Source organism: Mytilus californianus, unplaced genomic scaffold (genome assembly GCF_021869535.1).
Source record: "Mytilus californianus isolate M0D057914Y unplaced genomic scaffold, xbMytCali1.0.p SCAF_2, whole genome shotgun sequence".
NCBI classification, from domain to species: domain Eukaryota; kingdom Metazoa; phylum Mollusca; class Bivalvia; order Mytilida; family Mytilidae; genus Mytilus; species Mytilus californianus.
The window spans coordinates 11,650,894-11,758,625 of NW_026262668.1; the positions used below are offsets into that span (position 1 = coordinate 11,650,894).

General features: G+C 32.1%; 4 protein-coding genes across 7 annotated transcripts; 2 read left to right on the top strand and 2 right to left on the bottom strand.

Annotated features, from left to right (window-relative positions):
- Positions 1-7,701: 7,701 nt before the first annotated feature.
- On the bottom strand, positions 7,702-35,306 carry LOC127729223 (WD repeat-containing protein 6-like). Of its 4 annotated transcripts, none has more exons than XM_052236947.1 (25): positions 35,248-35,306; positions 33,373-33,521; positions 32,649-32,747; positions 31,912-32,042; positions 29,825-29,931; positions 28,786-28,933; positions 27,574-27,816; positions 26,853-26,915; positions 25,548-25,595; positions 25,082-25,189; positions 20,491-20,552; positions 19,109-19,251; positions 18,167-18,285; positions 16,736-16,924; positions 16,131-16,289; positions 15,227-15,304; positions 14,502-14,681; positions 13,667-13,724; positions 13,155-13,223; positions 12,463-12,850; positions 11,175-11,686; positions 9,812-9,946; positions 9,449-9,543; positions 8,392-8,465; positions 7,702-7,773 (listed from the first exon to the last, which is right to left on the bottom strand). In XM_052236947.1, exons 2-25 carry the CDS (start codon positions 33,446-33,448, stop codon positions 7,707-7,709), a joined length of 3,351 nt encoding a protein of 1,116 aa, XP_052092907.1. In that variant the 5' UTR covers positions 33,449-33,521; positions 35,248-35,306; the 3' UTR covers positions 7,702-7,706. The 4 variants fall into 4 exon arrangements, with proteins under 4 accessions (XP_052092907.1, XP_052092905.1, XP_052092906.1 ...); XM_052236945.1 differs by having other exon boundaries at positions 16,131-16,301; XM_052236946.1 differs by having other exon boundaries at positions 16,131-16,301; positions 35,242-35,306.
- A 37-nt stretch (positions 35,307-35,343) lies between these two features.
- Positions 35,344-74,826, top strand: LOC127728885 (helicase SKI2W-like). The gene is made up of 24 exons (XM_052236472.1): positions 35,344-35,474; positions 38,450-38,583; positions 39,065-39,182; positions 39,541-39,655; positions 40,535-40,606; positions 42,326-42,528; positions 43,162-43,218; positions 44,449-44,583; positions 44,914-45,059; positions 45,519-45,665; positions 48,064-48,148; positions 49,625-49,731; positions 50,254-50,400; positions 50,740-50,833; positions 52,415-52,627; positions 52,997-53,107; positions 54,236-54,466; positions 54,877-55,152; positions 55,982-56,355; positions 70,937-71,147; positions 71,717-71,827; positions 72,175-72,393; positions 72,717-72,854; positions 73,420-74,826. The coding sequence occupies exons 1-24, from the start codon at positions 35,469-35,471 to the stop codon at positions 73,618-73,620; spliced, it is 3,651 nt and encodes a 1,216-aa protein (XP_052092432.1). The 5' UTR covers positions 35,344-35,468; the 3' UTR covers positions 73,621-74,826.
- On the bottom strand, positions 74,766-84,833 carry LOC127729233 (adenylate kinase 8-like). The gene is made up of 9 exons (XM_052236974.1): positions 84,674-84,833; positions 81,649-81,733; positions 80,830-80,993; positions 79,753-79,903; positions 77,887-78,159; positions 77,229-77,360; positions 76,774-76,863; positions 75,932-76,073; positions 74,766-75,513 (listed from the first exon to the last, which is right to left on the bottom strand). Exons 1-9 carry the CDS (start codon positions 84,755-84,757, stop codon positions 75,195-75,197), a joined length of 1,440 nt encoding a protein of 479 aa, XP_052092934.1. The 5' UTR covers positions 84,758-84,833; the 3' UTR covers positions 74,766-75,194.
- Positions 84,834-87,108: 2,275 nt separating this feature from the next.
- LOC127729243 (uncharacterized) lies at positions 87,109-97,790 on the top strand. The gene is made up of 9 exons (XM_052236985.1): positions 87,109-87,186; positions 88,456-88,479; positions 90,963-91,039; positions 93,061-93,132; positions 93,904-94,018; positions 94,879-94,964; positions 95,625-95,696; positions 96,671-96,770; positions 97,477-97,790. Exons 1-9 carry the CDS (start codon positions 87,156-87,158, stop codon positions 97,713-97,715), a joined length of 816 nt encoding a protein of 271 aa, XP_052092945.1. The 5' UTR covers positions 87,109-87,155; the 3' UTR covers positions 97,716-97,790.
- Positions 97,791-107,732: the final 9,942 nt, after the last annotated feature.

Here is a 107,732-nt window from a genome sequence, read left to right on the forward strand (position 1 = left end):
GTTGTCAAAAGGGGGTGTATAAAAATGTTTGGGATTTTACATTCCTTTTCCATCTGCAGGTCCAGTAATGCTCATCTATTTTTATGCCCCATTTATGGGCATTATGTTTTTCGGACTGTGCGTCTGTTCGTTTGTCCATCTGTCTGTTCGTCTGTCCGTCCGTCTCTCCCGCTTCAGGTTAAAGTTATTGGTCAAGGTAGTTTTTGATAAAGTTGAAGTCCAATCAACTTGAAACTCAGTACACATGTTCCCTATGATATGATCTTTCTAATTTTAATGCCAAATTAAGAGTTTTGACCCCAATTTTACAGTCCACTGAATATAGAAAATGATAATGCGAGTGGGGCATCCGTGTACTATGGACACATTCTTGTTCAGTTTTTATACGACCGCAAAAAAATTTTTGTGGTCGTATATTGGTATGACGTTGGCGGCGTCGTCGTCGTTGTCGTTGTCGTCCTGCGTCATCCGAAGACACATTGGTTTTCGCACTCTAACTTTAGTTTAAGTGAATGGATCTCTATGAAATTTTACCACAAGGTTCAATACCACAAAAGGAAGGTTGGGATTGATTTTGGGGGTTATGGTACCAACAGTAAAGGAATTAGGGGCCAAAAATAAGCATTTTTGTAACTTCCAGACATAACTTGTGTGTTAGTGTATGGATCTCTCTGACATTGTACCACAAGGTTCCATATCACAAAAGGAATGCTGGGATTGATTTTGGGGGTAATTGCCTCAAAATTTTAGAAATTAGGGGCCAAAAAAGGGGCAAAAAACAAGCATTTTTCTAGTTTCATGACAATAACTTGTGTGTAAGTGTATGGATCTTTCTGAAATTGTACTACAAGGTTCCATATCACAAAGGGAAAGCTGGAATTGAGTTTGGGGGTAATTGCCATAACGTTTAGGAATTGGGGGCCAAAAAGGGGCCAAAAATAAGCATTTTTCTAGTTTCCAGACAATAACTTGTGTTCAAGTGTATGGATCTCTCTGAAATTGTACTGCAAGGTACCATACCACAAAGGGAAGGCTGGCATTGATGATGGGGGTAATTGCCTCAATATTTTAGGAATTAGGGGCCAAAAAGGGGCAAAAAACAAGCATTTTTCTAGTTTCAGGACAATAACTTGTGTGTAAGTGTATGGATCTTTCTGAAATTGTACTACAAGGTTCCATATCACAAAGGGAAAGCTGGGTTTGAGTTTGGGGGTAATTGCCCTAAACGTTTAGGAATTTGGGGCCAAAAAGGGGCCAAAAAACACATTTTTCTAGTTTCCAGACAATAACTTGTGTTCAAGTGTATGGATCTCTCTGAAATTGTACTGCAAGGTACCATACCATAAAGGGAAGGCTGGGATTGAGTTTGGGGGTGATGAATCATAAGGGGGTTCAAAAAATTTGGGGGGGGGATTTTTTTTCTTTTTTTCCTTTTTTTTTTCTTTTAAAATTTTCCATTTTATGTTGGTTATTTCTGATTTATATTTAAAAGCAAATAATAATGATATGGTAGGAGATACACACCAAACAGGATGTGTAAATTATTATATAATAAGTATTGTCCAATAGCAAGAAATTTTCAATTGCACAGTATTGCACAATAGCAAGAATTCTTCAATTGCACAGTATTGCGCAATAGCAAGAAATCTTCAATTGCACAGTATTGCGCAATAGCAAGAAATATCCAATAGCACAATATTGCGCAATAGCAAGAAATTGTCAATTGTACAGTATTGCGCAATAGCAAGAAATATTTAATTGCACAGTATTGTGCAAAAGAAGATACTTCGTATAAATTGCTTATTTCTTGACCAATTTCAATGGGGTTTTATTCTTGAATTCTTGGGGTTCTTTAATATGCTGAATCTAACCGTGTATTTAGTTTTTGGATTTTGGGCCCCGTTTTTAAATTGGTTCACATTGAGGTCCAAAGGGTCCAAAATTAAACTTTGTTTGATTTCATCAAAAATTGAATTATTGGGGTTCTTTGATATGCAGAATCTAACCGTGTATTTAGATTCTTAATTTTTTGTTCCGTTTTCAAATTGGTCTACATTAAGGTCCAAAGGGTCCAAAATTAAACTTAGTTTGATTTTAACAAAAATTGAATTCTTAGGGTTCTTTGATATGCTGAATCTAAACATGTACTTAGATTTTTGATTATGGGCCCAGTTTTCAAGTTGGTCCAAATCGGGGTCCAAAATTAAACTTTTTTTGATTTCAACAAAAATTGAATATATGGGGTTCTTTGATATGCTTAATCTAACCATGTATTTAGATTTTTGATTTTTGGGCCCTGTTATCAACTTTGTCCACATTGAGGTCAAAAGGGTTCAAAATTAAACTTTGTTTGATTTCATCAAAAATTGAATTCTTGGGGTTCTTTGATATGCTGAATCTAACCATGTATTTAGATTTTGGATATTGGACCATAATAAGTGAATGTTTAATTTAAAATTTTTAAGTTCTTAGACCACATTCATTCTGTGTCAGAAACCTATGCTGTATCAAATATTTAATCTCAATCCAAATGCAAAGCTGTATCAAGCTTGAATGTTGTGTCCATACTTGGCCCAACTGTTCAGGGTTCGACCTCTGCGGTCGTATCAAGCTGCGCCCTGCGGAGCATTTTATCTATTTAGTGTGTAGCAGACTATTGTTTGTCTGTCCAATGTTTTTTGCCATGGTTTTGTCGGTTTCCCATCCACTTATATCTTCCATCTCTTTAATGTGTCAGTTGCCTGATTTACTTATCATAATTTAAATACATAACATACACCAAATATAGTTAGACTTGCTTATAGTATCCCAGAAAAGATACCTAATTACGAAAATTGAACATGACCATAACAATGAAGTGAAGGTCAGATGAACGCTGCACAATCGTTCCATACACCATATATAGTTGACTTATTGCTTAGTGTCTGAGAAATAGAAATAACCATGAAAACTCAACATTGACCAATGAACTATGAAGATAAAGTCAAGCTCAGATGAAATATTGCTTATAGTATCTGAAAAACAGACACAACAACAAAAACTTATTGCCCATTGAACCATGAAATTGAGGTCCAGTTCAGATGAAACCTGCCAGTCTGAAATGTTCACTTTACAAGCATTCCACACACCAGATAAAGTTGACCTATTGCTTATAATATCCAAGATACAGCTTGACCATGAAAAGCTTAACCTTGAACACTGATCCATTAAATAAGGTTGAGGTCAAGTGAACCCTGTCTGAATGACATGTAAACGTTGCAAGGATCCCATATACCAAATATAGTTATTCTTCTCCGTGGAGTTTATTCACTGGGACCTTTAAATTTCTTCTAAGAGAAATCCATCACTCATTGATTAATTAACCTGAACAAAAAATTTAACTTTCAATGATGAAAATACATGTACCAATACTAAATAAGGACACACAAAACTGAATGTGAGGTATTTTTTCAAGATCATCAATACATTTTCAATTTGTTCAATATAAACACTGATACAAAAATTAAAAGTTGATTTCTGACAAAATTTTCAATATTGTACTATTGAAAATTGTTTTTTTTTTGTGTGTGTGTGTTTGACAAATAAAAACTGGAAAATGATGATGTTTAAATTCAGGGCTTCTTAAATGTATTCTATTACTGAACAACCACAAAAAAAATGCAAATTCAATTGGAACAATACTAAAAATTTTGTCAGAAATAAACTTTTCATAATTTAATCAGTGTTTATATTGAACGAAGTGAAAATATATTATTGATATTGAATAAATTCAACATCACATGCAGTTTTGTAGTTCATACATCTATTTTAATCAACTAAGAAGATAGTTTTTTTGGTCAGGTAATTTAATCAATGAATGATAGATTTCTCATAGAAGAAATTTAAAGGTCCCAGTGAATAAACTACACAGAGAACAATAGCTATTGTATTGATTCAATAACAAAAGTTTAAATACCTTGACCAAGTGGAGATAACTCTGTGCAGTTAGGATTCTACTTCGTCAAAATGATCTCCCCATTACGCCAGCTAATTTTTACAATCGTAAAAATGGAAGCCATTGTAGGGATGACGCTGCCAATTTAACTCTTGAAAACCGATAAATTTCTCTACAAAGCACTATTACGATCCTTATATGCCAGTTGTATTTTAAAAGACAAATGTACCCACTAGCTATTGAACATCATTTAATGTACTTTTCTGCATTTAGTCAACTTAAAACTATTGTCTGAATGGTTGTCAGGTGGAATTTTCGAAAGTTCAAAAACATTAAAAAACAATCTAATTAAATATTTTGTGGAAGGGCAGACTACAAATTTTCAGAGGTTGAAGACTAATAACCCGAGATAACACACACAAACTAGTTAAGAGCCTGTGTCGCTCACCTTGGTGTATGTGCATATCAAACAAAGGACACTCTCCAACATTGTAGACGAGAATAGACTTCATGACAAAAATCTCTATTTTATTGATCTTGTATTACTGATCTTTTAGTCTGTTTAGTTTCTCTCTATTTTCTTTAGTTTTTGCTCAAAACACTAAAGAGGGAAAAAAAATCTCATTTAAGGGCAATCACTCCTATGAAGAGTGACAGTCTACTAGTAAACTGTATCAGCAAAATTTGACTTTTTAATAGATCTTGCCTTGCTGATCATTTTTGTGATTTAAAGTGTTTATTTATCTATTATAATTTAAATCATATAAGGCATAACAGAAAAAAATGTTTCCCTCTAAATATCATAGTTTTCATGATAATAGGCAAAAATTTAAAAAAAATGGTAAAATTTGTCATTTATGGGCAATAACTCCTATAAGAATTTGTCTTACAGTTTTGACATATATGGACAATTGGTAGAGCTCATTATTTTGAACATTTTTGCCCCTTTCAGATTTTCTCTATTTATAACGGTTCAAAAAATAATAGACAAAACTTGCATTTTACCCCTATGTTCTATTTTTAGCCATGTCGACCACGTTGGTTGGTAGGCGGGGTCATCGGACACATTTTTTAAACTATATACTCTAATGATGATTGTGGCCAAGTTTGGTTAAATTTGTCTCAGTAGTTTCAGAGAAGACTTTTGTACAAGATTACAAAAATATACAAAAAAAAATAAATGTTAAAAATTGACTATAAAGGGCAATAACTCCTTAAGGGGTCAATTGACCATTTTAGTCATGTTGACTTATTTGTAGATCTTACTTTGCTGAACATTATTGCTGTTTACAGTTTATCTCTATCTATAATAATATTCAAGATAACCAAAAACCTTAAAATTACCAATTCAGGGGCAGCAACCCATCTACGGAATGTCTGATTTGTCTTAAAATTTCAGGGCTGATAGATCTTAACCTGATGAACATTTTTACCTCTTGTCAGATTTGCTCTAAATGCTTTAGGTTAAGAGATATAAGCCAAACTCTGCATTTTACTCCTATGTTCTATTTTTAGCCATGTTGGCCATGTTGGTTGGCAGGCGGGGTCATCGATGTCATCTCAGTAGTTTCAGAGAAGATTTTTGTAAAAGATTACAAAAATTTACAAAAAATTGTCAAAAATTGACTATAAAGGACAATAACTCCTTAAGGGGTCAATTGACCAATTTTGTCATGTTGACTTATTTGTAGATCTTACTTTGCTGAACATTATTGCTGTTTACAGTTTATCTCTATCTATAATAATATTTTAGATAATAACCAAAACCTGAAAATTTTTCTTAAAATTACCAATTCATGGGCAGCAACCAAACAATGGGTAGTCTGATTTGTCTGAAAATTTCAGGGCAGATAGATCTTTACTTGATGAACAATTTGACCCCCATGTCAGATTTGCTCTAAATGCTTTGGTTTCAGAGATATAAGCCAAAATCTACATTTTACCCCTATGTTCTATTTTTAGCCATGGTGGCCATCTTGGTTGGCGGGCTGGGTCATCGGACAAATTTTTTAAACAAGATACCCCAATGATGATTGTGGCCAAGTTTAGTTAAATTTGGTCCAGTAGTTTCAGAGGAGAAGGTTTTTGTTAAAGTTAACGACAACGGACGAAACAGACGACGACGGACGACGGACGCTAAGTGATGAGAAAAGCTCACTTGGCCTAAAAGATGAGCTGAAAATTAAGTTTTTTTTAAGTTATGCATTTTTAAGATCCACTTGGAAAGTCTTTCGTCAAGTACTTTTAGTAAAAATTTGTTATTCGAACACACCTACTCTGTTGTTATGACTCATTAGAAAGGTATTTCACTTGGCCCATATATTTCATTTTTTAGTACTGTGAATTTTTAATGTTATTAAATCAACCTGTAGCCTAAATGTATAAAAATAATATAATCTGAAGCAAGATGATGTATCAAATAATTTGCTTTATATGTTTTCATGACAAAATAGTCAACTGAAACACGCCCAAACATAAAAAGGTGCACACGACTCTCTCTTTTCGATGAAATTATTGCCCATTTTTAGGATTTTCCCAAGAAACTGTCGCCAGGGGAGAGATGCAAATGAATGCTTTAAAAAGACCAATCTATTATCTTTATGTTGAATTTTTTTAGGCCTACCACAATCGATTGACTATGATCTAAAAGTTTACAAATGTCTGGAAGCTCCATACTATAATCTAAGTAAAGACACGTATACAAGATGCATAAAATCCTAAATTATGCACCTTTATTAAACTTTTAAAGCCCATAGAAACAGATGTAAACAATTCAAATATACCAATTTGGCTTTTATACCTTCTCTAACAAAGAGTTCCATTTCTATTGTTTAATTTAAACTGGGTTTCCGCCTGTGTGGAAAACTTTCATTTGGTTCGCAATAACTCTGGTGGATAGTTGCCTCATTGGCAATCATACTACATCTCCGTATTTTATATATTAATTTGAAGAAACAAAGTAACACTTCTGCAAAGAATGAAAACATTTTTGAATAGATTTTTTTGCATTGACACCACTATTTGGGAATTTGCAAAACTTTAGCTATTGAAATCATACAACAATCACTTTTCTTTTGTGGTGTCAAGACATTTTCTCTTGTGACATCTACATTTTACGGGAACTGCCGTCATGTCCATAGTGGACAATTTGCAATAAGGTTTATTGTAAAAGTTTAAGTTGCTTAAAAATGAGACTGGTGACCCAAATGTTATTTAAAAGAGTACTTTCATTGGTAATTTTTTGGTTGATGTTTGATAAACTGTTAACACAGAGATATGTTCTAGTCGTTTTGTTATTTCAATAGTAAAATGCAAATGTTGAAATCAAAATAGAAATACTTTAACATGTAAGTTATGCAAATATTCAAAGTCTATGAACAATGACTGAAGGTGCAGGGCCAAACAATATCATAGAAATGAGATGTGCCAATGCTAATACAACTGCATACCAAATATCTTTATTCTACCACTAGTGGTTCCCCATAAACTGACCTAATCACAAACTAATACATGTAAACTAAGCAAAAGTTTCAGTCAGTAGACCATGAGTGACGGAGTGTGGTCAAATAATCTCCATTGCAATGAGCTGTGCCCATTATTACAACTGCATACCAAATATCATTGACCTACCACTAGTGGTTCCCCACAAAATTGACCTAATCACAAACTAGTACATTGATCACACCGCCACAGACACCGGAAACAGCATACCTATGTCTCGCGTTTTGACTTCGTTAAGACGAGGCAGTAAATTGTATTGAAACACCTGATTTTAAGATAATTTATTTTTCTCCACTTCATATATTGATATTCCTTCACCAGACAGTCCAATTGTTAATCTGAAAGTATAAATTTAAATATTAAATATATGCCGAGATTTTTTTAACCTATATTTAGTATATTGTCTATGCAGTGTATAATAAAGTAAATTTGGTTCAGGGAAAGATAAGTAGTGCATTCTATATTGAAAACCTTATTTAGTAATTGACTTGACAAAACAATCAGCAAGTTTTGACAGAATACACCTATTTTAAGTTTTACATTCAACTAGCACATCCAACTCATCATAACATAAACTCATTTAACAGAACATATGACAAAAACAAATAAAGTTGACATGCCTAGGAAGAATTTTTTTTACATATATTCTGTAAATTCAGAAAATATCGCGGGTTTGTGTAAATGTGACTGGGTGAGTATTGCAATGATCATAGCTCACATTCGATATATGATACATATAACTTTGGCCGATATTCCTGAAATCACAATAATTAATCTTGCATTTTTGTCCATTCTTAAAAAGTCACAAAAGTAAATTCAGGCAATCATGTCTGAATTAACAGTATGTAATAAAGTGTGCTTTTTAAACTGAACTTTATTCAATCATTGCTCATTTCTACTGATTTTTGATCTGATAAAAAGTAATAACCTTTCTGTATATTTATATTTTGACTAACCTGTTTTCATTCTGCCATAACTCCATATGTGATATATCAGGTACACTGACGAATCTACACCATACTATTAATATCTGAAATAATAATAGCATGGAGCTGCATGTGAGATAATTTATAATAAAATAAATTAGAAATAGATAGCTACAGACCTCCATGAAGCAAAGTCAGTAGTTTAACTATAAAGATCATAATTGTACCATGAGGGACAACTGCAATTGTGGCTGCACTGATCTGTTCAGATAAGTGTTCAATGGGTTTACTAACATACCAAACAACAAGACAAGTACAGTCAAACCTGCTATAAAGGTCACCTCCTTAATGAAAAACCTTACTAAAATACCAAACAACATGACAATTACAGTCAAACCTGCTATAAAGGTCACCTTCTTAAGGAAAAACCTTACTAAAATACCAAACAACAAGACAAGTACAGTCAAACCTGCTATAAAGGTCGCCTCCTTAAGGAAAAACCTTACTAAAATACCAAACAACAAGACAAGAATAATCAAACTTGCTATAAAGGTCACCTCCTTAGGGAAAAACCTTACTAAAATACCAAACAACAAGACAAGTACAGTCAAACCTGCTATAAAGGTCACCTCCTTAAGGAAAAACATATCTTGTCAGGTCACCCTATTCTAATCCACTTGTAGTAATATGATGTGTTCAACAAAACAAAAATTTCATGTAGGCTTGTATGCAACATTTTTCAAAAAACAAGAATTAGTATTTATTTTGTTCTTTTGTTGGATAAGACTTTTTTACTGGGCATATTCAAAAACTGCTAGCAACTACCACATTATATGATGTTTGCAACAATCCAATGTAATGCCTAAATAATGTGCATGCATAGCTCACTGTCAAAATTCAACATGGAACATTCAAAACTGGCACATTTCTTATACATTTAAAGTTTTCCTTGAAATGCAACAAGTGTCATCTAAATAGTACATTAATTACCATAATTCTGTTTGTTGATGCTTCATTTATATTTATATTTGTACTTTTTTTGTTTTTATTTTAGATAAGACATTGTAAGAGCACTATAAATTCTTACTTTAGGTCCAGAATCTTGTAAACAAACATCCCATAAACACAATCTTTGGTCCACTGATGCTGTTAGAACCTTATTCTCATTAACTATCTGTACACCTGTAAAAAATAATACAGTTATATGTTTTTACTAAAGTGATCATTTTATGGATTCAAAGTTACATTGGATACAGAAATATCATTTGTATGTGTATTTGAATTTGTAGTATGTGAAATAAAACATTAATTGAAGATAAACTATTCATTTCTCTTGGCATTAAATTGAATTTTCCATTCACACTACCAATTGCTAAAATGTTTTACCAAACTGCAGTTTGAATTAATCTCTACAAATTGATCATGTGGCACCCAAAATAATAATCTTTACCTGTAATTTGAGCTGCATGAGCAGATATCTGTTGATATTTTCCTTCAAGTGTTATATTGTTATTTTCTTGTATTGATATCACAGATAATACCAAGGCATTGTCATCTCCTCCACTAGCTATCAGCAATCTACCATCTGTAATTATATCAAATATATCAATCTACCATCTGTAATTATATCAAATACATCAATCTACCATCTGTAATGATAACAAATATATCAATCAACCATCAGTTATGATAACAAAAATATCAATCTACCATCAGTTATGATAACAAATATATCAATCTTCCATCAGTAATGATATAAAATATATCAATCTACCATCAGTAATGATATCAAATATATCAATCTGCCACCTGTAATTATATCAAATATATCAATCTACCATCAGTAATGATATAAAATATATCAATCTACCATCTGTAATATATCAAATACATCAATCTTCCATCAGTAATGATATAAAATATATCAATCTACCATCTGTAATTATATCAAATACATCAATCTTCCGTCAGTAATGATTTAAATATATCAATCAACCATCTGTAATTATATCAAATACATCAATCTTCCGTCAGTAATGATTTAAATATATCAATCTACCATCTGTAATTATATCAAATACATCAATCTTCCATCAGTAATGATATAAAATATATCAATCTACCATCTGTAATTATATCAAATACATCAATCTTCCGTCAGTAATGATTTAAATATATCAATCTACCATCTGTAATTATATCAAATACATCAATCTTCCGTCAGTAATGATTTAAATATATCAATCTACCATCTGTAATTATATCAAATACATCAATCTTCCATCAGTAATGATATAAAATATATCAATCTACCATCTGTAATTATATCAAATACATCAATCTTCCGTCAGTAATGATTTAAATATATCAATCTACCATCTGTAATTATATCAAATACATCAATCTTCCATCAGTAATGATATAAAATATATCAATCTACCATCTATAATTATATAAAATATATCAATCTTCTATCAGTAATGATATAAAATATATCAATCTACCATCTGTAACTATATCAAATATATCAATCTACATTATGTAATGATATCAGATATATCAATTTATATATCTGTTTTTATATCAAAATACAAATCTATAGAAAGAGTATGCTTTAATGAAACTTGTATTACTAATCAAATAAAAAGAAATAAAAAAATGTTGGTAAATTCCTTGAAAATTCTAAAGAAAGTCAATTTTCAAATTACCAAAATAATATTTTAATAAACATGATAAAGAAGATCTTGATATTCCAAAACTTAACCATATTCATAATGAGAAACTAAATCCAACTGTAACACTCTATAACTCACCATTTAACTGTAAAGAACTCAATCCATTAACTCCAGACTGAAGACTTGGTATCACAAATACTGGTTCACAAGACTTTTCTTCTACACAATTGTCACTGTTGCTATTAACTAAGTCTTTATTAAAACATTTCTCTCCTTCAGGGCCATTACTGGATATTACTTTATTCTCACTATTAGTACATGTATCTGCTTCACCTACATTAGTAATGCTTGTGTAGTTTGAATCCGAATTAGATGTGTCTTTGAAATTTGATAAATGTGTACTGTTAAATTGATTATTTTCTACATTCTCTACTACCTCTATTGTATTTGATGTTATAAATGACAACAGCAACTTAGAAATATCCCACAATGCAATTCTTCCATCAGTTCCTGCTGACAAGAATAAAAGTCGTCTGCTGCCTTTTGTTGTGGATACAAATGTATGAGTTATCCTGAGTACACAATGGTCATGAAAAGCAGAGTAATATAACGGTATCAAATTCTTCAATGTCTCACTGAATATGAAAAACCTGATAAAAATGAAGTAAAAAATACAATTACATCTGACATAAAATAAAACTTATACCTTTACTTAAATTAACTGGAGATATAGAGTAGACATTAATGAACAGCAATCCAACGACACAAAAATTAAAGATCAACATACTGTCTTTAATCAATAGACAAATGTCTAAACAATATGTCCGACTCTTCACCTTTTCACATTATTTGTATGAAGCGTTAATTAATCAAATGAATGTAATTTACAATTTTTTCTGTTAATCATTAATCTCAATAGACATTTTCATATTACCGACTTTTGACTATGGATTATATAATTTGTCGACTGGTTACCTACTCTGTGGTATGACATCCTGGTACTTGGTCAAGTAAGAAAGATTATTTAAATCATATATCTTAGGGTAAATTGTTTCTCCCTTTGTTAAATTTTATGAATTTATATCTCCTGTGAGCAATATTGTATTGAAAAATCATAATAAACTTAATATGCAAATGAGGTCTCATGAAAAGCAACATAACTTATACTTAACTTAAGTATGAGACATACAAATAACATATAATTTTAATGGCACTATAAATTTTTTCCCTGAATTTATCATTGTGATTGTTGCCATTGGACAAAAATGAGAAATTACACATTATTATTGTGATTTCAGGACATGCTGCATACAAGTAATGTTGCCAAATTTGAAATTCAAAATGTGAGTTTTAAATTTTGTAAAACCTATCCTGTTTCAATTTTTGCAATGATAAAACAAAATTCCCGATTAAAAGTAGATTTTACCTGATATTGCCATCAGAACATGCAGCTCCTACAACATAGAGATGACCAGGAGCATCTGATACAATATCCTTTAAGGACAGTACACTCAAGTCCATAATTCTTGTCTCTGGATTGGAACGGAAAGATTTGGCTTTTTTCTGTTTTCTTGTTAACCATTCCTCATTCAGATGACATGACTTTAAAGTTTGAAATGAGGTTTTAATATCACTAATGTCAGCCTCTTTCTGGATTAAAATCCTTGAAATTACAAGTTGTGCCCTAGCACCTCCAGTAAAAACAAGATAGCCTCCATGAATATTTGATACACAACTTGCCATACACTTAACATTTGAAATATGATCTCTAAGAGTATGCAGACATGAAAGCTTTAAAATTCCCTTTTCATTATCTACATCACAATTAAGGAAAAAATCTACTACAAACTTGTTTGATAATATTTTCATCTATTTTAAATTTTAACTTACATATTCAGCACTGATCATATTAGCCATTTGATAAATATTTAAATAATTTATACAGGCACAAAGAGCAATCATGTATCATTAAACCATGTTACTGTTATTAGATTTCAGTCCCCACCCTCAACTACTTGTTAAATCTTTTAATGAATTTTTACCCTGTTGACATTTAATTTAAGCAAATATTTATAAATGTAGAGAAAGCAATGTCTCATAAAAACCTAGGAAGGATACAAGTCAAACTACAGATAAGAACTGTAGTATCTTCACTGCTTGTTATAATAATATCACATGGTTTACAGTCTACAAATAAAAAAATAAAATCAATTCATTGATATTAAAAATAATACATGTAACTTTAAACATGCCATGAATAGTTATGCACATACATAAATATAACAGGTTTTTGATTCTAACATATACTCTAATTTTAGTCCTTTCTGAGTTAATCTAACATCTATTACTGTGGATTCATTATAATTCGTTGGATACCAATTTTCGTGGTTTTCGTGGGTACAGGTGAACCACGAATTCAAATGTTCAACGAATAACTAAATTTCTCTGGGATTTGTGTGCAGAGATAGACAAAACCATGAATTCAAATATCCACGAAAATGCAAGTTTTCCTCAATCCACGAAAATTGGTACCCACGAAAATAAATGAATCCACAGTACATACATTGTGTTTTAAAATGATCAACATCCTGACTTGACTCAATTATAATTCTTTCTTAAATTCTGCTTACCAAATTCAGTTGAATATAGATGTCTTATACAAGTTGTTTCCCTTCCATGTAAACTTTCCTAGAAAAAAGTAAAAGATATTGATCTATTAAATAAATATTTTGACCCAAATTATAAGTGCTACAATTATTTCAAAATCATACAAGTTTTGTCCAAAATGATTCCAACAAACTAAGATCAATACTGATACTTAAGTTTAAACAGTTTTATCAAATGACATTCCATTTCTAGCTGGTACATATCCACTTAAAGGTCACATTTTAATAAAAGGATATTCTTGTGAAGTAATTACTACAATTGTCCAAATGTCTATCCAAGGGATTTTTTTTGTTTTGCTGGAATTACTGTTTCCAGTCCATCCTATATATTTTTTACTGCAATTGGACCACTTTAAAGTCATGCTTATACATTCTTTTAAATGCATAAAGGATACTGACTTAAAAGTTAATATTAATATTCTTCCAACGTGATTATCCCATGGCAACATCACAGTCATAACCTTGAAAGCGCTACTGTGATTTTTTTAATTTTTATGGGTACCAATTTTCATTGATTAAGAAAAAATTACATTTTTGTGGATAATTGATTTTGTGATTTTACAAAAGTCTGTACTTCTTTGAACATTTAAATTTGTGGTTCACCTGCACTAAAAGAATTAACGAAAATTGGTATCCCACGTATTGAATCCATGGTATGTGAAAATTAAGAAAATTCTCATCTGACTTCTTTTATGTCTTGAATCTATAGATACTTATATATATAATCTGAACAGAGTATTTTTTTGTCTTGAACCTACAGATACTTATACATATATAATCTGAACAGAATCTTACCAACCTTCAAAATTAATTGGTTTGTGTGGAGATCTGTCTTGCACAGAACTACTTCCCTCACTTTCAAATATACAAAAGAGATTTTGTCGTGAATGATCTGACAATCCCATGTCCTATGTCCACCACCGCATGGAATCTTGACCAGTTTCTGGTTGTTGTTAACACTGAACAATATAAAACTGTCCTGAAGTAGACAAATTTAGCTAAATATGAATAAAAGAAGATTTGGGCTTTCATCAATGAGTCAGCAACCTAACAACACAAAAAACATAAAAAAACAAGCATGAAGAAAAAAAAGTGCGGAAATCTGATTATTTGAGTGAATTTTCTAAGTCCAAGGACCATAACTCTGCACAAAATTATCAGACAGGAACAAAATTCGAACTTGATCTGTAACTTGTCATGATAAAACAATATACCAAATATCAAATCAATATCTTCCACGAAGAAAAAAAGTGTGGAAAACTGATTTGCCGGACTGACGGATGGACAGACAGACAGACGGAGTGCACATCTAAAGTCCCCTTCGACTTCGTCGGTAGGGGACTAAAAATCATTGAGTTTGACCTGAAAGAATTATGTCCACATCCCCTTTACAGACAAACATTTATGTTAACCATTTCAATTAAAGAAATAGGAAATAGGAAATCCCTTTATCATCTTAAATAACCAGCTGACAATTTCTAGGAAAATTATAAATTATTAAATAGACATTGTTTTTCTACTTACAGACTGAAAGCCATAGATATAAATATCTCCATCAGGTCGTAGTTCAAGTTTATCTAACCAATCAAATCCTTTAAATACCTATACAAACAAATACAAGAAGCATCATAAATATTAATCACACTAGATGTTAAAATGCCCGGTTTTCCTGGGGATTATTATGATAGTGCTTTCTACACTAACACATGGCTCAGTGGGAAACAATATTTCTTTTTTTTATATATATATATTATCCTCTTATGTAGAACAATAAAAAATCAATAATCAATAATTTTTTTTAAAGAGTTTGGATTTAAATTTAAATCAATAATTTTGAAGACAATGATTTTTATTCTAAATCAATTTTTTTTTTATTATTTTTAAGAAAAGTTTGAAATCAATAATTCAAACGACAATAATTTTAATTTCTAACCTATAATCTAAACTACAATAATAACAAAGTTCTCAGTATGATAAATTAAAAAAGAAAAACAGGTTTATGATGGTGATTAAGCAAATTGGTACCCTTGTAAAAATATTGTGAACCTTGCCTTCTCGTCCCTAGACATTTTTTTCCTGGGTAACAATCTGCTCTATCAACCTCTCAGCTATGTGCTATTCATATAAAATATGTGCCGAAGACCTTTGAAATCTTTTAAGTGCTTGTGTCTGAATTCCATGGACAAATATTTTAGTGTTTGATAACAGTTATTATTGCTTAAAAAAAGGGTTAAACTTTTTTCACTAAAACAACTTTCTCCCATTTTCCAAATTTTAGTCTTAAAATTGATAATTATATAAGCAGTTGTTTAGTATGCTGACTTTTATGCATATGTTTTTCATTACATACTTTTGTTGTTTTTTTCATGCTTTATACAATTCAAAAATAAAAAATAATGGTTTAATTAGGCAAATTCCAACTCCATACCCTATTGCTGTTGAGCAGCATTAGCTGTCCATTATCTATTGTGAACTGCCTGTAATGGCCATCACGTCCTGCAGTGTAAATAGTGTTATCTGCTGAACAAATATCTGTTACCCCTGTTTTTCCATGTATCTTCCAAAAGCTCTGTACTGGATCCAAATACTGTAAAAGTACCTTCAAAATTAGTCAGTTTGCATTGGTATATCAAAGAATAATAGCTAATAATTAGCCATATATATAATCCCCTTTTCACATATGAGTAAAATGGCAAGGGTAAATCTATTTGATGAGAGAATCTATACTTAAGTTTATCCTAGGGAAAACAAATTAAGTCCTTCAAGCGTCGTTACATTTGACTATGTTTTTAAGTTATTGTAATAAATCTTAGATCAGTGAATTTACTAGTCATCATTGTTAGAATAACTACTTTACTCAGCTGAGAAAATAAAGAAAGCAGAATTGGTTCAATTATTTCTCAGAATGCAATTTTTTTCTAAAAGATAGGATTAAAATAATAAAATTCAAACCTATATTTCATACAGAAAATTGTATTTTTCTTCATATGTTTTAAATAACCTTTCATTGATATTTAAATAGTATTGTACTACCTGATTAATTGGTTCTCCCCATCTGTAAACATGGACTGTTCCAGCTCTATCTCCACAGATTAGACTCTTTCTATCAGTGCTTAGTGTTACAGCAGACACCCATCTTTGTTTACAATATGGCAATGTAAATGTCTGTATCAAAGTCATCATAGCAACACCATTTTCTACTGATGACAATTCATAACAATGCTGAAATGATAAAAAGGTATTGTTTATATAAAATTGAGAATAGAAATGGGGAATGTGTCAAAGAGACAACAACCCAACAAAAGAGCAGAAAACAGCCAAAGGACACCAATGGGTCTTCAATACAGCGAGAAAATCCCGCACCCGGAGGCGGGCTTCAGCTGGTCCCTAAACAAAAATGTGTACTAATTCAATAATGAAAATGGACGTCACACCAAACTCCAAAACATATAAATGAACTAATATTAAAAAACATACAAGACTAACAAAGGCCGGGTTAAACATGTTTTGTGAGATCTCAACCCTCCCCCTAAACCTCTAGCCAATGTAGAACAAACAAACACACAGCAATACACAAAGTTAAAGTTTGCCTTTCTTCTCAGTAAATTATAGAAAGTCTTGTAAAATACTGTTCAAAGACTACTTTACTTTGTCTTGAAACTGTAAAGAATGAAAATACATTGTCATGAAGATGAATAAAAATCTTTAGTAACCAGTGGTTTTCAAGAATATATAGTGTCTTTAGAATGAATTGTATAGTATAAATGATTATACAAACTTCTGACATTAGTCCATAATACAATTCCTAATAGGCTTAATCTCACTGAAATAAATTATGAGTGCACACGCTGAAATGTCTCGCCTGCTTTACCTATCATGATGGAATATATATTGAAGGTCTGAAATATGAAGGTTTTACTACAAGTATCATATACACTAAACATTATCAATGATCCATGAAAATGAGGTCAATGTCAGATGAACCATCCCAGACAGATATGTAAACCTTACAATCATTCTATACACCAAATATAGTTGACCAATTGATTATAATATCTGATTATTTGCCCAAACCACAAAAGCTTATCAGTGACCAATGAACCATGAAAATGAGGTCAAGGTCATATAAACCCTGCCAGACAGACATGTACACCTTACAATCGTTTCATACGCCAAATATAATGGACCTATTGCTTATAGTATCTGATAAACTGACAAAACCATAAAAACTGAACAATGACAAATGAAACATGAAAATGAGGTCAAGGTCATATGAACATGTAGAACTGTTCACATACTTCAAAAATCAATAGATTGTTGTAATTAATTACTGGATACCTCTAATCCAATTACCATGTCCAAGGCAATTAAGCATACTAATTAGTATTTAATGGTGTAAACAGTGCCTCAAGGAATTCTATATACAAAGTAGCCACAACATACTTATCATATCAACATACTTACAATACGTCCCTCTGGTCCAGTGGTTAACAAAGAATCTTCTGACAGGCAGTGGATAGAGAGTACTTTCCCTTTGTAGATATCATAATCATTCCAAGTAAACTTCTTGTCTGTCAGATTCTCTGAAAATTACAATATTGTTAAGATGAAAACTTTATAATAAAAAATTACAACATTGTACAGATGAAAACTTTACTTTGATGTATGTTATAATAAAAACTAAACCAGTTTGTTTACTCAAAAACAAAAATCTGAAATTGACACTTGCAGAATAAATAAGGCAGAGTTTTGGTCTATATAATGAATACTGAGATTTGATTGGAAAAATTACATCTTTATTGTGTCAGTTTCAATTGCTATGCATGATCAAACTTCATAACAGAATTTATAAGCAAGCTTCCTAAACTTGTGTTGTCAATGGTGTTGTAGAAAAGCTCTAAACAGTATGTCAGTCTGATCATGTTCATTACCAAACACTTGTAATCAGTAAGATAGGGAAAAATTTGCAGTAAGCCACAAAAAACATGTCAATAAGATGTTCTGTAGTTTTATGTCCATCAAAAGTAAATAATTTGACTGAATGATTTGATGGATCATGAAAGAATTTCCAAACAACCCAATTAACTTCATCATTCTAATTCTAATGCAAAAATTAAAAAATATGTTTAAAGCCATATCAGACTTCAAGTTATCTACTATTGATTTTGTTTTCTTTGGGAAAACATTGTATTTTTCCTTATGAGTGCAAACAGACCTCTATATGTAGTAAAATATTTTTTTGTACTCATTTGATGACATCGTTGTTCATTTAGTTTCTATATACTGTAGCATCTATTTTCGTGGGTACATTTTTGGGGTTGAAGATAATTAGTATTTTCCTGGATTTTTTATGTTCCCCAGAAAAATTTTAACATTGTTAGTGTTCTTGCTGTATATGAAATTTACCTGAATAAACAAGACGTAGAGTTCCTTTGATGTTCCCTAAAGCTATCACATGGGAAACTGCTATAACGGTATAAGATTTAAAGTTAGTATCTTTAAATATCACTGAGGTTTTATTATCTATTAAGCTGTGGATTAATAATGACCTGCAAAATAAAACATTACATTTTAATATGAATAAAGGCACACAAATTATTTTTAGGCTGTCATTTTACCTTTTGAAAAGAACATGGTGACTTCAAGACTTTTTTTAGCAACAAAAAAATAATCATTAATTAAAAAGCCAATGATCATTAAATATAGTCGTGAAATCTATTATAAATATAAATACAACTTTTTTCAATATGATAGTCTTTGTTCTTGCCCCATGGTTGTCTAAATGATTGTATTGTTTTTGCATGCCTCAGTGTGATTGTTGCCCTAAATTATTACAGTAAATGTTTGATTTCTTTGCCAGCTTCCTTCTATTGTTATTGCTCCATGGCTTTGTTCTTCAATTCACAGTTGTGGCGTGATCATCAGTTTGCAAAGAGTTCCTCTCAAACCAGTGCCAGCGGCAGTCTTAACCTTGCAGTGAAGTGAGAGTTTTTGTCCTGTGTTGAAGGCCTCATTGTGACTTTGAGATGAAGAAAAGCAATAAAAGCACTGTTCCTTTGTTTTTTTTTAGTGTTTTGCTGTGCATGTACTGATTTTGTATCATGGATGGATACCCCATAAACTTTGTTTTCTATTTTGTAAAATACTAAGTACAGAAACATGCATTAACCAATACTTATTTAAAGATTTATGTCACCTGAACATTATACCTTAGAAATAACTTTTTTGGCTGATGTGTCCTTAATATTTGAACAGTTTATAAATTCATAAATGGACATCATGTTGATATATTCTAATTGCTATGGGAGCATGCTATTTGTCCATTTCATTTTTAAAAAAAAAAACATATTTTCACCTTATTTCATAAATATGTGTCAGACTTCACTATTAGTTTTTTAACAGAGGCTTATTTCATAGGCAAACAAATCCTTGAATTTTGCTGAACAGGCAATGATATTTAAATTTCATATCATTGATTATGAGACTAAAAGAGACTAAAACTGATCCCCCTGAGCCTGACAAGGTACATTTCCTTATCTATTCATTTTCAAACACATTAAACAGTTACTGTGATGTTGAAATTCTTAATGCTTTGAACTAACTTTTAGGTTTTTATGTTTTTCCAACCATTCTTAACATTCCTTTAGAAAATCTATTTAGAAGTATGACAGCTGATATTAGTGTGTAAGATAGCATAATTATGTACTATGAAAGATGTTGACATACACAAATTTTCAGTATATTTTTATTTACATATTGCCAGACTATGATCACATGTTTTTAATTACCCTTCATCTGTAATTCCTAAAACATAGTTTGATTTCCAAAGGGACACAACTCTCACAAAATCCTGTAAAATAAAAGTAAGAATTAGTAAGTTTTAGTTATTTGTAAACGATTCACTGTGTACCAACAAACAATAAATAAAATTAGCACTTATCTATCAACATAAATATTACAATTAATTAATTTATTGTGTAATTAAGAATATTCGTATTGATTCTGTATTCCGTACAAGATTCACCGACTGTGATTTGCATTTAACTTCCAGATTAACACTTCCTGTTGTTCTCAATCAAACAAATCTGTGGAAACAATAAAGAATTAAACACTGTTTGCTAAATTATTTATTCTGCAACAATGTTTTCATTATCCTGTAATCAACCAGGACTGGAGTTTAATTTGTCTCCAAAAAAGAAATCACTTTTCAATGGACGCATTTTACCAAGTTTCAAGTTGGGATTTTTTTCTAGAAAGTCCGTGTGTGTTAAGCAAAAGAAGAAACTTTTTTTAAAAGTTTGAAGGGTAAACTAGAGGCTCTCAAGAGCCTGTGTCGCTCACCTGTATTTACTGATGCTTTAGAAATCATGTAAAATAAGGTTAAAATCATAATTAATAGTATTGGATATTAGATATTATAATGATATCTAAGATAATAACAAAAAACTGCAAAATTTTTGTAAAATTACTAACTCAGGGGCAGCAACCCAACAACGGGTCGTCAGATTTGTCTGAAAATTTCAGGGCAGATAAATCTAAATCTGATGAACATTTTTGCCACCTTTCAGATTTGCTCTAAATGCTTTAGTTTCAGAGATATAAACCAAAAACTGCATTTTACCCCTATGTTCTATTTTTAGCCATGGCGGCCATCTTGGTTGGTTGGCGGGGTCATCGGACATATTTTTTAAACTAGATACCCTAATAATGATTATGGCCAAGTATGGTTAAATTTGTAGCAGTAGTTACAGAGAAGAAGATTTTTGTAAAAGATTACAAAAATTTACGAAAAATTGTTAAAAATTGATTATTAAGGGCAATAACTCCTAAAGGGGTCGACTGACAATTTTGGTCATGACAACTTATTTGTAGATCTTACTTTGATGAACATTATTGCTGTTTACAGTTTATCTCTATCTATAATAATATTCAAGATAATAACCAATAAAATGCTTCGCTAGGCGCAGCTTGATACGACCGCAGAGGTCGAACCCTGAACAGTTGGGGCAAGTATGGACACAACATTCAAGCTTGATACAGCTCTGAATTTGGATTGTGATTAAATATTTGACACAGCATAGGTTTCTGACACAGAAAGAATGTGGTCTAAGAACTTCAATTTTTTTAATTTACCTATTATGGTCCAATGTCCAAAATCAAAATACATGGTTAGATTCGGCATATCAAAGAACCCCATATATTCAATTTTTGTTTAAATCAAACTAAGTTTAATTTTGGACCCTTTGGACCTTAATGTAGACCAATTAAAAAAAAACGGGACCCAAAATTAAAAATCTAAAAACACGGTTAGATTTGGCATATCAAAGAACCCCAATAATTCAATTTTTGATGAAATCAAACAAAAGTTTAATTTTGGACCCTTTTGACCTCAATATGAACCAATTTGATAGCGGGCCCACAAATAAAAAATCTAAATACATGGTAAAATTCAGCATATCAAAGAACCCCATATATTCAATTTTTGTTGAAATCAAACAAAAAAGTTTAATTTTGGACCCCAACTTGGACCAACTTGAAAACTGGGCCCATAATCAAAAATCTAAACACATGTTTAGATTCAGCATATCAAAGAACCCCAAGAATTCAATTTTTGTTAAAATCAAACTAAGTTTAATTTTGGACCCTTTAGACCTTAATGTAGACCAATTTAAAAAACGGGACCCAAAATTTAAAATCTAAATACACAGTTAGATTTGGCATATCAAAGAACCCCAATAATTCAATTTTTGATGAAATCAAACTAAGTTTAATTTTTGACCCTTTTGACCTCAATATGAACCAATTTAATAGCGGGGTCCACAAATAAAAAATCTAAATACATGGTTAGATGCAGCATATCAAAGAACCCCATATATTCAATTTTTGTTGAAATCAAACAAAGTTTAATTTTGGACCCCAATTTGGACCAACTTGAAAACTGGGCCAAAAATCAAAAATCTATATACATGTTTAGATTCAGCATATCAAAGAACCCCATATATTCAATTTTTGTTAAAATCAAACAAAGTTTAATTTTGGACCCTTTGGACCTTAATGTAGACCAATTTGAAAACTGGACCCAAAATTAAAAATCTAAATACACGGTTAGATTCGGCATAACAAATAAATAAATGTGGTCAAAGATTTAACAAATCTAATGCGCCATACTGGTCTTCCTTTATAAATATGCATTTCTTTAAACATAATTTAAAAGCAGTGTAAGGGAAGTAACCAAAACGTTGTATTTGGATTACCTCCCTTACACTGTTTTAAATTATCTTAATTGTTCATTTACCATTACTTTATACATAATTTAAAAGCAGTGTAAGGGAGATAATTTCAATGATGTATTTGATTTATCTCCCTTACACTGCTTTAAATTATGTTTTGTACTAAAGTATTTGTCCATTAATGAGGACAACCTTGTTTTTCCCCCTTTTTTGCCCCTAATTCTTAAACGGTTTGAGCAATAACCCCCCAAAGCAAATCCTAACCATCCCTTTGTGGAATGGAAACTTGTAGTATAATTTCAGAGAGATCCATACACCGTTCCACAGTTATTGTCTGGAATCTAGAAAATGCTTATTTTTGGCCCCTTTTTGGCCCCTAATTCCTTAACTGTTGGTACCATAACCCCCAAAATCAATCCCCACCTTCCTTTTATGGTATTGAACCTTATGGTAAAATTTCATAGAGATCCATTCACTTAAACTAAAGTTAGAGTGCGAAAACTAATGCGTCTTCGGACGACGATGCTGGACGACGACGACGACGCCGGACGACGATGACGCCAACGTCATACCAATATACGACCACAAAAATTTTTTTGCGGTCGTATAAAAACTGCAAAATTTCCTTAAAATTACCAATTCAGGGGCAGCAACCCAACAACAGGTTGTCAGATTTGTCTGAAAATTTCAGGGCAGATAGATCTTGACCTGATAATCAGTTTTACTCTATGTCAGATTTCCTCTAAATGCTTTGGTTTCAGAGATATAAGCCAAAATCTACATTTTACCCCTATGTTCTATTTTTAGCCATGGCGGCCATCTTGGTTGGTTGGCGGGGTCATCGGACACATTTTTCAAACTAGATACCCTAATGATGATTGTGGCCAAGTTTGGTTAAATTTGGCCCAGTGGTTTCAGAGGAGAAGATTTTTGTAAAAAGCTAACGACGACAACGACGGACGACGGACGCCGGACACCAAGTGATGAGAAAAGCTCACTTGACCCTTCGGGTCAGGTGAGCTAAAAAGGGGGTGTGTACTATGCATGAGTGTGTTTTATACACCCCAAAAGACAATAATCAATTTGAATGCACTCAATTTTGTGTTCTTCAATTTGAACTTGTGTTTGATTGTTTGATTAAAGTTTAAATTTTTACATAAACAATGACTGAGGTTCTTAGATCGCTATTGAAGGTCTTCAGGTGAACCATGAATAAATTGATACTCATTTTCTAGTCCATTGGCCTTTAGCAGCTAGTTGTCTCATTGGCAATCATATCATATTTCCTTATAAAATGTATAGGTAATGCTGAAATCACATAATTAACAGCCCCTGGTGATGATTCATAGCCTGACCTGATTGGGTCCTTCATGGACTATGTTCAGAGGCAGAATGATGGATTGATAGTGGTGCTATATTTATATACTGTCTGAAAGTTATTCATTATCTGTTATCTGTTGTCAGATAATCTTTATCTGTTCAGTTATATATCAGGTGGAATTTTTAAGTTCATTCAACATATTGAAAAATTAAAAATATCCGCAAACAGGAAGTAGGTGATGGACAGATCTGAAAAGTGGCCATACTTTACAACTCTTCCACTGTCAAGCTGCTGACCAAATAAGTAGTCACTCTGTTTAATACTACCTGAGAAAAGTGTGATAGAAATATTTGTTTGATGAAAGAACAGAAGAATAATGTGAATGCAATAAACTCTTAAAGTGAGAGTATAATAAAGCTTTCAACAAATTTTCTTTACATTTTAGTCATACACAAGTTCCTGGGACTCATCACCAAATTTGTGCAGTCGAACCTCATTGTGTAAAAATTAATTTTGGAAGGAAGAGAAAACAATTTCAGTCCAAAAACTGATTGAAATCGAATGTTTTTTGATGCACATCAATAAATTCTTCGTCAATCTTCTAGGTCAATTAGCGATAAATTCTAGGTCAATCAGTTTGTCAGTATAACAATCAGAATGGCATGTCAAACTGACTTTGACCATGCAGAAAATCATGTTGATGGAACACATTTTGCCAGAGATAATTACAGAATGAATTAATAATCAACAAGTATAACTTTTGGAATAGTTTTTTTTTAATCTTGTATTTACATATATTAGCTATAGAGGCTCAAGTCCGGTACTTACATTTTGATCAGGGAATGGTAGACTTTGACTATGTAACATATTCACTGACTGGTTTTCTGCAACATTAAGTTTCCACAATCTGATACTGGTATCACCACCACCAGTGACCTACAGAAAAGAAAAATGATCAATCCATTCTTCACAAGGCCTTCATTTTTCCTACAACTGCATGTAAAGATCATATTTCTATTAATGAGTTACAATTTTTGATAGCCGAGATACATAAGATATTCAATTTTGTAAAGAAAATTAAAAGATTGTTATGGAAAAATGAGTATTTTAAACTCCATATAGCTTATTCAGAAATGAAAGAAAACAGATACTATTACAAATATACTGGTCATGTTCATTTCAAAAAGAATATTGTCCATCAATTAAAACATTTAACATCATTTCTCCGTCTTTTATCACCCATTGGTATGTATCTAAAAACAACATACATTTACATTACATTTTTAATACTTACAAAAAACTGTTCTTTTTTATCTGCAGACAAACTCCATATACTTTTTCCCTGCAATAAAATATTATGAACTCATCAGATCATATAATTTTTAACCCAGTGGCGAAAGTACTATCAAAAGTTAGACAGGTAAAACAAATGTTAACTGAGGCAACATTGAATCTGTACAGCAAATTGTTTATCGTCTTATTGTGTTTTCAAGATATGACAGGTTAAACAAAGTTCAATATAAAAATCAGGAGATGAGACAACTTTCCACCCAAGTTCAAATGATGCGGATGTAAGCAATTATAGGCCTCCGTATATTTCTATTTGAAAGCAGATGTTATTGGACACAAGCGATATCTTTTACGATTCTTGCAAATAAAACAAGTATTAGATGTATTATAAATGAAATTGTGTAATTTTCTCATTAATCATTCAAATTTAAATACATGTATTAACAATGATTCAGTTATAAGTATTGAAACATTTGGCCTAAATATCAGCCAATGCATGGTCTGTAACAGAAAAAGAAAGGACAGCTACACGGCTCAATATCCAGTCATTACTGGTAATTCTTTAATGATAAACAACAGAGCAGGAAAGTTTTTTGTCTGTCTGATACTGAGTGAAAAATGAATGTTTTATTAACATTTTACATAAATTGTGCAAAACTGACACTTGTAATTCTCTTAGTATTCAGAAGCATCTTCAATTCACAAATGCTGTTTAAAGCTTCTAAGTATTGCAGCTTGGTTAGTATGTGCAGTTTTAATGAACATTACTATAGTGTATACATAAGGCAGATAATTGAAAAGGTCACTAAATGGTGGCATCTTTATGTAAGGTACAAATAGGATGATTCTGATCAAATTGCAAAGTCTATAATGTAATTTCCAATTAGTAAGAAACTAACTGACTGTAAGGTGCCAGCTTTTTTCTACATTTATAAAATTGGGTTGTGCAGGGTGGTAATGGGTTTTTAGGAGATGGCTGGGTAACCAGAAAAACAGTGTACCAATGCTAACTCTCACAAATGAATTGCATCATGGTATCCACAAAAAGATGAAATCCTATCAAGGTTTACAAAATATGGTCCTGACATCACTCTTAGACTACATTGCACATTCTAAAATGTACTTATCCAATTGTCAGAAACTATTTACTGTAAGGTATCTTTTTTTAAAAGCAAATTTGATTGGTTGCTCAATGCAGGCATGGGTTTTAAGGAGATGACTAGGTAGCATGTACAACAATGTTACATTACTTACCACACAAAACTGTATATAAGGAAATAAACAAGATAGATTTACCAAGAACAAATACCTTATGACCTTTGAATTTTTGAATAACCTCTCCACTGTAGTTCCATACACAGCATGAACTGTCCTGAAAATCACATGTATTGGTTTTAACGTAATTATTTATTTTACTTTTAATATCATGTGCTTAGTGTTTATAAATATCTACTCTTTATTTAATATCTTTGAATATATATGATCTATATAAAAAAAAGAAGATTTTAAGTAGACTTTTAACAATTAACCAACTGTGTTGGTGCCTCCCTGGTGTATTCTGATTTCCAGAAGAGGTTACTTAGAAAATGTTCTACTGAGAAACAAGAAAAAAAATCTACTGGTCGATTAATCAGTTAGGTGGTGAATCTGTTTCGACTTTGGTAACAAAATGTGTGAGTCTTCTAAGTAAGACATGTGTCACCTGCAATCTTCAAATAATTCATTCTGCTGATAAGGACATGACAGTCAAAATTACAAAATACATCAATAATTCACAAATTATTGTGATGTTTTTATTATTGTGAAAAATGTGACAGGATACATTTCGCAAAATTAAAAACTTGCATTGTAAATTTACATTGAATTATTTGTATGCGGCATATTCTGATATAGCAATAATAATTCTCATATTATTGTCAATAGTTCAATAATTACAATAATAAATGCACCCACAATTTTTCTGAGTATACAGTACGAGGTACAAATCATACGACAAAATCAGGGAATCTATAAAATAATTAAGTAATTACCTCGCCAATACTGATCATAACGTTACTCAGTAAATTTATGTCCCAGACTCTAGCAGAATGTCCATATAATACATGTAGTGGAGAGCTCTGACACCTAGTCCAATCTTCTATGTCAAGGTCATCTATTGCCATAGTTACCTCCTTACCAGGAAATGTCAACTGCCATATTCTAATGCTCCTGTCATCAGAAACAGAACAAATTTGCTGTCTTTGTGTGTTGTATCGCACTGAGAAAATTACACCCTGAAATAATCCTGATAATGAAATTTTACATTTAAAAATTGAAAAGAATAAAAATCAATACTATATTTAGTTATAGTAAGGCACTTTGTCCAAGCATTTAGATTCTTAAAGGAGAGTTTGAGAGCTAAAAAGATATAAGAAGATGTGGTATGAGTGCCAATGAGACAACTCTCCATCCAAGAGTAAATAACTAATTAAATCCTGTTAAATGTTCATGTGCCTGTCCAAAGTCAGGCACTTAAGAACATTGTCAGTATTTGAATTTACTTGTAATTAAATATTCTTGTCATGCAGTTAATTTGCAGATTATAGCAGATTTGTGATTATCTATATTAAATTCATTCATAACTTTTTTAAACTCTGGGCAATTAAAACTTTACATCTTTTAATATCCCTTGTTCATTTTTAGAAGAGTACTGGTATATGTTGATTTCTAAATGTTTTTTTTTTTATTTTATTTTATTTTTTTTCTAGTAACTACCTTAAATTTTATAATCTTAACTTAATTAAGAAAAGAAAAAAAATATATAATAAAAGCCAATATCCAACATGTTATGTATATCATTTCACATTAATATACAATCTATATCCCTACAACCAGCAATATTTTTTCCCCATTATATACCTCTTTTACATAAAAAAAAATCTTGTTGTATCCCATCAATTAATGTATTTTTTTTACATTTGAAAGATTGAAAAAGCTATTTATTCAGCAGAAAAATTCTCCTGATCAGTTGCTCATCAGTAACAACATTTTTCATAAAAAAAAAAATATTTCCCAATATGCTTACTAGTGAACTTTGTAAGAAACATGTTTATTTGATATGTATTCATGTGTATATTATGCATTTTGTTTTCTCAATATTGTATTCTACGGTACAAAATCTGGTTAGAAATCTCTTTGATTTTGGAATTCTAAAATATTTACAAGATCAATGGAGATAAAGATATAATAACAGTAACACCTACCTGGTGACCTGAGAACCTGTGCATTACTGTGCACAGTCCAGAACTATTTCTTGTAGTATTAGGTGACCACAACAAAACTTGATTTGTTACTGTTCCTGCAGCTAAAATCAAATTCTCCCAACTTGATGTAATAAAACGTGCACAGTATCTGAAAATCTACTATTAAAGAAAACTTTTAAAATATCTTTGATAAGATAATTATGTGTATTAAATAGAATTCATTGAACTATTTTTTAATTAGGTAGGGTTTAACAAATATAGAATGAAGACTGAATGTAGTACAGTAAGTAATGATTGTCCTGACAATGTAATACATGTAATTCCTCATTTAACATATATATATATTTATATAAAAATAGGGAGATGTTGTATGATTGCCAATGAGACAACATATCTACTAGTTGACCAAAAAATGTGGATTTAAGCAACTATAGGTCACCATATGACCTTCAACCAATTAGCAAAACCCATATGACCACTTAAGGTAATTGATAATATATAAATACCAGAGCACACATTTAATCAATTTTTTTATGTGTCTTCAATTGTACAAAAGAATTTTATTTTGATAAAAAAGGATAATTCATTTATGACCGACCATTTGGCATACCTGAATAATCAGTTCACAGCAGTGAGTTACCATTTGCAGTCTTAAATTCTCAGCATTACCCATCAATGACTTCAACTGGTCAGTACTTGTACCCACAGTTTTATTTTTACTTTTATTTAAAGTGGTAGGATCCACTTGTAAATGCATCCATCCTCTTACGTTTATAACTGCAGTAAAAAGGTACTGTGAATTCATCAATATTAGTAGGGTACTAATTTTCATGGTTTCTGTGGACATAACATAAACCACAAAAGTGCTCATGGAAGTTCAAATTTTCCAAAGATTTGTATGGAGAATTTGAAAAAAAACACTAATCAATTATCCACTTAAATACAATTTATATCCTAAATCCATGAAAATCCATATCCATAAATATAAATGAATTCACAGTCAGTGTATTGATTGATTAACAACTTAAAGTAAGGATACAGAATACTGTTTTCTTCACACTGTACAATGTCCATAATCTGGTCATTATTGCTGTCCCATTTTACAATGGTGTTGTGTGCCAAAGCAAAAACAACCTGACCTTTGACCTGTGTAAATAGAACAAAATCAAGTTGAAAATACTGTACATTGAAAATTTTCAAACATTATATATATATACCTTTAAGACAAACAAATTCAAAAGCAAAATATGTGTAAGATTTTTTAAACAGTCACTTAGAATCTTCAAAAAAATTTCAATTGTGAGTTCCTCATGAATGCTATTTTGAAAAGTCATCACCAGTTAGCATTAAATTCATTACAGAAATATTAAAAAAATAAATGTGGATTGTGTCCACATGTGGACACAGATGCCCCCGCCTGCCATAACTGAAGAACGGTAAAAGTGATGTTTCCCAAATTTGAACTTGATCTGAGTTTTGTGGTAATAAGCATTGTGTGTAAGTCTCATAACATTTGGTTGAGGCTAACTTAAGCAGAGAACAGAAACGAAAAATTCAGCAATTTTTCTATTTGTAAACATGCGTAACTCTAGAACGGTTGTGTATAAGTTTTATAACATTTGGTTGAGACAAACTAAAGTTAGAGAACGGAAACGAAAAATTCAGCAAATTTTATTTTTATAAAGGGACATAACTCAAGAATGGTAAAAGTGACGCCACCGAATTTTGTACTTAATCTGTATTATGTAGTAATAAGTATTGTGTATAAGTTTCATAACATTTGGTTGAGGCAAACTAAAGTTAGAGAACGGAAACAATATTTGTACTTGATCTTAGTTTTGTGTTAATGAGTATTGTGTATAGGTTTCATAATGTTTGGTTAGGGCAAACTTAAGTTACAGAATGGAAACTAAAAATTTTGCAATTTTCAATTTATAAAGGGGCATAACTCAATAATGGTTAAACTGACACTACCCAAATTCAACTTGATCTGTGTTTTATCAGTGGAAGGCAAAATTAAACATAAGGAAGATAACTCCAATTTTAAAAATTACTTGAATAATGACATTGATATTTTTGGAAAAAAAATGAAAAATTTAGCAATTTTTCCATTTGTAAAGGGGTATAACTCTCGAACAGTAAAAGTGACGCCCCCAAAATTCAAAATTGATCTGTGTATTGTGGTAATAAGCATTGTGTATAAGTTTCATAACATTTGGATGCGGCAAACTTAAGTTAGAGAACGGAAATGAAAAATAGTGCAATTTTTCCATTTATAAAGGGCATAACTCTAGAACGGTTAAAGTGACGCCACCAAAATTCAAACTTGATCTGTGTTTTGTGGTAATAAACATTGTGTATAAGTTTGATAACATTTGGTCGAGGCAAACTTAAGTTAGAGAACGGAAACCAATTTTGGGACGTACGGACGGACGGACGTACATACAGACGGACAAGGGTAAAACTTAATGCCCCCTTTGCTTCGGCGGGGGGATAAAAAAATACAGGAAGTCATGACAAGTATCCCCAAATTGGCAATAAATTTCTATAACAAGAACATGTGTCCATAGATCGCCATTGTCCCACTCACATTATCACATTTCTATGTCCTGTAAACCATGAAATTTGGGGACAAAATGGTAATCTGGCACATAATTTAAACACTTCATATCATAATGAACATTAGTAATAATTTTTAAGTTGATGTGACGACAACTATATGGAAAAGTACCTTAACCAAAAAATTGAACCATAATTCTGATGTAAATTGATTAAACCAATTCACAAATATTTGGTCTCTGTAGACTTTAGAAGTGTATTTGCCTAACTGCCAAAGTTCTGTTTGTACAAAGAGTGCAGTCAAGTTTGATGAATAAACAAAAACTAAAAATAAATTGATGTGGGTTCATATATGTATTGTTTCCCTAAACATGCTGAAGGTAAAAAACAAATCACCTTGAGCAGGATTTTTTAGAAATTTTCCAATTTTGATAAAAAAAATTGCAATAATTTCTGAACTCACAGTACTGATAATGAAAATTAATTAAACTGTTCACCTGTTCCTTTTCAGACAATGGTACCAACAAACTGCACAATAAACTGTTGTACAGTTCAGGGTGTACTAACCTTTAAGAACTGTGCATCCCAGATTAAGTCCTGAAGTAGAGTCTTCCTATTTGGGAGTGACAATGTATCTGTATCCATGGTAACAATACAAGCTCTCTTCTCACCAAAAGCACACAACTGGCCATTGCTGTCTAAAATATTACAAATATGATATTCATTGAAATTTATATTGTTTAAGCATGAGGACCAGTCTTCAAATTAACCACTAGTCATTTTCTAAGTAAAACAAAATAGTTTTGACTTGTAAATAAAATCAGGGATGATAAAAGACCATTTTAGTCTCATTTTATTAAAATCCTTAAAATATATTGTCAAATACATTAGTATTTATTCAACATTTGCAAAAAATATGTAATTTTGCAATTCTGACATTTTTTGAAGGTAAAAGTATAAACATTAACATGCTGTACATCATTTTTAGTTAGTTTTTTCACAAACTTAAATGCACTCAAAGGATTGATCAAAAGATAGTATTGTCATCAATGCAAGATGTAAATATGAAGTTGTTGAATGGTTATTTGGTCAATATAAAGTTTTGGCACAAGTATTAAAATGACATTCAAAACACAGAAAAGGAAGAACAACTAAACATCATTAAAAATTAAGAAAATATAAAACAATTTTCAGTTATCATCCAAAATCCTTAGCATGGAGTTTTACTTCTTTAAATAAATGATTACATTATTTCAGTCTAGACATTGGATGTGTGGATGTGTGTGTTGGTCACAGGAACATACCTGACCTAATACCATGAATTCTTGTACAAGTTAATGCTGATAATCTTTGTAAGCATTTGGTAGTTTCACTATCATACAAGTACAAGTAATCACCACAACCTGAAACAAACATTGTCATTGGGTAGATTCACTATCATACAAGTACAAGTAATAACCACAGTCTGAAACAAACATTTGGTAGTTTTACTATCATACAAGTACAAGTAATCACCACAAGCTGAAACAAACATTGGGTAGTTTCCCTATCATACAAGTATAAGTAATCACCACAACCTGAAACAAACATTGGGTAGTTCCACTATCATACAAGTACAAGTATTCACCACAACCTGAAACAATGTCAAAATTAATAATTTGCTTCAAATATAATCTCTAATATTATCTAACATTACCTGTCTCCTTTAACCGAATTGACTTTACTTTATAGCATACCCAGTCCAGAATGAAAAAAATGCAACAATCTCTACAATGTTTTATAGTAGTATCTAAATTATATATGGAAAAAATAAAATCATAGTTTGTAAGTTCTTTGAAAGTAATTACATAAGAAATAATTCAATTACTCTGGTATGTCTTCAAATTCAGTATTACATTCCATTTTACTGGCAGGATTTGTTTTAGATTGGTTTTTATAAACCATAGGAAGACTTGTAAGATTGGTTTAATTTTAGATTTTCTAATTTCATTTGGTATATATATCTAATACATTGTACTCCATACAAACCTGCAATAATGTATGTGCCTTCTACATGAAGTGCTGTAACTGGCCCAGTATGGTATATACATTTAGCATTCTCCATTGCAGACAATATTTTGTATATTTATATAGAAGAAACATCTGCATAAAGCAAACAAATTCTAAACACCATTATACTGCAACAGAAAAAAGAAAAGATGATCAGAATTATTTTATTTGAATTAAATTTACAAAAAAATGTACAATGCAATCTGTGAATCGGCGAAAGAGTAAACGAGATAACAGTCTACTTTCAACCAAAACATTATTTTGGCATCTTTTGAAAAAAAAACATTCTAACCAGATTATGTCTTTTTTCAATTTCCAGAAATTCCCTTCTAGGTGCCACAAGAGGAAAAATAACTATACTATGCATTGTATCAATCTAATGAGTTAAGTCCTTTTCAACTGATTTTTATAGTTAGTTTATTGTTTGTTCTTATGTTGTGCTGTTACAGCACAGTCCCAGGTTATGGGAGGGTAAGGCACCTGCAAAAATGTTTAACCCTGTTACATTCTGTATGTGCCTGTCCCAAGTCAGGAGCATGTAATTCTGCGGTTGTTGTTTGTTACTGTACATCATATTTGTTTTTCATTTATTGTTTTGTACATAAATAAGGCCGAAAGTTTTCTGGTTTAAATTGTATACATATGTCATTTCATGGCCTTTAAAAGCTTGGTATGCAGTATGGGTTTTGCTCATTGTTGAAGGCAATACAGTGACCTATACATGTAGATGCTAACTTCTACATCATTTAATCTCTGGTGGAGAATTTTCTCATTGGCAATCATACCACATCTTCTTATTTATTTAACATGTTTAAAGGTGCTGATTTTGACAGGTGCCAAAATTATCTAGGTACCATATTGACTAGTTAAGGAGAACATCAGCATTCAAGGAACTGTCAGTATTCAGTGAAAATTAAGCAATTTACGTGGACAAAGTTAAATATAATTTGATACTTGAAAAGGCAAATGTATAAGCAGGAATTCATTGCAAGTAATGGGGAGGTATACTCAACCGAGTATATGGTAAGCAGGATGTTTATGTTACCTGTTACAGTGTTCTCCCCAGGCCCTTATAGGACCGCAGGCCCGCAATGTATATTTTTTTACCGTGGTAGTATCAGTCTTACCACGATGTATAATTTTTGTCCGTGTTGCTAAAATTTTCAGTAAAAAAATCGTAAATCGGTACAGTGTATTAACTTATTGTTTCAATACTGTACAGGAACCAGCAAGTCCTGATTATCATGATGTCTCCTAAAAGTTTTATTCGGTTTTCATTATCACAATTATTCTATATCACTCATTGACATCAATATGTTGATGCCTTAAATCTAGACAATTTGGATCCCTGACAGTCTTCACTTTTTATTAATTTGATTGATTGATTGATTGATTGATTGATTGATTGATTGGCATTTAACGCTACTTTCACTGTTAGCCATTTTGTGGTAGGAAAACTGATTATCCTATTCAATTAAGATTGAAGTCGAATGCACCTGCCATGTGCAGGACTCAGACTCATAACCTCAGCATTGACAGGCTCATGTCAGATATAGTAGTTGAACTACTTAGACCACTCTGGCACTCGGCGACTGAGGCCCATTTTTTATTAAAAGCAGTGTTGCTGTAACTGAAGACTTCAAGGAACTATAAAATGATCTTCTAAGACATCATAATTATTTGGACTACATTGTTGATTGATCTAAGCATACATGTGGGCAAAGGAAAAAGGAGTTGGCCTGTTTCTTACACGTGGTTTTATCTTTGTATGGGCCCGATTTAAAAAAAAATAAAAATGCTCAAATATGACACTCGTAGAAGTTGTATATTTTTGTGTGTATTGCATACATCTACCCTTATTTCAATCTTTAGCATTAGCAAGCTGCAAATTCAACTTTCCATTTAGCCGGAAGTACAGAATTAGCAATACATTTAGAGTCGGAACCGGTGTATTATTCAAAGTGAAAGTTGACACACCACGGTGCCGCCGACAGTGTCGACTAAGAAGGCTTCAACATGTTTTCGTTCAGTTAAAGATGTGACAGTAGTTTTTCTGACTGCAATTCTTAATTGAAATGCACGTAGTTCATACAGAAAATAACAACAGCTTAATATTACATATAAAAAAAGCCAAAGACTTTTTATATTTTAAGTAGTAAGTTTCCAAATAAGTCTAGGGCAGAGAAAACCATCCCAGAAGCTTTAGAATATTTATATATTTTTGAAGCTTGGCCTGTGTTTCATCAAAGATTTATATAGTAAGAACCTTCTTACTATGAGGAGGTGGACAGCTTTTGAGGGAGGTGGGAGACAAAAAATGAGTGGGAGAGAAAAAACAGATTCTGAAAGTGGGAGGTGGGAGGTTGGAGAAAGGTACCCCCTGTCCACCCCCTCATGATCTACTATAAAATCCTTAGTTCATAAAAAATCTAATGACTAAAATAGATTTTTGTGAAACACAGGACTGGGGCTAGTCCAAATAATTATGACATCTTAGAAGGCTGATTATTTTTTTTTTGCTTTTACCATGTTTAATAACATGAGGGATCTATAAAAATCTAAATCGAAAAAAAAAACCTCATCAGTCAGCATGTTTAACTAGACTAGCCTGGGGCTAGACATTATTTTACATAGCATGGATTTATTATTTTATTAATTACATTACAGTAGTCTCTGATTCCTTTACTTGGACATCCTCCATTTGATAGTAAAACAGAAAACATGTGTGTTCTTTTGGTTATGCAGGATACACAAATATACAATCATGTACTGAACAGAGGCAGATTTAGGGGTAACCCAGGGTGTCCGGTCCCCCTCTTTTGTGGGAATAATTTGGTTGATTATTTAGGGAATCACTGAAGCATGACTAAGCGGGCCCCCTCTTATGGCAGTCAGTGGGCCCCCCCTTATGAAAATTTATGGATCCGCCACTGCTGAACTTGAGTAACATCACCTGGCATTATATGGATTGAGGGACATGTTGCATAATAAGCAAACTTTTGTCCAGAATTAATTCAAAATTGAGTCCTCTACCTTTATTTTAAGTCTGAAATCATTTGAATCGATAAAAATTTTTTTGCAATAAAACGTGATTTTAAGTTTTTTTCAACTTTTCTCAAAGTATAACTTAGCTTTTTTAAAGAATATAATCTAGATAAACATATCAACTGAGCAAATTAACTTTTATATCACTAAGCATGATAAAAATTTAGAGTCATCTGGATCTCTAGGTAAAAATCACTTGAGTAGTATATGTTAATTTTGTTCTTAGAAGTCACCTCTTTTAAGTAGCATATTTCCAGCTAACCCCCCTGGCAATTGACCACTGTGACCTGAGAACACTAAACATTTTACTGAGAATATTACTTTTTTATTATGCCCCAGCTGTAGCGGAGGCGGCATTAAGTTTTACCCTTGTCCATCTGTACGTCCAGCTGTACGTCGGTACATACGTCCAAAAATTGGTTTCTGTTCTCTAACTTTAGTTTACCTAAACCAAATGTTATGAAACTTATACACAATGCTTATTACCTTAAAACACAGATCAATTTTGAATTTTGGTGGCATCACTTTAACCGTTCTAGAGTTATGCCCCTTTACAAATGGAAAATTGCTAAATTTTTTGTTTCCATTCTCTTACTTCAGTTTGCCTCAACCAAATGTTATGAAACTTTTACACAATGCTTATAACCACAAAACACAGATCAAGAATGAATTTTGGTGGCGTCACTTTTACCGTTCTAGATTTATGCCCCTTGATAAATGGAAAAATTGCAAAATTTTAGTTTCCGTTCTCTTATTTAAGTTTGCCTCAACCAAATGTTATGAAACTTATTCACAATGCTTATAACCACAAAACACAGATCAAGATTGAATTTTGGTGGCGTCACTTTTACCGTTCTAGATTTATGCCCCTTGATAAATGGAAAAATTGCAAAATTTTAGTTTCCGTTCTCTTATTTAAGTTTGCCTCAACCAAATGTTATGAAACTTATTCACAATGCTTATAACCACAAAACACTGATCAAGTTTGAATTTTGGTGGTGTCATTTTGCCGTTCTAAAGTTATGCCCCTCTACAAATAGAAAAATTGCTGAATCTTTTCGTTTCCATTCTCTTACTTTAGTTTGCCTCAACTAAGTGTTATAAAACCTACACACAATTCTCATTACCACAAAACACAGATCAAGTTCGAATTTTGGTGGCGTCACTTTTGCTGTTCTAGAGTTATGCCCCTCTACAAATGGAAAAATTGCTGAATTTTTGTTTTCATTCTCTTACTTTAGTTTGCCTCAACCAAATGTTGTGAAACGTATACACAATGCTTATTACCACAAAACTCAGATCAAGTACAAATTTGGGTAGCGTCACTTTTACAGTTCTTGAGTTATATCTCTTGATAACATTATATGCAAGCGGGGGCATCATCTGTGTCCCATGGACACATTCCCCATTTATTGCATAATCTTAAAGCTTAGATTTTAAAGTTTTTGGGGAAATATAGTGGTTCTGTTAGGAAAAATCCAATGAATTTGGATCAAGCATTTGAAAAATGCCTAAATTCACTCAAAAAACTGCATATATGCCATCAAATCATAAGGATTTACTTATACTCCCTTCCATGCAAAAATAAGTAGTAAGAGCATGTCTTACCTTCTTAATATTAATCACAATGCACAAGTTCAATTGTTCAAAAAGATGCATTGTTTAAAAATATTGTGTTAAACATTAGATGGATTTATGAACCAGTAAGCATCTGTAATCTGATTTAACATTGCAGTGTACACAAACTCAATACAGAATACATAAAGAAGGACTATAAGAAGAATAATACTATGGTCATCATGGTGGATAGTTGTCTCATTGGCTATCTTACCACATATAGTTATTTTGACATATTAGAAACAGTAAGAGTAATTAGAGTTTTTTTGTCTCTTTGTTATGGATGTATTGAAAATTCAATTTTAAGGAGAATGTTAGTTTAGCAAAATAAAAATAGATAAATAAAGTACAAATATTTTTATGATAAGACTAGTTTTTATTCAATCTTTTATAGAAAATGACAGAAAAGACAGCTATGGATGAATGGAAAGAAGAAAAGACAGCTATGGATGAATGGAAAGAAGAATTAGAAGAATATCTGACATGCATTGATGACTTACCTATTAATAGTATCAACAGAAGTCAAAAGTAAGCTGATGAATTATCTGTCAATAATATTAATAGGTATTTATAAGAATTATGTGACTCTGCTTACTAATCACCAAAAGTTTTAACAACAAAAGTATGAATAGAAGTCAATAGTAAGTAAGAAAATTATCTATTTTGTGAAGACTGTTATTTATCTTTTTTCATCATTTTTAGCTTTTTGCCATTATTTTGTTGATCTCTTCATTTATTGAGTTTTGAATCTTCCTTTTTGTTATCTTCCCCTTTACAAGTATTAACAGTTAATTACCAATTTATAGTACCATCAATTTACAGTACTATCAGACTCCAAAAGTAATTAAGTTGGGAAAAAATAATCTGCTATAAGAAGTCGGCAAATTGCATATTTTCAGTATCATCATATTTATCAGGATTCAAGATTGAGTGGGTTTTTTTGTTTCCTGTGTGATTTGTTTATGAAAAAAAAAAAATTTGTCACATGTACAATTAATATTTATAATAGATTTTGGAAGAGAGATCCTTGCCCAGAGAATTTATACTCCTCAGATGTTTGTCCTTGCCAAACTAAAATAGATGTAGTGAGAAATCCAACTACTGGTGTATTGTTAGGTTATAAAGAGGTAATTTTTCTACATAATGTGCATTACTTACTGATTTCAGTATTGTACTCCTAATTGAAATATGGATAATCAAGGTTTCATTGCCTAAACAATTTTAAAATTAGAAAAACACACATGAGTCTATTAACTATAATGCACAGAAACAGCAAAAAGTACAAATGAAATTTTCAAATAAATGATAAGAAGTTAAGGGGGAAATCTCTGGGAAAGTTTTTATATAATCCTTGGTTAAAGTTCAACTATTATGCACAATAGCATTTGCAGTTATGATTATAAGTATCCAGTGAAGACTGTGTACAATTGAATAGATTGGTAACTTACAGTAAAAAAGGTGTAGATTATTATATTTTTTTTCCAGGAATATCTTGCTAATATCAGCGAAAATGCCAGAAATTCATTGTCCCTTAAACGACAACCTGGACCAGTTCAGTTGGATGTCAGGGGATCCAGCACACATAATCCTTTCTGGCCAGGTAAGGCAGTCGATCTGCAACTACAGGTATATATCAGGGGATTCAGTACACTCTTCATAATACCTTTCTTGCTAAGTTAGAAAGAATTTGATGCAGGGATTCAGTATACCTTAAATCTTTCCTTTCTTGGCAAGGCAGATAGAACCAGTTCAACTAGATTTCAAACTGGTGATCAAGGACACATAAATCTTTTCCTGATCAGGTATGCATAGAAAAATGATGTCCTCATCATAGAAAATATTTTGAATGAGCATAGATAAAAGATAGGATTACAATATGAGTTAAGGTAGATTAAAATATACATGTTTACTTCAATTATCTAATGGATTGATTTCAATGAAAGGAGGTTACACCAGATTTTAAACCATTTGTTGACTGCAACAGTATTGCCCTTAGAATCCGTGTGCCTATTCACAACTACAGTTCTTGATAAAATTTTATTTGTAGAGAGTCTTTCTTTTTCCAAAAGTTGAAGGTCATAAAAGTATAAATAGAAGAACATGTGTGTTACTGTGGATTCATTTATTTTCGTGGGTATCAATTTTCGTGGATTGAGTAAAACTTGCATTTTTTGATTTCGTGGTTTTGCCAATCTCTGCATACAAAGCCTATTGAAAAATTGTAATTCGTTCAACATTTGAATTCGTTGTTCACCTGTTTCCACGAAACCCACGAAAATTGGTATCCAACGAATAATAATGAATCCACAGTATACATCTATGAGACCACAATCTAATGACACAAAAACCAAAGAACATTTTTACATCAGTATACTGTCCTCAACACCAGACTGGTGTCTTTACAATATGTCAAGCTCGATATCTCACTGATTCTTCTGATGAAAATTAATCCAAAGACGATGAATTTTGTCTTTTTCAGGAGGTCTTGATGAACCAGATATAGATAATTTAAATGAAAATTCTTCTTTTGATAATTTACTCCAGGAAAAAGGTAGGAACATGCTTAATATGTTATTTTGAGACATTGTCAATTTTGGTCTATTTTTATTCATATCTGTCTTCCTCCATCTTGGATTTTGAAATAGCAGATAACAATCGGTCTAGATCTTTAATGAAATGTGCAAATTTCAAGAGTAGTATATAATTCATGTGTAAGACTTTTCGTGTTAATAAAGAAAAATATGTGTTTGATTCATTTTTAAAGCAATGGGTCAACTATATTTGGTGTATGGAATAATTGTAAGGTGTACATGTCTGTGTGACAGTTTTTATCTGACCTTGACCTCATTGTCATGGATCTTTTAAAAATGTTAAATTTATGAGATACTTGTAGTAAAACCTTTATCTTTAAGACTTTCAACATAAAATCAATGGTCAGTAAATCAGGTGAGACATTTCAGCGTGTGCACTCTTGTTTTTATTTTTTCCTAATATCTTGAAAAATATAATAGGATAGAGAGATACTTTAAATTGCAAAAATGATCAGCAAGACAAGATCTACAAATAAGTCGACTTGGTCGAAATCGTCAGTCGACTCCTTACTAGTGTTATTGATCTTTGATGACTATTTTTACCAATTTTTTGCATTTATGCCTTATATATTAAAAATTATAATAGATAAGATAGAAAGTTAAATTAGCAAAAGTGATCAGCATGACAAGATCGACAATTAAGACAATATAGAGGAAATCTTCAGACAACTCCTTTTTGGAGTTATTGTCCTTTAATGACGTTTTTTTACAACTTTGTGTTTTGCGTTATATGATAAAAATTATTATAGATAAATAGACACTTTAAAAACAAAAATGATCAGCAAGGCAAGATCTACAAACAAGTCAAATTTTACTGATATAGTTCATAGACTGTCACTCTTTATAGGAGTGATCGCCCTTGATTGAAGATTTTTTTTTCCCTTTTGTGTTTTGAGCAAAAACTAAAAAAGATAGAGAGAAACTAAACAGACTAAATGATTAGCAATACAAGATCAACAAAAAAGAGATTTTTGTCATGAATTCTATTCTCATCTACAATGTTGGAGAGTGTCCTTTGTTGAATATGTACATAGACCTAGGTGAGAGACACAGGCTCTTTTGAGCTTCTAGTTTTCAACTATGCCACATAAGGGGAGATAACTCAGTTTAAGTAACGTTTATAATAGAATGCATTGTGAATTAACCTATTTTATTATGTAGCAAGAGTCCAGTGACCCCATTTTTCTTTTTCTTATCTGAAAGCATATGATAAGAGCTATCTACTCAGTAGATTTCTCTTTATCACACAAAATTGGGTTTTCCATGCATTATCTATACAAAATCTGACAATTTTGCACAACCTGTAGCGTGAAAAAAGCCCTGTGACCTATACTTTTTATTATATTTTTGAAAAAAGCATGATATAAACTACAGATTGACAAATTATTAAAAAACTCTATTGATTTTAATTCAGATCCCCTATCTACCTTAACATTTGTAATTGCAGATTTGAATGTTTATGTTACTGTAAACTAGAAAATTTGGTTATTACCCAGATTCAAATCTTATAATAAAGAAGCCCTTTCATAATTAAATGGACAATACTTCTTAATTCAGCTGTTAGCAAGCTGTATTTATCCTTTCCATAAGATATTGTTTTAGATTTATTAAGAGTAGCCTATGGTATGTTCTATAATGATTATATGATGTTTTAAATTAATTTTATATATTTTTTTTAGATTTTCTAACAATAGCCCCTGGTATGAGTTCTGGGATGACATTTGAGACTACAAAATCCAAGGAAGAGTCTATTCCAGAAGTGCCAACCTCAGAAGAGACCACACCCACTGTTATAAATCTAACAGATATCCTGATCCAGGACTTTGATGATTTAGGTGACTGGGATAAAGACGAGGAAGAGGTTAAGGAGGCTTCCAAAGAGGTAAGCATCACATTAACCTTTCCTTTTTATATTTAATATGCTATAAAAATAAGAAGATGTGGTATGATTGCCAATGAGACAACTCTCCACCAGAGACCAAATGACATAGAAGTTTACAACTATAGGTCACTGTACGACCTTCAACGATGACCAGATTTCTAAAAAGTCAAGCCCCTCATTCAACTCCCTCACCACAGATATTATATACAGATCCAGATAATTTTATTTACCAATCAAGGTACCCATTGAAGAGCAAATTAATCACAATGCAATTATTCATAACTTATTAAAAAACTAAGCAATAAACTGATAAGACAATAGTTGGTTCATTAGAATAATAAGTGTATCAATTGTACTTGTTTATACATATAAACCTTTCCAAAAAGTATACAGAATAACACAAGCACATAAGTTTACAGTATTTAACAAAAAATAAATTTCCACATTTTATTTTTAAATCTGAACTGTTATATAACTGGCACATTATTGTAGAAACAGAACAAAAAATAATGAAAGATTGAAGTAACATGTAAAACAATGTTGTAAGGTTAGATATTATTATCTTTGAACTGAAAAGTTTCAAATATACCAATTTACATAAAGAGCATGTAAAATATATATCTGTGTTTACAGGAGACAAGTGAACAAATCACAGTATCTGGAAGTGAAAGTATAGATGAAATTGTCTCTGTAAGTTATTACATTTTATAATTGTTTCAGGGGACTTGGTGGTCGATTTGTCTAAGTAGTTCATCTACTGTATCACTAGCCTGTTAACTTGGAGGTTGTGAGTTAGAACACCCGACGTGGCAGGTGCCGTTGTCTACAATCTTAATTGACTAGGATTGTCATTTTTCCTTCCAAAGGATTTTGTTCTCTCAGGGCACTCTGGCTTCCTCCTCCAATAAAAACTGACCGCCACGATATAGCCGATAGTGCTGAAAGAGGCTTTAAACACCAAAAATCAATAAATCTAATTGTGTCAAATATGACTGTATATCACAACAGTACATACTTTTCATTTGTACAACAATAATTTAATCTTAGGAAAAGCAATTTTAAATAGAAACATTATTAAAGATAGGAGATTTTAAACTTGAACAAAACAAGACAGATAGTATTATTCCTCTGGTATCCAACACTTAAAGGAAGTACAAGTAAAAGATAGAGTCAAAACATTGCAGTCAAAACTGTTTGAAGTACATGGACTTATGGAGTGAAACTAGGTGCATCAACAGGGAAAGTGTTTCCTGCTATGTATGCATCACCTATCATACAATTATAAAGTGACATCCAGTAGCAAATATAACTACAAGGAACATGATAAAACTGTTAGTGTGTCTACTATAGTGGATTTGTTTGATATTTTCAAAAATAATTGAATTGGTTTTCCCTTAATGTTCCACTCACTTTGTAAGGAGCCTTTGTTTTTTTCTGTTTTGTTTTTTTTAAATTTTTTTAGGGGGGGGGGGGGGGGCTTTGAAAATAACTGCTGAACTGTTATTTGTTTGGGAAAACTGTGCAACATCAATATGTGTATATCCAGTATGTCTTTTCTATTGTATATTATCATGAAACCTAAATTTGCTATTTAGATAATTCAAAAATATCTAGGTGAAAAGATTTTTTAAGTTGGTCTTAAAATAGTATATCTGTATGGTCAACTGCTTGCTGTAGTATGTAATTCCTGCAGATGTATTGTAACATATTCTGTAAGTGTCTGTTTTATTTCTTATATGAATATAATTATTCGGTCCCATGCTTTTTATATATATCTGAAAAGCACTGCAATTATATGCCTACTTGGATTGCCAATGTACAATACCAATGTTCAATGATCTTCTATAGAGAAAATTTCAATAGAAACTGCTTAATGTTGGTTTTATCCTTTTGGTTGATGATGGATATTATATATTATAGGCGACAATTCCTACTAGCACTGCAAATGAAGCTAAAACAGTACCAGTACCAGTCAAGGAGGAATGGGCCATTAATGTGGATGTGGATCATCCAGTGGATGACTTTTATAAGAGGATTCCTGATATGGCCTATAAGGTAAGATAATAGTCCAACAAATGAGCAGTGAGAATGTAGAATTGATGTTGACCATTCTTTAGATAGTTAAATGTGGGTTTATAATTGGCCATTGAAAATATGAACCATCTTGATTATTACTTCTATAAAACAGTACCTGTAACATAGGATTATGTCTTTGCCAATGCAGACCACTTCGTAAATGATTTCATGAAAGATATCTTCGAATAACCCAAATGGCGGCTTTATTTTAGATGATATTGTGGACGATCTTTGTAAAAGTCTTCCTGATATGCCTGCTAAATATAAGTAATTAAAATGATGAGACAAAAACATTTGATTTTGTTACAGTGGCCCTTTGAATTGGATGTCTTCCAGAAACAAGCTATACTACACCTAGAGAACCATGATAGTGTCTTTATAGCAGCACACACATCAGCGGGGAAGACCGTCATAGCTGAATATGCTATTGCCCTGTCACTCAAACACATGACAAGGTATGTCAATAAAACATTAGCAGGGAAGTATCAAAACTGAATTCAACTATTGCCCTGCCACTCAAGCAGGTGACAAGGTATGTCAATACAACATCAATCCTTTCAGTTCAACAGGGAGGACAACTATAGCTAAATATGCTATCACCGTTGCTTATACCATGATTCTATATTTTTTACCATGGTGCTATCTGAATAGATTTTATATAGAATTTACTAGTATATTAGATATGTTGCTATAATTTTTGGGAAACAGTGGTTATTCAAGCCTATTGGCGCTATTTGAAAATACTGGGGAAAACACTGACAAAATATGCATATACAACAATGATACAGCAATTAAGATGATATTTTAGGGGAATTTCTATTTTTGGGTTGCTGTTTCATTTATATTAACCCGCATTTTACATCCTTTTATTATACCTCTTGATCATATCTCCGAATAACCATTTTATATTGCAGGACAATTTACACATCTCCAATCAAAGCTCTGTCAAACCAAAAATACAGAGACTTTAAACAGACCTTTGTTGAAGTTGGATTGATTACAGGAGATGTCCAGATCCACCAGGAAAGTGCATGTCTTATAATGACCACTGAAATTCTCAGGTGTGTAGTATTTATCATATAATGACCACTGAAATTCTCAGGTGTGTAGTTTTTATCTTATAATGACCACTGAAATTCTCAGGTGTGTAGTATTTGATTGTTATCTTAGGGCTGAAATTGATGAGGTGTTTGTATCAAGATATGTCCAGATCCACTACCCGAGTGTATATCTTATATCATGTGCTGACATTACCAAGTAACAGGTAACAGTATGGGTGTAGAAAAAGACAGGATATGGTGTATTAATTCTATCATAAATTCCCTATACACTCTGGACACAACAAAAAGCAAAGGAGCAGCACTTTTATTGCTATTATTCATCTCAATGACACTGTGAAGGCTTTACATAGAGCAGTTTAAGCTCAAACCTTACTACAAGTTCAAGATGGACATCAGTACGACTTTGCTACATGTAGATACAACTGTGCATTGAATTACCAAGATGCCAAATAATATCAGCAAATCATGATGTATAACAGGGAAATAAAATTAACATACATGGCGATGATGCATACTTGGATAATTACCATGACAATCTTACTGCGAAATACTGAAACAGTATAGTAGTGTTGTAATTAAACATACTCAGAGATGAAAAGGTTCAAGTGCAGATATTATTGGATTTTGTAATGCAGAATTAGTCCAGATGCTGTAAAAAATTATCCTTTAAATAGCTAATCAGGGGCGTAGCTAGGTATCCAATAAACTGTAGGCACAAATTGGGGCAGGGGGTCTGGGGCTGAGCCCTGGTAGGGGGTTCAGGGGGGCCGAAGCCCCCCCGACGGAAAACAGTTTTCAGCATTTTTGTTGCAAAATTTTGTGTACAAAAAAAAACATAAAATCTACTGGTAATTTGATCATAATATAAATGAAGAAAAGTTCAATGAATTATAAATCAATAACATCTGAATGATGAATTTACTGAGTACAATCGGAAATCTAAAAAAAAAAATATTTACAATATGCATTGCCCATGCAGCGTAGATCAGCGTAGCCCTTTAATTAAGCAGTACATCCTGTTTAGTATTTTCATATCTATTCCTTTCTGATTGAGGATAATTGATATCTACATGTATACGTCAACTGATAGTACATTTTGATGATCCTTCATTAAAAAATAGCACGTAAACACTGAGACTACTACTAGTATATGATAATACTATCGTTTGAGCTAGGCAACGACCATTCATCTTTTGATTCTTAAAGATTCACTCTCCCCGCCACACAAAAACTCACACACACAGTCGATGCCTAATGAAGCTAAAAGTTCGGTTCTGTTCATACTATCTAACAAAGTTCAAGAATTCATATTTTCTGATATCCTGTACTGTAAAATTCCTACCTAAGGAATTTGAATAATTATGGCCATTACACGTTGATCTGAGAGTACTCGAAGTAACTGAAAGCTAGCTGATTGATTAATTGATTGCTAAACGTCCAGTGGCAAATAGTTCATGCATGTTCAGGACAAAAACAAATTTACAATTAGGTAGGTCCTGTAATAGGGATCGTCCAGGATGAAGGTCTGGAAATTTGGAAATGCCATTGGAAAATGAGGGTTTATTGGAAAGGGACAGAAATTTTGCCTTTCAGCAGACCACCTACGGACCCCTCAGTGAGTTGTTGCAAGTGTTCTTAACGTGCAGAGAGCGTGGCATTCTATCTACACTAGGCTTGGATTTAACGTCTCCATTCTGTCCATACATCCCGCACAGCTAAATGGACGCCCCACTTGGCAAGGGTTAATTTAATTGTAGGTCTGATGAAGACAAAGTTGAAAGCTAGTTGAAAGCCAATAACAACTAATAAAAAAAAATCATGCATCTAAGAATAAAATGTCAGGGTTTTGAGCATGTTGAGGTTCATTCATTTATTAGTTGATAGAAGTGAAATGCTCTGAACCAAAGTTCTAATATAATGTACATACAATTCTATCCAATACTCCATTCATTAAGGATGATAGACTAGTGTACAAATGACATTTGATAATTAAAGAGTTTTGACGATTTCACTTGCATCTACAGATAACGTTGTCATTTTTTGTTTGTGAAAAAATTATGTGTAGGCACGTGCCTAAAGTGCCTAACGGCAGCTACACCCCTGCTAATAATAACAAATATATAAATACACTTGAATTAAATGCAATTTTGATGTTGCCTTGTTAGCATGTTCCATTTTATCTAATTGTTTTCAATTAGAATGAATGTTAATTTGTACAAAATCCTTGCATCAGTTACCGGTAGATTACCAGAAAATCTGATATACACGTAGAGCATATATTGAGGAAAGAGAAACTTCTAAATACCTATATATATAATTGATGTAGGGTATGTTGGTAAGTGGGCTTGCTCAATAAAGCTTTTACAGTATGTTATAAGTTTTAACTTTTTGATTTTAGATCAATGTTATATAATGGATCAGATGTGATCAGAGATCTTGAATGGGTCATCTTTGATGAGGTACATTACATAAATGATGCAGAGGTAAGAACCATTATAGCTGTAGAGTGTAAGAACGTATTATTGTTGTGAAATGGGATAGAATAGATTTAAGATAGTTGTACTTAAATATATCATAATAATGCTGAAAGACAGGGATTAAAGAAATAAAATGATAGATGACTAGGGTAAACTTCTAATTAGTTGATTGCAACCCGCTTCCATTTATTCAGCCAATCAGAGTGATGTTATATACAATAATGTGATAAATTTACTAAGGCTTAAACACAGACATTAGTGAAAATCCTCCGATTTTTGGCTGCCTCTCAGATTTTATTCTTCAAAATTTGGAAATTCTCCATCTTAAGACCATTGTCCTGACCAGGAAGTCAACTTAGACTCTGGCGAAAAAAGCTTCTTTTTCTGTTATTTGATATTAGTAGTCATTTGTCCTGTAAAATTGACAAATTGTTGTTAAAACATTGCTAGCCTAAGCTACATGATTTCATGTTGTTTTAGCTAATGAATTTATTAACCATTGTATTCAATATCATTTAAATATAGATTGTAAGAATTTTTTAACGTTTTAATACTCGAACAGCAAAAAGTGAGATAAATATAGATTCTTACATTGGTACCAGTGGATTATCGGATTTGTCCAATCGAGATAGTTAAATTATCAAATTTTAAAGTCCTCACCAAAAAGGATAATTTAACTATCGAGATTGGATAAATCCGATAATCCACCAGTAACTATGTAAGAGTCTGTTTCTCTAATGATTATAAAATAAATTTTTGAAAAATGAAAATCCCCTTCAAGTGCCTTCCATGTTCCACAAAGTTGTCAATTTCTCTAACACCTGTTAGCACATTTCGATTCATCCTGTGAGCTGATAAAGGTTATGACCCTTAAACTTCTGAGATCATCGGCAACCACATGTTGAATAATTTGTTTTATAGAAAGGGTCCAGAAAGGGTTAAATTACCAAAGAATTAGAGAAAATACCTTACAAAGAAACATGCAGTAAATTCTACTGCTAATTCCCATACAGAAAATTTGCAAGTCTATAAAAAAGTTGACACTTCTTACTGGGGAGAGGAGTTTAATTTGAGATACTAATACTATGGATTTAGAAGATTTTTTAATTAAGTATAATATTAAAGAGATGTGGTTTGAATCCTTATGAGACACTTATCCAAGACCAAAGGACAAGGATGAGAACAACTATAGCTCACAGTGTGGCCTTCAACAATGACCAAAATTAATAACTTACATTATTAAAGCTATAAATGGTGATAGGATATCAAAATGTGAAACAATCCAACAGAAAACACTATTAGCCCGATTTAAGCTAATAACATTACATAAAAAAATAGACATATGACAGAAATCAAACAAGGACAACAATTAAATTGCATTGATATTTGTTCTATTGTAAAAGATGAAAGGGAGATAATTTTATATTTTCTAAGTTTGGATGTGAATTTAAAAAATAATAGTATTGATCTTTAATTGAACAGAGAGGAGTTGTGTGGGAGGAAGTACTCATTATGTTACCTCAACATGTAAACATCATTTTACTGAGTGCAACTGTACCCAATACTTTGGAGTTTGCAGATTGGATTGGGTAAGAAAATTAAACGTTACATGAATTTTTAGTGAAAAAATGTTAACAATATAAATTTAAACATTTTGATAAAAAAAAAGTTTAAAATGAGAGAGCAATTTTTTTGTATTGTTAATCTAGCCAACTGTCTTTCCGATATTTTAAAAAGGTTTCTTGATGATAAAAATTAGTTTGATTTTCTAGTATTATTCTTCTTTGTCATAACTACTATTGACCATAAAATTCAGATCAACTTTGATTCTTATAGCCAATAATAAAAAATACAAATTCAATTTGATGTTAAGAATCCCACCATTCACAATTAAAAAGTTTTTCTCTTTGAAAATTGAAAATAAGCAAAATTATTCATTTATTGAGTGTGAATGATATTTTAGAAAATAGCTTATAACCCTAAGATTTGACATTCGGTATTGATCAGCAATTATGAATAGAGAAAAAAAGTTGACGAATAAAGAAATAAAGGACCCCCCCCCCCCCCCATCCAGACCCTCAGTTACTGTGTTTATATATTCATATTAATAGGAGGACAAAAAGGAAGAAGATTTACGTGATTAGTACACTGAAGAGACCAGTACCTTTAGAACACTATCTATATACAGGAAATAGTAATAAAACTAGCAGTCAATTATTTCTTATACTGGATCATAAGAAACAGTTCCAGATTGGAGGGTATGTATATTAAACTCTGAAGACTATAGTATACTGAGAACAATGATTAATCAAGCCGTCAGTTGGTTCTTATAGTGGACAGAAAGAAACAATCACAGATTAAATGTTATTAGATGGTATGTCTATTAAAGTGACATTTACCATTGTTAAAGGAATATATGTGCAACCCAGCCATTTGAAGACTGAGTCTGATTCATTTTTTGTTTGTTCTATATTAATCATCATATCTGAGCTGTGATAAATCTTCAGAGTATTTGTGGTGGTAATGTCTATACTTGACATATTTGAATATTAAAATTGATATTATACTTATATTTCCCTGTCGTCAATTTTACACAGGTATAACAAGGCAGTGGATGCCAAGAAAGAAAGAACTAGTAAGGCATCACAGAATTTTGGAGCCAAAGGTCAAAGGGGAGGTCATCCAAACCAGGTAATTTTATTACAGCAGTCTTAAAGGGTATTTCATCGTAATACAGTACTTCTTTTTAAAAAGTGTTTAAACAAATGAGTATTTTGTCTACATTGTTCAAATATTTAGAAAATTGTACTGTTGTCTATTGTTGATTTGTAAGTTTTGAACTTATGAAGTAATTTAATTTATCAATAGTTTATAAAACTTTTAACTTTTTCGATTTACTAAGGATTTTCTACCCCAGGAATAGATTACCTTAGCTGTACTTGACAAAACCTTTTGGAAATATGTGTCCTCAGTGCTCTTTAAGTTCATACTTTATTTGGCCTTTTTAACTTTTTTTTATTTGATTGTCACTGATGAGTCTTTTGTATACAAAACAGGCATCTGGCATACAAAATTTTAATCCTGGTATCTATGATGAGTTTATTTGTTGATGCAAGTATCATAGTTTAATAGAAAACTTCTGGTTTAAAGGCTTTTGTCTCGCCTGCAACGAAAATTGCAGTATGCGAGACATAGGGATGACTTTCTGGTGGTGCTGGCAGTGGCTGCAGTATAAACTATTTGTTAAAAGCTTTATATTTCAGAAGGTATGCTGGATGCTTCATACCTTGTATGTAGATACCCTATGTTACAATGTTTCCTTCTATCATATGTCCATTGTCCTTGACCTCATTTTCATGGTTCAGCGACTGCTTGAAAAAAATTATAGGTTTTTTTGTCATGTGAATTCCTCACTTATTATGAGTAATAGGATAACTATATTTGGGTGACCTCGACTTCATATCATAGATCAGTGATTAAGATTGAAGTTACATGAATAGGTCTGTTCCTCAGATACTTTAAGCAGTAGGTCAACTATATGTGGTGTATGGAATGATTATAAAGTGTACATGTCTGCCTGGCAGGTATCATCCAACCTTGACCTCATTTTCATGGTTTGTTGGTCAATGTTAAGTTTTTGTGTTTTGGTCTGTTTTTTTATTACCATAAGCAATAGGTTAACTATATTTGGTATATTGAATAATTGTAAGGTGTACATGTCTGTCTGACAGGATTTATCTGACCCCTTGACCTCATTTCCATTGATATTTAAGAATGCAGGCGAGACATTTCAGTATGTGCACTCTTGTTTAACTTTGGTTTCTGACTTTATTTTTACAAAATCAATGGAAAACTATCTGTTTATTAATTAAACTACAAAATATACTAAGAATAATAAACATTGGCAATATTTTAAAACGTAGTCAGGATGAAAGTGATGAATTGATTAACTTAGTGCTGGCACTAAATATGAAGGTTTAAAATTTTTGTGGGCTCATTATACACTTATTTGTTTGTCCAAATCTTATACAAAAAATTTGAATCTGAAAAACAGATGATTCCAAGAAGAATTGGTAAACATTTGTTGTTTGTATTATAGACAATTTTAACACATTCTTGCTATACAGGTTAAATTATGTGCAGAAAAGACCTTTTTTTATACATTTTGATCTTAAAATGAAAAACAGTAGAATTTTTACTACAACTTTATAAACAAGGGTAGCAATGATTTATGTAATTGTTAACAAATAAATATTTTCAAATTATTTCCAGGACAAAAATATCTGGATATCGCTGATTGATATGTTGAAAAAGAAGGACAAACTACCTGTTGTCTCATTCATATTTTCTAAGAAGAGAATAGAAGAAACAGCCAACAATCTGGGAAGTTTGGATCTTACTGATCAGAAGGAAAAAAGCGAAATACATATTTTCTTTCATAAATCTATAAATAGATTGAAAGGTACTGATCAGAAACTTCCTCAGGTAAATGGTTTATTTTACGTTTTATAAAAATACATTTAATTGGGTTAGCTATGAATTCTGTCTCATTTAATAACTCAGTTGAAATAGACGAGAACAGTTTCCACGTCCATGTTTGGGTTACTAGTTCTCAGAACTGATAGCAATACAGCCATATAATTTGGTGTGCATATTTTATGATTCACTAGTTTGATTAATGTTCTAAGCTTCAGGAAATAAAACATTTCCACAGAATCAGTTGTTGGTTACTTGGCAATTTGATTTTTTGCAAAATAAACATTGATATTAAATACAGGATGTGCTGTTAAGTTTAAGGAAAAGCTTTAAAGTTGCCCATCATGTTTAATCTATAGAGTTATCTGATTTTCACAGATAACACAGATGGAAGACATACTTAAGAGAGGACTTGGTGTTCATCACAGTGGGATATTACCAATACTGAAGGAAGTAGTAGAAATGTTGTTCCAAAAAGGTCTTGTCAAGGTTTGTAGAAATGTTATTCTGGAAAAAGTCTTACAAAGGAGCAGGGGCAATAAGCCCCTTATTTGGCCCAAATATTACTTCAAATTTAAAAGTTATCATACATATCCTTAAATTTGTCCTAACTAGACTAAGGTACAAGGTTTTCAGAAAATAAAAGCAAATTTCACATTAATGAGCTACCATGGCAACAAACCATGAAGAAATTTGTATATTTTATAAAATTTCTTGAATTTCCTTGTTTTTCATCAAATTCTAAGTATATTTAAGATTGTCAAAGTAAGTGTGCACCCAAGAAACAACTTTATATTTGGTGAGATTATTTCAATTGTTATAATAAAGCTTCTCTTAAATAATTTTGTTGTTTCTTGGCTGCGCACGATGTTTTCGGAATGGAAATAACGATGGAAAATTGCACAAATTCTGCATTTTTCATCTATTTCATGAAAACGGTACATATTATGACATAACTGTGACATCATCATATAAACAATCTTATGTTTTTCATTCATATTTCTTCACTCTATGCATTTCCAAATATTATGTGCCAATTTGAAGTAGTTGTCAAACATTTTATTTTCTTGGGCCAAAACCGGGCCTTAATGCCCCTACTCCTTTCAAATACACCTGCAGTTTCTATATTTCAGAACAAATGAGTATTTGATCATTGATTTACTTCATAATTTGATTGTACAGATTTCTATCTTGATTTTTGAAGTTGTATAACGTCTTATGCAAGATCATCCTTAGAATTTACATTTTCAAAATTCTTTGATGCCCTATCTTCAATGATAACTTCTACATGCGTATTGAAATTTTAAAGTGTGTAACACCAGAATATTGTTTATGATAAAACTTACAATGAATCATAATAAAGCAAGAATATGTAGATCCTCCTTTTGGCTTAATACGGTGGATTCATTATAAATAAATGATAATGGAGTTCAATAAAAGATACATTTGTAAGAACTAATTACTTAACCAAATATAAATTACTGATGCTTAGATAAAAGCAAGAGTTAAACAATGAAGTATCTAGAAAGTGGCATCTTTTCCTCAAACTATAAACTTTTAAATCAATGTAAATTAATGAGTTTATGGCATATATCATGTATATCAATATATTGACAGGTTCTGTTTGCAACTGAGACATTTGCTATGGGGTTAAACATGCCAGCCAGAACAGTTGTGTTTGATACCGCACGTAAACATGATGGCACAGGGTTCCGTGACCTACTTCCTGGGGAGTATATACAAATGGCAGGACGTGCTGGAAGACGTGGACTTGATACAACAGGAACTGTTATAATGCTCTGTAAAGGAGATATTCCTGTGGTGTCAGATCTACAGAAAATGATGATGGTGAGTAAATCTGAGATTTAAGCAAGCTTTATTACAACAGTATATATCAGCTTTTTATGCCATCTGTTTTCTTATCATTAGTCTGTCCACCATTTATCTACAACTCCTCCAAATCCAGAGAGGGAATTTCATTAACATTTAATATTATCTTTGAATCTGAAAGACAATATTCCCTTTGTTTATTTTTTCATTAGTACAATGATTTTTGGGTTTCCATAGCAAAATATGGACATGTAATGACCTATTATGGCTTTCATCTTTTTTTTTTAACTCTTGTTTCATTTGCAATCATACCACATCTCCTTATTTTTTTATGGTCACAAATACCTACTAAAAATCTATGAAAATTAATACCCCAAGAATGATGAAAATCCACAGTAAAGCTATCATGATTTTGTCATTTATTTTAGGGAAAACCAACCAAACTGGAATCTCAGTTCCGCCTGACATATTCTATGATACTTAATCTACTCAGAGTGGAACAGTTGAAAGTGGAGGACATGATTAAAAGAAGTTTTTCTGAGTTTCATTCACAGAAGGATAAGGTTAAACACAAGGAGGATATGGATAAACTATACAAGGAAATAGCTAATGTTAGAGACATAGAGTGTTATATGTGTTCTATAGACTTGGAAATGTATTACCAAACTTGTAAAGATTATCACCAGCTCAAGAAAAAATTGCAGGTAAGGCTGTGAAACCTTAATTGCATATGATTCCTGTAATATTGTGATATGTGTTAATTAGCTAACAATAGTAAATGGATCTTCAGCGTTTAAAAAAAAAAAGGTTTTTACCTTAAAGTATAAAAACAATCACATTAATTTTCATGACATTCCTTTATACCAACTTAATAACTTACCACAGTAATACTTGTATGCATTCAATATTTCCCACTCAAAAGTATGGGTCAAAAATGTGTTTTTGTCATTCAAAAAATAAGAGATTTTGCTATTTAGAACCATAAAATCTTGGTAAATTTTCACAATATTTGAAAGACCTGACATTTTATACCTTTCACTGACTTTTAATTTAATTTTACAAAACATTTTCATATTTTGTAAAAATTCAGGCTAAATATGGCCCTTTGTGCACCTCCTGTAAAAGATATAAATCATTTTGGATCAGATTCACTATGAAAAAAGAAGTGTTTACTACCTTAACTTCTTACTTATTGTCTATTAACCAAAGACTTTAAAATTGGTATTTTCTGCTTCTCGGCTAAGCACCTGGCAATAAGGAGAGTAAGAGCAAAGACTGGTCAGCTCGGAGTCAGAATAATGTGTCCGGGTATGGTTACATGTCTTCCTGCAACTGTTACCTTGTGAACTTGCACATTAAAAATCTGGCTTAGCATGTGTGTCTAGGACAAAACAGGGTAAATATGCATATTACATTAGCATGTTCCTGTCCTGAATATGCATAGTAATTTGCCACTTGACCTTAAGCAGCCATCCATCATCATCATCATCATCATATTGTCTACAAATTTATATTTACTTGTTTACTTTGTAGGGCGTTGTTTTGTCTCATCCAGCAGCCATAAAATCTCTCACAGCTGGACGTGTTATCATAATAAATGACAACCTACGCAAAAATGTTGTTGCTGTTGTATTGAACTCATCAGTAGGTACAAACAATGAAAGGGCATTTACTTGCTTAGCAATATGTGAGAAAAGGGGAGTAACTCTATCTAAAGAAGATCTGACTAAATATGATAAGATTGCTCCAGTGTTAGGGAATACTCTATTTATACCTGAAAGTCCATGCTGGCATGAGTTAGTACAAGTGAAAGCTGCAAATGTCAGCATTGTTACTACCAAGACCATAAGAGTTGATGCAGATAAAATAATTAATGATCTAAAGAAAAGACAACAGCCTAGATTTAAGTAAGTTGAACTCTGTTGAACCGTTGAGCTACATGAGTACATTTGTCTTTCATCAAATAGTGTAAATTCTTTTTTTTTTTGTATTGAGGAAAATTTTATTTTATTTGATAATTAATTTGCTTTGTTTTGTCAAATGTTGCTTTCAAGCCTTCAGAAAATTTATACTTCGTTGAAAATTTAAATTCATGGTTTACCTTTATCCACAAAATCCCTGAGAATTGTTACCCCACAAATAATAATGAATCCTCAGTAGCTTTTAAATAATCTATTAACACATCTGGTTTCATAACACTCCATGACTCGGTTTGGTTTTAAACTTTCTACGACTAAGTTCTATATAGATAAACCATTATTGAAGACAGTGTTCTCCCCAGATATTTTGGATAGCATCACATGTGGCGTAAAAAAAATAAACTGTATTTTTTTCAATGTCATTTGTCGCGTCGCGGTGATGCTCTATTTCCTTTATGGTATATATGTTTATATTAATTATAATACAATTAAAATATAACCATGATAACAGTTGTTTCAGTTTATGTTTTCTATATTCATTTATAGTTACTGTACAGAATTATTGTTTTCCTCTTGGGCCATATAACAATATATGTGTGGTTCTAGCAGAGACATATAATACAATATGTCTCTGGTTCTAGTTACCCTACCTACCCAACTAAATGAATGAGTGAATGGTTTATTATAGTGCAACCTTTATATATATACAATACTAAATATCAAGTGAAAAAAGAGAAAGTATCATATAGCAATAAAATTTCAATTAAAAAAAAATTTTCATGTCTAAAAATTCATTGTTTCATGGTACTCAATGGATTAGTCCCAGTTGTTTCTTTATATCAAGGTGATGGATATTTTTAACAAAGTTATCTAACAAATAGTCTGTTAATGCATAGTTTTCTCTTTTTGGTATATTTTTTTCTGTCTGCTGTGCCATTTGTGCATCTGTAGTTATTATCGTAAAAATGCGGATTTTTGTCATATCTGGTCCGGTTCCGATCGGTAGTTTACACAAAAGTAGTCAAATGCGGCCGAAGAAAAATTAACGAAAATAAACAATGTTTGACAAGAGATTGGGAACGAATTAAACTGGTCCGCCGTTCCATCTATAGCTTCGCACCGTCAGTGTAGCGATAAGTGAACACAACAGGGGTCCAGTTTAGGGAACGAATGTGACGCTTTTGATGTATTAAATGGATGAAACATAAACTTAAGCCAACTTATTTAGCCCAAAACCGATATGTTCGCTCTCGATTAACAAGTAGTACCGGCGGAAAAGAAAGAAAGTAATTTTATGAAAGTTGTAAAAATAAACGACCAAACCTCATTTTTAAAGAGAAAAATCGTTTGTATCTTTGAATTTCCGTATTGCAAAACGTAGATTTCGAATTGTTTTATGATTACATTTTTTCCATGTCTTAATTTGCGATTGCAGACAGACCACGTGGTATTAATCATGTCACCAGTGGCAGTGTCAGCTTGGGGTATTCGTATCCAAACAGTTATCACCCAAAGGGCAATTAACACCTATTTAATCACTCTTAAATGCCTCTATTGTCCGATTTGAAGGGATTACACTTAAAGGTGATATAATTTTTATGATCATACGCGGTAATTAGATGAAAGTTCAAAATTTAGGACATGGATTTACGATATAGAAACAAGAAAAATAGATCCTCAAAATAATTATAGCGTCGCGGAAATTATTATAGCATCACGGGAAAAAATATAGCGTCGCGGTACCGCGACGCTAAAACGGCCTGGGGAGAACACTGGAGAAATATCTGGTCAAAAAAATTATCTCCCTTGCATTCCATTCAAAACTTATCTTTATTTCATTATGCATCTAATATCTATAGTAATATAATATATGTTAATGACAAGTTGCAAATTTAATTATCTTCATCATAAAAGTTACTGGTAGTCTTCAGCCTATGTTAGTATTGACTCAGTACCAAAAAATTCTTTGAATGTTTTTATAATATGTACCACCAATCTAGGAGTGGAGGCTATGATTATTATTATTACATGTATTATACTCCCACACTTCAACAAATATTGTGAGGTAGTACTAAGGAAAATAACTCTTTTTGGTCAGCAGCTTGACAGTTATGAGCTCCAAAGTGTGGGCACTTTTCAGATCTGTCAGAAACCTTCTTCCTGTTTGTAAATACTTTGAATTTTTCAATATGTTGAAGAAAAAATTTCTACTTCATATTTGGTCAGCAGCTTGACAATGATGAGTTGTAACATTTGATCACTTTGCAGTCGTATATTGGTATGACGTTTGTGTTGTCCTCATCGTCATCGTCCGAAGACACATTGGTTTTCGCACAATAACTTTAGTTTAAGAGAATGGATCTCTATGAAATTCTACCATAAGGTTCAATACCACAAAAGGAAGGTGGGAATTGATTTTGGGGGTTATGGTACCAACAGTTAAGGAATAAGGGGCCAAAAATAAGCATTTTTGTAACTTCCAGACATAACTTGTGTGTTAGTGTATGGACCTCTCTGACATTGTACCACAAGGTTCCATATGACAAAGGGAATGCTGGGATTGATTTTGGGGGTAATTGCCTCAAAATTTTAGGAATTAGGGGCCAAAAAAGGGCCAAAAAACAAGCATTTTCTAGTTTCATGACAATAACGTATGTAAGTGTATGGATCTTTCTGAAATTGTACTTCAAGGTTCCATATCACAAAGGGAAAGCTGGAATTGACTTTGAGGATAAATGCCCAAAAAGTTTAGGAATAAGGGGTAAAAAAGGGGCCAAAAATAAGCATTTTTCTAGTTTCCAGACAATAACTTGCGTTCTAGTGTATGGATCTCTCTGAAATTGTACTGCAAGGTACCATACCTCAAAGGGAAGGCTGGGATTGATTTTGGGGGTAATTGCCTCAAAATTTTAGGAATTAGGGGCAAAAAAGGGGCAAAAAACAAGCATTTTTCTAGTTTCAGGACAATAACTTGTGTGTAAGTGTGAAATTGTACTACAAGGTTCCATGTCACAAAGGGAAAGCTGGGTTTGAGTTTGGGGGTAATTGCCCTAAACGTTTCGGAATTTGGAGCCAAAAAGGGGCAAAAAACAAGCATTTTTACAGTTTCCAGACAATAACTTGTGTTCAAGTGTATGGATCTCTCGGAAATTGTACTGCAAGGTACCACACCACAAAGAGAAGGCTGGGATTGAGTTTGGGGTAGATGAATCATAAGGGGGTTCAAAAAATTGGGGGAGGGATTTTTTTTTCCTTTTTTTCTTTTTTTTTTCTTTAAAATTTTCCATTATAAGTTGGTTATTTTTTATTTATATATAAAAGCAAATAATAATGATATGGTTTGATTTCATCAAAATTGAAATATTGGGGTTCTTTGATATGCTGAATCTAACTGTGTATTTAGATTCTTAATTTTTGGTCCCGTTTTCAAATTGGTCTACATTCAGGTCCAAAGGGTCTAAAATTAAACTTAGTTTGATTTTAACAAAAATTGAATTCTTGGGGTTCTTTGATATGCTGAATCTAACCGTTGGACATTGGACCATAAAAGGTAAATTAAAAATTTCTAAGTTCTTAGACCACATTCATTCTGTGTCAGAAACCTATGCTGTGTCAAATATTTAATCACAATCCAAATTCAGAGCTGTATCAAGCTTGAATGTTGTGTCCATACTTGCCCCAACTGTTCAAGGTTCGACCTCTGAGGTCGTATCAAGCTGCGCCCAGCGGAGCATTTTATTAGATCTGTCAGACACCTACTTCCTGTTTTCCCAATACTTTGACTTAAGAATAGGGGTATACTTGCAGGACAGTGAGTGCATTCTTATGAAGATTAACATGCTTGAATTATCTATAACAACTGTTACAAGTGTATGTGTAAGATTAAGATTATCTCACCATTTCTGATGATTGTTGCAAATGGAGTGTAAGTTTAAAAAATCTCGAAACATTATGGACGAATTTTTATTGTAGCAAGTAAACATATCATCCATTTTTCCCTGCTGAAAATGTAGTAGTTGTTTACTATGTTGCAGTAATAAGATATACTTAAGAATCACTTTTTAGCTCACCTGGCCTGAAGGGCCAAGTGAGCTTTTCTCATCACTTGGCGTCCCTCGTCCGTCGTCGTCAAAATTGTCAGTCAACCCCTTTAGGAGTTATTGCCCTTAATAGTCAATTTTTAACAATTTTTTGTAAATTTTTGTAATCTTTTACAAAAATCTTCTTCACTGAAACTACTGAGACAAATTTAACCATACTTGGCCACAATCATCATTAGGGTATCTAGTTTAAAAAATGTGTCCGATGACCCCGCCAACCAACCAAGATGGCCGCCATGGCTAAAAATAGAACATAGGGGTAAAATGTAGATTTTGGCTTATATCTCTGAAACCAAAGCATTTAGAGTAAATCTGACAAGGTAAAACTGATTATCAGGTCAAGATCTATCTGCCCTGAAATTTTCAGACAAATCTGACATCCTGTTGTTGGGTTGCTGCCCCTGAATTGGTAATTTTAAGGAAATTTTGCAGTTTTTGGTTATTATCTTGAATATTATTATAGATAGAGATAAACTGTAAACAGCAATAATGTTCAGCAAAGTAAGATCTACAAATAAGTTGCATGACCAAAATTGTCAGTCGACCCCTTTAGGAGTTATTGCCCTTAATAGTCAATTTTTAACAATTTTTGTAAATTTTTGTAATCTTTTACAAAAATCTTCTTCTCTGAAACTACTGAGACAAATTAATTTAACCATACTTGGCCATAATCATTATTAGGGTATCTACTTTAAAAAAATTGTCCGATGACCCCGCCTTCTAACCATCATGGCCGACTTGGTTAAAAATAGAACATAGGGGTAAAATGCAGTTTTTGGTTTATATCTCTGAAACTTAAGCATTTAGAGCAAATCTGACAGGTGGCAAAAATGTTCATCAGATTTAGATTTATCTGCCCTGAAATTTTCAGACGAATCTGACAACCCGTTGTTGGGATGATGCCCCTGAGTTAGTAATTTTACAAAAATTTTGCAGTTTTTTGTTATTATCTTAGATATCATTATAATATCTAATATCTAATACTATTAATTATGATTTTAACCTTATTTTACATGATTTCCAAAGCATCAGTAAATACAGGTGAGCAACACAGGCTCTTGAGAGCCTCTAGTTATATTTGTTATGATGAATGAATTATTGCAGGAAAAAGGTTGACATAAAATAGGTGAGGTGCAGACTCATGTTCATAATCTTTTATTTTTCCCTCAAATATTGAACATTTTACAACACTTTTGTAAAAACTCATTAATGGTTTTAGGAGCTTCAGTTTGTGGATCCAGGATTTTGATGGAGAGGGCACCAAAACAACGTTAGGAGTGGTACTTGTGTAAAGTCTATGCATTAACCGTATATGTAGCTCCATATAGGGGAGCTGAAGGCCCTATCTCACTTAATCTGCCTCTCTACCTAATTTATTGAATTTGATGCATATCTCTGAATAAATCTCCATCAGGAATGTTTAAGAGTTCAAAAGTTTAGAAAGCCAAAGTTGAATATATATAAGAACCTATACATATACCTATACCTACCAGAACCTATATGACCTATAGCCAACACCTTATAAGAGAGAGTTGCATGAACCTATAACAAATAGCCAGCAGTTTCAACCATATATTTTATTGAAATTTATGCTGACATTTTAAAACAATAATGTATGTAGCAACTCATGAAATTAACTAATTATGGTTGGATAATATTCTTGTTCTTAAAAAAATGCATGAAAATGAGCTTTGATGGGACTTTAATACATCAAAGTGATATGTGCTGATTAAGCTGCATTCATCTAGTATTTCTTGATTTACTTTCATTAGGAATGATCTTACAGTCCTTGGATGGTGTAAACTTCCCACTCACACCATACACCATTACACCATTTACCATACACCATTACACCATACACCTTGTGCCATTACACCATACACGTTACACCTTTGCACCATACACCTTACACATTACACCATACACCATTCCCCATTCTATCTACACGATCCGAAATTACCCATAATGCAATTAAATTTCAAAGAAAGCGTGCGACTACAAAATTATTTATTTGATTTAAAAAACGAATTTTGATCACAATATTGTAAATTAATGTATAAAATTAAAATCTCCGTGGTCATGCCTATGATGGTTATATAAACAATACAGATTAAATATATATACATGTATTTGTAAATAAAGTACGCATAAAACTTTGCTTGTAATGCAAATTTATCCGCGATCTGCCTATCTATAAATTAAAAACGATATTGGTTACAATGCTATTATTATCGGTTTTAACATGTATCGTCAATCTTATAAACTTGGTTTTCAGATAAAATCGACAAACAATGCCAAAAATGAATACTTCAGGATGACTGGTACATGTACAACATGTACAACAAAATTATTTTAAGCATCAACCAAAACTGACCATATTTGCACTTATAATTATAAAATTGAGAATGGAAACGGGGAGTGTGTCAATCTGTTAATTTATATAGGGTTAAAAAATTTGGAAATATTTTTGCCCTCCTTTTATTAAAAATATTGTCTCGCTACAAAATTTCAGTAATTTTGATACCTCAGGCTGACTCATATAACAAAATTATTTAACTCATCAACCAAAACTGACCATAATATTTTCACTTTATTATATAGATCTATATAACCGCATAATAAATCAGCAATATTTTGATGTCAGGGTGGATTGTATAATACAAATGACAGCAACATTGCAAAACAACATGTACAATAACAAAAATTTGTCCCCATCAATCTAGATTGCCAGCATGTCCTCTTTTTATTCAATATATTGTCTCGCAACAAAATTTCAGTAGTTTTGATACCTTAGGTAGACTCGTATAACAAAATTATTTTAACGCATCAACCAAAACTGACCATATTTGCACATTATTATGTAAATCTATATAGCCGCATAGTAAATCAGCAATATTTTGATGTCAGGAGGGATTGTATAACACAAATGACAGCAACAGTGCAATACAATGGCAACAAAAATTTGTCCCCTTCAATCTAGATAGCCAGCATGTCCTCTTTTTATTCAAAATATTGTCTCGTAAGAAAATTTCAGTAGTTTTGATACTTCAGGCTGACTTGTATAACAAAATTATTTTAAAGCATCAACCAAAACTGACCATATTTGCACTTTTAATATTATGTATATCTATATAGCCACATAGTAAAGCAGCTATATTCTATTGTCAGAATGGGTTGCATTATACAAATGACAGCAACATTGCAACACAATGACAACAAAAAATTATCCCCATCAATTAAGATTGCCAGCATGTCCTCTTTTTATTCAAAATATTGTCTCGCAACAAAATTTCAGTAATTTTGATACCTAAGGCTGACTAGTTTAACAAAATTATTTAAACGCATCAACAAAAACTGACCATATTTGCACATTATTATGTATATCTATATAGCCACATAGTAAATCAGCAATATTTTGATGTCAGGATGGATTGTATAATACAAATGACAGCAACATTGCAATAGAATGACAACAAAAATTTAACCCCATCAATCTAGATAGCCAGCATGTCCTCATCTTATTCAAAATATTGTCACACAACAAAATTTCAGTAGTTTTGATACTTCAGGCTGACTCGTATAACAAAATTATTTAAACGAATCAACCAAAACTGACCATATTTGCATTTTATTATTATGTAAATCTATATAGCCGCATAGTAAATCAGCAATATTTTATTGTCAGAATGGATTGCATTATACAAATGACAGCAACATTGCAACACAATGACAACAAAAATTTGTCCCCGTCAATCTAGATTGTCAGCATGTCCTCTTTTTATTCAAAATATTGTGTCACAAGAAAATTTCAGTAGTTTTGATACCTCAGGCTGACTCATATAACAAAACTATTTTAAAGTATCAACCAAAACTGACCATATTTGCACTTTATTATGTAAATCTATATAGCAGCATAGTAAATCAGCAATATTTTGATGTCAGGATGGATTGTATAATACAAATGACAGCAACATTGCAATACAATGACAACAAAAATTTGTCCCCATCAATCTAGATAGCCAGCATGTCCTCTTTTTATTCAAAATATTGTCTCGTAAGAAAATTTCAGTAGTTTTGATACCTCAGGCTGACTTGTATAACAAAATTATTTTACAGCATCAACCAAAACTGACCATATTTGCACTTTTAATATTATGTATATCTATATAGCCACATAGTAAGTAGCTATATTTTATTGTCAGAATGGATTGTATAATACAAATGACAGCAACATTGCAACACAATGACATCAAAAATTATCCCCATCAATTTAGATTGCCAGCATGTCCTCTTTTTATTCAAAATATTGTCTCGCAACAAAATTTCAGTAATTTTGATACCTAAGGCTGACTAGTATAACAAAATTATTGAAACGCATCAACAAAAACTGACCATATTTGCACATTATTATGTATATCTATATAGCCACATAGTAAATCAGCAATATTTTGATGTCAGGATGGATTGTATAATACAAATGACAGCAACATTGCAATACAATGACAACAAGAATTTATTCCCATCAATCTAGATAGCCAGCATGTCCTCTTTTTATTCAAAATATTGTCACACAACAAAATTTCAGTAGTTTTGATACCTCAGGCTGACTCGTATAACAAAATTATTGAAACTCATCAACAAAAACTGACCATATTTGCACATTATTATGTATATCTATATAGCCACATAGTAAATCAGCAATATTTTGATGTCAGGATGGATTGTATAATACAAATGACAGCAACATTGCAATACAATGACAACAAAAATTTGTCCCCATCAATCTAGATTGCCAGCATGTCCTCTTTTTATTCAAAATATTGTGTCGCAAGAAAATTTCAATAGTTTTGATACCTCAGGCTGACTCATATAACAAAACTATTTTAAAGTATCAACCAAAACTGACCATATTTGCACTTTATTATGTAAATCTATATAGCCGCATAGTAAATCAGCAATATTTTGATGTCAGGATGGATTGTATAATACAAATGACAGCAACATTGCAATACAATGACAACAAAAATTTGTCCCCATCAATCTAGATAGCCAGCATGTCCTCTTTTTATTCAAAATATTGTCTCGTAAGAAAATTTCAGTAGTTTTGATACTTCAGGCTGACTTGTATAACAAAATTATTTTAAAGCATCAACCAAAACTGACCATATTTGCACTTTTAATATTATGTATATCTATATAGCCACATAGTAAAGCAGCTATATTTTATTGTCAGAATGGGTTGCATTATACAAATGACAGCAACATTGCAACACAATGACAACAAAAATTATCCCCATCAATTAAGATTGCCAGCATGTCCTCTTTTTATTCAAAATATTGTCTCGCAACAAAATTTCAGTAATTTTGATACCTAAGGCTGACTAGTATAACAAAATTATTTAAACGCATCAACAAAAACTGACCATATTTGCACATTATTATGTATATCTATATAGCCACATAGTAAATCAGCAATATTTTGATGTCAGGATGGATTGTATAATACAAATGACAGCAACATTGCAATACAATGACAACAAAAATTTAACCCCATCAATCTAGATAGCCAGCATGTCCTCTTTTTATTCAAAATATTGTCTCGCAACAAAATTTAAGTAGTTTTGATACTTCAGGCTGACTCGTATAACAAAATTATTTAAACGAATCAACCAAAACTGACCATATTTGCATTTTATTATTATGTAAATCTATATAGCCGCATAGTAAATCAGCAATATTTTGTTGTCAGAATGGATTGCATTATACAAATGACAGCAACATTGCAACACAATGACAACAAAAATTTGTCCCCATCAATCTAGATTGCCAGCATGTCCTCTTTTTATTCAAAATATTGTGTCACAAGAAAATTTCAGTAGTTTTGATACCTCAGGCTGACTCATATAACAAAACTATTTTAAAGTATCAACCAAAACTGACCATATTTGCACTTTATTATGTAAATCTATATAGCCGCATAGTAAATCAGCAATATTTTGATGTCAGGATGGATTGTATAATACAAATGACAGCAACATTGCAATACAATGACAACAAAAATTTGTCCCCATCAATCTAGATAGCCAGCATGTCCTCTTTTTATTCAAAATATTGTCTCGTAAAAAAATTTCAGTAGTTTTGATACCTCAGGCTGACTTGTATAACAAAATTATTTTACAGCATCAACCAAAACTGACCATATTTGCACTTTTAATATTATGTATATCTATATAGCCACATAGTAAAGCAGCTATATTTTATTGTCAGAATGGATTGTATAATACAAATGACAGCAACATTGCAACACAATGACATCAAAAATTATCCCCATCAATTTAGATTGCCAGCATGTCCTCTTTTTATTCAAAATATTGTCTCGCAACAAAATTTCAGTAATTTTGATACCTAAGGCTGACTAGTATAACAAAATTATTGAAACTCATCAACAAAAACTGACCATATTTGCACATTATTATGTATATCTATATAGCCACATAGTAAATCAGCAATATTTTGATGTCAGGATGGATTGTATAATACAAATGACAGCAACATTGCAATACAATGACAACAAGAATTTATTCCCATCAATCTAGATAGCCAGCATGTCCTCTTTTTATTCAAAATATTGTCACACAACAAAATTTCAGTAGTTTTGATACCTCAGGCTGACTTGTATAACAAAATTATTTAAACAAATCAACCAAAACTGACCATATTTGCATTTTATTATGTAAATCAATATAGCCGCATAGTAAATCAGCAATATTTTGTTGTCAGAATGGATTGCATAATACAAATGACAGCAACATTGCAACACAATGACAACAAAAATTTGTCCCCATCAATCTAGATTGCCAGCATGTCCTCTTTTTATTCAAAATATTGTGTCGCAAGAAAATTTCAATAGTTTTGATACCTCAGGCTGACTCATATAACAAAACTATTTCAAAGTATCAACCAAAACTGACCATATTTGCACTTTATTATGTAAATCTATATAGCCGCATAGTAAATCAGCAATATTTTGATGTCAGGATGGATTGTATAATACAAATGACAGCAACATTGCAATACAATGACAACAAAAATTTGTCCCCATCAATCTAGATAGCCAGCATGTCCTCTTTTTATTCAAAATATTGTCTCTTAAGAAAATTTCAGTAGATTTGATACCTCAGGCTGACTTGTATAACAAAATTATTTTACAGCATCAACCAAAACTGACCATATTTGCACTTTTAATATTATGTATATCTATATAGCCACATAGTAAAGCAGCTATATTTTATTGTCAGAATTGATTGTATAATACAAATGACAGCAACATTGCAACACAATGACAACAAAAATTATCCCCATCAATTTAGATTGCCAGCATGTCCTCTTTTTATTCAAAATATTGTCTCGCAACAAAATTTCAGTAATTTTAATACCTAAGGCTGACTAGTATAACAAAATTATTTAAACGCATCAACAAAAACTGACCATATTTGCACATTATTATGTATATCTATATAGCCACATAGTAAATCAGCAATATTTTGATGTCAGGATGGATTGTATAATACAAATGACAGCAACATTGCAATACAATGACAACAACAATTTGTTCCCATCAATCTAGATAGCCAGCATGTCCTCTTTTTATTCAAAATATTGTCTCGCAACAAAATTTCAGTAGTTTTGATACCTCAGGCTGACTCGTATAACAAAATTATTTAAACGAATCAACCAAAACTGACCATATTTGCACTTTATTATGTAAATCTATATAGCCGCATAGTAAACAACAATATTTTGATGTCAGAATGGATTGCATTATACAAATTAAATGACAGCAACATTGCAACACAATGACAACAAAAATTTGTCCCCATCAATCTACATGTAGATAGCCAGCATGTCCTCTTTTTATTCAAAATATTGTCTCTTAAGAAAATTTCAGTAGATTTGATACCTCAGGCTGACTTGTATAACAAAATTATTTTACAGCATCAACCAAAACTGACCATATTTGCACTTTTAATATTATGTATATCTATATAGCCACATAGTAAAGCAGCTATATTTTATTGTCAGAATTGATTGTATAATACAAATGACAGCAACATTGCAACACAATGACAACAAAAATTATCCCCATCAATTTAGATTGCCAGCATGTCCTCTTTTTATTCAAAATATTGTCTCGCAACAAAATTTCAGTAATTTTAATACCTAAGGCTGACTAGTATAACAAAATTATTTAAACGCATCAACAAAAACTGACCATATTTGCACATTATTATGTATATCTATATAGCCACATAGTAAATCAGCAATATTTTGATGTCAGGATGGATTGTATAATACAAATGACAGCAACATTGCAATACAATGACAACAACAATTTGTTCCCATCAATCTAGATAGCCAGCATGTCCTCTTTTTATTCAAAATATTGTCTCGCAACAAAATTTCAGTAGTTTTGATACCTCAGGCTGACTCGTATAACAAAATTATTTAAACGAATCAACCAAAACTGACCATATTTGCACTTTATTATGTAAATCTATATAGCCGCATAGTAAACAACAATATTTTGATGTCAGAATGGATTGCATTATACAAATTAAATGACAGCAACATTGCAACACAATGACAACAAAAATTTGTCCCCATCAATCTACATGTAGATAGCCAGCATGTCCTCTTTTTATTCAAAATATTGTCTCGCATGAAAATTTTAGTAGTTTTGATACCTCAGGCTGACTTGTATAACAAAATTATTTTAAAGCATCAGCCAAAACTGATCATATTAGCACTTTATTATGTCATGTATGTAAATCTATATAGCCGCATAGTAAATCAGCATATAGCCGCAAAGTAAATCAGCAATATTTTGATGTGAGGATGGATTGTATAATACAAATGACAGCAACATTGCAATACAATGACAACAAAAATTTGTCCCCATCAATCTAGATAGCCAGCATGTCCTCTTTTTATTAAAAATATTGTCTCGCAAGAAAATTTCAATAGTTTTGATACCTCAGGCTGACTCGTATAACAAAACTATTTTAAAGTATCAAACAAAACTGACCATATTTGCACTTTATTATGTAAATCTATATACATGTAGCGGCAGCCGCATAGTAAATCAGCAATATTTTGATGTCAGGATGGATTGTATAATACAAATGACAGCAACATTGCAATACAATGATAACAAAATCTTGTCCCCTTTAATTTAGAGTGCCAGCATTTCATCTCTGTATTCGTTATATAAAACTGTCACTAAAGTATCAGTATCTGTATTTCCCACTTCCATGACTTCTGAAAATGGACGAGTACATCACAGATTCCTTTTGGGCTATTGTGTGATGGGTTGGTCTGCGCATAAATTAGTCGTGCTTGCTGAGGTGTGATGATTTAAACTCAGTAGTTCAGGATGGTTTGTATAATAAAACTATTCCACCTCATCATCCAACAGTGTGACTGACATGACAGATTTCATTTGTACTTTATAATGAAAAGTATGAGAAGTTCTCTTCTAGGAAAAGTATACTGTTAGTATATTATGTCGGTTGGTTGATTTTGTTGGTTGCTAAATATCAAGTGGCAAATATTTCATTCCGTTTCACATAAGTATATTTTTTCGGACGTTCAAGATATCATTTATAATCCGTAAAGACAAATCTAACGAAATTGACGAGATTGTTCATAATTATACAACACCTTATGTGCAATAACACTGTACAATTTTCCTTTGAACATTTTTTGGAAAACAGAATCGTAAATCCAAGGCAAACATAGGTGAATGACGATAAGATATTTATAAAGAGACTGTCAAAAGTGGGGAACGAAGCAACTTTAAAAATGATGTTGATAACCCGTGATATAAAAATACTGTTCCGATGGGTGGATAACCTTTCTATCCGCCTTCTAGTTTAAATAAAATCCTTTCTTTTATGATAACTGCATGTGATCACAAGTGTGTAATTTTAAAGCCATTGTTTAATGTAAATAAGAATATGAAAAAAAAAAGATTTTTTAATATGTGTATATTAAATATATATGACATAGAGTCTAACGAGTAAAGTAATTTGCTTTACTGGGAAAAAAGAACAATAGGATTATTATTATTGTTTATGTTTACAATCCGAAAAATCAAAATAAAATGAACTTCGGTTTCAACCAATGAAATGTCGTACACCATTCATTCACACCATTCCCGATCGCACGTTACACAATCACACCATTCCTCATACACCATTACACCATTCCCCTTACACCATACACCTTCTACCATTGCACCATATGCCATACACCATTACACCATACACGTTATTTTGGGAAGTTTACACCATCCTAGGGCTGTAACACAGTTAAGGTTTTGTATTGAAACAGTATCCTTAGTTTTCTGATGTTGTGTTTAATTGAAATTCATTCCATGTTAGATAATTTTGATTACTTTTTTTATTTAGAGATGATCCACCAGGTCAGTCAGTTTCTATAGCAACACAAGAATTATTACGCTTAACAGAAACTAATTCTGATGGCCTAGCAGGACTAGACCCTGTTAAAGATTTACATATCAGAGACATTGAATTAGTAGAACAATTTAGATCTGTACAGGCTATGGAGCAGACATTTATATCGTTTCAATGTATAAACTGTCCAAGATTTCAAGAGCATGTAAGTTTCCTTTAATCTATTTCACCTCTACAACTGATTTATAAATGCTATGACAGACATTTAGATAAGCAAACCCAGTGTATTTTCGGAAAGTTTTTTCTACCTGTACCTAAAATTGCTTTATGAATATTATAAGGGTAAAAAGCTTTATAGAAATCACTTTTTATTAAGTCTTAGAAGTTACTTTTCTTCATATTTATGCCCCTACCACTATGCTACAGGGGTATATTTTGTGTTACCCATTTCTGTCCTAACAACCATCTGAAATCAAATAGTAATCCTCATTATTCTCTCTAAAACTGGCAGATCTTGAACTTACTTTTTAATTTATGATGATGACTTATAGATCAAGCTTGTGTTCTTTTCTGGTTGATTAACTTTTATGGAAAATTTATGATAATTTTTTGTTGTTCTATTGATTCAAAAAAATTATGATGAGTTTCGACATATTAGTCACACTATAAACCAATTATATTAACTATGGTTAATGTGTTAACTAAAGTAGACCAGGATAACTGAAAATTTTAACACACAAAAATTGAATGTTAAACAGTCAATCTCTGCTTCAGTTTGCTGAACACAGCAGTAACATGGAATTAAAGAACAAATACAGACATCTCAAATTTCTGCTGTCAGATGAAAGTTTGATGCTGCTTCCAGAATATCAACAGAGAATTGAGGTATTAATGTACTAACTTGTATAATTGTAAATGGCCTTACTATAAAACAGAAATATCTAGAAGGTAAAGCACTGGCAGGCAAGCAATGAGTCTGCATAATCAGCTAAGCGTGGGGCAGAATTCATGATGGCCAGTTTTAATTTTCCAAGCTTGTAACCCTTGTACTTCTACTTGAACATGGCATTATTTACCTTTTTGCTAGAAGGGCCTTTCAAAATGAAAACACACTTATGAAAACTGGGAAACAGCTTTTACCACCTTTAACTAAGGTTAAACATGCAAAAATATTGTGCTTGTTTTAAAAAGAATTTTTATTTGTATTGATATTTTTGAGATATTGTTTTTAGGTGCTAAAATCTTTGAACTACATAGATGAACATAATGCAGTTCAATTGAAAGGTCGTGTGGCTTGTGAGATCAGTACACATGAACTGATGATTACAGAATTAGTGTTTGAGAATGCCTTGACCGAGTTACATCCAACAGAGATTGCTGCGTTAATGTCATGTGTTGTGTTTGAACAGAAGAGAGCCTCTGAACCAAAACTAATTGATACCCTTGTACAGGTGAGATTGGTTTTTATTAAATAGTCTTGTCAAGGTGACATCTTTTGTATCAAGAAATCAATTGTAGCAGTTAAATACTCAATTTGTTCACTTAGAATATGCCTTTTATATAACATTGTGATGTAGGTGTATATCAATAAAGTTGTAAGCATTTTATTTGATGAAATCATGAACATTTATACTAGTCTCTCACGTCTGTTTGGTCATGAAGATTCCTATTGATGGCAATATTTTTTTTTATATATGGACATCTAGTATAACTAAATATTTGAAATTTTAATAATATATGCTTGACATGATTAACGTAATTAGATTGTTTACAGGGGAAAGAAAAGATCCTTGGTATTGCCAGGAAGATTGACTCTCTCCAGAGACAGTTTGGAATACAAGCTCCCATAGACTATGAAGAAGAATTCAAATTTAATTTGATGGAGGTTGTATTTGAATGGGCAAGAGGATTGGTAAATAATTTGCACAATTTTTATTTCTTATTCAATGTAACTTTGTTTTATGAATTGAAGGAGTAAATTTTAGCTGTTGATATGTTTATAGATAGAACAGAATCAGCCAAATACACATAAGTAAAAAGACTAGCATGTCCTTGTATTCATTAGAAGCACTTGAATTTTTGTTCATTATCCACCTATTTCAAAACAAATAATGTGAAATATGACTTTTAGAGGATGTTTAAGTATTAACATATGGGTATATTTCCCTTAAAATTGGATATATATTATTAAATAAACTTCAGAAAATGTAAATTATTGTGTGGTACCTGTGCTTGTTAATTTACAAAAAACTGCTGATTTTTACCATTTTAGAGGCAAAAAGGTAAATTTTCATTGAAGTCACACACTTATATCAAAACACCACCAAAGGTATATTTCATTCAATGTAACAAAGAGGTCAAATGAACAATAGAATACAGACTGATTTCAATGATTTACTATATATAGCTATGACTTTATACATTTTGTTGAAATGTAGGTTTCCTTAAAACCCTAATGAACTTTTGTTATTTTGCAGCCCTTTTCTGAAATAACAAATTTAACAGATGTGCAAGAAGGAATAATTGTGAGATGTATACAGCGACTGAATGAAACATTAAGAGACGTCAGGAATGCTGCCAGAATTATTGGAGATCCTGTCCTTTATCAGAAAATGGAGGAAGCCTCTTCTATGGTTAAAAGGGATATTGTTTTTGCTGCTTCCTTATATACACAATAAATGTTACATAGTATAAACAACTAATGGATCAGTCATTTTGATATTTATACAGAAGGAGGAGGTTTACATCTGCCTGTCCTTTGGTGTTTCTGTCAGTACATTTGTCCCAAAAAATATGGTCACATTTTTCTCAGGAACTATAAATCAGAGCTTCTTGAAATTTAGTTATAGGCTTCATTTGAGAGTGCTATACTGTATTATGGGCTGTCAGTTTCATCTCTCATCAATATCCTGTTTACCGAATACTTGCATATTCTTTCACATAATGGCCATCTATGAAATTATTGTCACATTTTTTTCAGAAACTACAAATCAAGGGTTTCTAAAATTTGGACTCAACCTTCATGTGAGCATGCTATATCAAATGAGGCAATTTTACATCCAAACTCCCTTTTTACCGAATACTTAAGTGGGGTATCATTAGTGATCAATAGCTCACAGTTCAACTTGTTTTCCCTTACTCTACAGAATTTTTGTCTGATTGCTCCTTTGTTCATGCTTCCATCCTGGTTGAATTTTTATTTTAAAGGTACACTATACACAGAAACAAAGCATGAATAGAAGTTAAAAGTAATACAAGCTGCCTATTTGATATATTTTAATTATCAGAATTTTGATGTCATTTAAAACCCAATTAAATAATTTTTTTAATGAAGGAAAGTTGAAATCCTCCTGTTAAAAAATGAGTCTTTGTTGTCTTCCCATACAGTTATTCAACAAGCAGGTCATGTTGTGCATATTACTTATGATTTGAACCTTTTCAGAGATATAAATATAAAATGTGCAATTCGGGTTGATAAAAAAATGTCAGAAACAAACTAAGCCTTTTTGGCAAATAATAAAGTTCCACAAGGTAACAATACTCAGGAAGACATATCACTCTTGTTAGGCACATTATAATGACTATGAGCCAACCAGTCATTGTTCTTAATCAGTTGAGTTATGGCAGAGAAGCAGCAAATACCAGTTAAAAAGATTTTTGTTTGACCCAACAAGATGAGCACACAACCACAAGATAAGGGAGGTGGTTTGGATGATAATGAGAAACATCATCATAATTCATGAATACATACAATTTTGGAATTTCTATATGAAACCACCTTGTGAATTTTTGATTGGCATATAAATGAATTATAAACTCAAAATACCATAATAAAATATACTGATTAAATAATTTTTGAGATAAATGCAATATTTACCACTGAATATTTTATGGTTTCTTCATATATAATATAGCTTTCAACATAAAGGACTCTTGTAAAAAAGAAAAATCATCATTACAAGGCAGTGAAACAAAACGTTATGATGTTATGTCTTCTAATATTATAAAAACAATGTTGTCGTTTATAAATATAGCGTAAAATTAATTGTTTATATCCAAGTATCTTATTGTTCTTGCAATTTAGACTTTCCTTGCTATTTCATGCTGTATAAAGTGTAATAATCCATCATTTTAACATGCAAGTCAAGATGACATTGAAACATCTTATTACAAGATAGAATTTTATAAAGTTAACATCAATTGTAACATAACTTGTCAAATAAATATCACAGAATTGCTTGTTTGTCCAATTTCACATAAACTTTTTCGGCAGTGGATTGACAATCATACTTTCAATACATTCAAACACTGTATGTGGGTCTTGGTCAGCATTAATTTGTTGTCCTTGTGTATATAAATCTGCTAACTCCTCTACATAGGCATGATATTGTGATAACCTGGACTTCACCTTGCTTTCCTCATCTTTCGTATGTTTAGACAGACGATCTTTGACTTCCTGTGTCCGTGGAGGATTGTATAGGCTGTGATATCTGTCTCCTGTGATTGGATCGGTGGACCGTAATGTTAATCTCTCTATCACTGAATCATTGGGCACATTGAGGAAAAACATTCTGGAATAAAAGTAATGTCATCATAAACTCTAATTCTTACTGAGACTTTTTCTACTCTACAAATATTTTGTTATTGTTATGGCTTTTATTAATGGTTCAAATATTATTTGATCAGTATATATTGTAATATCCCCACATATGATTGGATTATTTTTACAGTGATGTCGATATGAAAATAATTAGTTAATGTAATAAACTATTTTTGGGTATTTGAAGTTTTATCTGTGTATAATTTTTTATGTTTCATTCAGTATAGCTTCAGAAATTTTACATGAACATTGAATAGCTTATTTAATCTCTCTAATTCTAAAACCTGTCGAGGAGATGTCTTTTTATGTTAACTTTTCTCAAGAACTTATAGTTTATGAGTAAACATGTGCATGTACAACTGGGAGAGTTCCTAGTATTAGGGCCTTACCTGTTAGGAAGAAATCCTTCTTTAGCAAGCATTTCTCCCTGTTCTCTGGTCCTGGGGTAACCATGTAGCACCCATCCCCTACTGACACAGTCGAGCTGGGACAATCTATTGCTCACTATTTTCTGTACAATTGTATCTGGCACTAAAAGAACAAAATATTTCTGTTTTACATAAGAAGATAACCTAACGACAGTCTAACAATGTTTATAGTACATGGAATTATCTAAAACATATACAAAAACAGATTAATTTATATTTAATCGTGTGGTATAAGCTATTCAAGAAATTCAAAAGAGAAGAAAACTAATGTTTTGGTAAGACAATCCATAAAATTTTAAAATAACAATATTTATGCAAATCTTTAGCTGCCAATTATTTCTAGTATGTCTAGGAAATAATTTTAACACTGAATTTTAACTATCAAAATGGTCATTTTTTACTGTTACAGTATTCAAGTTTGTTTATCTAATATTCTATTGAGTGCAGAAAAGTGTTTTAAAAAATTCATCTTATAGGCATGTAAAGAAGCAGAATATTTAAGTCCAAACTATGGTGCAGGTTAAATACTAGTCGCTACAATTATGGGCATTCTTTTTCATAATGAAAATCTGACAGTAATTCAATTTTGTACTAGTACATTTTTATCCTTTCTTGTTCAAATATATTACAGATTTTGTTCTTTTGTCATGTTAAGAATATACATGTGTAAAAGTGGACATTCAGAGTTCAAAGTAGTTTAAAATTCCAAACATGGCTTATGTCTTGATCATATTGAAGATTCATGATCAGGAAAAACATTTTCCCTAAGGACTTTCTGAGGTATTTCTATAAATGTTTCTCACCCATCATATCTTTGTCCACATAAGGAATAGAAGCCTTTCCTTGGTCAGTTTCATCTGCTATGGACTGTTTCACCAACTGTCCACATGATACTGAAAACATACAAAACTTTGTTCAAATACAACAGACTATCCACACAGTATATTTTTGTACTGGAAAAGACAAAGTAATTTGATCTAAAAATGTATTATTGTTTGTTTCATCCACTCCTGTATTACACTGAGTTACTGGAGAAAAAAAATGAATTAAATGAAATAAAATGTGCTAGGGTTCAATTGGTCAATTAATCACAAGATACATGGGTCTGCTTGAATCATTTCCCATTAAGTCTGAATTAACTCAGACGTTCAAAGATGCCGTCAAAGCATACAAACATGCACACCATTCATTTTATCATCATCATAGGCAGTTCATGTTAATAATACTGTACTTTGAGTTCAACCTGTCAAATACATACCATTAACAATGTTATATTTATTGGCCAGGAGAGCTGCTTGGACACCTTTCCCTGATCCTGTAGGCCCCAGTAATACAATCCTTGGGGTGTGTGGTGCATTAGATCTAGGGTTTCTACATAGATATGTGTATACTGAAAATATAAAGTTAATTAATCAAGCCTTGTAAAGTCATACTCATGTGACATATGTTACAGCTGTCAATTTAAAAAATGTATATGTGAATTTGTTTACTCAGTTTGATAGTAATTAAAATCATGAACTAAACATCTAAAACTTTAAATAGTTAAGTACAAGCATTATGCTGACAAGGCAATATATTAAATAAATTACTTTGAAAATTATAAAATTGAAAGCGGTAGCAAAAAGTATAGCTCAACATCTTGACGTCATTTAAATGTCAAGAGCAATGTGCAACATTAATTACTGTTAATACTACATTTAACTATATCACCTTAAAAACCACATCTTCAACAAGTACATTTAAAGGAAAATAATGTTCCTGTTTTCCGTTAAAATATGGAAGGTTAATATTATGTAATGTAATTAGATGTTGGTTATACATAAGCAAAACAAAAGAAGACCTACTGAGATAACTAACATATTTTGTTCAAGTTTAAAAAAAATTTATATCATATGATCAATTAATAGTTAACATACCTTGTGAGAAGACATCTGCTTTAGGTTGATCAGCATTGATAGTTTTTACTGTCTTCTGGTAACAATCTAGTACTCCATCAATATGGCGATGATATTCTATCAGTTTTTGTACCATTTCTTCCTCTTTGTAACCTGGAACTTCTTCTAGACGTCCCTGGATCTCAGGATTTGTAGGTAAATCAAATGTAGTATGGTAAATATCTCCTGTCTTTGGATCAATCCTTTTACCTTGGGCTCTTTCAATCAACACTGTATCTGGCGCATCTAATATAACTGAAATAAAAAAATCCTCATTACAAGTTGTTTAGAATCTTTGAGTTAACAATGAAGAAACACTTCCTAGATTCCCATCCTAGTTGTCCTTAAAAGTACCACCAACTGACTTTTTCTGTAATTTGCCATTTAAAAGGGAAATTGTTCCCCTACAACCTGGAAACAGTTTAAGCTAGTATCAGAAAGAGTGAGAAAAAATAAGAAAAAATCATTCTTTTTTCTTAAATTCACTCTTATACAAGTAAGTTTTTATACATGTATACCCTAATATACAAATGCAGCTTGACAAGATAGGTAATTGAGAATTTTTTCTTTTTCATGAAAAAAATCGTGAATAAATTCAAGAATCATGGAATAAATACCCACAAATCAAAATTATTTTCAAGTTCAACATTGTATCAATGAAAATGGTAATCCTCAAAAATTTTAAATAATCCTTTACACAGTGTACTAAAATTTCGGTTTTTAGCCCAGATCAAATGGAGTTGTCTCCCATTTCCTTTTTTTCATTCATAGGTACAGAGGCTAACATATAAACAAGTGCCAAAGAACTTTCTTTAAAATGTAAAAGGATAAACAAGAATTGTTCATGTCAAATCAATATCTACTAATTCTGTATACCAAACTACAAAATTAATTATCCAATCTTTCTTTGATGCATTATGCAGACAAAACTAACCCACAACAGAATACACAAAAATGGGCTTTCCGGTATAAAACTATATGTTTGAACAAGTAATTTAAATGTAGATAATTTAATTACATTAAACATTCAATTTTGCATGTATAACTCCATCTTTATAAACTACTTGTTAATTTTTATAGACTCACAGGTATAAGTTATAAAACATTGAAATTTCTGATGATTATTTTCCTTACCAAATGTACAAGTTTGTTTAGATTAACATCAAAATGATATGCTTTGCTTCATGGTATGATAATTTGATAAAAAAAAATTCTTACTGGAACCAACATCAAGAACACATTAATTTCTGAATATGGTTTAAATACAACTAATGTTCTCCAGCTGAGCCTAGCAATATTCAAGGTTACTTTATACACTGTCCAACAGTGCCCTTAAAATCTGGGTTATAACGCTAAAGTGCCCTTTCAGACAACTAGCACCCTTCTGCCCTGAGATTCAAGCTGGAACACTGAAACATTTCACTCTTTATGTCACATTAAAATGAATGCTTATAGTAGGGGGAGTGTTTGGCGCCAGCAAACACGTTTAGCCCCGCCACATTCTGTATGTGCCTGTTCCAATTCAGGAGCCTTTAATTCAGTGGTTGTTGTTTGTTGCTGTATATCATAATTGTTTTGTACATAAATCATGCTGTTAGTTTTCTCAATTGAATTGTTTAACATTTTTCATTTCGTGTTATTTTATAGCTTACTATGCCATATGGATTTTGTTCATTGTTGAAGGCTGTACGGTGACCTATAGTTGTTAACTTTTAAGTAATTTGGTCTCTAGTGGAGTTGTCTCATTGGCAATCATACTACATCTACTTATTATTATATTATAAAGTACACATGAGAGCCAGTAATGGTTTCCCACTTGCAGATCTGTTTCTTCTATATTTGACATACCTGTGTGTTTTGCATAAACACCAGCAGTTTGCAATGCTAAAGCTTGTTCTCTTGTCTGCGGAAAACCTTCCATGACCCAGCCTTTCTTAATACAGTCAGCCAGTTTCATTCTGTCAGTTAATATCTTGACCCATACATCTGTTGGAACAGTCTGTAAATAGAATATTAAGTATTATGGGGGTAAAGTTTTTAACTGTTTATGATTCATTAATTTACTATTACTAAAGATTATAGAATTTAAAATATTCCTATCAAATATTTCAATGAAAAATAATTTTCATGAAGTGCCATGAACTGAGATACTTATGTGTTTAATCCTTGAAGAATGATGTTGAGAACTATATATTTAATATGACAAGAGTCTTTAAAACTCAAACAAATGATGTAAAGACAGTGTTATTCAATGGTACATCAATACAAACAGTCCAAAAGCTGAACAGTTACTTATACTGTAACCAACTCATTTTCATGAGTAATTTATTTATGCAACTTAAGTGAGTAGAAAATAAACATCAATATAGACAAAATTTGGATCTTCTAATACATGTATATATATAAAAATATAAACAAGTCTAAATTGAAAACAACGTTCAGAAAATATAAATACATTATTAAAGGTAAAAAAAATTGTGGACATAAATAATTGCAAAATCAGATAGAAAAGGCTAAACACCGAATGAGTATCTGTGAAAATAAAAAATAAAGTGGTTTATAGTAATCAGGTAAAGAGAATATATATTTGATGTCTGAAGTAAAATGGTTTACATACAATATGTCTGTCCCAAGTCAATCCTGATACATGTACATATAAATAATAGACTAAGTGGTTGTCTTTGTTTACTTCTCAGTGTTACTGTTTGTCCTTTCAGGTAGTTGGCACTGACAGCAGCCCCTTAAATTTATTCAAAATTTGTTTACACACATGGAAATTTGTAGTTTGACATACATGTATCTGTTATAGACACTTTTATATGACTAAATACAGTTGAACTTTATAGATATCTTTTTTTTGTAGTTGGGTTGTTGTTTCATTTGTATGTACACTCCTTCATAAACAGCCGGTCTGTAATACAATACCTGTTTCTTTTTCATCATCTCCTGCACCTTAACTTTGGTGTCTGTTTCAGCTTCAGCGACCATATTGTCTTCTGTAAGATGTGCAGTTCTTAGTTTATTGGAACAAAGTTTGGCTATTGTCTTTTTACCAGAGGCTGGCGGTCCTAGGATTATGACTTGAGGAACTGAAAGTACAAAACAAAACTATTTTTTTTAAAAGCTTTTCTAATTACACAAATGTAGCTACATAAAATAATTTCTATATTAAAAGACTGGACTGTAAATTTAGAAATTAGTTTTAAGGCAAAAATGTGACACAATGAACATCACAATAATTACAACCTAAGTTTGATTTCAAGTTACACCATTTTTTTACAAAATTGATAGGAATTTTGAATTTTTTCCAATGCTGAGGAGTTACATTAGTAAATGAATGAGGCATATTCTGAATTTACAACAGGTCTAAGCTAGTAATTCTTAACTTAAAACTGATTTTTTAATGTTCATTTGATTATTATTCAAATATATTTTATAAATTCCTTTTATTGTTAAAAAAAACTGGTAAGGAAGCCTCGATCTTGAACATTTTGAAATCACTTTGGTTTAAATGAAATGTAATTAATGTGAATTAAAAAAATGTGGGTAGCACATAATAAAGATGAAAACAAACAAAAGAAATTCTGAATGTACAATGTACCAGGTTTTTTTTTACCCAAGAAGTCATATTTTGGACTAATTTCCACATCTGAATAAACAAGAATTTATGTGACAGCAAATTTAAGTGAAGCAGTAAAACCACTACTGTAAGTGCCAGTAACTCATAAATTAAACAATCCATACCATCATTGTTGTCCCTCTTTAGTAATTCCACCAGAAATGCTAGTGGATCTGAGGGTTTGTTGATTAATAACTGTTCCATTAGTCTCTGAAAGTATAATTAACTAAATTATTAAGGAATAAACTGAATATTATTTATTTAAACTTTACAAATGTATTCAATTATTTAGTTATTATGACCATGACAGCTTTACTTGAATATGATATAAATTGCCTACATGAACAGTCCATGGCTTTGCTTTATGAAATCTACTACTGATCATGGTATTAGAGTAAAATGCAGCTCGATTTCTATATCAGCAGTTTATTATAAGTACTTTGAGCTTCTGTCAGTAACTGTGACAGACTTTGTTACAAATTTTTACTTGTACATTGCCATTGGAACCTGTGGGTTTTTTGCCCATTATTGACATTTTACCAGTATTCTAGAGATTAAAGCTTCTTCTGAACGGTATCAGGTTGTTCCGGCCCCCAAGTCGTTTCGTCCCATGTTGATCCTACCCCATAAGAAAATAATGAATAATTTATGTTAACATCGGAGGATTTGGTGATATCTTTGTTTCAGGGTAAATTGAATTTGCACAAAGTATCGATGTTTAATGACAGCAGGTAAGAGAAGTATGTCTAATATTGGAGGAACATTCAGATGATTTATTTTAAATCGATACGAAAAGGAGTATAACAGAGGCAAAAGATAACAAAGGAACATTCAAACTCATAAGTCGAAAATAAACTGACAACGCCATGGATAAAAAAGAAAAAGACCAACAGACAAACAATAATACACAAAACACAACATAGAAAACTAAAGACTGAGCAACACAAACCCCGCCAAAAACGGGGGGTCATCTCAAGTGTTCTGGAAAGGTAAGCAGATCCTGCTCCACATGTGGCACATCAGCTATCATCTGTGAAATGGAAATTCCATAGCGGTCAACCAACTCCTGATGGCGTCCGTAAAATTTACGAAGGGATGATTTCAACTTCACCACTTGGAACTCTTGGTTAAATAGCTTCCTTGTGAGCAGCAATCCTCTATCAAGGAAATCATGATAGGAAAAACAAGCCTTGGAATATCATATCAACTGGGAGATATATACTCTGTATGCAGGCGCTGCTGGAATGTTGCTATATAGAAATGGAAAGTTCACAATTGGGAAGCTGAAATCATCTCTTTTGTCGTAAAGTTTTGTTTTTAACTGACCCTCATTGTTAATTTCTAGATGTAAGTCAAGATATGAGGCAGACTTAACTGTATCTGTTGTATCCTTTATCTCAAGTTCAATGGGATAGATGTGTTCAACATAGTCACCAAATTTTGAATTATTTAGTGCGATTGGTACTGCTTTTAAAGCTGCTGCATGAGCATGTAAATATGAAGTTATTTTCCATGATAACTTGGAAAAATATTTACAATCTAATTATGTTATCATCATAATGACTTGTTTAAAACTAATCACTGTTTGTAATTGGTTTGTGTATTCAACAATTATTTGGGGATCGGGAACCAAAGTAACACCAGTCGTAATCTTTTAGTTCAATCACAGTCCATTGAAAAACGTTAATTACTGCTGATTATTGTTGTTGGTACTAAATTCTGTTATATATGTTTTTATTAAAATTATGCACACACATGACACAATAGTCTTGAAAACTTGTAATAAAAACATAATCAACATTTTATATTGAATAATCATCCATACTCATTAAAGGGTCAAGGAACAGTAAATGGGCTATGTCCCAGATTTTGGTAAAATTTGGCATACAACTTTGGCATGTTGAACTATAACTGAAAATCAAATAATTATGCAATTATCACTTTTAATGACTGAAATAATACTTATTGAATTCTTTCAAAGTAGATGAACATTTGTAAAGAACGTACATAAAATCGGGGAAAATTTTCCTTTAATTTGTCATAAAATCGTCAAATATCAACTTTCAAATAGATTTTTCTTATTTTTACGTTTTGTAGTATTTTTTCACCTAGAATACCACTTTGAATGATGTATACGGCAAATACGAAGTCGGTGACCATATTATTTTAAATAATTAAAGCTCAACAGCATATTGCTTTTTAAGAAAAATTTATGAATTTGAGATTTGATGATTTTTAAAAAGACAAATTTAAGAACATTTTTCACTATTTTATTTGCTTTCTATACAAATGTTTTCCTATTTTGAAAGAATTCAAACAGTAATATTTGAGTTAAAGAAATGCATTATTTTTTTTCAGATTTTATGAAATCTTAATTATATAAATATTTGACATATTCAAAAAAATATTCCAATAAATGTCTCATCTAATGAAAATTAGATAGCCTATTTAAATATTCGTCAAAGGTACACTTTTTTACTGTCCACCTTTTATATTATTATAAAATTCATATACATTAATCTATTCAAATATTTTTAAATTGGGGCAGGATCGACTTGGGACAGATCGACTTAAGCCTGATCAACATGAAAACCTTCTGGATTGACCTTTTTCTGCACATTCAAGAGGGGCGGCATATATTTCTCTTTGATTGGTTGTTGTCTCATTGATGTTCATCCCATATCTTTCTTACTGAATAGTTTAAGTGAAAAGATATGTAGTGTGACAATTCAATTGTTAAGTCCAGTCTTGATGAAGCTGATCCAAAAGACCAAATATATGGTCAGATCATATGTTTTCGTACGTCATATGAATTCGTACTTTGAATGTTTTTTCAATGGAAATTGTTACATCAAAATGCATACTTAATAGTACGAAAACCCATGAGACGAGGATACATTGTACCAAGGATTTGTATAGTATAGTCACTATACAAATCCTTGATTGTACTAGTAAATTACAATTTAGCATTGCAGTGACACATATTAATCATATACATGATTTTCAGTGTGAATTTACTCAAAATGAGTCCTGCACTTAACCAGAAGAAGAAGAAGATATATACTAGTTTACACTGTCCAAGGTTTTGTATATTATACAAATCCTTGCACTGTCGAAACATAATAAGAAATCTACGTTTTATATTCAAACCTTATATAAATCGAATATTCCATGTTTCTCGGCATATGTTCCGAACTCTGGGGGAATAAGAAGGGGTCTTTTTGTTTGATCCATAACGGACACTTTTTAAATAAAACAGATTTTCGAATAAACAATATTATGCTGCAGTTGATGGCGTCGTGTTGCTAAGCGTATGTGTCGAACGATTTCATTGGCTAAATTTTATGTATAGTTTGCACAAAATCGGAATTGGAGATGTATATATCCGGAATATTATTTTTTTGTAGGAACCAAGGTACTATAATGTTAAAATGTAATTTTGCCGGGTAAAGCAGAGAGTTGTCTCATAGAAATATTAAACGCAGACAAAAATCGTATTTAAAGGTAGATCTGGTGTCTTCCGCCATCTTTGATTGTAAAATAGCAAAAAACAATATCGGTCTTTAATGAAATGTGCAAATTTTAAGAGAGGAATGTATTTCATTTGTAAGATTTTTCCTCTTGATAAAAAAATAATTTGTTTTATCTTATTTTTTTATTGTTTTAACAAATACAGATTCTTTTTTTTTTTTATTTGATTCGTTGTTTTTTTCATCTTTGCCATATAAGGGGAGATAACTCAGAGAGTGTATATTTTATAAAGGAATGTGGTTTTGTTATTATTTCCTGAAACCACTATCTTCTCATATTGTATCTTAAAATTCTATCGTTTAGTTTTCTCTATATCACACAAAATTGGGGTTTCTATGTATTATCTATACAAAATCTGGCAATTTTGTACAACCTGTAGCTTGAAAAAAAAAGCCCCATCAACCCATAATTTTAATTAATTTTTGGAAAAAAACATGACATAAACTACATGTTGACAAGTTATTCAAAATTTATATCAATTTAGATTAAGACCCCTCCTATCTGACTTAAGACGGTTGACAATAGTTTTACTTAAGTAAAAATAGACTTTTACTGAGGTAAAAATAATAAATTCCGAGAAGGAGGAAAATCACACTAGGTAACAAATCCTTAATTGGATTTAACAAATAATTCATATTCGTTTTCATGTATGGAGGGAGCCATTTTATTACACGTACACTGTTGCCTCCCTCGAATTAATGGGTATAACGTGGTATTTCAAATCCAGCTTTTGACACAGCAATACTCATTTTATATATTGAAAGCTTAGAAGTTTGAGCAATTTCCTTCAAGTCTGTCCATTTGGATTAACTAACTTGTTAATAGAGGATACTGTTGAACCATTGCTTCTGATATTTTAGGGGACTAATGATATAGTTTGAAACAAAACTAAAACGTTTCTTTTATTTTCGATATTGAAATTGAGACTACTTTTACACTATTTTGTACATTTACTGTAAGCAATACCAAAAATCATGTCTTCCTATACTGTTTATGACAGTGCTGTATGAAATATACTATGAAGTGCACTGAGCCGCCTATATATACTAGACATTAAAGGACAGACGACGTGATTTCGATAACACTGCTAAAAAATTTTGATACGGTATCATTGTTATTTTTTTATCTGTACTTGTCCAAGGCATTTTATTCTGTGATGCATTTATTTTACTTTCTTCTATTCACCCGAATTTTGTTCACCGTGATCGGGTTTTAAAGGTAGAAAACTGAATACTCAAAAACCATATTAATCTCGCGTTATGTTCATGTTCCTGTGTTCTATTCAAATCAGGAACATCATCAGTGGTTGTCCGGAGGCATATATCAATGTTTTTGTCCGTAAGAGATTTAGTGTTGATGGCAAATCTTTGATTGTCTCCGTTAAATCTATTTACAACTTCTCTCGACTCCACGATTAAAAAAAAAACCCTGAGATGTTATATAGACCTTGTCTATATGTGTAGGCTGTAAACTGATCACAATACGTCTTTTTGGTAGGTTTATGTGTCGTTAACTTATGTTGCTGTCTCATTGACGGTATGCCCACACCTCCTCAGTGTGTATTTTTTTTAACTTAAACATAAACAAAATTTCGAATTTAAAAAGCTGAAATTTAGAGTTTTTCAAAAGTAAAAATTTCAATATTTTAAAAGTCGAAATTTCAAGATTGTTAAAGATAAGTTATCGAAAAAAGTTAGTACTAATTTACTTATGCCTATGTCCTTAATAAGAAGACCGTCATTTTTGTTAATTTATTCCCTCATTCATACAGGTGCTGATCCAGCCATTTTGAAAGGGGGTCTAACCCCTGGAACACTATGAAACGGTCACATAATTAAAATAAAAATAAAAAGGGGGTTCCAACCCCCGGAACATACACCCGCCTGGATCCGCCAATGTTCATATTACTTTACACTGAATTTAATTATTTTCAATCAAAAGTCATGATTAGTCTTACAAATATTTGTTTTCTTATATTGGGAGATGATATGCCCAGGTATTTGGTCGTGGAACAAACTTGGCCTGACATTTCTTCTTGAATAAGTATTATGCAGATAGTATTGTCCTGGTTAAACCTCTCTTATCACTTTCATTCAAAGACATGGAATTGAAATACGTGCTTCTCTTTCTCGGTAAGTGACTTTCTTATGTTTAGTTACCTAACAAAATAAACAAAACATACGAAATAGATAAACACACATACAAATGAATAAATACTACTCTGAGTATATCATTCTAAATTAGAATGTACACTTAAGTTAGTCATATAATGAGTCAGTTTTCACTCCTGACACTGGTTTAGTTTTCTCGTCCCTAATTTCTCATAGATTGAAAATTTTAAATACCTGGGCATCATGTCGATTAACAACGCACACGCATAAAACAAACTTTTAGAGGTCAGTATACCGTCGAAATCGATTATTCCAATCATTTTTCTTTATGGTAAACTTTACGGTGGTATAAAAAGACTACAGAATGATTTGATAACGCATTTACACAATGAAAGTAAAACTGATAGGAAAGCAACGACCAATAAATATCAACTGTTCATATATACACATCTTATACATGTATAGTTAACGTAATTTGTATACTACAAGACAAGACAGGACCAGAACCATAAAACGAGTTTATTGTTACCCAACTCTACCCCTTTTTATTTCGATGAGTTGAATAACAGAAGGTTCCGTAAAAGTACACAATAAAAGTCAGAACTGAAAAAGCATTAACTCTATTGATTGATTGATTGTTGTTTGCTTAACGCATAGTGGCAATAGTTCATGTATGTTCTGGACGAGTAAATACAATAGGTAGGTCCTGCAATATAGAGTCCACCCTGATGATATGCGGAACATTTGGAATGCCACTGAAAATGAGGGTTTATTGGATAAGGACAGAATGGTTGCCATGCAACAGACCACATACATAAACGGACCACTTAAAGAGTTGTTCCAATAGTCATTAACATGCAGAGAGCATGTTACTCTTTCTACAGGAGGTATCGAGTTTAAAGCCCTCATTCTGACCGGACCTGGATGCAAATTTATAAACACCACACAGTCAAACGAACGTGCCACTTTGGCAAGGGTTTTACTACCGGTCGGAAGAAGACCAAGAGATTACCATATTTCTATACCACAAGTCAACCCTTGGGGTCCAATTAACTTTTTATAATATCAGTATTATATAACGACAGAAACAATGGTAAAAGAACAATAAAGCTATATCAAAGTATACTTACAGTTCCTGAAAAGAAAAAAAAATTGATATAATAGTCACCCCTTCTTACATTACATTTATTTTATGCTATTACCATATTTGTTCTGTAGACTTTCAATTGTTTGTTTATTATGTTTTGAATTTGTCTGTATAATATAATGATAGAATGGATTTTTTTACAGCGGCTGTATACCCCGAAACAATTGGTAAGTTAGTGCGGTGCGTCTGTTGTGTAAGTCACGATAAACAATTGAAATAGACCATTCCATTATTGGTAATGCACATAATCATTACATATCCTCCGTAAAAAGGCCATACTTGATTATTATTCCCGTTAGTCTTTTCGAGAGCCCGTAATTTTTCGAATAAAATGCATGTATGCATACATATATACTAAGCAACACAAGAGTGGCACCAGCGTTTTGCAGACCCATAAAGCTAGTGGGCCTGATAATATCCCTGCTATTTTCCTTAATAAACTCTCAGAAGAGATATCCCCCTTCCTTGTATTCTTTTTTCAAAAATCCATAAATGATGGAAAAATCCCAGAAGAGTGGAAACAGGCAAATGTTGTGCCAATTTTTAAAAAGGGAGATAAGCATAATGCAATTAACTATAGACCGGTTTCTTTAACGGCTATATGTTGTAAGGTTTTAGAACACGTCTTAACAAGTAACATTAGAAAATATTTAGATTTAAATAATATTTTAAATGATTGCCAACATGGCTTTAGGAGTAAACGTTCCTGTGAAGCACAACTTGTTATCAGCATCCAGGACATAGCCAAATATTTAGCAGAAGGTAATCAAGTTGATGCAATACTTTTAGATTTTTCCAAAGCTTTTGATAAGGTCCCCCATGAAAGGTTAATAACAAAGCTTAATTATTATGGTATACGTGAAAATAACTTACTTTGGATAAAAGATTTTTTGACAAACAGGCAACAGCAAGTCCTGCTTAACGGTGTTCAATCTTCCAAATTAGCTGTTGACTCTGGTGTTCCTCAGGGCACAGTATTAGGCCCAACTTTATTTTTGTTATTCATAAACGACCTACCCGAGCATGTCTCCTGTAAGGTTCGTCTTTTTGCTGACGACTGTTTACTTTATGAAACATCAAATAATACAAATGAGTCTCAAGCACTCCAAAAAAATTTATCAAGCCTTGAAAATTGGGAATCTGAATGGCAAATGAAATTTAATCCTGAAAAATGCTATGTCATAAATATTTCTAAAAAGTCGAAAACTAATTTATTTCAATATAAATTACATAACCATGTACTTGAATCTGTCAAAGACAGCAAGTATCTAGGAGTTACTATAAGCAATGATCTTGATTGGGGGCCCCATATTAATAATATAACTTCAAAGGCAAATAAAACACTAGGATTTTTACGTAGAAACATGAAAAATTGTACACGTAAAGTTAAAAACCTTACGTACACATCACTTGTGCGTCCGACCGTCGAGTACTCCTCACCAGTTTGGGATCCATACAAACAAAGCCAAATAAACCAAATTGAGCAGATACAGCGTAAGGCAGCAAGATATGTTTTTAATGACTATAACGATAGATCACCAGGTGCTGTCACTGGTATGTTAAACAAACTAAAATGGGAAAACTTGCAATCCCGTAGAACAAAAGCTAAACTTGTCTTGATTTATAAGATTAATGGGGGGTTGGTCGAAGTCACTAATGACGTCCTGACACAATCTGACAGGCGAACTAGAGGCCTACATAAATTTCGACATATATATACAAATAAAGACTTTTTTAAATCATCTTTTTTCCCAAGTACTATTGCTGTCTGGAACGATCTCCCAGAAACAATTTGCATGTCACCCTCCCTAGAATCCTTCAAAGGTGGTATCTCCACCTTAACATTTGGAGGTTCTAGTCTGGCTAATTAATTAGTGTATTTAAGCCACTGTACATAATGTGAATATGTTTAACATTAAGCTACAACTAATGTTATTTTAAATTGTAATTGAACTGTGGCAAATATTTTTATCTTATAACAAAATTTTCGACATCCATTTGCATGTACATAGCGCCACAGTTCCGGGATATTCCACACTCCGGCATCGGAGTCTTTCCCGTACCAGGAAGAAGAAAAAAAGTCTGTCATTTTCATATTTCACGTATTATTTGTCAAATTGAAAAAATTGAAATTTTTATTGGAAATTCATATAATGCCAATGAAGACAAATTTATTGATAACCAACGCCAGTTTTTCTCTGAAAGGGTAACAAATTAAGGTAGACGATTTAACATTTTACACAATGTGAAATGGGTTAAAATCAGAAGTAAAAATTGGGAGAACCTTTTTTTTTCTTCGTTCTGTCTTTTTTAGGGACTAGTTGTCTTAAATTTTCTTTATATTCATTCCCAATTGTTTTTCTATCTAAGTTAAAAAAAATAGATTTGAAATTGATTTTAAGGTTTTGTTCAAATTCACAATATTTTCTTTTCTTAATGTTAATATGATATTTTTTTTGCCAACCATAGGGAGGGAGGGGGTGTCACGTGCACCCGTCGACATTCCCTGGATCCGCCTCTGGATGTGTCAACATTTCTCTCCAATCCTATTAGTGTTAAAAATATGATCATTTGATTTTAAGTTATATATAAATTAACGAAGGTGTTGTGTTTTTGTAGTTGTTCATGATTTATCTTTCTATATGTTAAGGTTTGAGATGTCTTTCATGTCAAGGAGTTTTTGAACCAAAGTACTGTATCCAGACCATTCAATGTGTAGCAGGAGAGGTACGTAGTCTTTGATGTTTTGTAAACACTGGAATCAGTTATATCTATTTAAGTGTGTACAAATAACAATAAAATATAGTTTTCTAATGGATCAAAGTATTGATTGATTGTTGCTTGCTTGTTTACCGTCCAGTGGCAAATATTTCGTTCATATTCAGGAGAATAAATAAACAATAAATACATAAGCGGTTCTGCAAGGTAGGTCGACATATATAAAATGAGGGAAATTTGGACTTCCACTGAAAATGAGGATATGTTTCATAGGGACAGATGGATAAACGGATATATGGTGTACAGGTCAATTAGACATAGTCCAAATAACGTGGCAGTAAGCAGATAAAAGTCAGCGTACGGCCTTCAACAATAAGCAAAGTCTCGTACATACCGTATATAGTAATGCATCTAAAATGGTATAAAAGACACCAACATGACACAATGTGAAACAAATCAAACGTGAAAAACCAAATCCTCATGAATGACAAAACCGTGAATGAAACACAAATATGACAGGCATTGTTCATCTAAAATTGTATTTCACGTGCAGCTTTTACAATTATACAATCTATAAAGCTAAAAGTATAAGAACTGTCAGGCAAATCTTTTTTTTTTAACTTAATAGACTTACTGATTTAGGTTATAATTATACTACTCTGTCCAATCATTGAGTATGAGTGTAGTTACTGGTTTGTGTGGTTCATGTGTTCAATCATTGAGTATGAGGAATCGGAAACCGGTTTGTGTGGTTCATGTGTTCAATCATGCATTGAGTATGAAAGATGAAACCGATTTTTGTGGTTCATGTGTTCAATCATTGAGTACGAGGATGAAACTGGTTTGTGTGGTTCATGTGTTCAATCATTGAGCATGCTTAATGTAACCGGTTTGTGTGGTTCATGTACAGAATCATTGAGTATGAGGGATGTAACCAGTGTGTGTGGTTCAAGTGCGCAGAATCTTTGAGTATGAGTGGATGTAACCAGTTTGTGTGGTTCATGTGTTCAATCATTGAGTATGAGTGGATGTAACCAGTTTGTAAGGTTCATGTGTTCAATCATTGAGTATGAGTGGATGTAACCAGTTTATGTGGTTCATGTGTTCAATCATTGAGTATGAGTGGATGTAACCAGTTTGTGTGGTTCATGTGTTCAATCATGCATTGAGTATGAGGGATGAAACCGATTTTGGTGGTTCATGTGTTCAATCATTGAGTATGAGTGAATGTAACCAGTTTGTGTGGTTCATGTGTTCAGTCATTGAGTATGCTTGATGTAACCAGTTTGTGTGGTTCATGTGTTCAATCATTGAGTATGCTTGATGTAACCGGTTTGTGTGGTTCGTGTGTTCAATTATGCATTGAGTATGAGGGATGAAACCGATTTTGGTGGTTCATGTGTTCAATCATTGAGTATGAGGGATGTAACCAGTTTGTGTGTTTCGTGTGTTCAATCATGCATTGAGTATGAGGGATGAAACCGATTTTGGTGGTTCATGTGTTCAATCATTGAGTATGAGTGGATGTAACCAGTTTGTATGGTTCGTGTGTGCAATGATCAATCATTGAGTATGAGTGGATGTAATCAGTTTGTGTGGTTCATGTGTTCAATCATTGAGTATGCTTGATGTAACCGGTTTGTGTGGTGCGTGTGTTCAATCATGCATTGAGTATGAGGGATGAAACCGATTTTGGTGGTTCATGTGTTCAATCATTGAGTATGAGGGATGTAACCGGTTTGTGTGGTTCATGTACAGAATCATTGAGTATGAGGGATATAACCAGTGTATGTGGTCCAAGTGCGGAGAATCATAGAGTATGAGTGGATGTAACCACTTCAATCATTGAGTATGCTTGATGTAACCGTTGTGTGCGGTTCATGTGTTCAATCATTGAGTATGCTTGATGTAACCGGTTTGTGTGGTTCGTGTGCAGAACTATGCCTCGTGACAAGCGATCTTTTACAGTTTGGTGTTTTAGACTAGACTAAGTACTACTATATACATCTTATTCATGTTTTCCCCTCTAGCATTGCTATACAGAACAAGTGATCGATGATAATTTAAACGTATTTTATAACGTTGGGTGTAAATCTAGCCAGGTCAGTATAAATATTGCATTAAAATGGTTTCATCTTTGTTTTCTCTTTTATATATCTTGATCTAGTATGTTTGCATTTCATAAACTCAAGGAACACACACAAAATAAAATATGAAAATTCGAACGGAATGGAAAAACAGAAAAAAAACGTACTTTATTGATTGATCGGATGGTTTGGTGTTAATTTCAGTCCAGTGGCAAATAGGTCATGCATAACGTTATACTTACATGAATTGAATGTTTGTATTTTTATTTATTTGTATAAAGTAAAAACTACGATTCTAGACTGATTTTCACATGGTAATTTTTATTGTGTGTGTACTGAATAATAAAAGAACGCTATTTATTTTGAATAATATACTGTAATTTTGTCAACTAGACGTTGTATTATATATGTATTGTGTTAATTGATTTGAATTGAACAAGCTAGTGTAAAATATACACGAATAAAGCTGTCTGCCACACTCAGAGCTTGAAAAATTAAACACGGACATGATCTGTTTAATCTTTTTAATCCTGTAGTACCAGGTACTTCCAATGGGCTTGGCTTTTTTACATGAAATAGTTCTACATATTAGTCTAAAATCCGATCGAAGACTATATATCCTATCTGTGTATACGTTTGACTTAACCTTGCAACATGGACACAGTATCTGTATCCAACCAATTTAACTGGTCTTTATCTATTTATAGACCGCCACGAAATAGCACACTAGTGTTGAAAGATCTTGAAAGTGGCGTGAAAACACCAATCAATCAATTATATTTATAGCTGTGTAAAGTAGCAGTCCAAGAAGGTTTTGGGAAGAGAAGTGGACAATTACATGTTTGTGAGAAATGTTGTGATACGGACAAATGTAACAACGTGTCGTGTACACACCCACAGGGTAAGTCTAAAGCCTATATATTACTTGATTTATTTCACTTGACTGGGCGGAGTTTAACCCGTTCGCTCATTATAGACCAGTCCATCTATGGACAGGTGTTTTGGGATAAACTCATCAATAAAGTGTCCAGCTATGGTCATTGATCCGGTTAAAATATGTGAACACTATAATGTGTATTCGCAAAATAAATAATGAGACACAGCCGTTGATTTTCTTGTAAAGCGGAATTTAAAAACATGTAAAAATTGTCACATATTGGAATTTGTGGATATGAAAGTAAAACTATAACGACAACAGTTGCAAAATCTGCATTATCGTTATTCAATAATGTTTTGGTGACGCTGATAGGTGATTAGAAATCAGTTATAATTATAACGGCAATCATCCTTATCACACGCATCTTCAAATAGACTGTCATTATGCAAATTGAAATGTAAGCTCCGCCCGATCAGTTGAAAACACATTGGTAATATATAACCATACAAGAGTGATTGTTCGTTTTTTTTTAATTATTTGACTCAGTCAACACATCAATTTAAAAAAAATCGTCACACCCCGTTGGAAAAATCGCTGTTTTTGCTATCCCATGAATAGATTGTTTAGGGGAAAAAAGAAAGGAAAACAAAGAAAGTAATCCCTGAAATATGGTTTTGTTTGTTGTTGCTGTGTATCATACCTGTTTTTCGTTTATTGCTTTGTTCATAAATCATGTCGTTAATTTTGTCTTTTGAATTGTTTTACATTGTCATTTCGAGGAATGTTATAGCTTACTATGCGATATGGGTTTTGCTCATTGTTTGAAGGCCTTACAGTGACCAAAACACTTAAAGTCGTTTCTGTTGCTTATCTTCTCTTTTCAGGTACCCCTACGCATAACTGCTTACGTTGTCCAGATGTCGCTAGCCCTCTAGAATGTAAAACTTTGGGTGAATGTGCAATGGATGAGGTATTCTTTTCTTTTTTTTACAAATCTTAAGTTTGTAACTCTTAAAAGTGTATACATACGTAATTTGCTTTGTTGAATTTTGCTTTTATCGATCAATCTAATTTGAATAAAACCTCACTTTCTTTACAAGAACCAGATCAACATGAAATAGATATAAGAAGATGTGGTATGAGTGCCAATGAGACAACTCTCCATCCAAGTGGACTATAACACGCCAAAAGTTTTCGATTTTTTTAATTGATATTACAAAAAACGAGATGTGATGAACTTCGATTTATGCACAGTTGTTAACAAGTTAAAGCAATCTGTTATGATTCAGATTTTGCATGTGTTGAACAGAGAGTCTAATAATTGATCATCTGTTTTATTTTATGTTGTTTTATATATTGCATATTTATTTGCCAGCAACACATTAGTTTTAAAGAAAAATCTAAGGATTCGGTTGGAAGTATTGGGATCAAAATTTATCAACGAAACGTTTGTAAAAGTTTTTTTTCGATTTTAACTTTTTAAGTGAAGGTTCATCATTACCAAACTGTGTGCAAAATCTTACAAAATACTGTGATATGCAGTTTACGATTTCTTGGTCTTATTTACCGCTAAGTCACCATGAAATCAACCTTTTACTCAATTGAAGATATGCTAATGTCATTTTAACAGATGTGTTTTACACAAGAATTTGTGAATGCCAAGCTTGAAAGAAGATACAGTTTGGGATGTGAAAAGACAAAGGTTTGTAATCAAACTTTTGCTTTTTTTCCCTTTCAAAAGCCTAGTGTTTCATCTGCCGTGTGTTGCCAGTGGGCATATGCAAGTTTCTAAGTTAACAATTTAACAGTATTTTGATTCACCATATCTGACTACAAGTGAGTCCTCGCTTATATAGTGCTATTTCTGCGGAAGTAGAAGTGGGAAACAATTATACAACTAATATGACTAAATATCTTAATATTATAGTACGAAAGGCAATTCCCTGTCCAATAAATGATACTGCTCAATTTATCAACTTTTAAGAAATGAATGTCGTTTTTGTAAGAGGGTTATGATGGGTTTAACAGAATAGAGAATAATGGGCCAATACTGCAGAAAAATGGGCATGGAAAATAAAGAATAGAGAAAACGAGGCCCGGTCAAATCAAAGACTTTAAAATTGGTATTTGCTGAGTAAGAGCAAAGACTGGTTGGCTCGGAGTTAGAATAATGTGTCCGAGTAGGGTGACATGTCTTCCTACTGACTGTTACCTTGTGAACTAACACGTTAAAAATCCGGCTCAGCGTGTCGGTCTAATATAAAGCAAGATTAATATTCATATAACATTAACGGTTCTTGTCTGAATATGTTTTTAATTTGCAACTGGGCGTTAAACAGCCATACATCATCATCTTTAAATAGTGGTACCTGATGTACCTTAGTGTCCTTGACACATTCCTTTAAATTTTTAATATGGTACATAGATATTTACATTGACAAATTATACCGACCCTTGTGCATCATTATGTTCAATAACAGTTTAGTTTAATTTCAAAATTTCACTAAGAAGAAGTAAAGGAAAATAAAAGATAAAGCAGGGCTTTTTAACGAAATAATTGAATACTTTCCTCGAGTATAAGTTCTTCATTGTGTTTATCAAATGAAGTATCCCTTTTGTTGTCTTACTTGTATAGAAAGTTTATGATAATATGGTAACATCAGAATATATTTCCAGAGATGTGAACTACTTGATCAGTTAGTGCCGCATCAAAGAAGTACACAGTTGTGCAATCAGTGTTGTCAGAGCGCAAATTGTAACAAATATTTATGCACAGGTTAGTGTTTCTTCTTTATAAACTACATTAGAACTTGGAAATTACTTAATAAATAAATCTACAAGTAGTACTTACTTCGGAGTGATCCCAACCGAGGGACTTGATAAATAAATCTCAACTGTATATCCTGTAAGGATATTCGGTGGAACATTATCTGAATCTGCTTGCTTGGTTTTTATTGCTTGTTTGATGTCTGTTTTTTGTAATTACTTGGAGATCTACTTATGGTTCTTCGTTTGCTCCATTTATATATTTTATGTTATGGTATCGCTTTGAATGGTTAGGTAGGGGGCCATTTTGCAATTTGGTATTCTTTGTGCATGTGGTGGATAGGACCATTCTTATTTTGTTTCAGTTTCTTTTTCTATTTTTTGTTGACGAATTCGAAATCTTATAGATAGACACAATGTTTTGTGGTGTCGTAAAGATCTTAATTATATTCGCATGGTTTTAGATTATATAAATATGTTTCTTGATCAGTGTCATCTCCCCTGATTTACTGGACCTGATCATAGTATGTTGTATAGTTAAACTTTATATTTTCTCTGTTGCACTTCTAGAGAGAAAAGGGTAGGTCCAGGGTTCCTTATAAAACTATAAGGAAGGGTAACGTTATCGTATCTCGGTTTCGAAGTACATTTGAAATAAGTAAGTAAATATGTATATACTTTGAAAGCTAATTCACCGTCTATCTCTCTAATTTCAGACAGTAATACAAATGTAGCTCAAACTATAGATCCAGCAAAGACCAAATTAACAACTGTACCAGCAATACAAGTTCCTTTAACTCCCTCATTTACCAAGTCACCACCGACTACGGCTGGAAAACCATGCACAGATTCAGTTATCATTAATTGTATGGACCTAAATGCTACTGGAACATTGTGTACCCCGAATTCTCCTGCTGCAGCTACATACTGTCCTAAATTTTGTAAACTTTGCTAATGTGCCAAGTTAAACATCAATGAGCAGGAAGGAATGAAAAAATAATAAAATAATAAGTTGGTCGTTTTATCTTTCCGTTGTGTTTATAGATATGAAAAGACAACTCATATTTTGTTATCGATGTTGATGTGTTTCCTTCTGCTTGTGTTGCATGCAGTTGTTCCATTTGTCTCTGTCCACACCAAACCGCTATTTCGTAAAACACATCATTGAAAAGAGTTCGAGTTTAAGTTCCATATATAATTTTAATTTGAAGTTCGAGTTATGCTTCGAGTTTGAGATAGAGTTCGAGCCAAATTTCAGAGTTAGAGTATGAGTTCGAGTTATGAATCGATTTATTTAATTTTAGTTCGTATTTCAATTAATTACAATCGCGGATACAGGACTTTCGAAATGGGATCGGAGGTGTCCGCAAAAATATACGACAGACAAAAATGAGAAAAGGGTACTAAAATCTTAAATACAAAACTTTTTGGACATACGAGGGATGTCCTATTCCCCTAGGAACGCTAGCTATCTTTCCATTTGTATTTGCATACAAATGGTGATAAACAATACTTCTAGTATAATTTTGTATGTAAAAAGTTTGTTTAAAGATTGTGCTACGTTAAACCATTGTGGTGACGTCAGCCTATTCATTTACCGTGGATTCTTTTTCTAGAATCAACGCTTCCTAAATTTGCAACTGAAATGGACTCACCAAATTATATTCAATTGTTTCCTTTGTGTAACTAATTTCATTAAGTTTGAATTGGCTAATTTACTGATTTCTGTTCACTAATGGAATTAATTTAAAAACTTACCTTTAATTTTTGTAATTTTTATATGCCTTCACTGGGAATCGAACCCTTCCTTGAAATCTGTTATGTGTGACTGACATCAACACATCGACGAAACCTCTCGGCTACCAATGGGTTACACTATAGATGTCTATTTTATATATTTAAATGAACATCGGTTCATCGGACACACAGGGCTTGTACCTTTATATAGACACAATAGGCAGTCGTATAGTATGAGTTGGTAGCCGCGAGGTTAGCATGGTTAAAATCAATGAGTTAAAGATAGGGATTTGTCGGTTTAGGTTCGAATCCCTGTATTCTCTCTGTTGTTCCAATTCTTAAGTTATCCTGTTTTTTTTTCTAATTTTGCATGTTATAGTGGATATTTTTGTAATAATAGCGAGTTTTACCGTTTTTGTAATTATTATTGGTTATTTCACATGTTTGAAACAAAAATGATTACATTCTATTTGTCAATTTTTGTTTTATAAATATAGTTTGATTTCATCTGTTTTACTACATAATTTTACAAAGGTTTGTTCGCAAATTCCTATGCGAGAAAATCGTGATGTGCCTAGAGTGCTAGAAAAATTTCGATATAGCATACTTATTATATATACTTTATATATGCTTTTTGGTCGGGTTGTTGTCTCTTTCATACGTTCCCCATTTCCATTTTCAATTTTATTAGAAATAATTTCGAATATTTTGTATAAACAGATAATATTCATATGCCTGGTAATTTAAAGATCTTTAAAGGTAGAAGTGTTATATTTGTATTGTGTTAACCAATTAATTGTGATCTGATATTTATCAATGCATCGTTGGACACGATAACATGGTTATTTAAACTCACTTACAATACCTTCTAATTAAGAAAAGGCTTTAATTTTGAAAAGAAATTAACACAATAGTTTAAGTTATAGATACAATGGATAAGCGTAGATTCATGAAAAACAAACCATTCGCCCTCCGGGCTCATGGTTTCTTTTTCAAGAATCCACGCTTATCCATTGTATCTATATAACTTAATCAATTGCAATTCATCAAAATAAAAGGTCAATACTCCTAGCTAGGGTAAAACATTCAAATGATAGATGGAATGATTTGTGTTAACAGTCCAGTGGCAACTATTACATTCATATTGAGACGAGAACATGTTTATGTGAAATGAATTTCCCTGCACCTTGCTTTGTACTAGATAGACACGATGAGACAGATCTAGGTGTTTAATACAAAAAAAAAATATTCTCCGTTCACTTTTTCACCCTACTTTTTTTCCCAGATCCCACATCCCCACTTGTTTTATCCCCTATCTCCCATATCCCCACTTGTGTACTATCAAATATCTTGAAATCATACTGTGTAAAAAAACACCCATCTAAACAAAAAATATCTGAAACAGACATCACGTTACATGACTTTTTCTTATTGAAAACATATGTTACGTTTGGAGGACGTCTTTTTCATTAAACAATCGGCATTTGTTTGGGAACCAACTGTGCTCCTTTTCTTACCGACTTGTTTTTTTATTCATATAAAGCAGACTTCATACAGGAGCTTTTCAAGAAGAATAAAAAGGGGCTAACATTATCCTTTTACTTACCGTACCGCTATAAAGATGATGTCCTCTCACTAAATAATTATAAGTTTGGTGACTGTGTTGAACGCATATATCCTATTGAACTTGGAATATAGGATATCACAGATACATTTTTAAGTCTGCCTCATATCTTTACTTACATCTAGGAGTTGACAATGCAGGTCGGTTAACAACAAATTTTTAAAACAAAAAGAATGTTTTCGTCCTCATAAAGGTGGACTGTCCATCTGTATGTAGCAACATTTCACCAGCGCCAGCATATAGAGTATATATCTCCCAATGGATACGATATTCCAGAGCTTGCTTTTCCTTGATAGAGTGTTCCTGTTAACAAGGTGGCTAAAGAACCAAGGGTTCCAAGTACAGTTGAAGTCATTCCTTCGAAAATTTGACAGACGCCGTCAAGAGTTGGTTGTCACTGATATGTTCCAATTATCGTAACCACAAATCCATCCTCTTTTCTCCGATTGTGCCATCACAGAATTAGACTTACCATCGAATTTTAACTTACCATAAGCAACATGTGGATCATGATCTGCTTACACTTCAAGAGCACCTGCTATCACCCCTCGGTTTGTTATGTGTAAGTGTTGTTCTGTGTAGTGTTTTATCAACTTGTTCGTCTTTTTTTTTGTTGGCCATAGCGTCGTCAAATTCTCATCAACTAGTGAATTTGATCGGTGTTTTTTCTGTATTTTCCACCCCTTTTTCTCACAATGTTTAATATACAAAACAAAAGCAATAATTACAACAAATCGACCACTTGCTGCTTTTTCATAACCAAACCCTAAACGCTAAAATAAAATAAAAATCACCGGCGTTAGTATTGGTAGTATAGCACAGAGGCGTTAAGCATATAAAGAGAGACGATGTGCGTATAGATTAATGAGTCAGCAAAAGAACGACACAAAAATCCGAACATCTAGAGGCGTACACATGTAAGGCCTATGACATAACCTGTATACTGTCCCAACAAACCCTCTTATTCATTTGATACGGCAACAACTTTCAACCCTCGCTTCGTTGCTTTAACCTTGGCAAATTTGATATAAACCATGCTAAATTTCTGGGCACTTAATTGAAACACGACAATGGCATATAAATTAACCATGGCAACCTTACTATGTTGCGTTAATATTCAACATCGCCTGACGGGGTGTTTAACGACCTTGGTTATCCACGTGGGTTTCGCACGATCGGAAAATGGATTAATAAAATTGTTGATATTTGTTAAAAGAAACCAATTACAATTATGGGAATTATCTCAAAAAGTCATGACTACATGTAGCTGCACAAAATCATGACAAATGCAGTGCACTAAACATTCCTGGGTATCAAAGCAGTACTCGCGCATCAATTTGTCTTTAGTTGAAAAACACTTTATATATAGAATTGCCAAAAATCTTTAAAAAAAATAGCATGCTATAACAGTTTGAATTACCATAGAAATATGTAAACGATTTCTATTTCTGTCGGTTAATAGCCTCCTTTATGGCAAGCCGTTTTACTATTTATTCTAACTTCAAGATATCCAATATAATATATAAGATATCTTATATAATCTAGTTTTTATAAAATATCTTATAAACTTCATAAGATATCAAATATACTTTATAAGATTATAAGATATCTTATAAATATTTTTTATATAAGATATCTTATAGATATTTTTTATATAAGATATATTATAGATATGTTTTATATAAGATATCTTATATAATTTATAAGATATCTCATATATTTTATAAGATATCTTATATAGTTTATAAGATATATCATACAGTTTATAAGATATCTCATATAATTTATAAGACATCTTAAATTATAAAGAAAATTATTTGAGATATCTTATAAATTATATGAGATATCTTATAAACTAGATCATGTCATCGCATACACCAACAGCGTACTCTAAAAGACCGGTTCATATACTCCTTCTTTTCAAGATCAACTAGGGAATGGAAAACTAGTGAAAAAAGCAAATGATCAGCTACAGTAGAAGAGTTCAAGGTCAGCCTTACCATCCTGCCTGAGGCCTTGACAGGAGCTTCAAGCATCTAGAACTCCATAGATCCCAGATGTACATAGTTTTAATTTGTAATTAAATATTGTAAATAGCTACTGCTGGATTTGGTAATGGAGGAGGAAAGGCCTCATGTTTAAACGAACAAGAGTCATTATACGCTCAAGAGGAGTCCGACTCTGTATTGAAAGAAGAAGAAACTGCATGTATAAAATATCTTATAAACTATATGAGATTTCTTATAAAGTTTATTAGATATCTTGAAGTTAGAATAAATACTAAAACGACTTGCCATTCTCCTTCAACAAATTGAAAATTCTGCTATAAGATTTTTTTTATTTTCTGACAAGTTCTGTTTGCAGGAGAAGACCTCATGGAAATAACTATATACAAGTGAATTTTAAACGATTGAAATAGAGTTTCATTTTTTTTTTCAACTGGTATACGTCCGGAAACTTTATATTGCTCGTTCATTTTGCTATATAAAGTCGTTTTTCATCATACAAATGTTATAATCAGTTTAAAACTGTTCAGTGAAATTTATTACTATGAAGACTAAATATAAGTGTTGTGCATTTTTGTGTAATATATAATCACCATATGTTTTAAATTCGGCAAATAATTTGACACAAAAGTCTCAAGCCCCAAAGGGATAAAGATTTATCAATACAAATTAAATTAAGTAATAATAAGTAATAATTAGAAAATTAAATTAGCGTCTGACGGTGTACACGTAAATTGCTCCTCCAGGCTGTGACACTTCCATGTGAATCGGATTTACTGGTGAGTTCAAAAAAATTTGATTGGATAACAAGTAGTGTCAACTCATATACTTGTCGATAGCATTTATAACAGTTTTTTTCACTCATTCTGCACGAACTACACCTGTATAAAGTCCGTTATGCGGGTCTGGATCTAACTTACGTGTACAATATCAGACAAGAAGCTACAGTATGACTGAAATGTTTAGAAAATGTCTATTGCTAGTGTCCTGTTTTATTAGTATCCAAACTTCGACTGCTGTTAATTATTCAGGTAAATGATCATAATTTTACAATGTTCTTTGAATTATTCACAGCGAATTATTTTTATTAGTACAAAACAGTACAGCTGATAATGGAAGCAGGAAAATGAAAAAGTCGAGTCTTTCCATGAGTATCACATTGATATTAACGCCTCGTTGACCATTTGGGGGCAAAAACGTCCATTTCCGTTCGCTTCTACCGAAAAACATTTCAAGATAATTTCAATTAAGACATTAGTTCTAATGTTCATCATAACAATTGGACAAAAATGGTTGTGTTAACACCCCGATTATTACTCTGTCCAGTGGTAGATTCGGGATTGCCTAAAAAGACATGTTTTTTCACGATATATATAAATTTTGGCATAAAATCGTCCAAAAAATATGGCGCCTCGCTTCGCTAATATCTTCAATTATCGAGAATTAAGCCCCCTTACCTACATATATAAAAGGTAAATGCATTTTGTGTTTCAGAATTTGAGATTAATTTTTTATCACTGCAAAGATGCTTAGCTAGAATAAACAAACACTTAAATCTTATTTGATGCTGTCCATTCAGTTACACTGACTTATAAGGGGATTTTCTACCCAAGGACTAGACTGCCTTAGCTGTATTTGGCAAAACCTTTCGGAGTTTTTTGGTCCTCAATGCTCTTCAACTTAGAAGATTATTTGTCGTTTTTTAGAATTTTTGATTCGAGCGTCACTGATGAGCCTTTTGTAGACGAAACGCGCGGCTGACGCGCAAAACTTTAATCCTGGTATCTATGATTAGTTTATCTATATTGTTCTTCTGTTGTCCATATCAATCAATACAAAACAATACAACTTATTGGGAGAGGAGGTATCTCAAAGATTTTCTCCATCTTGGTTTTACACCATCTGCATGAACAAATAAATGTCTTATAAAAATCCTGGAAGGGGTAACCATTTGAAACACAAATGTTTTTATTTATATATATATTTGTAGGAGCTGCTTTGAGTTCATTTTCATGTTTTAACGTATATTTTGTTTAAGATCGAAAGTTAATCTTGTTTGCAAACACTTCATTGTTATACCGACAGCAGAGTCTCCCCTAAAAATGGCCAAATCAAAACTGATACGTTTGATTACGACTATAAGAAAGAAAACATTAGGGATTTGTCTTTCTTTTTTAATTTTTTTTTAAATTTCAACAACAGAAAATAGGTAAAAAATCTGATTTTTTTTTAGCTTTAAAACAATGTTTTGGTATGTCTTAAATTTCATAGAATACAAGTTCCTTAATGCTAAACCGTTGAATAAAACATTTTGATCGTTAACTCCAAATAAAGTCACGTTGATGGTGCCTGTCCTTTGTTGTTAGTTGAACACTGCTCCAGAAAGGCGCCTCGGACGCACCGAATTTATAAAGTGTTATATTCATATTGTAACCTATACAGGATTTTAAAGCCATGCATCAAACGGGGTCGAGTACTATGGCGATAAAATAGACAGAAACTCCCGAGCATTAGAGATCCGACTGTATAAAAAAAATATGTATTCACAGATTTTTGCGTGTTTGTGAAAATAATATGTTGTATTGTATTGATACAACTCTCCACCGAAGACCAATTGACGTGAGAAGTTAGCAACGATAGGTCACCATCCTTCAACAATGAACAGAAACCACACCGCTTATTTATATCACCATTTTGGCATATTAAGCTTTATCCAACAGTTTAAGATAATGTCGTCACCATTTTTTGTTTCGTCTTCAGTAGCTTCTATCGTGAGCGAGATTAATGCGTTGAAAAATTAGGTTCACGACATCATAATATGAGATGAGAACTAAACGCATATTTGGAAGTTTTCAAATAGGTATTACTTGTAATTGTTTTTCAGTATAGATTTCTTTTATAAACCCCATGTATCTAGGATTTTACTTTGTTTTAATCCAAGATTTAACCTTGAAAGATCTATTCATCAAAAAGGTCTTCAATGACCTTAAAATTATCTATCATTTACATGCCCTAGCAACATTGCATGAAAAACCAATGGTTCGGCAGATTTTGCATCTTATTCACCTACATTTAATGTTTTAACTGCTTTTGGGTTTGATGGTTGTAAAACAGCTCATTTTGTTTCTTTTTAGTGTCTACTTCCGAAGAACCATGTCAACTTACATTTGAAGACGTGAAAAATGGAACGAAGAAAATGAATAGAATCGACAATGTCCTGTACATTACAATCAGGTTGACAAATTCATCACATATCCCGGATTCATTGGGTCAGAAAAGCGATTTATTCCACGCACGTGAATGGATACGTGTGTCGGGAACACACGGAAAGGGAATTCTTCAACTAAGACCAAATTACAAGATTATGTCTCTTAATCTGCTGAGCTATAATACACATCATATAGAACTAAGATTACAAACTATTTCACAGGGTTGTATGGAACAGTTTAATGTTTCAGAATACGAGTTATTTCTACGCAATTTTTTACTTAATCATACGAAAGAAGACGACGAAATATGTAATGTCCACGTTGGAAATAATTCTGGTTACGCCGAATTTTATCACGAATGTTGCCGTTATGATCAACAAAAGGAGATGAAGTGTTACCGAGTGGAAAAGAACAAATGGATGGCAGCTATAGACTACTGTACTTACATAGTTATCGTCCTTGTTTTCTTATACTGTCCATATATAATTCCGTCCTCTTTCTATAATCCGGATTTAGCGGAAAAGACGTATGAACATAGTCCAGACGAACAGTTTACATTTACAGTAAAGAAAACGACAGCTAAACGGTGGAACCAAAATGGCGGAAAAAATAATAGTCCTCAAAGTGAATATATCGAAACATCTGATCGTACGAATACACCCGTGTCATTTCAGATGTTTCGAAAAATGAAAAGTTTTAAGAAAACATTACGTAGTCTTGATAATGACAAAGTTTACAACATCAAAGTCTCAAAGATACAGTTCAGAGTCGCCTCTGATGAACTGGTGTCTGCAAATGATGTGCCGACCGGATTCTTTAAAGCATGTTATGATGCAATAATACAGTGTGGGTTGAGGGGTCAAAAGGAAATGAAAAATTGCTGCTATGCGAACATTTTCGGCTCTTTTCAACCTGTTTATCCGTGGTACAAATGCTGGCGATCGTTCATGGGTATCCTTTTATCACTCGCTGTTTGCACACCATGGATAATACGGGTATCCTTGTTTTATGGATACGAAAATAGCATACGTGAAGCAAGACAAGTAGCGGCCGAATCTAGAAACCTTAAGGTAGAGTTGGAGAACAATTTAGCATATTATGTAACTCCGTTCCATGTCTTTTTCATTGTATGCTATGTTCTTGTACTGGGTGTTTATTTTTTATTGGGAGTTTTAAGTATGGTATTGTTCAGGAATATTAAAACACTGGTCCAGGAGATGGTACAAAGCTGTCTGGTAGATATGTTTGACGATTCAAGACGTAAAGTTTTACGTTGGTCATTGGTGGTTATGTCGAAACCCTTGACAAAATGTGGAATTTTCGGCCTGCTGTTTGGAATATTTTACTGGGTTCTAATTGTCCCAGTAGTGGCATTAGTATTTGCTTATTACTTATTCCCGACTGTTTATTTGTCAGTATCGTTTATATCTTTATTTGTGAACATTTCCACACACTTTGATTTCAAATGTGAAGCATTGCGAAAAAGATTCTGGAGAATGAATAAATGTATTGGAGATCCGTTCAGCTTTGAAATGCTTAAACCACAAGAAACAAGCGAGGACGACGAAACCAAGCTCAACTCAAACCACAAGAAGAATGTGAATGATTATTGTAATTTGAAGTTATTGAAGATAGGTTTGGCTATTACCTTGCTTATAATGGTGATATCATTTTTTATATTAAGCATTGAATGTATTATTTTTCTTATTGAGGTAGCTGTGTATACTATGATTGGACTGATTTTAAATTCTTCCCATGCCATGCAGTATATTTCAACATTATCTCTAGCCTGGTTGTATTACAATAAGTGTTTTGGCGGAATAAGTAAAATCTTTCTGAGATACAACAAGGCCGTACATGCCATTTTATATAAGGAAAACAAGAAACAGGTGGATAGAGTGGCACGAGAACACTGTAAGGACCAGAAAAACACCGCATTTAAGGCTATTTATGGAAGCGTACTAAAATCTGGGGATGGGCATGACGTTGAACAATTCCAGCGTGACAAGAAAACTGAAATAAGAACGGACTTCGGAATGCCAAAACTGAAAACAAACAAGATAATATTACTTTTAGACCAGTATGATAAACAATATATTACCAAGAAATTTTTCTTCGAAATTTGTAAAATTAGGACTGATGGTCCTGGACCTCTTGCTGATCATATCTTAAAGGCAGTGAGACGATTTCTTACCATTGGAATATTCTTGGTGTTCGTAACGATTGTAGTTTTAGCATTTGGTGAATCGTACAGTATATCTTTCCCAAATCAGCTGTTAGCTACACTTGCCGGTGGAGTTGTACCATTGATTTTAATCAAAGCAAATGTTCTGTTCTCAGAACCGGAAGAAGTTGACGAAAAAGAATTTGTCAAAAAGTATTTTTACGATGAAGAT

Coding starts and splice junctions, on each gene's coding strand:
- LOC127729223 (XM_052236945.1), bottom strand. CDS start 33,448: ATGGAGAATGCTAAATGTATATACCATACTGGGCCAGTTACAGCACTT. Junction 32,748..33,372: donor AGGCACATACATTATTGCAG/GTTTGTATGGAG, acceptor TGTTTGTTTCAG/GTTGTGGTGATTACTTGTAC. Junction 8,466..9,448: donor TACAAGATTCTGGACCTAAA/GTAAGAATTTAT, acceptor TTATTATTTCAG/ATATTAATAGTATGGTGTAG.
- LOC127728885 (XM_052236472.1), top strand. Junction 40,607..42,325: donor TAATTTACTCCAGGAAAAAG/GTAGGAACATGC, acceptor TATTTTTTTTAG/ATTTTCTAACAATAGCCCCT. Junction 55,153..55,981: donor AGCTCAAGAAAAAATTGCAG/GTAAGGCTGTGA, acceptor TTTACTTTGTAG/GGCGTTGTTTTGTCTCATCC.
- LOC127729233 (XM_052236974.1), bottom strand. CDS start 84,757: ATGGATCAAACAAAAAGACCCCTTCTTATTCCCCCAGAGTTCGGAACA. Junction 77,361..77,886: donor AGCAGATGTCTTCTCACAAG/GTATGTTAACTA, acceptor TTATATTTTCAG/TATACACATATCTATGTAGA. Junction 75,514..75,931: donor GAAGGATTTCTTCCTAACAG/GTAAGGCCCTAA, acceptor CTTTTATTCCAG/AATGTTTTTCCTCAATGTGC.
- LOC127729243 (XM_052236985.1), top strand. CDS start 87,156: ATGGAATTGAAATACGTGCTTCTCTTTCTCG. Junction 93,133..93,903: donor TTGGGTGTAAATCTAGCCAG/GTCAGTATAAAT, acceptor TTATATTTATAG/CTGTGTAAAGTAGCAGTCCA. Junction 94,965..95,624: donor GTGAATGTGCAATGGATGAG/GTATTCTTTTCT, acceptor TCATTTTAACAG/ATGTGTTTTACACAAGAATT.